Raw genomic sequence first — 144,179 nt, 5'->3', positions numbered from 1 at the left:
TAACCGAGCATATATAGACTTGACTGAGTCACTGACTCAATCGAGCATCATTTACCTACCGAGGTACAAAGAATTAATGGAGCCCTAAAATTGAAAGTTAATAAAGGAAGAAATCAAAGTTTTGTTTTTTCCACAAATTCAGAGTTTTAAAAGAGCACAACATTCCTCAAGCCCCTGAAGTGATTTAGAGAAACTTTGTTGAAGGAAAATCTCAACAAAAGTCACCATCTTCAAACCCTTCATCAACTGAGTAGTATGTCAACATCATCTACTACAAAGGTAAAAAAGGGTTCATAAATGTTGGTAAAGAGTTTCGACTGTATTCCTCAAAAATTCAAGCTATATCCAACAATTATCGAGGAAAAGGATCCACAAGGAGCACATTCGTCAATTCCTCTTGAGGTACTTTTTATACATGACGTTAGGTCATTTTATCACTGGTCTATCCAATAATTAGGGAATTTTAAGCTAGATCAGGCCTATGCAGCATTATGTGAAAATGATGTGTTGAAGCCAAAACACAAGCATTTGGAGGTGAAGGGTTTGGCCCATATCATCCAAATGCAAAGGAATTTTTGAATCAAATGGATCAAGCTTATACTAAGCCAAGTTCATGACATGTCATTTTGGTTGGAGCAGACCTATCCTATCATGAAAAAGATGATTCACAAGATAACAGGGTATCCTATGTTGGAGAAATCAAAGGCTACCAAAACCCTAAGACAAGCAGAACTGGAAAATCTAACCCTAGCTGAATGGGATGATAGAGGTATGAAATTAAACAATGTATCTAACATGGAGATAAAGTTTGGCATCCATGTCATTGCACACAAAATTTGTAGTTCAAGCCATTCGAACAATGTGCCATGTGAAGTTGTAGACCTGACATACATGGTCGTAAAGAAGAATCTATCCTTCAACCTTGCTGAACTTCAATGCACCCACTAAGCAAGAACATGGAAAGTATTAAAGATTCCAAGAATAATTCAAGTTTGGTTCACTCTTAGCCTATTTATTCTTTTATGTACAAAAATTCTTTTCTTCAAAAGGAAATGTTGTTCAGAGAAAGGACACCCCAATATTGTATCAGAATAATGAATTCATAAATGAGATGGGGGAGAAGTTTGAAAGAATCATGGATGGATACTTTGATAATTTGAAGGAAGGAATGAAAAGTAGGATTAGGATCCCTAAGTAGTTGGTAGATGATTATGAGTAGGATATATACTTCCTTGTTAATTGTGACAGAGTTCATACACAAGTAGTCAGACCTAGGATTGCATGGGTAAAACCTATGGCATATAAGGTAAATATTGATTATACAAGAGAAATTATTGAGGCTCTCATTAGTGATCTTGTGGACCCTAGGGCTACATATTTTAGAATATTTTAGGAAACCAATACAAGAATCTCACTTGAGATTCAAATTCCTCAAATTTTAAAGAGAGGAAAGAAGAGGCTAGAAAACATAGGAAAGAAACTTGCCAAATTAGATTCACCTCTCAAACTCACTAAAGGAAAGGGTGATGATATAGAAAAGGAATATGAAGAAGAAGGTGCAAGTGAAGATGAAGAAAAAGAAGAGGTAGAGAAGCCTCCTAAGAAGAAGGTGAAGACCCCATCAAAACCTCCACCAAAGAGAACAACTAAGTCTACTCTTTTGTTTATTGCCACCTGTTGTGGCCTCAAAATGCACACCCCATTTTGAGTCACAAAATGGGGACCCCCTAGTTTCAAAATTCCCTATGAGGTATCTATTCCAAAGCCTTGTCATTTTTTATCCTCCCTAGGGTTTAGGTCAAACCTTGATCTCTGAACAAGAAGGATTAGGTAGTAAAAGAGAAGAAAAAATCAAGGATAGACTTCATAGTGCATGAAGTGCACACATATGCACTTGTGCATGTGTGCCAAGTGTGTACAAGAACACTTCACCCTACTCCAAGGATTTACACATGCACACATATGCATGTGTGCACCCTCAGAGGTGCACACAAGGCTTCCCCCCTATTTACACAAATGTGCTAATGCACATATGCATAATTGTGCAATGCACATCTATTTAAGGTGCATATGTGTGCTAGTGAATGAGTGCACACTTAGCCACTTATGAGGAAAACAAGGTGCACTATAGCACACCCTATGCAGGTGCACAGGTGTGCTAGGTGTGCTATTGCATAAAATTGGCTATTAGGGGGAAATTTCACTTTTTGGGTAGTTTGACTAGTTTTTACACAATTTTTTGTCAGTTTTAGTCTAAAGGAATCCTCTTTTGGATCTTTCAGCATAATATGACTGATGTTTTCTTCTTTGTGTAGATAAAATGGCATCCTCATTATCCATAACATAAAAAAAATCTATGGTACTGCATGTACATTTTCAAAATAGATGCCTTGGGCTTCAGATAGAAGAAGCATAAGGATTTCAAGTATATGACAATGTTGAGCTATAAAGAGAGTATAAATCATCGAAACAGGGAAAAATAAGTACAGTAGAGTGCTCCTAAACCTTGTTTGAGAAAAACCCAGAAACCATTTTCAAAACTAAGAATTTTGATTTTTTGGTGAACTGAGCATCTTAGACAATTCCCTCAAGGTGTGCAGGGGCATAGGTGTGCAATTTGAAGATCTGGTGAATGAATTATCTCTAAAGGTGCACAAGTGTACATATCTAAAATATCTAGAGTGTCCCTGAGGTTGTCAATGTTACCATGACTTCCTTGTCTTCTGCAACAACTAAGATCACACTCAAACCCATGACTTTCAAGTTCCAAAAAATTCCCAAGAAGTCACACTTCATGATCTCCATAGGGAAGTGAGGGAAAAGTATGAAGGTTTAGACTTATTAGCTCCTCAATAAATCATCTCTTATATCCAAAAGTTTGAAGGGAAACATCCAAACATTATTTTGGTATCAAGGGGAAGAAAACCTAAATACCAAAAATCAAGTTTTGACACTTAGAAGATTTTTTGGATTTTTGGGTCCTATCACCAAGGTACGAAGGTATGTAGGTGCACTTTTCTCATAGGTGCACCAAATTTTTTCAAAAAGTAGTGCCTTGATAGTTAACTTCCAATTATTATTTTAGAGCATTCCATGCATCAAAAACACATTTTGGTGATAGTTCAACTCCTAGAGACACCTAAAGAAGGTCCAGATTCCATTTTTAGAGCTCCCAAAGACTTCTAGATCATCTCACAGCTGCAATATTCTTATCTTCTCATTCTTTTATTATTTTGTGTCATGTAAAGGCTCATGCACCCATTAATGGATATAAACAAGGGTGGAGACCTACTTAGTGTTGGATTTGAGCAAATGGACAAATCAAATCCATAAGCCCTTGAATCACTTGCACATAGAAAACCTATCATAGGGAAGAAAAAGACAAGAAGAGGCAAAGGTTTGGTCTAAAAATAAGAAAATTGTATTCTTAGACAAAATGTAAATTGTTGTACAATATGATATGCAAATACACTAGGAGAGCCTATTTATAAAGGCCTCTAGGAAGCTTCTAGAATGAGCTAGAAAGTGCTAGGAGATAAGTATGACAACTAAGCATACGTCCACAAAAGGTGGATTATCCTCCACATAGATAAGAGGATAAGTATGACAAGGTAGGAACAAACTCATGTGTGTCAACAAGTCAATACATAAAAGTATGCTAACTCCTAGATGACAACTAATAAATAATGCATTTATCCTAAGTAAACTTAAGTAAAGTGTAAATAATAATTATTTACTCTAACACCCCCCCGCCTTAAGTGAAACTTAGGGGAATGCACTTAAGCTCACAAAAGCTAAGATGAAATGTAGAATGGGTCCTAAAAACTAGGCCATGTTAGGTACCCATGTACAAATGCAAAGAAATGCAACCTCTGAAAACTGGGAAAGAAGGAAACCGCATGGAAAAAACCCTCCCCCAAAAAGAGCTAAGAACAAACATGCTGAAAAAACATGAAGGAAGGCCTCAATAAGACCCCCCAAGGATAACTTTCATAATCCCAAGCATAGACTAAAAATGGCTCAAGAGACTCTCTCAAAACCATAAGTACAACCAACCCCCCTATGAGAAGAGATAGGAAAGCCCCCCCCAGAATAATGGAGCTCCTGTAGAAGTGATCAAACCAATGAAACTCCAATGCAAAAGAAACAAGGGCACAAAAAAAGAAAACCCCTGAAGGAGAGGTGAAACTAGAAGGTGGAACTAATGTTGAAAGGAGGAAACATGAGGATTCTGAATGTTCCTTAATGCAGGTGTGATGAAATTGTCATGAATGTCCTCTATAGAATCAAAAACAAGTGCACCTAGAGGCTCGATGAATGGAGTTGAAGGATCAGGCAGAGTGGAAGAATAATCCTGCTAAAGAGAAAATCCATCAACTAGATGTGGTGTGGAAGTCAAAACAAGGATCTCAAGAACAATACAAAGGTTCAAGTATCCTGACTACACCACATGATGCTCCTGCGAAAGAGAAGAGCCATCCTTCGATAATGGGAAAAAGTGTGAAAGGTGTAGAGATGGGTGGAAGAATCAATTGTCCCTATAGAAATAATGCCTCCTATGGCATGATCCTGAATGATGACTAAATCTCCAATGAACTCAACTGTCTTCTCTGATGCATTATGTGTAATCTGAGAAATCAAGAGAAGGTTTGTAGACAGAGAGGGAACATACAATACATCATTGAAGGTGCTATCCTAAATGCAAAATAAACATTTCCTATAGACTGGTAGGGAAGTGTTATTCCCCATGAAAATATGAGGAATGGGAGAAGCCTCAAGAGTAGGGAAGAGACCTTGAGAAGATGTCATATAGTGAGAAGCACATGAAGCTAGTATCCAAGGGACTTGTGAAGGGGCTGCAAAGGATGTCTACAATGCATGACCCTTTCAAAGATCTATTGTAGATGTCAAAGATGTGGAAGAATATAAAAAGGTAGACCCCTATGAGGTTGAAGAGGATGGAGAGGAAACAATGTTCTTCTAAAGAAGAGCTTGCAAATCTGCAATTTGTTTCTCATAGCCATCAAATCTCTTCTGAAAATACTGTGACTCATCATGAGGTCCCTTTTGACAATAGGAATAGGTAGGAGTATTAGTCTTCTTTTTCTCCTTCTTCTTAGAGGAAGAGGATGGACTTGTAGAGTGTTGAGAGGAGGAATCAGATATCTGCTTCGGCTTCTGCTCTTGTGTATCCTTGGCAAACAATGCTTGTGACTATGATCTTGATAGTGAATCCATCTGAGTGATCTCGGATTTTTCATGAGTTAACCTATCAGATAATATCTCAAATGAGGGCATCTGATGTTTGTTAGCCAAGGCATCCATAGTGGAGTAGAAAGTGGAATAAAAGATCTGATATTGTCCTTGTAACTTTGAGAGTATAAAAAAGATACACTCATTATCTATTTTATTTTTCCCACATCCCTGCAAAACTATACGCAGAGATTTGAACCTCATCAAGAAGTCCTCAATGATGGGAAAGTTGGTCAAGTGTTAAAGAAGTCAACTCTGCATCAAGTTGTAGTGCCCAGAATGCATTCACTATGCCAAGCAAGTTGTAGAACTTCGTCCAAATCTCCTGAGGAGTGGTCAAATCATCTAGGTGAAATAATAGACTATCGAAGATGTTTAGTGCAATCAATCCCATGGCTTCATCCATTTTGTTTCTATGCTAAAGAACCTCAAAAGAGTACTACAATATAGTTTGGTTCTCATCCAAACATGACCATAAAGCCTCATGACATAAGAAGCTGAGTCATTTGTGCTTTCCAAGTGTGATAGTTGTGTGGTAGCTGGGCCATAGAGGGGTCCGACATTAAGAGAAGAAGACAGAAGTAGAAGGGTTGATTTTGAAGTAAATTCTAGAAAATAAAGTTCACCCCCCCACCACAACATATAAATATATCCCTTGTAAACCAAATAAACAACTATTGAAAGCACAAAAAATGAGGAAAAAAACCTGTATGCCAGATGTAGAGAGGGAGGAAACTAAAACCTCTATTTCAACACCAAAAATAGGAGCTCAATATTACTCCAAAATGATTCCAAATATGGAAAGTAGACAATAAATCATGCACTTTAAAAAAAATAGCATTGAAATATGTGTCTATGTGAGCCCGAACAAAGCCTTTGAAGGTGCAAAAAATGGGATTTTTGAGTTTTAGAAAAGTTTAGGAATAGATATATCAAACTTCCTACACCAATGTGTAGATCACAAAATTCTACCCTAAAACAAAAAAAATTGCTCAAAAAAATGAGTCTGTATGAGGGAGATATTGCTATTTGAAAATCACTTTTGTAGTTTTTTTTTTGAATTGTTTTTGTTGCACCTCCAAAAAATAAATAAAAAGGCCCAAAATAAATAAACAAGCTACAATAGATTTGGCTTTGATACCATGTTGGATTTGAAAAAATATGCAAATCAAATCCACAAGCCCTCAAATCACCTGCATGTAGAAAACTTGTCACAAAGAGGAAAAAGACAAGAAGAGGAAAGGGTTTAGTCTAAAAATAAGAAAATTGTATTCTTAGAAAAAATGTAAATTTCTAAACAATATGATATGCAAATACACTAGGAGAGCCTTTTTATAAAGGCCTCTAGCAAGCTTCTAGAATGAGCTAGAAAGCGCTAAGAGATAAGTATGACAACTAAGCATATGTCCACAAAAGGTGGATTATCCTCCACATAGATAAGAGGATAAGTATGACAAGGTAGGAACAAACTCCTGTGTTGTCAACAAGTCAATACATAAAAGTATGCTAACTCCTAGATGACAACTAATAAATAATGCATTTATCCTAAGTAAACTTAAGTAAAGCATAAATAATAATAATTTACTCTAACACTTAACACCATTTAGAGATATAATTAGATTTGTTTTATTATTTTTTAGCATAAGTTTACGTTCAAAGAGTTCTCACTCCTAACACAAAAGGAAGAGATGATTTTTTATAAATACATGGATGTAATATGTACTCTAGGTTGTTATTTTGATGCAATAATATATGCTATTGGTGCTCTCATTCCAACTATAGTTATTCTTGTCAGAGTGTGCTATTTTTGTGAATGCATGTTCATGAATAATAATGGAGCTAATGGTTTTATTATGTTGTTATGATTCTATGACCTTTTAGTTTTGGTGTTTTCCTCATGTTAAAGAATTCTACTGACATAATGAATTGGAGAAAAGATCACCTATTGTTCTTGTATAACATCTTGTCTCGCATGAGTGCACTTTTTGTGGCCTTGCAACTTGATAAAATGTGAAAAATATTTTGATTATTATTGAGTTCCCATCACTAATTACATAAATGGAATTGAGGAAGCCCTACTCCTCTTTTCATTTTTTTAGTACCTGATCTTTTTGATGATTTAATTCATAGATGTATTGTTACAATTATTTATGCCCCTTAGGAATTTCCCTTTCAAGTTATTTTCTTTAATCTCTCATTACCTTGTCTTTGTTATTTTCTTTTTTAACACTTGGTTAAAATAGGAATTCATATAGTTGCATCGATAAATTGCATTCATCATAAAAGAGAAAATACCAAAAATATATCTCTTTTGTGGTTACTTTTTCAAACAACAACATATCAAATAGATTATCCAAAATTGGTTCAAACTAGAAAACACCTCCTTATGAACATACACATTTATCTTTAATTCAGTATATTTCAGTAGGTTGCAAGATATCCTAAAACCTTGGAGTTTATCCTTGATTAGCTTTCCAAGGGAGGAGTTCGAAAGGATTTCTATCATTCAACATTGTGCAAAATGACAACTCAATACCACCAAGCCAAGGAGGAAAAGAAAGAAACTGAAGCTTGATGATGATGAAGAAGAAGATAATACTCCTATCATCTCACTCAAAAGGCCACCACCTACCTTTGAACGAAGACTGAAGACACTAAATGAAGGTTGTGGGATGGTGGATTTCAAATATCTGAAATATGAAATAAGAAGCAAGGATGAATATAAGAATATTGAAGATGTAATGGTTGAGAAGATGGAAAAATGGAAATATGAACCTTCTAAACTTAAAGGGAAAGCTCTTGAAGCCCTACTAAAGGTTGTCTCTCACCATTGGGTTAATGCAGTAAAAATAGTGAAAGACATCAGAGAGATAACTTTGAGAAACATAATGCCAAATCTCTTTGAAAAAGAAATCAAGGAGGTAATGTCTAATCATGAAAGTAGAGATACTCCTAGATTTAAATCTTTTCAAATTTTGTCCAATAAGATAGAAGATGTTGTGTAGTCCACAACGAATATGTGGAAATTTTTATTTGATATCCAAGAAGAAGGAGATCTTCTAGAGATTTAGACAATTGAGGATTTTTATGCTGAGAATATTTCTATAGAGGTCATGGCATCACTTCCCACCACTCTACTTAAGGCATCACTTGAGAAATAATCCATTGAGCTAAACATAGTTCAAACAAGTAGTGAAGTGGAGACGGCCATACCTTCACCAACCTCTCTCCTAGAGGTAACTAAGCAATAGGCTCCCATAGTCTCAACCAAGTGATAACAACAAAAGGAATCAGTTAAAAAAGGTAAAGAAATCATTCCTTCTTCAGTAGTCAAGAGAAAAGTCAAAGAGAAGACTATTGATGACATAGATCTAAGTGAGGAGATTGTGATCCCAAACTAGGACCAATCCAATCTATTTACTGAACATGGATATTTTGGGATAACTGTGGAAGAAAAGAGCCAAGCAACAAATGCCAAGGGTTGAAAAAGATAGAAGTAAAGTTTTGGAAGACATAAAATAAATATTTTTTGATTCTCTATCTATAGAGGTAAATAATAAAGCCCCTATTATTGATCAATTAATTGATATTGTTCATAAGTTCAATAAGGAAACTGATGGGTAGGACAAACTTCTATGAAATTTGAAAGGAAGTTTGAGAACAAAGTGCTAGAAAATGTAGCATAAAAGATAACAATTGATCAAGTAGAAATAACCACTTTAATTTTGCATTATAAATTTTTATAAACAATGTTGTATCTTTATTTTTAAAGTTAAGTGATTCCACTAACTTCACCAAGGAGATAAAAGAGAAACTGGCCAAATATTGACATGGACTTGAAGGATAGTGCAAATTAGTTGGCACTCAATTCAAGCTCCAATTCCATTCATTTTGCAAAAACCATATTTTGATAGATCTTCAAGTAGAACTGCTAAGGGAAGAGGCTAACATAAGGTCAACATTGATTGATATACAAGTATGATACTTCCCCAAATGAACACCATGCAAAAGAGAATGGATCATGCAAGGATATTGGTGAAAGGCACAAATTTTTCAGTTGCAAATCACATGCTTGATTTATCAACAAAGATTCAGATTAATCTACACATCTTGAAGGTGCTATAAGATAACTAGCACAAGACTTTGTCTATAATTTTGAAGGTACTCTAGGATTTTCTTTCTCATTTTGGTATAACCTTAAATTTTTTTGGGATTTGTAACAAAAATAAGGGGGAAAGTATTTTTAAAAAGTATATGTACATACTTATACATGTGAAGGTGACTTTATGTAAATTAAGAAAGATATGTAATAAGTAGAAAAACAAAAACAATTTTAAAAAATAAAAAATAAAGTTTTCAGTTCAAACTAAGTTGCAGTCATTAATGCAAACCGAGCTACATAATAGAGCATACTCAAAGGGGGAGTTTGATTGAAGAAATTTTGATTTTAGATATTTTGCATGATAATTTTTTTTGTCACTAATTTCCAAGGGGGAGATTGTTAATCTCATGTGAAGATATATTGTCAATTAGTGTCAAAACACTTAGTCATAATGAAAGACAATAATAACCGAGTTACCAGTCTATAGTGTTAACCAAGCTCATAAAGGAACCAAGCTATTAATGTTAACCTTGTAGAAAGTAAGCAGTGTCAACCAAGTTGACAATTCCCATCGAGTTGCATTGTCAACCAAGTTGACAGTCTCTACCAACCTCTAGTGTGAACCGAGTTGAGCAAAGTATTCTTGTTCCAATATAATGATCAAGCTGGCACAATAATGTGAACCGAGTCAACAGTTTCTACTAAGTGATCAAAATGAACCGACCATCCAGTATCAGTTGACTGTTAGAGTTAGCCAAGGTGACAGTGTTGCTTGAGTAAGCCATTGGACCCGAGTTACATCACTAAGCTGACTTGGTAATTATTTTTTGAATTGTTTATGTTATAGCTGACCTATGAAGGAATTTTTTGGATGGATATATGTAAAAAGTATTTTTTTATCCAAATATGATATATAAGAATTGTAGTTGAATAACATTAGCGAATATGGAAGAGCAGATTGTTTGAATGCTACAAACATTCCAAGGAAAGGAAGAGACACTTCTATCATAGTTAGGTGATCGGTTTACTTCAAAGGATCTTCATTAGCAATTAGAGTCACACATTAGAGATCAATCCACTGATTCATCCTAATAGGTGCATTAGTCCCAAATCCTTTAACCAGGTGGACCTAACAATCCTTTGTAGAAACTCTTAATAGAGTACATACTTGATTCTATTGTATAAATCCTTTCACAAGGTGGAACTAATAGTCCTCATTTCTCTCAACCAAGTAAGATCACCATAAGTGGTCATATGTAAGCCTTAACATGTCAACTTTATTACTATAGTAGTGAAGCATTATGGTTGTCATCTCTACCCCAATTTTACCTTCTACTTGGAGGGTTTCTAGGTTACCAAATATTGTATTATGGTATTGTTAATTTATTGCTTTATGTTTCTTGCATGCAAGTAGATTAGAAAACTTAACAAAGTGGATTAAGTAGAAGAAGTTTAAGTGGTTCCTAATTCACACCCCCCTCCCCCTCCCCCTCCTTTCTTCTCTCAATCACCTAGCCTACATTACATTTACAATAGTGGGGTCCTAGAGTAGATCCCCATTGCATGCACTCCCTTTCATTATAAAATGTGGGTTCAAGGATCTTTATGGGTTTTTGAGGGCAATGCCCCTAAAAGATCAATTGACTTTATTATTGTAAAAGGTTTCATATGTTATTTTCCTATTGGATGACTTATTCTAGCCCTAATTTTGTAAGCAACAAAAAGCTTGTAGTAAATGGATTAGGGTTAGGGATTTCATAATGTATGATGATAATGTAGCATCTTACAATACTATTGAGTTGTAACAGAATATAGATTGTAATCAAGTTGTAATCAATGGATGATAAGAATATTGGACTCACTTTTTGGTGGATGTAGTCTAGGGATTGGGTGAACCACGTTAAATCTTTGTGTCTTTGTTCTCTTTGTGAAATTTATTATTTTCTAATATTAGTTATATTTACATTTAATTTTTAATTCTATCTCATTAATCCTACTAGTTACCTTGTGTCTAATGTTGTAAGAATAATGTGTCAAAAAATTGTCAATTAGCTCATTGAAAGACTTAATACTAGGTGGTAACTTAGAAAAATATTCCATAGTTTGGCCTCCCAAACTTCAAAAAATAATCTCATATGGTATGTCTAATTGTGAGATACTTCAATGCAAGTAGCACAAAATTCTCTAGCATGATCTACAAGGTTCATATTTCCTTTCTATTTTCCAAAACTAGGTACATCAAAGTGAGGAGGAAATGAAACCATCACTAAAATTTTGTAAAATGTATATGGACATATTTATTCTAAGGTGTACCTCTTGGTTGAAGATCCAATTTGAATATGTTGAATTTATTGTTGAAGCATTTAGATCTGTTGTGTAAGAGGGTTCAAAGATAAAGTAGGTTCATATGATTATTTTCCTTGATTAGTTGAACCTTATTTTCCTTGCATGTTAAACCCTTTGGTTTTCATTCCATGGGTTCATTGTGTGTCTTGGGTGTTCATTCCCTAAGTATTGGAACCATATGTGTTTGGAACATAAAGGTTAAAACCTTGTTGATGAGGACCTTGTTGGCTATCTTGTTGCATAAAATTTTGAGTAGGAATTTATTGAGTATAACCTTGAAAAGGACTGTGTTGGGTATAACCTTGTTGAAAGGTACCTTGTAAATTTGTACTTTGTTGACTAGGACCTTATTGGGTTATAACCCATTGAAAAGAACCTTGTTGGGTATAATCTTGTTGAGGGGGTCCTTATAAAGTTCAACTTTGAGTAAGACCTTATAAGTTTGAACCTTTATTGGGACCTTTTAAAGTAGAATTTTATGAAATAGGACCTTGTGAAGTTGAAATTTGTTAAAAGGGACCTTGTAAAATTTGGTTTTGATGTATAGGTCCTTGTGAGGTAAAACCATGTTGAATAGGATCTTGTGAGTTTGAACCTTGTTGAAAGGGACCTTGTTGTGTTGGATCTTGTTGATTAGGACCTTGTGAGGTTGAACCTTAAAGGAGATCTTGTTGGTTTAAACCTTTTTAGGAGGCCCTTATTGGGTTAAACCTTTTTAAATAGATACTTGGTCACTAGAGGTGTGTTTGTGTTTAGTTATGTCAAAATCAATTGGTAGTTTAACACCTTGTTGTGTACGTGTAAGAAAATGCCTTTCTTTGTCTCGGTATAATATCTTTCCACTATCTTTTGAAACCTAGGGTCTTTTATGACATCCTTAATTTCATATTCATTTGGTTGATTATCCATATAGTACCTTGAGATCCTAGTGGGTTTCATTGGCCATGGATTCATATTGTCGAATGTTCCTTCCATGTTTTCTTCTTGTTGTTTTTCTTGTGCTTTTAGTTTTTTAGCCATATTTTGTACAATCATAAAAGGTAAAGCTAGTAATGTTAATAAAATAAATTCTTGTTGGAAAAAGGAGGAATATTTCTAAAGTATTGAATATGTTGGTTGATAATGAAAAATCTAATTGTATATGAGATTGTGACTCCCTATGGTGTTGACCAATATTATCAAAAATTGATCTAAGAAGGTTACTACATTAAGAATTATAGATCTAGATAGAGAAAATTATGGAGGAGCATCCTTGTCTTGTTGAAAATATTGCATCACCCAAAAAGATATTTCTTTGTTTTCTATTTTCTAGTTGCCTGTCTGACAACATTAACAATTTGAGTTGGCAATCACTTGATTTCCTATTCCAAATTCTACAAGTTTGTCTTATTGTTGTAGACCTATCCAACATCATTCTCCAATGTTCACATAATTTAATGTTACATATGTTTGGATTTATGTTTCATCTTCTTGGGTGTTGATTTCCAATGTGATTCTTCATACGATGTGTGGCATTTTTACTTTTCCAAGGTTCATCTCTTTCCATAATTTTTTATGGGTTTTAATTCATTTCTTGGATTATTTGAGGACCTATATCCAAGGTTAGAGATGTTCTTATAATGTATTATGTATTTAGTCATTTATCTTTATGAGTGAGTCCTATATTCTATAAGATGTTTCCTAGTTTGGAGAATGTGAACTCAAAGTCGACCTGTGTCCTAATAGATATATATGTAATATAGATGTACCTACATAGAGAAGGATGGGTGGAACAAACAAGGAAGTGGTTTGTAATCTAGAATATATTGGTCGTAACCAGGAAGGCCTTACAATCGGACATGTATGTTGTTCATTTGATGTAATTCAATATCTATTGTAAATAAAAGAGGTTGTTTTCAATTGTATCTTGTTGTATTTCCTTTGTGTTGTATCTTTTGGGGTTTTGGTCATATCCTTTGGGGATATACTAACCTTGTACTAAATCATATTGTATTAGAGTGTGGTTGATTGGTGGACTTATCAAGACCTAAACATTTTGGTTATGAGGTAGTAGATCATTATTCTAGCCCACAATTGTAGAGGACTTGCACAAGTTGTTGGTAACTTGTTACAAACCTACTAGCTTCTTGTTGGTGAACAAATCTCCAAAGTTGAGGTAGTTGCACATTTCTTGACTCAATATTCCACCTAGAAGGATGAATCCTAGGAGGTTGGAACATATGATTGAAGAATTTAAGGTAGAGATGAGGAGTGGGATCCATAACATCTTGAATGGATTAAGGATAAATCCTAAGATAAAGGATAAATATGTAGAAGCTAGTGAAGATCTTGAAGTACATGAAGTTGAGATCCTTGCATAAGAGGAAATGTTGTTGAGAGTTATGACACAAGTTGGTAATAGTCATAGAATGGAGGTATCAAATCATTATGGTTCTTTATAACCTGAGGAATTGATAGAATGGATTCACAAACTTGATATTTATTTTTATCTATAGAGAGTTAGGTTAGCATAAACTAAATTGGAAAGAGATGTTGCCTTGAGGTGGAAAGAATTGCAAAAAGATACAGAGGATAATGATGAACCTAAGATTAGTAGATGGAAACCTATGGTTTTTAGATTGAAGGCTACATTTAATCCTAAATTTTATGAGATTGAATTTTTTTAAGAAGTTTTAAAATATAACATAGAAAGAAATGTCTATAAAGGAATACACATAAGAATTTTACAAGGTACATATCATATATGAACATCATTAATATTTTAGGGAAAAGGTTGAAAGGTATGTTAATGATTTGAAATTTAACATTTAAGATGAGTTGAGTAGTTAAAACTTAGTTTAGTTGAATATGCTTATCAATATGCATTGAAGGAAGAAGATAAGCTGGGAAGAAAGAAAGAAAAATAGATCAAAAAAGTGGATAAGGGTAAGCAAGTTACTTTTGATAAGAAATTTGTGTTCAAAGGTACTTATTTCAAATGTGGCAAGGTGACACAAGGGTAGGAAGCCCAAAGAAGGGAATCCTAAATTACCCCCAATAAGATTTACACATAGAAGCCAATATACAATATAAACCACAAGAAATGATAGAGATTTCCAATGTGGAAATGTGAGACAACTTTCCATTAACATATCAGGCATACGATCTACCTAGTTTCAGCCATAAACATCCAAAATACAATCTGCAAGCTTAGAACCTTTGGCTTATATAGAATTTTTTTAATATAGTCCTTCTATCTAACTTCACTCTACTTATCATAGCTCAAGATCTCAAAATATATAGCCAAAAGAACCACAAGTTGACCTATCAGATAAATTATTATAAAATATAGGTCCTACCCCAAAGGAGAATTCAACATCCTCACAAATAAGAAAATGAACTTCCATGGGTTTAAAGATAGGGTCCATACATGATCCAAGGAACAAACCCCAAGGTCATGAAAAGCCTTGATGTCGTAAAGGAACCTCATTGAAGCCAAGACCACACATTACTCAAGCTTCCAAGAAATAACACACCATAAGAAAATAGAAGGATAACTCAAAAAAATGAATGAATAATTTTATGTGATCTTAGATATAGGATCCATGATAGGTCCTCATTAAGGATCAAAATACATGGAAAGAGAAAAATTGAACAACAAAGGCCATTCCTCAAATGATAGATAGGAATAACTAAAAGGAAAGCTTTTTGTTGATGCAATATTTCTAAGTTACCCAAGATGCTCTTGCATTAGACATTTGGGGAAAATAAAGAAATGGTGTCTATATCAAGAATCCCTGATATTTTGATAAGTATTCTAAAGATCCAACTCAACTTGTGATATCCAAGAACTTTCTTCCACTAGTTTATTCTTCCATTACTCTAAGTACCCTTTTTAGTCTCTTCCTTAGGTACTTTTATTGACTTTAGTATTAAAAACTTTGTCCATGTCCTTTGTCTTCTTCTTAGGATAATCAAGTTTATAAATTGTTTCTTTATCAGATTCATAGTATTCATAAATATCTAAAATATTGAAAAATTGTGAAATATCCATGTCATCAAAAAATTCAACTTCAACGGAATTTTCATTGTCATATTTCCTCAAAATTTGACAAGGACCAAACTTCTTCATCTTCAACTTGCTATTAGTACCAATAAGAAATTTATTCTTCTTCCTATGTACCATCTCTTCATCTCCAACCTCAAATTTATTATGTCTCCTCTTCTCATCTCCTTTCTCTTTATACTCTTGGTTATTGTTATTCAAATTAATAATTACTTCATCATGAAAATTATTCATAAACTTCACAAATTCCTCAGCCTCAACACCATGTCTCATCTCATTATTCAAGTTCCTCAATTATGTAGTGTTGGTTTCTCTAAGTTTTCTTGTCTATTAGTGTCAAATACTTAGTCATAAATAAGGCAGAGTCAGTTAGTAATCACTACAACTAAGCTGATCTATATAGGCTGAGTCATGTAAAGACTTGTAAATAATCATGTAAATGTTAAGCTCTATAGGAGTTGAGCAAGTCTTTGGTCACCGGGTATTTTCACTTGAGGCCGAGTATAGTTAATGGTGAACATACAAGAGAACATAGATGTTGAGTTATATAAAAGGAGTCAAGTCGGTTAAGGTCGAGTAATAACAAGAAGAATAGTTATGATCAACCATTAGATACAATATGTGCTGAGTAACATATAGTAAACATAAATTTCTCGAATGGTACAAACTTTGAGTTAAACCATTTTGAGCCAACATGTAAATAACATTTAATTATTGTAGAGTTTGTATGAAAGGTTGTTATACATTTTGACATGGATCACCAATCCCTATGAAGGATGAACAACCAATAAGATGAAGAGGCAAAATAAAGAAATTTCTAGATCATTGATCTTATTCTAGAAGACTATAAAAATATCTTTAAATAGGTAGATCCAAACCCTATTTTTGTAACATGGAGTGAGATATTATAGAAGAGAGTATGAATTATGAAAATGAGTTAAGTTTTGGATACTACAAGAGAAAGTTATGAAGAAAACAAAGTTTGTGACCTAACGAATTAGTGAAGGAAAAAGCTATATCATATAGGAGATCAGATCAAAAATTGGAAGGAGGAGACCTGTTATCAACATTGTGAGTGTAGACTAAATGAACAATTACTAAATCAGTTTTGATAGATTGAATCAAGGAAAATCTCTTGGTAGAGTGGTTTTAAAAGACCTTTTGTAAATCTGTTAACCAATTCCTTACTTCATTATGAGTGTAAAATCCTTTAATCAAGCTATAATGGTCTTAAAGCTTTTAATAGGGTAGACCCATCACAAGTTAGATCATTAAAAGTGATCAAAATTATAGTCCTAATAGGCTAACTTTGTTATTGTAGTAGTGAAGATTTGTGGGTGTCATCCCCAACCCAATTTTACCTTCACCTTGGAGGGTTTCTACATTACCAAAGATTTTGTGTTCTGTGTTTACATTTCATGGATGTGATACTTAGCTAGATTTATTCCAAAATTTGATATTTGAAGTTATGTTATGCATAAAATAGATATGAGATGGTTAATCTGGTGAATATAGTTAAGTTATTTTGAAGGATAAAAAGTTTTATAGATCCTAATTCACCCCCCCTCTCAGTATTTTGTTTCCCAATAAAACTTTCAACAATTGGTACTAGAGCAGAGTTCTCTTCAATAAGTCAATTAGCTTAAGAGTGTTGGAAATATAAGAGGAGTAACTAAAAAGGGAGGGGTGAATTAGTTACCACAAAAATAAATCCCAAATCCCTTAGATATCAATGCAAAACATACACTTTTCTGAAACTATTATCACTTGGTTAACACATAGGCACTTAGTTAACACTATCAACATGTTGTAACTCAACAAGCACTATATTATCAACTATTAATAAAAAAAAATAAACATGTAGATCTTAAGATGTTAAGTGTGATTAATGTTAATTAACTTAGATGCACACATAAAAGAAATAACATGAGCACAAGTGACACCAAGATCTAATGTGGAAACCCAATTTGGGAAAAATCACCAATTGCAACTAGTTACTATTTGTCACTCTTCTAAAGTGAGCCTTGTTAGGAGCTCAGCCTATTAAAGGTTACAAAATAAACTGTTAGGTGTGACCCTATTAGAGGGTTTAATCACCCTATTAGAAGTGGCCTTGTTAGGAGTCTTTAGACACTTCAATCTAGAAATGCCACCTTGTTAGAGGATTTAAAAATAGTTGTTAGGCTAACTCTATTAAGATATTTGACTCACTACTATAATGGCTAGAGGGTAATAATGAAATGAGCTGATTGCTGATGCAACTATATTGCTAATTTAAAATCTCAATTTTGGCTCTAATACTTGATCCTTCCTAATCAAATTAATCTTTGCAACCCAACAAGGATATTCTACTTATCCTTCCAATTCCCTTCCTCTAAGCATCTTCTTATCTTCCACACATTCTCTCTTATCTTCAATCCTCAACTTGACCTAATACTTATATCATTTACATTATTAAGTCAGCTTGAATACAACTTATAATAATAATCTTCATCTCTTCAATCAACTAGAACCAACAAACAAATCCATTAAACTCAATATGCCAAAACAAGAAAATCCTTTGTTAGCTAACCCAACTCGATAGACACTAACTCTAAAATGATTTTCCTGTGTTAACCAAGTGAACTTAATTAGCATTGCAACTTCATAAACTTCCTTTTGTAACTGAGTGAGCTTGGTTAACACTAATTCCATCCAACTTTTGCTTTGTTAACCGAGTGAGCTCAATTAACATTGAACTTTAGTGAACTTCTCTTAGGTGCCTAAGTGAACTCTGTAGACATTATCTTCTAAAATTGGTAAACATTGGAATGTTTGAAAAACATAGGAAACTATCTTCATTGCTTGAACGAGATCAACATACACTGACTGGTAAAGATATGACATTTTTTGTGACATCAAAGACAATGTACAATTGATCAATTTTTTTCAACAATCTCCATCTTTGGCATTGATGGAAACACAACATGTCATAATAAAATGAAATTTTAGAGCAAAAATAAATAAAAGTAAGGGTAATCTCCTTCGTTTTATTATGATTCTCATCCATGAGAATTCCCTCTATCAGTGTGAACTCCCTCTGCCATCAGTTTCTCCCTCTCTCAGCAAAGTCTCCAAATTTATTCTATATCAAACTCTTCCTCTCTGACATCTTCAAGCATTCAAAAAAATTTCTTTGATATAGAAAACTCTTTCTTTACAAAATTTCTATGATATGACACAACAAACTCTCCTGCTTTGACATCTTATGCCAAGGACAATATTTAATAAATTTCAATGTACTTGATGTACTTATTCATATGCAATCTACCCTTTCATTATTGCATCAATTTGACTAATATTAAAGAATACTCAGTTAATGCATCACTAAATTCTATTTAGTGAGCTTCACATAGGGGAATAACCCCTAGCTTACCTCTTAGATAAAAAATGCATCCTTAGGTAATGGCTTGGTGAATATGTCTACAATTTGTTCTTTAGTATTTGCATATTCCAATCTCACCCCTTTTTTTTTGCACCAATTGTCTCAGAAAATGACATTTTATTGCAATATTATTGGTCTTGGTATGCATCATAAGATTTTTTGATATATTGATTGCATTGGTGTTATCACTAAAGATGATCATTGGATCCTTGGTTTCTACCTTCATACCTGCCAATAGTTGTTTGAACCAAACAATATTGGAACAATTGACTACTGCTACAACATACTATGCCTTTGTTGTAGACTGAGAGATTCAATTCTTCTCCTTACTTGTCCAACACACTAGTCTCTTACCAAGAAAGAATGTTCCACCACTGGTGCTCTTCCTGTCATCAATACTTCGTACCCAATTTGCATTAGTGAAGGCTTTCAAATCTAAGTTGCCTCATTTCTTGTACCATAATCCATAATCTTCAATACCCTTTAGATAACTCATGAATTTTGTTATTGCCATCATATGATTTTCTTTAGGATTAGCTAAAAATCTCACCACCATACTGACTGCAACAGAAATATCAGGCCTAGTATATACTACATACTGAAGTTTTTCAATCATAGATCTATATGTGGTCTAATCTACCTGCTTGGAATCATCATTTCTGGAAAGCTTATGCCCAATAGACATAGGTTTTCTAACTAGTCTTGAATCCTCCATTCCAAATTTCTTAAGTATCTCCTTGATATACTTAGATTGAGTAATGTAGATACCATCTTTCTTCTATTGAATTTGCAAGCCAAAAAAGAATTTGATTTCTCCAAACATTTTCATCTCAAATTCCTTACTCATCTCCTCTAAAAAAATATTTTCACAAGTCATCATTTCTAGTAAAAAATGTATCATCCACAAATATTTCTACCAATGCAATCTTCTTATTTGGTCCTTCTTTGATGTTTAGCCTGTTGTTATCATTTGTTCTTTGAAAACCAATCTTCATTAAATAATTATGAATTCTTTCATACCAAGCTATGGGACCTTATTTGAGACCATATAATTCTTTTTGTATTTTACAAACCATATCCTTTTTGCTAGGATTTCACATCCATCTAATACGCTTTAAATCCTTTATGTGTAGCATAAGAAAGTAGATTCCTAACACTTTCTAATCTTACAATAGGAGCAAAAGTTTCACCATAATCAATACCTTCCTCTTGAGAATAACCTTTGCATACTAACCTTTATTTATTTATTGAAACTTCTCCATTTTCATTCATCTTATTTTTGAACAACCACTTAGTGCCAATTACATTCTTATCCTTGGGTCTAGGAACAAGAGTCTAGGTCTTATTCTTTTCTATCTAATCTATCTCTTCATTCATTGCTTCAATCCAACTTTCATTATCCAAAGCATCTTACTCTATTCTAGGTTCAAATTCAGTAAGAAAACATGTACCTTTCAATTTGTTCCTTGTCATTGTACCTTTTGACTTGTCTCCAATGATTTGCTTAGGTGCATGGTGCCTTCTAACATATCTTGCAAGTACAGGTACTTTGGATTTATAACTTGTTCCACTTACCTCACCATGATCTTCTACATCATGCTTGGGTCCCACTGTCTGTGACTCAGGTCCTTCAGACTCAGACTTGGATTGCAGTGGCTACAACTCGGGTGCTTCTAGAGATTTTGAGGACTCAGGAGGTGAAGTCTAGTGACTTCCAATTGAATTAGGCAATGTATTAGATTCAAAGTAAATAATTTTTTTGTAATCTTCAAGTTCTTTGTTGCTCTATTCTTCACTCTTTTATGAAAACTCATTAATCCTCACATGTGCACTTTCTATGATCTTATGAGTAGTTAGATTCAAACATTTGTATGCTTTACTTCTACTAGAGTATCCTAGGAATATGACTTCATCACTTTTGACATCAAATGTACCTTTCCTAGTCTCCTTCAAAATATAACATTAGCTACCAAATACTTTCAAGTAACTTACATTTGGTTTATAGCCATACCATGGTTCATAAGGAGTCCAATTTGAGTCTTTCTTCAATTGTACTATGTTTAAGGTATGAACTATTATACTAATTACTTCCTTCTAGTATTTGATTACAACATTCTTTTCTATCATTAGGGTTCTTGCACAATCCATGATTGATCTATTCCTTCTTTCTACTATATCAATCTGTCAAGGTGTACCAGGTGATGATACTTATCTTTTGATTCCTTTCTCAATGTAGAATTCATTAGAAATGAATTCTCCTCCTCTGTCTAATCTCAAACATTTCAATTTCTTTCCTATTTCCTTCTCAACTCTAGCTAGATACCACTTGAATTTTTGAAAAGCTTATACTTATATTTTAGATACATTATTGCCATCATCTTAGAATAATCATCAACAAATAAAATGAAATACTTATCTCCACTATAGCTCTCTATGCCAATAGGCCCATAAAGGTCTATATGAACCAGCTCCAAGGCTTCTTTAGAATGATAGTTCTTTCTCTTGAAACTTGTCTTGTCCATCTTACCAATTTTATAATTCTTGCACATGTCCATGTTAGGTTTCCCTAGACTAGGAATACCTCTCACTCTTTTTTTTTCTTATCTTGATCAAGTTATCAAAGTTCACATGATACAATCTTTTATGCCATAACCATCTTTCTTCTACTTGAGCAATGAAACATGAACTTTCACTTAGATCTAGGTAGAATAAGTTACCTTTTGTTTGATTATTGGACCCAACTAGATTTCCTTTTCCATCTAGAAGCCTAGCCTTCCCATTCATAAATTCTACCTTGAATCCAATGTTATTCAACTATGCCACACTCAGAAGATTATGCTTTAGCCCTTCAACCCAATAAGGATTGTCACATCTAAGTTCATTGGTTAGAGAAAAACAACCTTTTTCTTTTATGAAACATGGTTCATTGTTTCCAAATCTTACACTCCCACCATCATAGTGTTCCATATGTTCAAACTTTGTTTTATCACCAATCATATGATGAGAACAACCACTATCAATAATCCATGTATCATTTTAGCTAATATGAGAAATAAGTGCCATCTTATCTTCTTCTTTATATAATTAATCTTTTACAACAATATAAACCATTTCATCATCATCACTACTATTAGATTCTTTAGCCATGAGACAAGACTTCTTACATTTATCCTTGTAGTCCTTGTCATTTTTCAAATCCTTCATGCCTTTGTACTTTTTGTTCTTCTTTTCTTCTTTGTCTTCTCTGTTTGGACACCTTATAGCAATGTGACCAACTTCTTCACAAGAAAAATAGATTAGAGGAATTTTACCTTTGTCCATTCCTTTGCTTTTGGGATATCTTCTTACAAGTAGAGGTTCAATGGCTTCAAGATTATTGTCAAAACTATCTTCTTCTTCACTTTTAGATTGTGTGCCTTTAGAGTTTGCAACTTTCTTCTTGAGTGACAACTTAGCTTCAAATATAGACTCAAGATTTCTATAACTAGGAACATAGTTATCATAGTTATCTAGCTCAAATATTGTCAACCTTTGCACTAGAGCATCCAAATTTATCTTATTATTGGGATCACATCTCATCTCTTGAATAGATGACACTCCAATTTCTTAGATAAGAAGAAGGGTTATGAGTACCTTGCTTACAACTTTCACATCATCAATTTTCCCTCCAGAGGCTTTGATTACACTTACACTTGCTTTGATTCTCTTAACATATTTGCAATGTTATCATCTTCCCTCATCTTCATTTGATCAAATTGAGCTCTTAAGCTTTCTTCCTTGGCTTTTCTCACATTATCATCACCTCCATAGATATCTTTTAGCTTGGTCCACATCTCATCAGTAGTATCAAACCCTTTGAATTCATCAAATTCAACATAGTTAAGAGTGGATGCAATGTCAATTATCATAATGTTATGATTCTTCTTATCAACAATCTCCCCTACAATCAAAGTTCTAGTAGGAGTCTTATAGTAGGTATTCAAATATTCTAGACCTAAATCATTGATGGTTGCCAAACGTAGCTTCATAAGTTCCTACCATGCTTCAAAGTTATCTTTGTTCAACTTAGGAATCTCTCTTCTATAAGACATCCTGATCTTTAGCTTAGGTCCTTGAAACCTTCTCTGCAAGCACCAAAATATCTGATAACAATTGTTGGAAATATAAGAGGAGTAACTAAGATGGGAGGGGTAAATCAATTACCACAAAAAATAAATCCTAGATCCCTTAGATGTAATTACAAAAAAAAAAAATCTGCTGAAACTATTGTCACTTAGATAACACATAGGCACCCATTTAAAACTATCAATATGTTGTAACTCAGCAAGCACTATGATATCAATTATCACTCAAAAAAATTGAAGAAGATATTAATATGTTAAGTGTGATTAACCTTAATTAACTTAGTTAAATACACATTAAAAAAATAGCATGAACACAAGTGACACCAAGATGTGAAAACCCAATTTGGGAAAAACCACCAATTGCAACTAGTTACTATTTTTCACTCTTATTAAGTGAGCCCTGTTAGGAGCCAACTTTGTTAAAGGTTACAAAATAAACTGTTAGGTGTGACCCTACTAGAGGATTTAATCAACTTGTTAGGAGTGGCCTTGTTAGAGGTCTTTAGACACTTCAATCTAGAAATTCCACCTTGTTAGAGGATTTACAAATAGTTTTTAGGCTAACTCTATTAAGATATTTGACTCACTACTACAATGGTTAGAGAGTAACAATGAAATGACTTGATTGCTAATGCAACTAAATTGCTAATTTTAGATCTCAATTCTGGCTCGAATACTTGATCCTTCCTTATTAGATTAATCTTTGTAGCCCAACAAGGATATTTTTCTTATCCTTCCAATTCTCTTCCTCTAAGCATCTTATTATCTTCCACACATTCTCTCTTATCTTTAATCCTCAACTTGACCTTATACTTATTTCATTTACATTTTCAAGTTGGCTTGAATACAACTTATAACATTAATTCTTCATCTCTTCATTCAACAAGAGCCAACAAACAAATCCATTAAACTCAATATGAAAAACAAGGAAATCCTTTGTTAATCAACCTAGCTTAGTAGACACTAACTCTAAAATTATTTTCCTATCTTAATCAAGTGAACTTGGTTAACACTGTAACTTTTTCCTTTGGTAACCGAGTGAGCTCGGTTAATACTAGTTCCATCCAACTTTTCCTTTGTTAACTGAGTGAGCTTAGTTAACACTAAACTTTAGTGAACTTCTCTTAGGTGCCTAAGTGAACTCAATAGACACTATCCTCTAAAATTGGTCAACATTGGAATGCTCAATAGACACAAGAAACTATCTTCATCACCCAAGTGAGCTCAACATACACTGATTGTTAAAGATATGACATTTTGTGTAACATCAAAGACAATATACAATTGATCAATTATTTTAACAAAGAGTTCATATCTTGGAGATGGAGGCTTACAAATATGGAAAGATTATTGACAATAAAATGATTGACACCCAATTCATACTACATCAAATTGAAGCAGTAAAAGTGGAACTAAGTAAATCCCTAAAAATGAGGAAACTTTATCAAGAAGTGGATACAAAAGGATTTCTTTACACTGGAAATTCCAATAAAATGATGCAGCTAATGTAGATCTTCTAGAGAAGAACAACATCCTAAATGAAGGAGTTAGAGGATTGAAAAGAGAACATAAAACTTAGTAACTAAGGCTATGTGAAGTGACTGAACAAAAGAAGAAAGCTAAAGAAAATAAAGTTATGGCTAGGGAAGATAAAATACAAATGACTATGAAATTTGAAGAAATATCATCTTGGGTACAAAAGCATACAAACACTTAGCTAGACATGATGAATCAACTAATACTTGAAAGTTAGGAAATAAATAGGAAGGACATGGAGATAGAAAATATGAGATCACATAGTGACCAACTAAGAAATGGGTTGAGATTTGAGAAAGAACTTGTGTATAGAATGAACATGCCCAATAAAGCAATAACACATTTTGAAGAATTGATGAGATGAGCTAGCTCATCTAGTAACACATCTAGATTAGGACATTTAAAGAAAAATTCATCCACTTAATAAGGAGAATCATCTGAGAGTGGAGAACTGAAGAATCCAAAATCAAAAGGAAAACCTACATGCTATCATTGTGGGAAACTTGTACATACTGCAAACATTTACAGAGGCAAGAGTGGTATGCAAAAATCTAAACCTAATTTTACTAGTAATTATTTTTATTGCAAGAAGTAAGGACATCAAATACATGAGTATACATCAAGGATGAAATATACACCTATTGCACCTAGATTTGAGGGATATTGTTACAATTGTCAAAATTTTAGACATAGAAAATATTTATGAATATCACAAGAAAAACTCAACTAGATGAGTAGAAGGTAGGTTAATACACCTAAGAAAGTTTTCTCTAATTTTCACAAGGTTGGATATGTGGATAAGAACTACATGACCCAAGCACCAACACCAAACAATAATTACATCAAGGGTAAAAGAAAAGTAGATGTTGAACAAAAAAACAAGGAGATAAATCAAACTTGGAAGAAAAAGGTCGAAGCTAGAAGCATTAGAACAAATGAAGTCAAGATCACCCAATCCAATGGAGAAGGTGATCACATCACCTCAAACTGATCAAGAAAGGTTTGTAAGGAACTATGTACTTAATGAATTATCTTACATCAGTTCCAAACATCAATTATGCAAAAGTTCATATTTGCATAAGAAAAGATGCATTGAAATAGATCTATGGAAATAATAGTGCAAAATAATCATTTACATGTTTGGACATTGAGCATTAGTTATATTGTCTATATTGATCGATCATTGCAATATGGACCAAGTACCCTAATGTCAAATTGATGTACAAACCGAGTTAGATAGAATTGACTGAGCTGTATAATGGAGATTGAATTCAGAAAGTCTAATATCAACCAAAATAGCTAGATTCCACCTAATAAAGGACACAACATTTATGGAGACCCTAACTTGAATGGATGAAGGCATATATCAATAATTTGAAGATATTTCACAAACCTTGCATTTAGGTTTTGAGAGAAAAGAGTGATTTGAGCAAATTTGCAAAGCGGTTTTAAGGTGATTGAAAGTAGAACAAAAGTGAAAGTGTGATTAAGTGTTGTTTTTCAGTTGTGTTGAGTTGTTCAGAAAGAAAAGTTTCAAACATGCAAAAATGACATCATTATCATCTACAATAAAGAATCCAGGAGAAGAGGTAAGTAAAGTTCAACTTGTGAAGAGTAACACTTGTCCTCCACATAAGTATCATGTTATTCTTGAAATGAGATCCAATGGGTGCATTATCATCAATACCACCTAAAGTTATTCCGATACATGATATGTGAAGTTGTTACATGTGTAAAATTAGTGAAGTTGGAGACTTTGAGATTCGTGTGGCATATGAGAAATTTTGTGATTAAGGTATATTGAAGGGTGAGTTTAAAATTGTTATGAGGAAAGGGTTAACTTGTGCCCTAGATTTTTCAATAAATTTCAAGACCGAATGGATTAAGGTAGTTCTAAGAAGAATTCATGACATGGAGGTATGCCTAGAAAATGGGCCAATCAAAATTACAAAGAAAATAATTCATGATGTTACTGGGTATCCATCATTTAGCAAGAAGATAATGCATTGTTAGAGAAAACAAGAAATTGAGGCAAACACAAAAATCCAGTGGAATGGATGTGGCTTATCTATTTCAATGATCATAGATCCATTAATTGAGTTTATAGTGAGAGTGGTCTCTCATAAATTTTATCAATAAAGCCAACTAAATAATGTGCCATTTATGGTAGTTGATTTGGCATGGAAGATCATGATGAAGGATCATGAATATGATATTGCCAAGTTATTGAAGGATTTGAGCAATACAAATCCACAAATCCTAAAGAATACTTACATGCAACAACTTTTTGTAGAGAAGAAAAAGAAAAGAAGAGGCAAGGGTTTTACTCTGAAAAATATGCAAACTATATTATCATAAATGAAAAGAATTAAGAGATAATTATAATAGATCATCCTTATAGAAGGAGATTGAAAACCTAAAAGGGAAACCCTAAGAGGTAAATGAATTTTAATAATTATTAATTAATTATTAATTGGGAATGTAAAGTGCATAAAGTGAAATCTTAAGAAGGGAGTAAAGGTAATTTAATAATTAAATTAAATTAACTCTTTACTCTAACACCCTCCTTAAGATGAGCAACAATGAAGTGAAAAACAATGCAAAAAGAGAAAGGAAACTACAATGCAATGCTGAAAGAAACCTTGGGTCCCAGCACCAAGGCCTAATAAGGTACTCAATCACAACCAAATCTTTATGAAATAGAGAAATAGAGAAAACCTACTGGTAAAAACTCTACTCCAACAAGAGATAGCAAGAAAAGAAGGATGGAAGGACTCATCATTAAGACCCCCCAAGGAAAATTTCCTTCACCCCAAGCATAGAATACAATTAAACATACCACAAGGATGCAAAAAGGTTTAGTGAAAATGTTGGACACTTGCTCAGCAGTGAGAATGTACTCCAAGCTCAAAGTGTCATCCTAAATCAGATGTCTGATGAAGTGCATGCGAAGCTCAATGCACTTGGTCCACTAATGCTCAAATGGATTGTGGGAAATGTGTATAGAAATTTTATTGGCACACCATAGAAAGGTGGGAATATCGAGAGGAAATCCAAACTCTATCATCAACTATCAAAGCCACAAAACCTTCTAAATAGCTAGCACAACTGCCATGTACTTTGCCTCAGTAGATGATAATGTGTGAGCATGTTGCTTCTTACAAGACCATGCAATAGGACCAAAACCAAGATAAAAGAAAAATGCAAAAGTGGACATGCGATCATCTATTTCACTAGCCCGCTGAGTCTGTGTAACCAACAATGTGAGGATCACCTTATGTGTAGTGAATGTGATAAAATTTAGTACCCCTAATGTACCTCAAGATACATTTGGAATCCTTCCAATGACTCTCATGTGGATCATGTGAGAATTGAGAGACAAGTCCAATCGTAAAGGAAATATTAGGATGTATGTATGCCAGGTACAACAAACTACCCACAAGTTGTCTATATAAAGTGGCATACATTGCAGGATGTCATGAACCAAAATTAATATAGTTCTTCTTTAATGTATTTGATTAAATATTTCTTTGAAATATTCATTGCATTACAATTATTTAATTTGGAATTATTATATGAGATGTCTTTCCAATTAATTCCTATCTCTTTTGATTTCTATCTTATAAAATAATTGCTTTCTTCAAAGTATATTAAAATATGTATTAACTAAATCAAACAACATAGATTACATATTAACTTAATACATTAATAAAAAACTTTACTATACTTTATAAATATTTAATTAAAAACCTAAACCTAACTCTAAACGTTGAGAATAGCTTGGACACAACTTTCCAACATGACAAAAACCTAAACGTGTTAATAGCTTTAGGAACAATATGTAAAGAGAGGGGGAAAATGAAGAAAAAAGTTATAAACAAAAATTAAGAGTGCCGAAAGGAAGATAACCGATATATATATATATATATATATATATATATATGCATGGAAAATAATATTAAGTGCAGGAAGCATAGTAAATACCAAATGTGGAGGCTCAAATATAAATTACACCAAGTACTGCTCAAACCTATGCAACATATTAAACGTACACTGTGTTGATTATAGTGATCATAGTGAAGGATAGTCAGGTATTGTCTCAACGCGAGACTGACATCACTGAGCGCCATCAGATATTCAAGTACCCCTAACATAATCATGTTATTCTGCATGAATATAATGAAGTTAAATAGGAAGCAAGCATTGTTAATTTCCTATGTGTGTCATATGTGGAATTCGAACATTCTGTTGAGATACATATAATTAGTACATTCATTCCATTCTTTGCATTAAAAGGTTATGCTTAAAAGATTATTAAAGTTTATTCGCATGATGTTATACATATTTGGAGTAAATCAATATAAGACAATGGAAATTAATACAAATAAATATATATCAATAACGTTGGAAAAATGCAAAGCAAACTTTGTTAATTTGTGACATATGATTACATCAAAGGATATGTATTACATCATATTATTATGCTGTGGATTATACGATTCCTAATACCATTTCATTTGTGGATTTACAAGCATTTTCGCATGGACATTAGGATGAACATTAAAATAAATAAGGAAGTGTTATATGTTATTAAGTGTTTGCAATATGTGTATACTTATATATGTTCTTAAGACTTAAATAACAACAAAATGCATTTCAAATTATAGTACAAAAAATCTTATCCTCACCTGAGTGATGAAATCTTGAGATAGGGAGTTGGTGGAGGGAAAGGCAGAGTAATTTTGAGCACTTTTCAAAATCACTTGGAGCTTGTTTCATGCACCCTCTGCACCGTAATTCTACCATCTCAAGATGATCATCACCTGATGAGAGAAGATGATCTAGCACTATAAGGAGAAATCTTCCAGTAAACCAATAAATTGATTTTAATGCTCAACTCCTCCAATATTTTAATAACAATAAGGATCTTAGGTTTGTTAATTTGGATGAATTCCTAATTTATGGCCTAAAATTTTAATATCAAGTTGAAGATTTAAAAAGGGGTCATTACAATTGGTAACAGAGCCTGATCCTGCCATCCTAAAAATATAGTAAATGAAAAGAGGAGCAAAAATGAGTGAGCAATTATCTAATGAAAATAGGAATGTTATGAAATAGACAAACCAAATCTTATCAGAGCAAATACAAAGATCAAATCAAGCACTTCTTCAAGCACTACAAAACATGGGGAATTTCATAAACAATCTTAAAAACAATAATTCTAGTGGAAGGGACATAAGTTCAAACCATTCAGTGAATAATGGAGCTTCACCATCTCAAGTACCCAAACCTCCTTTCTTATGTAGGGAAGGCCCCTCAATGGAAGAGGAGGGACAAAAAACCAATACTGCTATTGAGAATGCAAGAGCTTATGCCAACCTTGAACTAGAAATTAGAGAGCTAATAACATTCAAAGAATTTTGTGAAGCCAACAAACATGAAACCCATAGGAGAGAAAGGAGCCATCAAAGTCAAGAATTTAGAAGTAAAGTAAATAAAGTAACACTCCCAAATTTTGATGGATCAGAAAAGTCTACTACACGTGCCTGGTTACAAAAATTAAACACCTATCTTACCCTTAGTCCTATGATAGAAGAAGATGCACTTCAATTTGCAATCCTTCACCTAGAAGGCACGACACATGATTGGTGGTATCATGGTCTTATTACTCAAGGGACCAAAATATTACTTCTTATGAAGAATTTTCTCAAAAAATCATTAAGAGATTTGATAGAAGGCATCCTCAAGAAAAATTTAAGAAATTAACTCAAATAAGACAAGGAGGGACGGTAGAGGATTATATTAAAGAATTCCAAAAGATCTCGGTCCAAGTCATAGGAGTAGATGGTGAACACTCTACGTATCTATTTCATAGAAGGATTAAGAGATTCATTAAAGGTTCTAGTAAGTGCCCTAAAACCTTCATCTTTAGATGATGCTTTTGAAACTACATTAAGATTGGAAGTCTCAACCACAAACAACAAATCCTGGAATAAACCTAATAAAAAAAATCACAAAAAAGATAAATCCTACAAAAATTTCATTCCTATGAAGGATGAAGAAGAACTAAAGAAGAAAAATTTATGCTTTAAATGCCAAAAGCCATGGGAACTAGGCCATAACTACAGTCGAAAAAGAAACACTTGTTGCCATTATGGAATAGACTACCCAGACATAAATGTGAAAAAAGAGGCCGCATCCAAAGAATGGAAGAAGACCTTAAAGAAGAAAAGGTCAAAAAAAAAGGAAAAATGTGACAAAGGTAATGAAGAAGAGACAGAGAGAGAAGAATATGGAGTGATAGCCACTATGACTCAACCCTCCAAAAATTGAGTCTTAAGAATTAGATGCACTCTTAATGGTCAGAAAGTCATTGCCTTAGTTGATAGTGGAGCATCCCATAACTATGTTGATGAAAAAATTGTTAATAGAATGAAATTTAAAACTTAGAAGTTCAAAGGTTTTACTATTGTTCAAGCCACATGATCATTAGTGTGATGTGCAAAGGTGATTCCACAACAAGAGATCACTTTAAGAAGAAAGCACACCATCAGAGAAGACCTACATGTGGTTCCACTAGATTCATATTTAATTTTGGATGATCCATGGATATTTTCTCTGGGATGTTTTAGGTTTGACCTTCCAAACTTGAAAATCCATTTTGAGCACAAGGGAGAAGAAATAGCATTGGAAGGAATGCTTGATGATTCTATACAATTGGTTTCATGCAAAAGAATAGAAAGAATAATTCGGCATGGTCAAGGAGAATGGGTTGCACAATGTTTAGTATTAAACAAATCCACACCATAGGAATCAACTATCCATATAGATATTGAACCTACCATTAAGAAACATCGGAGGGTGTTTGAAGAAATTCCACCAGGATTGCCACCCAAGAGAGGATTTGAACACATTATAGAATTGGAAAAGGATGGTAAACCAGTGATCACCACCCCTTATTGACATCCTCAAAATTACAAAGAAGAAATTGAAAAGGCCATCCAAGAACTCCTATCAATGGGGCATATTCAACCTAGTTCCAGTCCTTTTGCATCTCCAGTAGTACTAGTGAAAAAGAAGGATGGAATATTGAGAATGTGTATAGATTATGGGGCACTAAATAAGAAAACTATTAAAAATTGCTATCCCATTCCTAGGGTGGATGAACTTATAGATGAACTTCATGGAGCAGTATATTTTTCTAAAATTGATTTACATTCAAGATACCATCAAATTAGAATGAGGAAGGAGGATGTTCCCAAGACAACATTTAGATGTCATTATGGACATTTTGAATTTCTAGTTCTACCTTTTGGCCTCACTAATGCCCCAACCACCTTCCAATCATGTATGAATCATATCTTCCAAAAATAGCTCAGGAAATTCCTTCTTATTTTCTTTGATGACTTTCTCATCTATAGCAAGTCATGGGAAAAACATCTCCAACATATTGAAGAAGTCCTGAGAATATTAGTATATGAATCCTTATTTGCAAAAGCATCAAAATGTGAATTTGGATTAGAATAAATTCTCTATCTTGGCAATAAAATTAGTGCCAAGGGTGTAAGCATGGATGAAGAAAAAGTTAAAGCAATAAGGGAATGGCCAAAACCCAAAACCCTAACTCAACTTAGAGGATTCTTGGGATTATGCAACTATTACAGGTGATTTGTGAAGAACTTTTCCAAGTTAGCATCTCCTTTAACAGACTTGACAAAAAAGGAAAATTTTGGATGGAATGAGGCAACACAGAAGGCTTTTGAAGAATTAAATGAAAAAATGAGTTCTTTCCCAGTCTTAGCTATTCCAGATTTTTCACAACCTTTTGAATTATACTGTGATGCTTTTGGTGAAGGAATTGGGGCCATACTTATGTAGAAAAAACACCCTATTGCTTTCAAAAGCTGGAAACTATGAAAAATAGAACGACACTACTCAATTTATGATAAGGAAATGTTGGCTATCATACATGCTTTAGCAAAATTCAAACAATACCTAGTGTGTGGAAGGTTCAACATTAAAACAAACCATAATAGCCTAAGGTTCTTCATGAATCAAAAGGACCTTAATGATTGCTAGCAGAAATGGGTAAGTAAAATCGAAGCATATAATTTTGATATTGAATATGTTAAAGGAACCCATAATGTGGTAGCAGATGTCTTATCTAGGAAGGACCAATTGAATACCCTTACTAGCATCACAAGCGATTGGAAAAATGAGTTGTTGTGAAATATGCTAAAGATCCAAGGACTAAGGAGATCATGGTGGGAAACATAACTAATGATGAAATCAAAAATTGTTGAATAACTCATCCTATATAGGGGAAGAATACTACTTGCAGCGAATTCCAAAGTTAAAAGGAAGGTTATGAAGGAATATCATGACAACCCTCTATCTAGACACATTGGATTCTACAAAACTTACAAGAAGATAAGGGAGAGATACTCCTAGAAAGGTCAAAAGAAGTATGTTATGAAATATGTCCAGGAATGCATAACATGCCAAAAAAATAAGGCTGAGAAAAATTACCCAGCTGGTTTATTACAACCATTACCCATCCCAAACAAAAAATGGGAAAGCATTACCATGGATTTCATTACAAATTACCTAAGGTACAAGAAAGAGATTCCATCCTGGTAGTGGTAGATAGGCTAACCAAATATGTACATTTATTTCCCATATCCATACATTATAAGGCACCATAGATAGCAGAGTTATTCTTTAAAGAAGTTTTTAGATTACATGGGTTACCAAAGAATATCATTAGTGATAGAGATAGCAAATTTCTTAGCTTATTTTGGAAGGAACTCTTTAGATTAGCAGGGATTGATTTAACCGCCAGCACTAGTTACATCCCCAAACAGATGGACAAATAGAAATTGTTAACAAATGGATTGAAGGCTATCTCAGAAACTATGTGACAAGACAACAAAATGGATGGGTCAAATGGTTATACTTGGGAGAGTACTATTATAATAATACTGATCACATGTCAATTGGAATGAGTCCTTTTAAAGCATTATATGGATATGAGGCCACTACATTTGGAGATCTAATCGATCAAGAGAGCAAAGTACCAGGAGCCCAAAGATTTCATCCAACAAAGTATTGACATCATGAAAACTCTCAAAGATAATCTCCACCATGCTCAGAACCAACAGAAGATATATGCTGATTGAAAATGAGCGGAAAGGTCGTTTCAAATTGGAGATCTAGTATTTTTGAGATTAAAACCCTACAAACAATATTCACTCAAAGTCAATGGAGCAAAAAAACTAGAACCACATTTCTATGGACCATACCAGATCCTAAGGAGAATAGGAGAAGTAGCCTATGAGATAGAACTACTTGAAAATAGTAAGATCCATAATATTTTCCATGTATCTAGACTTAAGAAAGTCCTTAGAAGGCATATAAATCCCTGTGTTGATCTACCACCATTAGACAATGAAGGACAACTCATCTTGGAGCCTGAGATTAGTCTCAAAAGGCAGGATAGGAAACTGAGGAACAGGATCATTCCAGAATATTTAGTAAAATGGAAGAATCTTCCCAAGGAAGATGCTACATGGGTTGGAGAGGAAACCATCTCTCACTCAAACATTTCTTGGGGACAAGAAATTTCAGGAAGTGGGAATTGTCATGAACCAAAATTAATATAGTTCTTCTTTAATGTATTTGATTAAATATTTCTTTAAAATATTCATTGCATTACAATTATTTAATTTGGAATTATTATATGAGATGTCTTTCTAATTAATTCCTATCTCTTTTGATTTCTATCTTATAAAATAATTGCTTTCTTCAAAGTATATTAAAATATGTATTAACTAAATCAAACAACATAGATTACATATTAACTTAATACATTAATCAAAAACTTTACTATACTTTATAAATATTTAATTAAAAACCTAAACCTAACTCTAAATGTTAAGAATAGCTTGGACACGACTTTCCAACATGACAAAACCTAAACGTGTTAATAGCTTTAGGCACAGTACGTAAAGAGAGAGGAAAAAGGAAGAAAAAAGTTATAAACAAAAATTAAGAGTGCCGAAAGGAAGATAACCGATTTCTATATCTATATATATATATACATGCATGGAAAACAATATTAAGTGCAGGAAGCATAGTAGATATCAAATGTGGAGGCTCGAATATAAATTACACCAAGTACTGCTCAAACCTGCGCATCATATTAAATGTGCACTGTGTTGATTACAGTGATCATAGCGAATGATAGTCAGGTACTATCTCGATGTGAGACTAACATCGTTGAGCACCATCAAACTGTTAGGTACCCCTAACATAATCATGTTATTCTGCATGAATATAATGAAGTTAAATAGGAAGCAAGCATTGTTAATTTCCTACGTGTTTCATATGTGGAATTCGAACATTTCGTTGAGATACATATAATTATTACATTCATTCCATTCTTTGCATTAAAAGGTTATGCTTAAAAGATTATTAAAGTTTATTCGCATGATGTTATACATATTTGGAGTAAATTGATATAAGACAATGGAAATTAATACAAATAAATATATATCAATAAAGTTGGAAAAATGAAAAACAAACTTTGTTAATTTGTGACATATGATTACATCAAAGGATACGTATTACATCATATTATTATGTTGCAGATTATATGATTCCTAATACCATTTCATTTGTGGATTTACAAGAATTTTCACGTGGACATTAGGATGAACATTAAAATAAATAAGGAAGTGTTATATGTTATTAAGTGTTTGCAATATGTGTATAGATTAATATAATTATATTATATTATAAGTGTGTGTGTGTGAGTGTGTGTGTGTGTGATAACATAGGATTCAAGTAGACATTAATATGTAACATATTAATCAATATTGCAATCAAAAGGATGCTAATAAATTATACTTATATATGTTCTTAAGACTTAAATAACAACGAGATGCATTTCAAATTATAGTACAGAAAATCTTATCCTCACCTAAGGGATGAAATCCTGAGATAGGGAGTTGGTGGAGGGAAAGGCAGAGTAATTTTGAGCATTTTTCAGAATCACTTGGAGCTTGTTTCATGCACCCTCTGCACTGCAATTCTACCATCTCAAGATGATCATCACCTGATGAGAGAAGATGATCTAGCACTATAAGGAGAAATCTTCCAGTAAACCAATAAATTGATTTTAATGCTCAACTCCTCCAATAGTTTAATAACAATAAGGATCTTAGGTTTGTTAATTTGGATGACTTCCTAATTTATGGCCTAAAATTTTAATATTAGGTTGAAGATTTAAAAAGGGGTCATCACATAGGAATAGTGCAAGTGGTAGATAAAACAACACCCGACTAAAAAGGTGTGGGAGAAGGCTTGCAATCAAGCATTCTAAATGTAGTATCTTGATTCATGACATTATTTATTTATCTTATAATTTGTATAAGTTTGATAATATTCCATATGATATCCTTTTCATTGTTTGATATTCTATATAAATATGTGTATTTTAAAGAGTCACAACCTTTCTTCATAATAATAATAATATAATATTAATAATAATATAATTATATTAATTATATATTTATTTTAGTTATATTAATTAATACCATAAGATATATTATATTAACATATATTATTTTAATAATATATCAATAATATATTATTTTATTCTTTAATAATATATTATATTATTAAATGTATTTTATAATGATATTTATTCATCATTATAATATGTATATATATATATATATATATAGCCATTTACTCTAAAATATATATATATATATATATATATATATATTTGTTTATTTAAAATTATTAAACTGTTTTATTTCATTCACCTATATTACCATAATTAAGGGACATGACACTAAATCTCTTAATCATATCAAGAGAATACTTCTGTTGGAGTACACTTATTCCATCCAAAGACTAAAGAACCTGTAGGCCCAAAAAATAGTGCAAAAGTACAAGATCTATCATCTCAAACTGCTCTCTCAATGCTCATTGAACACTCTGTATCATGGAGGATGAGCTACCTATAATGAAGATCATCTACATAAAGCACAAATATCAATAAGTTAGCCCCATGATGCTAAATGTAAATTGTAGGATTGGAATGACATCGATTAAACTATGAAGCAAGCAAGAAGGAATCCATCTTCTCATAACAAGCATGAGGGGCCTGTTGAGACCATATAAAGACCTTTGAAGCCTGCATACCAATGAAGAGTCCTATACAAAACCATAAGGCTTCTCCATATAGATCTCCTCATGAAGGTCTCCATGCAAAAATGAACTCTTCATGTCCATTTGAAAAACTGTCTATCCCTATGAAGCTATACGAGAGAGTACAAGGTGAGGTCTTAGAGTAATCAATACCCTCAACCTATGAAAATCTATTTGCAACAAGACATGCCTTGTACCTTTCATAGAATCATCTACAACATACTTGGTATGGTACACCCTCCAGCACCAAACTAACTTTCTTCCCTTTGGAAGAGGATAAAGATCCCATGTGTTAATCTTCATCAAAGAAGAGTACTCCTCATACATAGCCCTATCCCAGTCTAATTGTCTTGTCGCCTAGGAAAAACTCTATGGATCATCTTAAATGGCATGACTCAAGAATTTAGTACAAGAAATATGAGCATGAGTGTGACAAGATTCTGTAGGATCACTTGCCATAGGTTTTGCTACATCAATAGTAGCACGAGCCCACTTGGGCACTCACTAAATAAATGGTATAAGTGGTGAAGGAGGATCAATATCAAGATCTTACTCAAAGGATGCATAATCCTATGGAGGAATAGAGGAGGTATTGGGTAGTGAGGGAGAAGTTGGTGATTGTGGCTCTATCTGAGGATAATGCTAATCAAACTGAGCATCTCTCTGAAACAAGACATCTCTAGAATCAGGATCAAACAACCTATATGCCTTCATATCCTCACATTATCCAACAAAGATGAATGGTTGACTATTCTTCTCCATGGATTTTCATTGAGCATTTGGAATAAATACCCAAGCCTCACTACCAAAAATACAAAAAGTAGAAACATCTGGCTTGACATGAGTCCAAGACTCCTCGGGAGTCATGTGTCACAATGCCTTGTGAGGCATCTAATTCTGAATATAATTGGCACAATTAATAGCCTTAGCCCAAAAAGAAGAACTCATAGCTCAAGATGGTATCATACAATTAGCCATCTCCTCTAATGTCCTTTCTTTCTCTTAGTAACCTCATTCTATTGAGGGGTATGGGGAATTGTGAACTGATGTTGTAAACCATACTTAGTGCAAAGATATCTAAAAGACCAATTCACATATTCCCCCTATTGTTAGTGTGTATACACTTGATAGAGAGAACAGATTGCTTCTGCTAAGATCATTGTGTATCAACTCCAATGGTGCCTTAGCATGTGTAGATCTACCTGCTAGAAAAGGATCTCTATGATGTTTTCCAAGTGCACAACCTTGATACACATCGTCAATACAAGAGATCTAAGGTAGCACAATCACTAACACCTATGTACTCATCTATTGTAGATATTTTTAGTTGACAAGGCCAAAATGTTCATGCTAAAGTTTTTTCACTATTTTTGCATGAGCAATAAGAGAAACACCTATAGAATTGGAGCTCTCAAAGCCATCAAATTGATATAAGTGAGACTGGAGATCAATACTCCTAGTTAGTAACAACCAAGTTAGGATCATGAAGGTCTCAAATAATCACATCATGTGGGGAGAACTCAACTGTCTTTCTAGATTCATAATGAAAAATCTGAAAGATAAACAAGAGGTTTGTAGAAATGATAGGAACCAAGAGAACATCCTGTAGTGAACCACCTTCTAGAGAGATTGTTCCTGAACCTGTTACTGAAATCTAGGTAGAATCACCAACTACAATATGTGTTGTAACACTCTGAGCAAGTGAGGTAACCAAATTAGGTGAGTGTGTCATATGGTGTGAAGCCCCTAAATCAAGAATATAAGTAGTTTTAGAAGACAATGCTCTTGCATAAAGAGCATTTCCTTTCCCTAAGGGAGTAGGTGGTGGCTTCAGAGAAGCAATACTATGTTTTTGCATGGCCTCCTCTAAAGCCTTAAGACATTTCCAACACCTAGAAAATGGATGTCATTCCTTTCCATAACAACTACAAGGATCACCTATGCACTTCTTAGTCTTGGAGGAAGACTCATTAGACTTAGAAGATTTTTCTTTCGGAGAGGGTTTCCAAGCATCTAATTTAGGAGTAGGCTTGGAAGAACTCTCACTAGCTATTGAATCTGTCTTATGTTTTAGTTTCTACTTCAACTTCCCTATAGATGCCTCAATAGCCAATGCTTGTGTCTTTGACCCTATGATAGTATCCAACTATATAAGATTGGACTGCTCTCTAGTGAAGTGATCATAAAATATCTCAAAAGTGGGCATGAAAAATATGGGACTCAAGGCATCCATAGTGGAATGGAAGGTAGAAGAGAAAATTTGAAAGTTTCCTCCAAGCATGGAGAGAATGAGGTAGATGCACTCCTTATTTGTCTTCTCTTTCTTGCATCCTTGTAACAAAGTCCTCTACTATTTGAACCTCATAATAAAGTCCTTAATAGAGGGGAAAGCATCAAGTATAAGAGAAGTAAGCTCTACCTCAATCTGAAGTGCTTTGAACTTGTTGATGCTACCAAACAAGTCATTAAAATTGGTCCACATTTCTTGAGGAGTGGAACACTCATCAAGATGAGTTGTCTAAAACACTCAAATAAATTAGACCCATGGCTTCATCCATCTTATTCTTGTATTGCAAAGTCTAATATTGAATATGAAATATTGGCTATATTGTATCTAGACAAGATCACAAACCCTTTGAACAAAGAAGCTACTGCATATGGGATTTCCATGTATGATAATTGTGTGGGTTTAGAAGTACTAGACAAGAAGAGGTCTTGGCCATTTTTTTAAGAAGGAGTTTTTAAGTTTTTTGATATGCTAATATTATAATAGAAAGTTTTAAAAAAATACCCCCCATGATGCAAAAAACTAGACCCTAGCTTGTAGAAGGAATGCGTATACAAGAAAAGAGAAAAAAAACTTTAGATGTGTATCACAAATACCCAATATAGTGAAATGGAAGAGAATATAGAAAATGCTTGAGAAGATCTTTCTAGCACTTTTTCTAGATTGAAAAATGAAGCCATAATGAACAAGTTATGCCCTTGAGAAGATGGAAGACATCTTCAGACTTTAAGCACAAAGGTAGGTATCAAACTGGAAAAAAATCCAGAAAGTACCTACACAATTGTCTCTATCTCTAAATCAATTTTATGACACTTCTTTCAGATTGAAAAATACCCCCATATGCTCAAGTTATCACAAAAACATTTTAAGACCCTGCAAAAAAATTCTTAGGGGCTAAAAATCGGCCCTCAACCCCCCTATGTGACTATGGGCTGGGTGAGGAGGTGCTAAGAGGCCTAGCAGTGAAGCCACGGGTGGAGTACTGGTAGAGGGATAGATAAGGGTAGAGGGGAGTTGAGCTAGGCTATGAAATTGCATGGAGTGGGTGGCATCTTGGTAGAGGCACCAATGGAGGATGGCAATGGTGTTGAAACTACAAGCGATGGAGTAGCAGTTGGTGAATTACCCCCATCCGGTTAGTTCTTGATTAAGTAAAATAGGTTTTACAAGGATCTTGAAACCTGAATGTATTACAACATATAAATAATATTTTTTTTTAGTAAAGTCTAGCTGAAATGAAGTAGCTTAACTAAAGCCAACCATAAAATTGGCTCACAGCCAGAAAAGAAAAACCGGTAAAGCTAGATCAAAAAAGACCCAGCAACACTAGGAAAGAACAAAAACCTAACTATTAATTCTATTTGTCAATAACCTGCAGGGATTCTATAGCTTCAATAGTCCTCCTATTTTCCATGTCCTCTTGGTCTTGGTTCTGAGCATCCACCTAGTCCCTAGTCTCTTTTAGATTGTCCTTGGCCTACCCATTATCATGGTTGTCCTTCTCCAATATTTCCTCACCAAAACTAGCACTAATTAGTGATTCACCCAGGCTGTTAATATTTTCATTTAGGGTAGTCAAGGTGGTGATCACCTAATTCACAAGGTTGTGGTGGAAAAATTCCATCCATTGGACTCTTTTTTCAACCTTTGTGATTCTGTCCTCCTGGTCAGCCCTGTGATCCTAGATGTAGATGTGCTGTTGAGTTTCATCCCGGCTTCTATCTTGATCAATGTTGCCCTAGTTGATGCCTCTATAATAGTCTCCTTCCTAGCTTTTTCTCCCCTTGAGTTCTTCAATTTTATGGAACAACCACTTAATAGACTGGAAATTGTCTACCATGTTGTTCCTAACATTATTCCAAAGGTTAAGCCCAATTTCCCTAGCATTGTTTGAAATCACAACCAGACCGTGGTCAATGAGGTCCTCATAATGGGTTTTACCATCAATGTCCTCCATCACTTGAATGTTCAAAGGCTTCTTGAAAATCCCCAATTTGGCTTTATTCAAATTAAAATTCCTCCAAGACCTCCTCCTATTTTTTATAACCACCTCCCCACTCTCTTTTCTCAGAATGTCTACAATCAGGGAAGAAGTGGGGCTAGGGCCAAGAATCTCAAGAATCTGGTCTTTAGTTTCAAAGGCCTCTTCGACTTTCCTTTTCTTAGGATTCCCTAACATGTCGGCAGAATCCTCCTCCTCCTTTTCATTATCCCTCCCCTTCTTTTCCTCATTTTCATCACCCTCTTCATTCTCCTCTTCCTTTGAATTAGTATCCTCTTCCTCCTCACTATCCAAGTCCACCTGTTGAGGCTCATGCCTAGGGGGAATGAGGGGTAAACCTCTTGGGCTCTTTCTATAGGGGATGTGGGATGAGGGTTTCCTATCTTCTTTGGATTTGGACTCCTCTTCCTTCAATTTTATGCTCTACACTTCCTCAAAATCCAAGCTCCCAATTTCCTTGGATGCATAACCAACATCACCAAGGGATTTCCCCCTAGTTTGAGCCTTCAGATGCTCATAAACTAGGAGGAGTGATCCCTCATGGAGGGCAAGATTAGCAGTGGTTTTTCTCTTAAAACCCTTGATACACTTACTCATGGAGGTAAAAAGATAGAAGGGAAAAGAAATTTTGATTTTATGCCTAAAGTGATCAAGCAAGACAAAATGATGTGTTCTTATCCTATCAAATCTGGGGTCCAGGGAAAAATACTCAATGATGATCCTAAGAACATACCTCCATAGCTTTTTAATTGACTCCATGTCATAGTACACCTCGACATTGATGAGCTTATTCATCTCCTTTTCATCCTTCCCAAAAACTTTGACAACGTTTGTCAACATTTTCTTACCTCTGAAAAAATTGGTCCCTTCTAGAGGAATTTTAGCAACCCAGGCTATCAACTCTGCATTAACTTGATGGGAGACCCCATCAATTTTGACTCTCCCATTTTTCTAGGAATTCACCATGACCTTGGTTATCCCTCCATCAAAACCATGGAACTTCTTCAGGAATCAATAAATCTCGCCCTTTTCTAGTTTGTGCCAAACCTTCAGTTTCTCCTTCTAGTTCCCCACCTCTCCTGACAGCTCCCTTCTATTTCTCTCTCCCACCATGGTTTTGTCTGCAACTGAGATCCCCCACCAGCTCACAATTTTCTTCCAGACCTTAGCCTTCTTCTGATTACAAAACACTAAAATTTTATCAAGAATACCATTATTAATGGTAGTATTCAAAACAACACATAAAATGAGTCGTACATACACGCTATAATGATAAAAGAGTTTCACATGATTTTTAATAACTCCCCCTCCTACGTGCAATCTTGTAAATCTTTCCATCATTTATTTTGGATATTTCTAGTACTTTCTTGGATGTGATCTTGCAATAGGAAATTATTTATTACCGTCGAAAAGATGTCACTAATGTGCCACGTCCTCTCCGCATTTTTGGTGACCACTTCATTGGCAAACTAGTTAGCAGCCAAATTAGCCTCCCTGTACATGTGAGTGATATAGGTCTTGTTGAACTTGCTTAGGTCAGACTTTAATTCATCAATTATATTTGTAATGGTCCATGAGGGCTTAGCATGACCATTGAGATAGTTGATGATTTTTAAAGAGTCCCCCTCCAGCCATAGTTTCTCAATCCCAAAAGCCAGGGCTAGCTTGGCAATGTGACCAGTAGCACTGGCTTCAATGAAATGATTTGTCTGATGTCCAAGTGGGTAGGAAAAGGCAGCAACTCCTCCCCCATGACTATTCCTAATGATGCCTTCATTACCCACAGGTCCTAGGTTCCCTTTAGTAACCCCATCAAAATTAGCCTTAAACCAATTTTTAGGGGGGTTTTCCTATCCCTATCCATTTTCCTTCATTTGCTATTCCCTCCTTCCTCAATGTTACCATCCTTGGTGGTGGTGAAGTTCTCCTTCATTAGACCATCAATATTCTCTGCAATTACTAACTCAGGGACTTCCCTATCTCTAAAGATTTGGTTATTCCTCTCTTTCCAAATGTCCCAGTAGAAATGTGGAAGGGACCAAGAGCCAATTAGATGAGAGATTAAGCCATTATGTGAGCTCCTCCATTAGCTAAATAAATCTTGAATAGTGATTGGAGGACACCAACTGATCCTAGAATTCCTGGTAAGGAGGTTCCAAACTTTAGAGGAATAGGGACAATGGATAAATAAATGATTGACCATTTCCAAATCCTGCTTGCATAAACTGCATCTGTTGGGGATAATTTGACCACACTTAGCAAGATTTTCTAGAGTAAGGATCTTGTCTTGGAGCAGAAGCCATAAAAATATATTTATTTTAGGGGTAAGACTAGGTATTCAAGCTTTTTCCTAGATGGGTTTCTCCATTCTATCCCACAAAGAGAACTATCCAGAGGTGATAGAGTAAATGCCATTTGAGTTATCTCCCCAAATGACTTCATCCTCCTTATTATTTATTGGAATCACATTCAAAGTAATCATCACAAAATTAAGATCTGAGGATATCAAAGACAAGTCCTACCATCCATTACTTGTTATGTAATCACTGACTTTTAGACCATATCTTCTTATGCATTTCTCTACCCATCTACCATAAATAGGGTGATCAATGAGAGGTCCTTGGCTAGTGTAGTTGTCTTTCCAAAACAAAATATGCTCACCTTTTCCAACTTTCCATTTCATCTTGGACTTAGCCAACATCATAGCCTTTGGGACCCCATTCCATATGTAAGATCCTTGAGGTATATCAACCTCATGAAGCAAAAGGCTTAGCGATTGCCTACTCAAGTACTTTTTAGTGATGATTTCCTTCCATTCTCATGTACTTTGAAAAATATGTGATATCTATTTGGCTAGAAGGGCATTGTTGAGATATCTGATTTTTCTGATACCAAGGCCTCCATAACATTTGGGAAGGCAAACATGGTCCCAAGAAACTAAATGATATCTTTTATGTTCTTCAAACCCTGACCAAAGAAAATCCCTTTGGATCTTCTCCATTCTGTCAATATGCTTAGCCAAGATCCCAAAGAGACTTAAGGTATAAGTGGGGAGGTTTTGGAAAATAGATTTCACAAAAGTGCATTTGCCAACCTGGCTGAGAGATGCACCTTTTCAGCCCACAAGTTTCTTATTGAATCTATCTATGATGCTATTCCAAAAGGATTTTGGGGGTTTGGAACCTAGAGGCATGCCCAAATAACTTGCAGGAAGGGTACCAATACCAGTTCCTAATATTTGAGCTATTTTTCTTTGTCTCTCTAGCAGATTGTTGATGAAGTAAATAGAACTCTTGTCCCAATTGATAGCCTGGTCGGATCCCCTGGTATAAGTATTGAGAAAGCCCTTAAACTCTATAGCCTCTTGGACCATGGCCTCACCCCCCAAAATAGTGTCATCCATAAATTTTTGGTGGGTGAAGGAAAGAGGACTAGATGAAGGCTTGAGTCCTTGCAATCTCTAGCCTTGTCTTTTTCTTAAAATAAGTCTTCCTAGATAATCAGCCAAAATGATGAAGAGAAAAAGGGAAAGAGGATCACCCTATCTCAACCCTCTTTTAAGGAAAAATAAATTTGAAGGGGAGCCATTAACCAGAATAGATAAGGAAGGGGAAGAAATGAGCTGGGAGATGAGTTTACAAACCTAGGAGTCAAAACCAAAAGATTGAAGGATTGCCAACAAGAAATTCCAATCCACCCTGTCATAAGCTTTGGACATATCAAGCTTAAGCAGGAAACCTTCCCTCTTTCTAGTTTCAAGAGAGTGAATCACCTCGTGCACTGTAATAATAGAATCTAAAATCTGTCTCCTTGGAACAAAACTAATTTGTTGGGGATAGATGATCAGGTGAAGAACTCTGAGGAGCCTAGTAGTGAGAACCTTGGAAATGATTTTGTAGAAGAAATTACAAAGGCTAATTGACCTAAGCTTGTCCATCAAATCTTCCCCCTAGGATTTTGGAATGAGGACTAGAAACATAGCATTGAGTTCTTTCAGAAGGTTTCTAGCCTCGAAAAACTCCTACACAACCTTCACAATGTCCCCTTTGACCACTTCCCATTAGACATGGAAGAAACAAGTTGGGAAACCATCTGGGCCAAGGGCCTTATCACCTGGTAGAGAAGTGACAGCTTGAAAAATTTCCTCCGGGGTAGGAATAGCTTTCAACATAGAGTTATGGTTGGCTTGTATAATAGAAGGAATGGTAGATAGAATATCCTCCTGATCGAGCCTTGAGAGAGTGTGATCCTTAGAAAGGAGGGATGAGAAAAATTGCACTGCCTTGTCTTCTATCTCATTTTCCTTAGATAACAAAGCCTTCCCTTTCTTGATAATGGAAATCTTATTAATAGCCCTATTTTTCAAAGTGGTTAGGTAGAAAAATCTAGTGTTTCGATCTAAAAATCTAGTGTTTCGATCTCCTTTTTTAAGCCAATTAACTCTTGATCTTTGTTTCCAGAAGTGTTCTTCGCTGGAAATGATGTTATAGAGGTTAGAAAGAATATTCCTTTCCTCTAACTAGTTTTGATCATTATAACCATCTTACTAAATCACTTCCTAAATTGTGTGAAGTTGATCAGTCCTCTCATCCTTTTCCTAGAAAATGTGGCCAAAGTCCATTTTGTTCCATATCTTAATATTTCTTTTCACATTCTTCAATTTTTGGGCCACCCTGAACATTGTAGTACCCTCCACTTCAATGTTCCACCATGAAGAGATCTTGGGTTCCAAAGCTAGATGAGAAATCCACATTTTCTCAAAATGAAAAGGGAAGGATTGTTTGAAAGCAAGGGGGCAAGCTGAGATAGATATGGGGGAGTGGTCCAATCCCAATCTAGGGAGAAGAGAAAGCATACATGAGCGAGTTTGCAACCAAATAGGGGAAATAAGGGCTTTATCAAGACAAACCTGGATTCAAACCCTCCCAACTCTCCTATTGGACCAAGTGAATATACCCCCTGAGAGGTCAACATCCATTAAGGCCAAATTATTAATGAAGTTTGAGAAGTCTAGCTTACTCTCCTGATCCAAGGCAATCCCTCCGCTTTTGTCATCATCAGTTAGGGGGGAGCTGAAATCCCCCATTATAATTCCTTTATTAATGTTGTTTGAATTGATAACCTCTGTGAGCTTAGCTTAGAAAGCCTTTCTCTCCCTTTTGGAATTGGGAGCATACAAGTTTAAAATAAACTAGGATTCATTGCTATGTATGTGGGAAATCTTACATAGGAGATCATTACTTTCATTATAGATAGTGGAAACTTGATAAGCCTTGTTGTTGTAGAGGGTTAGCACCCCACCTGTAGCTCCCTCTGTGTTTGTGGCCTCGCTACTCATGTTTTTGTTGAAAGAAATCTTGCCTACCACTTCTTTTATCATTTTAGTTTCTTGAATTAGAAAAAAGTTAGGTCTTTGGTCTCTGATCATGTTCCTAACTAACTCCTATTTTTGAGCCCCATTTAGGCCCCTTATATTCCAAGAGATGATCTTCATTTCTTACCAGAGTATTCCTTGATGGTTCTCTAGCTCCCATCTGCCAAGTTCCTTCTAGCCTCTTCCTGCAATAACTAGTTCATTTTTTTCTTCCTGGAGATTTGATTGAATTCCCAACATCAGCCTTAACCCTACTTCTCATTGTCACTAGTGATAGAGGATGATGTTCATGGTTTTTCTTCTTTCTCTTAACCAAACTCCAGTCATTGTTGCTATCTTGAGAACAACTGTCAATCCACTCCTCCCATTGGGAGATCTTCTCTGGGGAAGAGTTGTTTATAAACTCTATGATCTTAGTCCCTAGGTCTTTGGATACAACCATGTTTGTTAGAGTCCCAATACTACCCACCTGATTAGGCACTTTGCTGACTGCTTCCATTGAGGAGTCTAGGTCAGAAATCCTAGGATTCTCCATGTAGGGGATCTCTTGCCTTCTAGCAATCTGCTCCTTCTTAGATATCACATTGTCATTTGCCACATATATGGCCAAAACAATTGGGTCATCCTCCAAAGGCTCATTAGGAGCATTAACATGGAGACTAACCTGGGACTCTAAATTAGGGTGGGAAGGGTAGTTCCCACTCTTATCACCTTGGACACCTTCTTGTCTAACTAAGATGCTCTTAGCCTCCTTGCCATCCTGATTCTCAAGCTTCTTAGTAGATTTGCATCTCTAGATCAGTTTCTTCCTTCCCTTAACAGAGGTTCCAGTGGATTTGGAGTTCTGCTTAGCCTTGACCAAGATAGTGGGATCTTGACTTTTCTGATTGCTCTGCTTCACAACTTTTGGGCATTGATTAGCTTTATGGCCTACCTTCAAACAAAGGAAGTAGGCAAAAGGCACAATTTCATAGATCAAATTTTGAGCATGCACCCCAAGTTTTGAGTGGAAAGACACAAATTCTAGCACGTTTGTTCCTTCTCTAAGCCCTATACAAATACATGCATATTTGACGCATCTTTTGGAGGTAGTGATAGGATCAATGGATAGTAACTCTCCAAAAGATTTAGCTAGCCCCACAAACACATCTTTTCTCCAGTATTCTAGAGGTAGTTTAGGAAAACTAACCCAAATAGGGGCTTGAACAAAAAAATAGTCATTCAAATTTAGCTTGGAAGACCACTTCTAGAGGACCAAAGTGGAGTGACCAATAGCCCATTGACCTTCACTTAGAATGGAAGAAAGATCTTCCATATAGGTAAACTCAAAAGACAAAAAACCTTTAGCCATGGCCATGACCAAGACCTGACCTTTGAGAGCTCATTTCTTCTTAATAAAGTTCCTCACAACATCAATGTTCGGCCTAGGCCCCAAAAATTTTCCGATCAAGGTAGAAGCCATGGATCAAATGATATGATCGATGATTTCATCTGGGATGAAAATGGCACAAGAACCTTTCTCTGACTCTAGAAGAATCTTAACAGGCAGGAAAGAAAACTTAGCTGAGGGATTGATACTAAAAAGGGAAGACCATTTAGTTGGCTGACCACCTTTGGGACCCAAAGGAATCTTGTCTGCTTCCTTGGAGGGAGCATATGGGTCCCCATCAACATTTTTTGATGGATCCCCTGTACACAAACCCTAACCGTCCTCCTTTTGTGACCCATGCTCTAGACCAAGGATCCAATCCTGACAAACCAAAGGAATCTTATCTTTTTCTAAATTCAAATTTTGAGAGCCTCCCTGACCACTGCTCATGCTTGCCATTTTTCCAATTCAAGAGACCTTTACAATGGATGGTTTGTGTGTTCCCCCCATGTGGTTAGTTTAACCGCTTCAGTGGGTGAGATAACTCCAGTGGTGTAAAACCCACAAATTTTTAATTTTAATTTTTTAATGTAAAATTACATTGAAATGCATGCTAGAGGTCGTATAACCTTGGTATGCAAAAATAATTTGCCTCCCAAGTCAACATTGTCCAAAATTGACAAACTTTATATGAAAATATGGGTTTTGACACCTTTTGAATCTAATTGTGAGGTCTATTTTGCCTCAAAGTGCTTCAAAAATCAGAGACCCCCCTATTTTCATAGAAAAGAAAAAAAATGCTAGATTTGTTTTTTCAAATCCTCATTCTTCTTTTTCTCCAAATACTAAACAAGCTACAACAGATCTAGCTTTGATACCACGAAGGTTTTGAGCAATAAAAATTGACAAATCTTGAAGAATACTTGCATGCAAGAACCTATCATAGAAAAGAAAAAGCAAAGAAGAGGCAAGTGTTTTTCTTTGAAATATGCAAATTGTATTATAAAAAATGAATAGAATTAAGAGATAATTATAAAAGATCAATCCTTATAGAAGGAGATCAAAAACCTAAAAGGGAAACCCTAAGATGTAAATGACATTTAATAATTAGTAATTAATTATTAAATGGGAATGAAAAGTGCATAAAGTGAAATATTAAGAAGGGAGTAAAGGTAATTTAACAAATTAAATTAAATTAAATTAACACTTTACTCTGACAATTACAACTAGCAGAGAACCTAGCATCAATCAAAAAAGTAAAGAATTCAATGTGTAAGTTCAAATCATTAATTATGTGTATTTTCTATTATACTCAGAGTTATTTTCTAGCTATTGGAAATATTATATGGGAACAAGGAAAACTTGTTACAAGACAGGTTAGAGAATATATATTGAATTTGGGAGAAATTTTTGAAAAGTGTTATAATGATATATGTTTTCTAGTTGATATAGATAACACGTGTACAGGCAGTTAAGCCAAGGAAAGTTTGGCTTAAACCTTTTGGCTATGAAATTGATAACAATAATGTGAGTGCAGAAATTACTACACTACTTAATGAGGAAGTTGATGAAGAGGCAGAGCCCTTTGGCAAGTAAGAAGATGCAAAGGCCAAAATAATTGTTGATATCAAGATTGATTCTATTGATAAGAAGAGAAAGAAGATGATTGAAGACTGAGGAGAGCTATTTATGTCTTAAATTATACAATTATTTATCCCTCCCATATTCCTTTATACTCATTTCTATATTCCACTTCTTTACCATTTTCTCATTAAAGTTGCATATATTCCAATTTATATAAGTAATATTTATTTTAGTTTTAGATGAAATATATAAATAATATTTTGTATTTACTAACATTTATTGTGCCAAGAAAATCATTATTTCATATGGAAGGAGAAAATTTAGAATCCTTATCAACATTCAGACTTGCTATCACCTGTCAAAGAAGATTGTAAATTCCTATCACTTATTATACAAGATTGCAACTTCTTGTTGCCTGTCAGTTGGGACTACAACTTCCTACCACTTGCTAGTTGGGACTGTGATTTCCTATCCCCTATTAGATTTTCTTGATGCCTTTTTTATAGGAACTTCTATACTTGGTTGATTGATTAATAGATAATTTCTGCCAACTATTTTTCCATTTCTATATCAGAAAAGATTACAAGGATTGCACGCCTCAAACACACAAAAAAGAGTATTGGTGAAGGAAAATTGGGCATGATATGTTTGTTATATGGAAACTAAAAATGGTTATTTATGCTACAACTATAGAAAATATAGGTTTACTGTATTTAATGCCAAAAAATAAGGTTTAATGGGAGATATTCTTGGTTAAAATATTCTCCACATGTAAAACATAAGAGGGGATTTTTAGTTTATTATCTTCTATTTTCAGCTGTTGTTATAACAAATTTTATTACTAGCAAGTAGGGATGAATAAGAATTTATTTTGATGATACAACAAAACCAAATTGCTTATTCTTTGTAAGAAACATATTTATGTTATTATGTAATGACTATTTTATGCATAAAGATGCATATATATAAACAACATAATGCAAGCTCAAAAGGGAATAATACATTATCTCTTTCTTGAGAAATAAAATAAAAGTTCTACTAATCAAACTAGTGTAAGAAACTATTTCATCTTCACTCACCTCACAGACTTGGAGGAATGACCCACTATGGGAATGCATGGTGAAGTTCTTATTATGTTTGTAATGTTTTAATTTGTGTGTTACTTTATTCTATCATAAATATTTTATTATGTTTGTAATCTTTTATCCATTTGTAATATTTTAATGTTCTATGTATTGTGTTAATATGCAAATAATAGTTTGGTACTATTGTTAGTAAGATTCAAATTATAATTTGATTATTTGTAAGATTGGAAGTTTGGTATTGTTTCATTGCATAAACCATCATTAAATATTAGTTTAATATCTATTAAATATTCAAATGGTGTTTCTTCAATTTAATTAATGGATTAGTTCTAAATTATTGATATAATTAAATCATATTTAAATTTTAAATTAGAATAGAATAGATATCTTCACCTGATTTTTGTTTTTGTCATTTTATCACAAGTTATGTTTCTAATGTTTTTGTTACTAGGAAGTGACAGTTCCTATTACTAGAATTATTTTGGTTTTTCGTAGGTTTATTTATGTGTGTTCTAGTTGCATTTATAATTGCTCAGCTCACAACCTATACCCCTTGATAGCATATTGCTCAAACATGTTTCACAAGCTTACACTCTTGGATTGACACATATAGACCAAGTGAATTTCATCATTTAAATTATTAATTATTTCTTAATTATTTTCCCTAGTGTTAGCCTATCAAAGACCTAGAAGGAAAGTTAGGCAAACATAACAAATGTAAATAACCTTTGATGATTACTCAAGGACTTGAAGAAGACCAAGGAAATGATAGTGGTGAAGAGGAAGAGGAACAAAGCACAATCAAATAGGGAAAAGCCTTAGCACTGGTCACCCACCAATGAAGAAGGCCAAAATAGTTGAGCCTAAGGTGGGGAAGGTTGCAAAAGAAGGTAATATATAGGTCCCTCTCTCCTCTTGCACCACAGAGATTGAGAACCAGGGAAATGGCAGCAAGTAGTGCTGAGTCACCAGTGATGAAGGAAGTCATAAAGATTACCAAGCCATGCCAAGGTTCAAGTGGCATAAGTACAGTGATAAGGGAAATGCCAGCCATCAGAGAGCAGCCAAAAAGGAGAAGACTACTAAAGAAAAAGGAAGTTGAAGAGGAAGACGTAGAGAGGACCGAGTCTGATGAACCTGGTCACCCCTGAGTCACTATACATACTATGCCTAAGAATATTGACAAGGTATGTGACAACATCAAAAACTTAGTAGGTCCATCTAGTTTTAAATATATTAAGTATGGAACATTAAGTGATGCTAACAAGACTAAGGTTGAAGAAGCCATGTTAGAGATGATGGCTAAGAAAAAGTTATCACCTATAGAGATGGAGAATAAAATTCCTAGTGACTTGTATAGTAGAATTGATGCCAAGTGGCAACAAGAAACTACAATTAAGAGGAAAATAAGAGAAACATTAGCCAAAATAACACCCGAGTTGAAAAATAAAGAAAAGACAACATTTTTAAATAACTATAAGAACTAATTTGTTCCTAAATGTAGAGCATTCATGATTTTGCAAAATAAAAATGAGGTTTTTGTACAACAAAATGAGTTTTTATGGAAAAGTATTTTTGGATTGACTATAGGAGAAAGAAGTGGATACTATAACTATTGAAGATGATCATAGTGATGAAGAAGATTCAGGTGTGTCAAGCCCAAAAGGAAACATATCTCCTATTTATGCATCTACACTTGGAACTCATGTATTGCAAAAAATAAAGGACCATCCTAAGATAGGAGAAACTGAAGTCCAAATTGTTGATTTCAATGAACAAATGAAGAAGATTGAGAAACAACTACAACAAGCCTCTCAAACCAAAATAATGGTAATAGAAGTTGAGAAAATAGAAAAGGAAACAAATGTAGAGGTATCTACTATAGGTCAAACAAGACTACATGTCTCAGGACCTTTGGATGAGGGAAATAAGGAGACTACACAGAAAGAAGAGGAGAAAGATCAAGAGAATATAATTCCTTAGGCACTACTGAGTGCTAATATTATTGTTTATAGCATTGAAATACAAGCAAGATTGAGTGGTGACACACCGTCACCTATTCCAACTCAAGTAGTGTCGAGTAGCAACACTCCAAAGAAAGGGAAAGGAAAGAAGAAAAATGATAGTTCTTTAAGTAATATCATTACCTTGGATTAAGTGATAGAAATTCAAAAATGTGATTTAACCAATCTCACATCTGAATAAAATGTCATCTTGTAAGATATCTTAGCAAGAAAGAAAAGACAAGAAGAGTTGAGCTGAGAACAACAATAGAAATAAGAGTTGCATGATATCAAAAACATATTTGTTGATGCCTTTGATATAGAGAATATTGATGAACAACCCCCTATAATAACTTAGTTAGTGCAAATAATTAAAAAAATTAGTGCTGATGATATTGAAGCAAATGAGAAATTGATAACCTGGTTTAAAAAAAAGTTTGAGAAGAAAGTTTTGGAGAAAGTTTCTACTATCATTGTAGTGAGAAAAGTGGAATTCCAGGAACTTGTACAAGTCCTAGAAGAACTTTTCAATAAGGTACAAGATCTATATAATATTCTTTATGATATGTCAAGGCTTACAAATGAATTCTAGGGAAACATCTAGAAGATTCAAGTTGACATGAATTTATTAGGGGGATCTATCTTCTAGTTAGCTAGATCAAGATCAATGCATTTTAATAGATTGTTGTTTGCACAAGGAATATTGGTTGAGCTACACACACTAGATAGAAAAATGCAACCCAAATTGGTCACCATATAATCCATGTTGATACCTCACTTGGAGGTTATGCAATGAGAGGTAGCTACAACAAAGGATCTAGTTTAAACAGATTATAATCTTTTTATTGCTAACAACTTGATTGATTTAGCAGTGGACTTAGAGATAAAGATTCAAGTCTAGGAATTAGTGAGAATTGCATGGGATCATGTTCTTGCCATGATTATTCAAACCCATAAACCATTCATTGATAGGTATGGTTTGATTCCATCTACCCAATAGCAAATGCTCCATCAACAGACATACGTGTCAAAAACAAGGGGGAAATGATGAGGTATGATAAAGCTACATTAGAATATTATTGAGTCATGTAAACTATGTATTATATATTGTACTAAAATTCTATATGAATCGAGTCATGGGCTTAGGGGGAGTACTCTTATTCTTTTATTGTAAATATGTAATCATGACAAATTATTTTTTCCATTAATGTCAAAGGGGGAGATTGTTGATCTATCAAATTTTTGTTGTCACTGTGACTGAGTTACTCTATATAGGTCAAGTCATGTAAAGACTTGTAAATAATCATATAAATGTTTAATACTATAGGAGCCGAGAAACTCTTTGGTCACCGAGTATTTTCAGCATAATCTAAGTATAGTTAGTGTTGAGTAGACAAGAGCACATAGATATCAATTTATATAGAATAATCTAAGTAAATTAAGGTTGAGTAACAACAAAAAGGACAATTACAACTGAGCATCAGTGATAGTATGTGCTAAGTAACGTAGAGTGAACATAAATGTCTAGAATGGTACAAAATTTGAGGTAAACCATTTTGAGATGACATGTAAATAACATTTAATAATTGTAGAGTTTGTTAGAAGGGTTGTTATTTGTTTTAACATGGATCAAAAATCCCTATGAAGGATGAATAACCAATCAGATGAAGAGGCAAAAAAGGAAATATCTAGATCATTGATCTTTTTCTATAAGACTCTACAGATGTCTTTAAATAGGTACATCTAACCCTATTTTTGTAAAATGCAGCAAGATATTGTGAATAGAGTGTGAATTATGAAAATGAGTTAAGTTTTAGATGCTAAAAGAGAAACTTGTGAAGAAAGTAGAGTTAGTGAATTCTTGAAGTAGTGAAGGATAGAAAAAAACTATACTAGATAAGAGATCAGATCACAAATGGGAAGGAGGAGATCCATTATCAACATTATGAGTGCAAACCAAAGGATCAAGTACTAAATCAATTTTGACATATTGAATTAGGGAAAATCTCTTGACATAGTGGTTTTAATGAACCTTTTTAAATCTCTTAACCAAGTCCTTACTTCATTGTAAGTGTAAAATACTTTAATAAAAGTTAAACCTAATAGTCTTAAAGATTTTAATAGGGAAGACCCTTCACAAGGTAGATCATCACAAGTGATCAAAATTGTAGTCTTAATAGGCTAGCTTTGTTACTACAGTAGTGAAGATTTGTGGGTGTCATCCACACCCTAGTTTTACCTTCACCTTGGAGGGTTTCTATGTTACCAAATCTTTTTTGTTATGTGTTTACATTTCATGGATGTGATACTTAGCTAGATTTACTTCAGCATTTGATATTTGAAGTTATGGTATGCATAAACCAGATATGATATGGTTAATATGGTGAATATAGTTAAGTTTTTTTGAAGGATAATTTTTTTATAGATCCTGATTCACATCCCCCCCCCCCACCCCCCAAATATCTAGTCTCCCAATAAAACATCCAACATGTAGTTCCTCTAGGGTGTATTCCATTAACAATCTAAAAAGGTGTCTTCTTAAGACTTTTGTTTGTTAAACAATAATATAAAAATTTAGCTTGTGCCAAGACCAAGTCCCAATTTGCAGCTTTATCTCCAATCAAACATCTCAACAAGTTACTCAAAATCCTATTCACAACCTCATTTCATCCACTTTTCTCTACGTGAAATGTAGTAGTAATCTTAAGCTCATTATTCAACTTCTTCTAAAGTGTTCTCCAAAAGTATTTAGTAAACTTAGTATCTTTATCCATAACAATAGTCTTAGGAAATCCATGTACTCTCACAATCTCTCTGAAAAATAAATGTTCTATGTGTATTACATCTGATGTCTTCTTACAATGTATGAAATCTACCATCTTAGAAAATATGTCAACCACCACAAAGATAGAATCATTACCTCTCTAAGTTCCAGGTAATCCCAAAACAAAATCCATATTGATATCTTCCCAAGGCTTACAAGGAATAGAAAAAGGTGTATACAATCCAATATTTTGACTAGACCCTTTAGCAACTTGACAAATTCTGCAACTTCTCACTATCATTTGAACATCCTTATATATTTATGGCCAAAAGTATCTTGTTGCAATTAATTTTACCATCTTATCAATCCTAAAATGTCCTACAAGTTTGTCACTCTATTTTTTTTTAATGATATTCTCCCTCGTAGATGCTCTAGGTATACACACCTAAACTCCTTTTAACAACATGTCTCCTATATGAAATAATCAACCCATTTATCTTGGTCGTCAATCACAAGCTCATTACAAGATTTCAAAGGTTCTACAAATCTAGGATGAATTTCTTAAAATTCCTTTAGATCATCAAAACCAAGCACTTCAACTCTCATCTCTGTCAATGAGATTCCTCTCCTTCAATTCTCAAGGTGTCAATAACTTTATTAGACAATGCATTTCTATGTTTTAACACAAAAGAAATGTTTCCCATGTACCCAACCAATTTCATATGTCTTTGATTCAACTTATTATGACTTCTCAAGTATTGTAAGGCTTTATGATTAGTGTATAATACATATTCTTTAGGCATTAAGTAATGTCTCCATTTATTTAAGGCTTGAATAGTAACATAGAATTCTTGGTCACAAGCTGAATATTTCCTCTTAGAAATATTAAACTTTCACTATAAAAAGGCTATAGGCTTACCTTCTTGACTCGAAACAACTTCAATTGCACTTCTACTAGCATCACAACAATTTGAAAAGCTATAGTTAAATCATGTAAATAAAAAATGGGAAATTTTGAGACTTTTTCCTTCAAATTTTCAAAGCTTTTATTTGATCAATGTGTCCATTTGAATTCTTTTTTATCACCTCTCATAGTCTTTGTCATAGCATTATAAAGTAAACTGAAATTTTTGATAAACTTCTTGTAGAAACTTGTCAATCCATGAAATGTTCTAACTTCTCCAACACTCTCAGGTGTAGACCACTCAAGAATAGCTTTCACTTTCTCAAGATCCATCTTTAAACCATCAGTAGAACTTACAAAACCAAGATACAGAGTCTCCTCTTTCATAAAGGAAGATTTCTTCAAATTTATTTACAACTTTTCCTCTTTTAATCTCTACAATACTTTTTTGATATTATAAGATGTTCTCACTTTTTCTTATTGTATATTAGTATGACATCAAGATATTCAATAAAAAATCTACCCAAAAATTTCTCCAAAACCTTATTCATTAGCCTCATAAAATTACTATGTGCATTAGTTAAACCAAAAGACATGAGCAACCACTCATACAAACCTTCATCAGTCTTAGAAGCAGTTTTCCATTCATCTCCTTCTCTAATTCTAATATGATGACATCCACACTTTAAATTAATGTTTGTAAAGTATTTTTTTCCATGAAAACAATCCATAATGCTTTCCATCCTAGGAAAGGGAAATATGTACTTAACAATTATTTTATTTATAGCTCTAGAATCAGTGCACATCCTTCGTTCTCCATTTTTTATGTCCCAATATAACAAGTACTACACAAAGACTCAAACTTTCTTTGATCAAACCTTTCTCAAGAAATTCTTGCACTTGTTTGTTTAACTCTTCATGCTCTATATGTATTAGTCTATGTGGCTCTTTATGAGGAAAACTAGCTCCAAGTATCATGTGGGGTAATCCATTAGGTACATTATCAAAATAATATCTTGAAATTCAACCAACAAAGTTCTAACCTCAGGTTCATACTCAAGTTCATATTGTTTCTTAGTCTCTCTAGGACTCAAAGAAAAACAAATATTATGTCTCTTAATCTCTTTAAACCTTCAACCAAACAAAATCTAAATGTACTATGGTGTTTCTCCTCAAGTTTCTCAATCAAAGGAAACAATACTTGTTTCTTCCCATTGGCCCAAATAGAATGTTGATTCAATCTAGCATTATGTAAATCTTTGCTACCATACTCCTAAGGTCTTCCCAAAAGAATATGACAACAATCCATAGGCATAGTATCACACAAAAAATCATCAATGTAGTTCACAATCTTGAATTTCACAAATAATTGTTCACTTGCCAATAACTTATGCTCATCCTTGATCCAAGAAATGTGATAAGGGTTAGGGTGTTTCAATCTCTACAACTTCAACTTAGATGCAAAATCTTTAGATGCTAGATTATCATAACAACCCCTATCAATGATAACCTTTCAACATTTATCTCCAATATTACATCTATTCTTAAAGAGACTTTTCCTCAAAATAGGTTCATTATCCAAATGCTAATTCCACAAAGTTATTCTCATAATCTAATTTCCTCCTTTCTCAGGTTCATTTAGAGGATCAATGGCTTCCTCTTGAATCAAATAATTTTTGCTACTACTCCATGTCTTCTTTCCAAAAGATGTACATTCAAAAACTCTATGTCCTTCTTCTCCATATTTAAAACAAGCTCCTTTAAACCAAGATCTATCTTCACTCTTTCCATTAATTGTATTCCAAGGGTAAGTAGAAGAATTACCTCTAATGTAGTTTCCTCTTACTCTATTATCATTACCATCTTTCCATTTAGATTTAATTCTATCATTAATTATATTGTTAGATCTGTTATTATCTCCACAAGACCTAACTTTGCTCCTCTGAAATCTTTTGACTCTTTCTCTTTGTCTTTGCTCATATTTCTTTGTCAAAATTTCTTCAACTCTCAAGGCTTACAAGTATGCTTATTTAAAACTTTATATCTTTACAAAGATAATCTCATCTTGTATAGAAGTCATTAATCCATTCAAATATCTAGCAACTTTCTCAACCTCATCATCAACATGTCCAAATCTAATATCTAGCTTATAGAATTGTTTAGTATAATATTTCATAGTCATGCCTTTCTATCTCAAATTTTGCAACAAGATCTTTGTTCAACTCTCATGTATTGATTCACTATATCTGCTCCATTTTCATCTTAGTTTGGATTCACTTGGAAACCCTTCAAGCAATCACACTTCACTTCTTCTCAACTTGATCCAACCTTCTTCTTAGATTCGTCAGTCAATAGCATTACCAACAACTCCAACTCTCTAGAACTCCTTCACACACACATAGCCTCTCTGGCCATTACAAAAAAATTTCCCTTATATATCTTTAAATAGGTAGTTCTAATATTTCTCCACTTAAAAATAACCATAGATCTTAAGATTTATGATTTGATCCACCAAATACAATGAATCTTATTGCCAAACTAATTTTCACTTGTTTTCTAGAAACTTCTCTTAGAATCCATCTCTTAGGTTGTTTACTGAGTCCTCTCCTAGAATTAAATAATCCAACTCATCAATCATTATCTTTAATTCACTTTCCATATCCCAAGAAATCAACTTAGTTAGTTGGAAATTATGAATCCTTGTAAATAGTTAAAATGTTGTTCCTCGGCCAACACTGTGTTCAGACACTCGATCATCAATGGGTTACTCGGTCACTATTAAACTTCTTGTTTGGCATCTATACTATCACTTGGTTGATACTAATACTTGGTCAACACTAACTTTTCTCAATAGTTACTATGGCTTAGTTAACATTAGCATCACTCAACATATACAACAAAATTCTTTAGTCTTCTACTGTGTTTCTCGATCAAGCCTATGCATTTGATCTATCTTTGTTCACACTTTCAAGACTTGAACAATACCATCTTCTCTACTTGCAACATGATTTTAAAAATCACTTTATCTTGTCAAAGTCCAACTAATCAAATTTCCATTTGTAGTTTCCTCTTCATAACTCAACCTATCCTCTAGATTCTTTTGTTATGAACAACTTATCAAATATTCTTCATTAATCAATACATATGAAACTTAGATTAGATAGAAAATTGTCTCACCAATAGATTTGACATCAATGAAAACATAATAATTGTTCTAATTGTAGTTTCGAACAAGTTCCACATGTGATCCAAGAAACAAACCCCATGTTGATATCTGATTGAAAAGATCATTGATTAGAAAGATTGTTATGTGTTTCAATTATTATTTTGTCATTGATGTCAAACCTACTATTTGTTGCTAAGGAAATTTCTTAAATGTTTTAAGTACTATGACTAAGTTGATTGATGAGGAGGATTTGATCAACAAGATGTAACAAAAGTACCTAGAGGAAAGGTTGAGTTATGATTATGTAATGAAGTACAAGGATCAGTTAAGATAGTGATAACATAATGAATTGATGATCTACATGAGGTTACAAAGTGGTTGGCTACACTTAGAAAGTTTAGAAGAATAAGTTAAATAAAGTTCATCTACCAAGGTTGACCAAGTGGATAGTAGGTGTCGAGAAAAGTTAGTTCAATCAGAGCAAAAGTCAATTGGAGTCAAGTGAAAGAAAATTATAGTGGATATCGAGCAAGATAGTAGATGCCAAGTAATGTTTAGTTGATGCCAAGCACCAATAAAATCTAGTTGATGCCAAGTGATTTTATAGTTGATGCCGAGTGACAGTATGTTTTGAGCATTAGAAGGTTAATAAAGCCAAGCTACTACATTATGAAAAAGATCAAAGATTTTCCAAATAAAAATTGTCAAGTTTATTTTCTTGGAACTTGTGAACTAGGAGGAAGATAAGATTGATGAGCTGGTGGCACAAAATCTTATGTAAACTATTTTGGAGATGAATTCAAATGGATTCTAAGAGAAGTTTCTTGAGAAGACAAGATATGGGGTAGATACATCATATCTTACCTAATCCATCCAAAACCCTAATTTAGATAATGGATAATGAGTGGGAAAAGTTCTAATTTCCTATATATAGGAATGTTTGGTCATGAAGCAAAAGAGTTAGAGATTTTTGGTGTGAGAACCTAAGAAGGAGAAGGAGAAAGGGGTTTTGCTTCATCAAGCGACTTAAGGGAAGAGTTTGCAATGACCTACTAAGAAAGAAGGCTTAAGAAGATGAATTCTTGAAGGGTGAACAAGTTGTCAAAGATGTAAAGAATGAAAGCCAAGTAGAATTGAGGATTGAACAAAGATCTATAATCTGCAAGTGAGTTTATAAATTGTATCATATCAAAGCTCTACTATTACTTTCTAACAATTGTATCAATCTAGGTTAAATCCTTTGGAGTAAGGTTGACTTAACAGTCATTGGAAAATCCTTTAATAGGGTTGCATTCCAAGTGAATGGCCTAAATTCCTCTAACAAGACTCACTTTTAATAGGGTGATTGAAATCCCTTAACCGGATTAGATTTAATAGTGTGCACTGTAACCTTTAACAAGGTTGGCCTTTCATAGGGCATCACTTCAAAAGAGTGAAAAAGGAGTAGCATGTTACTAGTGGTTTTTCCAAAATTGGGTTTCCATGTTAAATCATTGTGTCAAATGTCCTAATGAATGTGTTGTATTTCATGCTTTATATTTTTGCAAATTGATTTGATAGTAACATATAAGTTTTAGTTGATACACAATAAGTGCATGCATGGGTATGAATTTTTTATGGGTTCACTAAATTATGAGAGAAGTTTTATTTGTACATCTAGAACTTCAATAATTGATTCACACTCCCCCCTCTCAATTATTCTAAAATAATTCCAACAATTGGTATCAGAACCATCTTCTTAAGAGGACTATTTTTAAGGTATTAGAAGCACAAAGATCAAGACATCAAAAAGAGAAGTACCCAAGCTCAACAGAGATAACTTTCCTACATGAAAATTTTCGATGAAGCTACACCTTGGAGGACTTGGAGATCATGTACAATCTTCCATTTCAATGGATCATGTTGATCTAGCAAGAGCCCTAACTACTGAAGATATGAAGAAAAAGAAAGAACACAATTAGGTGATGTTGGAGATTGCCTCTGCTCTAAGCTATGTCAAATTTGATGATATCAAAGGATGTGGCAGTGCAAAGAAAATGTGGGATGCCCTAGCCACCATCTATGGAGGAGACAAAAATGTTCAAAGAGCCAAGTCAGAAAGTCTCAAAGGTATGTTTGATGACATGAGAATGGAAGAAGGTGAGAATATTGCTCAATATGTTGGTAGCATAAAAGAAGTTGTTAGTGCAATAAAAGGAGCTACTGGTAAAATAGATGATGATACTATGCTAAGTAAAGTCTTGAGGACATTACTGTCTATTTATGCTATTAGAGTTTCTGCAATCCAAGAGTTAAGATGTATACCACAAAATGATCTAACCCTTGAAGGTCTAGTAGGTAGACTCACTGCTTTTGAGCTATCTAATTTTGATAATTACAAATCAAAGAGTCTTGAATTAGCTTTCAAAGCTAAATTGTTATTGGAGGATTCTAAGGAGGTAAAGCAGAAGAAGAAGAAGAAGAAAAGAAAGATAAAATATGCATCCAGTGATAGTAACACAGATGAGGAAGATATTAAACAATTGGAAGCACTATTGGCAAGAAGATTTCACAAAGGAAAAGGCAAGTTCAAAGGTAAGTTACCCATCATTTTTTTCAATTGCAATGAAGTTGGTCATATTGCTGCAAGATGTACATAGAAGAAGAACTACAGAGAAGGAAACAAGAACAAAAATAGAAGAGAAGATGATACAGAGACTACAGAGACAAAGGCAAGAAGTCATGCTACATTTCTGATGAACATGATGATGAAGTGGTATATGTTGCAATGAAGGATGAATCTGATGAGGATGAGGCAACTGCACTTGTGACTTGTATGAACAAGAATGTTAAAAGGAATATTGACAGTGGATGCTCACATCACATGACTGGAGACAAAAGTAAGTTCATTACCTTAACTTGTTATGATAGAAATAGTGTAAAGTTTGGTAATGATGCACCATGTTTGATAAAAGGAAAAGGGTCTATCAAACTCACAGACAAGATTTCATGTGACAATGCTTACTATGTAAAAGGATTGAATTATAACTTGTTAAGTGTGTCACAATTGAATAATTTGGGATGCAAAGTTAAGTTTGAAAATAAAACTGCCAAGAAATATGACACAAATGGAAACTTTATTGGAAAAGGTGATCAAACTAGAAGTAATCTATTCTATCTAGATATAGAGGATGCTCCTTTATTACAAAATTTGATGATGTATGGCTTTGGAACAAGATATTATGTCATGTTAATTTTGATAATTTGGTTAGTATCAGTAACATGAAAAGAGTTAGAAGTTTTCCTAAGTTGAAGAAACTTGATAATATAGTATGCAAACAATGTCAGCTAGGAAAAATGACAAAGTCAAGCTTTAAGAGTGAAGCTTATACCTCTAAAGAAGTACTAGAAATTGTTCATACTAACTTGTGTGGACCTATTGAAGTGCAAAGCTACAGAGGAGATAAGTACATAATGCTATTTATTGATGATTACTCTAGGATGATGACAGTCATGTTTCTAAAACATAAATCTGATGCTTTTCAAATGTTTAAGTGGTACTTGGTAAGAGTTGAAAAAGAAACAAGTAAAAGTCTGAAATGCTTGAGATCAGATAGAGGAGGAGAATTCACTTCAAATGAGTTTGAGATGTTTTGTAATGATAGAGGAATCAAAAGATAGACATCTACACCTAGGACCCCTCCACAAAATGGAATTGTTGAAAGAAGAAACAAGTCTATAATGGACTATGCCAGAACAGTTATGATGGAGATGAATGTTGCTCTAAAATATTGGAGAGAAGTTATAAGTACTGTTGTGTCTACCTTGAACTGTGTGCAAGTCAAGAAAGGTACTCATTCAACCCCTTTTAAACTATGGTATGGATATCCACCTAATGTGAAATACTTTAAAGTATTTAGAAGCAAATGTTATATTCTTAAAGGTGTTAGGAGTGGAAAGTTTGATGCAAAAAGTGAAGAAGGAATATTCCTTGGTGACTCCACAAAAAGTAAACCTTACAAATGTTTAAATACTAACACTAACAAAATTGTGGAAATTGCAAATGTGAATTTTGATGAGTTTACATAAGTACATGAGGTTGAATCTATGAAAGAACCAAAAGAATGCAAATCATTTGTATACTTCTATGAAGGGATGCCTATTGAAGAAGATGCTATAAATAAAGTTGTAAACCAACAAGTCTCAATAATTGTTGAGTCACTACCTGTGAATGCTAAGTTGCATTTAGGAACTGAGCTACATTCAAATGTCAAGTTGCAGAATGAAGAAAATGCACACTCTAATTCTGAAATCAGTATACATGAAAGAGATGTTGAAATGCCTAATAAAAATATACACAATGACACTAAAGCTAAGAGACAAAATATAGTTACAGGAACTAAACCAAGATTGTCCAAATATGTCAAAAGACATCATCCTATGGATCAAGTCATTGGAGACAAAGATGCAAGGCCAATGAAAAGAAATTGATTAAGAAAAGAATCATGTTTGTTAAGCATGAAGGAACTTAAGACAGTAAAAGATGCATTGAAAGATGATGACCAGTACAAGGCTATCGAAGAAGAAATTCAACAAATAGAGAAGAACAAAACATGGAGTCTAGTTCCTTGACTAGAAGACAAGAATGTGATTGGCACCAAATGGGTATTTAGAAAAAAGCTAGATGAGAATGGTGAAGTGAAAAGGAACAAAGCAAGACTAGTTTGCAAAAGATATGCTTAGAAAGAAGGAATTAACTATGGTGAGACATTTTCCCCTATTGCAAGAATGGAAGGAGTGGGAATTTTGGTTTCTTATGCTGCATACAAAGGTTTCAAAGTTTATCAGATGGATGTTAAATCTACATTATTGAATGGTATACTAGAAGAGGAAGTCTACATAGAACAACCAAAAGGATTTTTTGATAAAAATAATAAGAACATGATATGTAGATTGCATAAATCCTTATATGGATTGAAACAAGCACCAAGAACATGGTATGAGAGACTTCATACTTATCTTGTGAAGATTGGATTTGAAAGGACTAATGATAACATCAATTTGTACATGAAGACATATAAGGACAAAGCTATATTGTTATCTGAAATATTTGTTGATGATATCATATTTGGAGGACAAGATGCTTTGTGTAAGGACTTAGCAAATTAGATGAAGTAAGAATTTGAAATGTCAATATTTGGAGAGATCAAATTATTTGTGGGATTACAAGTATATCTGATGAAATATGGTATATATATCACTCAATCAAAATATGTCAAAGAGATATTGAAGATATATGGACTAGAGGATTCCAAACTAGTAAGTACACCTATGGTGACAAGAATCAAGCTATCAAAGAATGATGATTCAGCTGAGGTGAATCAAAAATTATATAGATCCATGATTGAAAAATTATAATATGTAGTACACAGCAAACCTGATATTGCATTAGCTATAGGGATAGTTGCAAGATTCTCTATAAATCCTAGAGAAAATCACTTGATGGCTATAAAGAGAATAATGAGATACTTGAAAGGAACATAAGAGTTTGGTTTATACTACAAGAAAAATGAAAAGTTTGAACTGAGAGCCTACATTGATGTTGATTGGGCTGGAAACATTGTTGACAGAAAGAGCACCAATGGAGGAGAATTCTTCTTAGGTAACAGACTAGTTACATAGACTAGCAGGAAGTAGAGTTGTACTTCCCAATCTACTGCTAAAGCAGAATATGTTGTTGCTACTATTAACTGCACAAACATTGTATGGATCAAACAACTACTTAAGGGAATGAAGGAAGAAATCACAGAACTAGTGACACTTTATTGTGATAATACAAGTGTTATCAATATATCAAAGAATCCTATGATGCATACAAAGACAAAGCATATTGCAATCATGTATCATTATGTAAGGGAATTGGTTCAAGATAAAGAGGTGAAGATGGAGTATGTTAACACAAAGGATAAAATTTTTGATATCTTCACAAAAGCATTACCTAAGGATGCTTATGAGTATCTAAGAGGTAAGCTTGGGGTGATACCCCTATCAAAGGCTATATAAAAGATAGAGGGAGTGCCCTGCATCAAACAAGCTGACATTCATTTAATACAAAATTGATGTAGTGGATCTTACTTTAGGAACTACCTAAATTAATCAAAGAATTGGAACTACAAATCAATCACAAGCAAGGTGACAGAGGGAGAAATTGAAGAACCTGCAAAAGCCTATATCTGCATATATTAAAGATGTCATGTCTTTAGTATATGTCTTTAGCATTATTGTCAAAGAGGGAGAAAGTACATTAAACTGATCAAGTGCAAGAGGAACAATGGAGAAATTACATCATCAGAAGATCAAGAAAGAAAGAGGGAGAAATAGTAGAAACTAATCAAAGGATCAAAGAGGGAGAAAGCAATCAAAGAAAGGATTAGAACAAAGAGGGAGACATTGATCAAAGAATTAAAAGGATCATTATCAGGATCAATTCAGTATGAAAAAGAGACATAAGAAGGAACTCAAAGAGAGTTATATTTTGTAACCTAATCAAAAGATGGAAGTTGCCGATAGAGGGAGAAATTTCAATACAATTTTTTTTTGGTATTGTCTTATTGTTTTAACCTAGATAGTTTGATTGAACAAGATGTTCATCATTTTATTGACTTGGTTGATCAGTTTGGTTTGCCATCAATGCCAAAAAGGGAGATTGTTGATATCTGATTGAAAAGATCATTAATTAGAAATATTGTTATGTGTTTCAATCACTGTTTTGTCACTGATGTCAAACCTACTATTTTTTGGTAAGACAATTGCTTATATGTTTCAAGTACTATCACTTAGTTGATTGATGAGGAGGATTTGATCAACAAGATGTACCAAAAGTACCTAGAGGAAAGGTTGAGTTATGATTATGTAATGAAGTACAAGGATCAGTTAAGATAGTGATAACATAATGTATTGATGATCTATTTGAGGTTATAAAATGGCTGGCTATACTTAGAAAGTTTAGAAGAATAAGTTAAATAAAATTCATCTGCCAAGCTTGACCAAGTGGAAAGTAGGTGTCGAGAAAAGTTAGTTCAAGCTAAGCAAAAAGTCAGTTGGAGTTGAGTGAAAGAAAATTCTAGTAGATGTCAAGCAAGATAATAGATGTCGAGTAACTTTTAGTTGATGTCGAGCACCAATAAAATTCAATTGACGCTGAGTGATTTTACAGTTGATGTCGAGTGACACAATACATGTCGAGCATCAGAAGGTTGATAATGTCAAGCTATTGTATTATGAAAAAGATTGAAGATTCGCCAAATAAAATTTGATAAGTTTATTTTTTTGGAACTTGTGAACTAGGAGGAAGATAAGATTGATGAGCTAGTAGCACAGAATCTTATGTAAACCATTTTGGAGGCAAATTCAAATGAATTCTAAGAAAAGATTCTAGAGAAGACAAGATATGGGGTAGATACATTGTATCTTACCTAATCCATCCAAAACCCCAATTTAGATGATGGATAATGAGCAGGAAAAAGTTCTAATTTCCTATATATAGGAATGTCTAGTCATGAAGCAAAAGAGTTAGAGAGTTTTGGTGTGAGAACTTGAGAAGGAGAAGGAGAAAGGGGTTTTTCTTCATCAAGTGACCCAAGGGAAGAGTCTTGAATGGTGTACTACACAAGAAGGCTTAAGAAGATGAATGTTTGAAGGGTGAACAAGCTGTCAAAACTACAAAGAATGAAAGCCAAGAAGAATTGAGGACTGAACAAAGATCTATAATTTGCAAGTGAAGTTGTAAGTTATATAAGATCAAAGATCTACTGTTACTTTCTAATATCAGTCTAGGGTAAATCCTTTGTAGTAAGGTTGACTTAACAATCATTGGAAAATCCTTTAATAGGGTGTCATTCCAAGTGAATGGCCTAAAGTCCTCTAACAAGGCTCACTTTTAATAGGGTGATTGAAATCCCTTAATTGGGTCACATTTAACAGTGTGCATTGTAACCTTTAACAGGGTTGGCCTTTTACAAGGCATCACTTTAAAAGAGTGAAAAAGGAGTAGCATGTTATTGGTGTTTTTTTTCAAATTGGGTTTCCACGTTAAATCATTGTTGTGTCAAATGTGTTGTGTTTCATGCTTTATATTTCTACAAATTGATTTGATAGTAAAATATAAGTTTTAGTTGATACACAATGCGTGCATGCATGGGTATGAATGTTTTATGGGTTTACTAAATTGTGAGAGAAGCTTTATTTGTATAACTGGACCTTCAATAACTGATTCACCCCCCCACCCTCATTTGTTCTAAAAAAATTCCAACACCCCAAAGCCATAGAAAGCCTTGATATTGTACAAAACCTTATTGATGCCAAAATCACATGTTATTTGAGTTGTCAAGAAAGAACACCTTGCAAGAAAATAGAAGTATAAATCTATCAAATGAATGAATTATTTTATATAGGCTTGATATAGGATCCACAATAGGTCCTCATTATGGATAAAACTATGTAGAAAGAGAATAATCAAATAGAAAAGACCAATCCTCAAATAGAAAACATGAATAGCTTCAAGGAAAACTTTTGGTTGATGTAAGATTGTTGAAGTACCCAAGATTCTCTTACATCATTAAGAAGGACACCAATATTTTGAATGTCCTAGTAAAAATATTAATAAACAAAACTTAGTAGTATAAGAAGATTGGAAAGAGGAAACATTTGATGTTGATTTGGCTTCACCTAAAGTTGGAGAATCTCTTTTAATGAGAAAGATCATGTTGGCTAAGCATGATGAGGAACCAATGCAAAAAAGAAACTTGTTTAGAACTATTTATAAATATAGAGGTAAATGTGGCAAGGTTATTAAGGATGGAGGTAGTGTTGGCAGTTTTTCTAGGGTAGACACTATGATGTTGTCATTTATGGCAACATATATTCAACATGGAGTAAGAAAGATGCAAGGATGCAATTTTGATAGTCAAACTTAGAAAGTTGTCCAAGTGTCATAGAGTTTATCTATCAACACATATATCTTTTTTATCAATGTAGTTCACATAGACACTATTGGTATGTGTGCTCTCAGCTACTATGAGTACAATATGTTAGGATGATCTACGCAAGTACATAAGATTACCCAGTTAATAAGGATGAATATATTACTATTTTACAGAGACAATTTTGAGTAGACAAAATAGGGGAAAGATAAGGAAATGGATAATTTTGGTTAAGATTTTTTTTTTATCAAAATAATTACTTAACTATTTAGGGAAAATGTCCTAGATGTTCACCCTAAGTCAGTAAGAGTTGGTTTTGCATTTTTGCAAATGTGTGAAAGAATAAAGACTAATAATTTAAGGAATTATGGTATAAAGAAAAATATTTTGAAAGCAAAGTTGTGTGAATATGAATACATACTTGTAAGTGATAATTATGATATGTATGCTATTGTTTAAGATGTGAATTTTGATATAAGATCGTACCAATATAGTATTTGATTGAGTTATGTAAAGAGTGTAAAAGAAAAATTAGATATTGAAGATATCAGTATTAAGAGGTTTTGTATTTATCTCTTGTATTCAGATCATTATTGTATATTGCATGTGTAATGCCCCACCAGGGAACCCAAAAGAAGTTAACCTAAAGCTTCACCAAGTTTGCCAATTTTTTTGAAAGAATAATAACATCAACAAATAACATAGCGGAAGTAATAACTTGCATACATAGAACCATCCAAAATAGATTATATCTCTTAAGGGTTCCATGATGTTGACTCACATGAATAATTTTATTAATATTAAATCAAACACATAACCAAAATTCACATCATGGAATAAACATAAGTACAAATCTAATTAAATAATATATGATTACATAAGATGCCACTTGGAAAAATCAAAATGCATGATCGTCCACTATACAAGTCAAAGGGTATGAAAAGCTCAAAGAATATACATCATCTCACAAGATCTCTAATAATTAAATACAATACAACATAGTATAACCACCAAATAGAAATACAAGATCAAAAAGAAAGGAACAACTGCACAAGCACATCCAACAATGACATTGAACTCTTAGATCTCAATGGTAAAAGAAACACTAACACTCGACCTCGTGGAACCTAAATGGCCCACTCCCACCATAGCGAGGAGATAGTCTCAAGTCCCATACAAATATCAATCCACAAATTCACAACCAACATCTAGGTCAAGGAAATCCTAATAGAAATCTATCTCAAAGGTACCAAGACACAAGTAACATCTAAATCCAAAGGCAACAAAGACATGTAGGAAATATACTATGCAAGTGGCAAGTGTCATCGCATGAGCCAACTCTAAGGTTACCCTAGCAACCTCTCTACACTCTATCCCCCTACTATCTCTTTGTGGCATTAATATCATTTCGTATAGACAAGACATACTAACAAAGCAAGGTCACATCCAAGCATCCTCTCTACTCTCATCCTAACCTGTACTAGTACTCAAGGCATGAGAAAGGAAAAATACCGACTCTTATTAATTCATTTTACTCTCATTTAATGAAATTTTATCACTTATTAAAACAACTTACATTGGTTACTATTGGGTGGTCATTATGCATGAGGTCAATGGTAGGAATCCATTATGCAATTCCTCTCTTGAAAAGCTAATCCTTTTGGGATCAACTCCAAGGTTTAGTATTTGTCTTGTGATGTACCAAAATCCGCTCAGTTGAAGATAAATGTGAGTGTTCATGAGGAGGCCTTTGCTGGTTCTACTATGATCTTAGAATGAAGTAAATCTATTTTCTGTCTCAAAATAACACACAAAAGAATAATATTTTTTGTATTTTCTAGTTTTTCAATGAATGCAATTCTAACAGTGCAACTAGAATGAGTTCCTATTCTAATAAGGGGTTAGCAAAAAAAATAACAAAACTAAAAGAAAATAACATGAAATTGAAATAAATTTGAAATTGAAATCCTAAACGGACATAAGCTATAGAAAACAACATGCTATAAGTTAAACTTTCAAAGAAATTGATAGGAAACCAATGAAAGCAGGAGTAGTGCTTCCTAGAATCCACTGATGCAATCGTCAGTGAGAAACTTTAACAATCGTATGATATTTCACCTTTCATCAAATTGCAAGGCCATGGAAAGTGCACTCATGCAAGACAAAAAGTTATCCAGGCACAATTTGATGATTTCTTCTCGAGCTCATTACGTCAATGGAATTCTAAATCTGTAGCAAACACCAGAACTAAAAGATTGCACAACCAAAAACAATTCAATAAACCTTTGGCTCAATCAAAATTCCATGAACAAAATTCACAAAACAATGACACATTCAAGCAATAATGACTACACTCCAAATGCTAGCACCAAAATCATAATTTCATTGCATAATAACGATGGCCCTTTTTACATTTTACAATGGGGTATTTATAAGAAATTGTCTCCTCAATTTGCGTTGAGAGTGAGAGATATCTTCATGCAATAAAATGCTTTTAAAATATTAAACAAATTAAATATATACAGACTAACAATTAATCTAGTTCTTAGAGGGACTCCATCCATATTTTATTCATTAATTGGATGCATGAGCCCTTTACATGTCAAAAATAGAGAAAGCATGAGAGAGAAAGTAAAAGGAAGCCTTTAGTCAAAGTAGGAGTTTCCAGAGGTGCCAAAAATAGGAGTTGGTCCTTTGCTAGGCATGTGTTGAAGTTAAATTTCCATCAAAATTCCTGATGCATGGAAGGTGCTATTTGCATAATTGGTAGTTAACTATCAGTGTACCTCTAAATTGTGAAGTCACAGACCTGCATCTGGGTTTTGTTCTTCTTCATCCCAAAGCTATGTTTGGATGTTTGGCCTTGAATTTCTCTATCATCTCAATAATTTTAGCCACATGTGGAAGATCTAAAGCCTCATATTTATCTTTGACCTTCGATCTATAGTTGTCCACTTCAATTTGAGACTCTACAAAATCTTCAAGTTTGGTGTCCAACTCTAACAATGCTTCTTCTGTCCTAAAGGCTTGTCGGATGTCTTCATCAGAAACCTCCACAAAAATATTCCTAAATTTTTCCACTACTATCTCTATAGGTAACAACCTCTCTCATTCCTCATCTTCAAAAAAATCCAAGCATGCATCACTGTAGTGTCTTTCTGCTTCCAATTTTTTTTCTCAGGCTTGGTCCTTGAGCAGATGGATCTCCTCATGTAATGTCTCCATTACTTTATTGCTATCTACTATTTTCTCTATCCAATCATCAATCATATCCAATTCTTCCCCGATATATACATCGATCAAAACTTGATATCTTTGGCCCTTTATGGCTTGTAGAGTTTGCAAATCCTTACACTAGGCACGTACCTCATCCATGATACTAAAGTCCTGCTTCAAAATTGCTACAATCTTATTCACATTTTCCTACGTAGCATGTAGTAACTTCAAATTCCCTATAATTATAGTAACACCTTTCTCCTCAAAACTTTCTTGCCATTCCTGACAAGCTCTCAAAAATGGGTCTAACTATGCACCTCCCCCTTCTCTAAGTACAGTGTTCAAAGTATGCTTAGGGTGTTCAGGATCAAGAGGACCAACGAATTTGGCTAGGTATCCTTTTAGGATCTCAACCTACCTTTAAAGTGCTTGAAGTTCAATCTCCTCCTATTCCATGTACTTAAGGACCTCTTTGACTCTTATAGTCATCATTTGTTGGGCTGAATCTTGTGTAGGCCTTCCCAACATAACATCCTTCAATTCATAATTTTTGAGACTAAGGCCTTCTACGTTTGTGCCTTCATGAGGGAGAGCCACTTGTGCAAATAAATCCTAGTTTCATAGGGTGGTGACTAACAGTAATGGTGCTGCCTCATGTGATGGAGACTCGGGTTTGTTTAAGATCTCTACAATGTCACAAATGTCTTCCACTGAAGCACAAAATTAAGGCTTGGTACTCCTCATTATCTCTTTTTGGATCCATCTAGGGATGCGTCCTGTTGAGGACCTAACTCTTGATGATGGAGTGTGTTCTACAAATTATTTCCCTTTATCACTCTTTCTGGGAGTTGTATCCTATTGGGAGGGCTCTTCTTGCATAGCCTCAATCTCAGTAGACCCTGTAGCCTAAACCCTAGTGTCTTGGGAAAGTGGTTGATAATATTCCACCATTTGTCCTTCTGACATTTCACCAGTTGCAATTTGTTTCAATCTCTCCTTTGATAATGGTTACTTCTAAACATGCTCTTCCTTTAAACTCTAAGGTGGGGGAGTCACCAAGCCTTGTTCTACTAATGTAACTCATGATGGAGATGGAGGAGTAAGATTAGGACCCTATGTATCTGGTGGCATCTACATCTAGTCTTCCTGTTGAGGTTCACCTATAGGTGTCCCTAATCTTATCCCCGATCAACTCTGTACCTATAGGCATGAAATCAAAATTTGACATTGAGAATATACCGCCACTCTCTTCACTCTGCTCATCTACCCACTACTATACTTCATCTTTTGAAGAAGAGAGCTCTAATGGTTTTGCTTGACTGGATGGAGGGGTACCCATGGCACTCTTTCTTCTTTGTAATTTTGTGGCTCTTGCTAGCCAAGTTATTCCCTATAGGGGCACTTGTTCCTCTTCCTCTTCCTCCTCTAATTCTTCTTCTTCTTCCTCTCCTTCTAGAATACTTTCAGGAATAGATGGATTGGGCACTAATCTTCTACTAATCCTTTGCTTTTTCTTCATCCAAATCTTAACTCTTTTCTTCTATTTCTTGGAGGTAGAAGGAGAAGATGGATCATCTTGAGTAGGAGGAATGGAGACTTGTGGAATCTCTCCCTCTTCTAGTTGGCTAGACATAATAGGAGGCAACTACAGTTCATCATGGACTTGGGTAGCTCCAGTATCCTGGGACCCTTGTTGACTCTATTCCTACTGCTGGGGAGACACCTATTCTATATAATTCCTCTAAGGAGAGGTCCTCTTTCTTTTGTTCTTTCCCTTCCTTTTAGGAAGGTGATAATATCCAACTAGATGATCAAGTTGGTAGACTATCTCTGGCCTGATAGGAGATTGGAGCACAAAGGTAGGAATTGTGACTTTCCTTCCTTTACCCTTTTCTAGGTGAGCATGTGCATGGAAGATTACAGTATGAGGAATTAGATCAAATGGAAAAAGTTTCTTGATCCAATCCTTTGTCATTCTAATGACATGTCTTTCTTGATGATTAATGTCATCCCTTTCCTCCCTGTCAACCTCTGCATTAAGAATAGGTCTTTCACCAATTTTATCTGCATTGAACAGGGGATCCAATAATTCCTTAGAATCCTATTGCCTTATCTCCTCTAGGATGTTCAATTGGAGATCCTTCTCTACAAGATATAAAGTCATCCTACAATAGTCCCTAAAATGGACATCATAGTCATTTGTGGCATTCATCTAGTGATCTTCAATAGCATCCTCATGATGGAAGTCTTTTCCTGTGAGACTCTCCACTTTCTTGACATTGTCAAAATATGGCCGAGGATAATTGTATTCCTCAAGGCCAGGATAGTTTTCCCACTCCCACTCGAAGGACAGAATATCTTGTTTCCTCTTCACCTAATACGGTCCTATGATCAATGACCATGCCCATCAAGGTCTCCATTGCCTCTTTATCTTCTCATAGGCTAACTCAATTTTCCTAGAGCTCTCCAATAGTACCAACTTGTCACTTGGGTATCTCGAAAGCTTCTTAGGATTGATAGATACACTAGCTACCCATAGATACGTGAATGTTTTGAACTGGATGAAGTAGACTCTGAGAGTTGTGATCTATGCTTTGGCTTTATCGGATAACCTCTTTCCATAATCACCCTCAATGAGTCAAATGATTGCAAAGATGAATACATCATTCACAATTATGTACTCTTTGCTCTATGCTGAAAGCTTCTTTTTCACTAGCTGAGGTAGACCATATATTACCAGGCATTAGGGTCTTGCATACTGCCTCTCCTATAAAAAAATGGGATAGTTTGTCACCCTCGCTACAAGCAAGTACACTAGGTAAGAAGTCGTGTAAAAATTATTCTTGTCCTTCACCATCCTCAGTTGCTCACACAAGTTTTCACTTAATGTGGTGGCCCAATCCAATGGTATCTTTGCCTACCTGATGGTCTCAATAAAATTGACCATAAAGGTACTAAGGTGACTCATTGCGGGTAAGCCCATGACCTTGCTCAGGAGAATGATAGAGTATCCAATGTCTTTCTTCATGTATCCCTGAGTCATATGCACTTTGTCAGTTACCTTTCCTCGAGGAGGCTTCTAAATGAGATATGAGGATTGTATTATTTCAATGGCCTCTTTCTGATGCTCCCTGTACCATCTATCAATTGCTTCATAGGAAATTCGGATGAACTAGTCTTCTCTTGGTAGGTGGAAAACCCTCTCAATGTTGTCAGGTCATAGATCTAATACCACTTCCCCTGTGACGCTCTTAGCCACCCTCTCATTAGGCACAAAGTGTTGTGATAGGGCAAAGATTAATTCAGCTAATTGCATCGACATAGGATGTGATGTTGCATTCACCAATCCGAAACGGATCAATGCGGACATCATAGCTGACCTCTCTAATGGCTTGTTGCAAATTCTCAAGAATTTGCCTAAATTTGTGTGTCGAAGGTCAATATCTTTGATCTCTATGCAATCATCATGAAATCTAGACTTTGAAGGTACACCTTGGAACTTGAAGACTATAGGTTTGGGTGCTACTCCGGACATGGACACCATCTGGTTACAATTACCTACACATTGTGAGAAAAGCATTATTATTCCACAGATCATGTAAAAAACAATGAGCAAAAAAAAGGTCCCTTTGGGGATTTATTTGCTTTTATTTATATTTTTTCTTTTTTAATTTTTTTTCTTTTTATATTTTTTTTCTCTTTCAAACATTATATATATATATGGTTTTCTCAAAAATTAACTCTATTATTAAAAAATAAAATAAAAATGTATATGAAGAGGGGAATGTGTGTGTGTGTCTCGCGTCGTGGGCTCTCTTTCTTGCGCTGTGGCCAGTGGGTTGCATGGTGTGTTAGGGTTAAGTGGTGCATTTAAAATGCACCGTTGTGGATGAATGCGGGTGCAAGCACTGCTACGGGCCAAAATGTTGCTCGGGCTATGGAAAACGCATCATCGTTGATGAAAATTATAACACAAGTGCAAGCATCGCCATTGGCCAAAGCATCACATGAGCTATGGAAAACATGCTACCACAAATGAAAATGATAACACAGGCACAAGTGCCACCATGGGTCAAAGCACCATGCGGGCTATGGAAAACACATCGTTGCCGATGAAAATGATAACATGGGTGCAAGCACCGCCACTGGCCAAAGCACCGCACAGGCTATGGAATATGTGCCACCATGCGGGCTATGAAAAATGCGTAGCCGCAGATGAAAATGATAATGCGGGCACATGAATACCTTAATGTGTGCGGAATAAACCCTCCAATGCAACAAAACAAAAAATGATAAGTGTTTCAGTGTGTGGGGGGGGTGGGGGTGGTTTATAACCCCCCCATGTTCGCAGTCGCATGTGGGTGTGTGAGTGCGCAGCTTGCGCATGTGCGCGAAAATGTATTTTTTTAAATAAAAATTAATTTTTTTGTGATATTTTATTATTTTTTTGTATTTTTCTATGTTTCTTGCATTTTTTCAAATTTTCTAATGTTTTTGTGATTTTTTTATTTTCTAATATTTTTGTGATTTTTCGATTTTTGACTCTAAAATTCTAACTTTAACAAAACTTTCTTCTCTCGAATCTCAAACTGAGTCCAAGAGTCAAAAAAAGTAGGGGGTCCCCATTCTTAGTGAGGAATGGGGCGTGTGTTGTGGATACCACAAAAATTACTTAGGAAACCTCTTCAGGGCTTAGGCCTCCATTACAAGCCACTTCCCAACATACACACAGATTACCTACCCTAGGCTCATAAAAAGTACAACTCATAAAATCATTATTTTCACCTCGGTCCTTTGCAAGCAACTAGAAAGAACCTAAAGATAAATCATAATATTCACCTTAGTCTTATGCAAGCAACTAGAAAGCACCTATAGATAAAACACAATAATCACCTCAGTCCTATACAAGCAACTAGAAAGCATCAAAAGATAAATGATCGAAGACTCAAAGTTTACTCTAGGAAAATCATACCATTCACCTCAGTTCTATACAAGCAATTGGAAAGAATTAATAAATAATTGATCAAACTCATCATAGAAAATACATAACTACATCACAATGGTTGGGTATAAATGATTGTGACCAAATAATAACCATAACATCATTACAGAACAAAAAACCCCCAAGCCTCTGGAAAACATCCTGACTGGTCAATATACTAAGTCAAACCCATAACCCAACATGAAAAACAACATATATTTCATCAAAATTTAGCAATTGTTTTCATATTGCATTTAGTGTTTCAAAACACAAAGGTTCAGATTTCATTTTCATAGTGTCATGTCCAACGACATCTCTGAGTCCATGGGAACCTCAAGAGACTCAATAATCCATTAAAAGTAATTTAAATATAAAACCCCATTTTTATATAAAAATGAACTATCAATTTAATAACACCAATATCCATTAAAATTCTCTAAATTAAAAAATATTATTATTATTTCAAATTTTAAGGATAACCTTATATCCAAATCTTTTAATAATTATTATTAAAATAAATAACAATTTTAATTTTATAAAATAAAATTGCAACAACCTTAATAATTAAAAATTATTATTAAATATTTTTAAGTCATTAGTAATTATTATTATTAAAATATTAATTAAATAATATATATTTATACTAATTTATTAATATTAATAATCATTAAACTAAAATATAATAATAATTAAATAAAATAATAAAATAATAATAATAATTTTAACGACCATATAAAACAAAACATGTTCATGGGATTTGAATCACATCCCCTTTTGGGAAGGCCATTTAGCAGTTTACTGCTTGGGCAGCAATTGCTTTAGCAGCGTTCACTACTTCAGCAGCGTTCGTTGCTTTGGTAGTGCTCATTGCCATCGTAGCCAAACCACCATTGTAGTCATGGGGGCAGGGGGGGAGGTCATGGCCCCTCTATTTTTTTTTTTTTTATTTTGTAAAAATATTAAAACAACACCCCCATACCAAGAAATTTTTAATTTAATTCTATAATATCCACTGACAAAAATCACAAAATAAAAATATCAAAATATGATTATAATAGTATTTTTCAATTATTGTGGTAGTTAGTATTATAGATTAAATTTATTTTTTTAAAAGTTTTCTCACTCGTAGATCTGGTAGGAAAACAAAATAGAGCTATCAATTTTGTAAAATATAATTTCTAATATTCCTTTTTCAAACCTCATCTTGAATCCAAACAAACAAATTACAAATACCTAGATTTATCAAACAAGCATTTCAAATCTCAAATTTTTTATAGATTTTTTTCAAAATGAAGAACAATAAATTCAAAAACAAGGGTTTCAACCCAATTAAATTTTGAATACATATCCATAATCATGGAGAACACGTAAATTTTAAAAGAAGAAGAATTGTGCAAAACTTCAACAAGATCCTACCTCGATATGATGCTAATGATCAAATGCACAGAACTCGCAAGTAAATTGCCTTTCTTTTGAAACCCTCTTCTCAGAAATTGGCTCCTCCAAACCTTGTGTATGGAGAAATGAGCTCTAATTTCTTAATAAAGAGCTTTCTCAATTTTGCAATCACGTGAAACCTTTTTCTTAATTATTTTATTATATTTTAGTTTAATTAAAATAAACTTTGTTAAATTAATTTCTTCTCTCTCTTATTAAATCACAAGACATCTTTAATAAAAATATTTATTAATTTAACTAATAAAAATATTTAGAGTTTACTATAAAAAATGAAATTTCTAAATAAATTATTATTAAATTGATGCCAAAATTAGAACTTTAATTAAATCTTTAAATTTAATTATTTTATTTAATTAATTTCTCAATTAATTAAATATAATTAAATATTGATTTTTTTATTTATAAAATTTTCATTAAATTATCTTTTAATTTGATTAAATCATAATTGAAAATCACAATAGACTCACAAAACTAAATACAAAAATCCATTATAATGTACATTATACTGAATCAAACTCAAGGGTCAAAATCACAAATTCATGTCACTTGACAAATTTGGAAGTGTAAATAACTCAAATACTTATCATATTTTCTAAGACAATTGGATTAAGGTTAGGATTTGGACTCAAAAACTATCTCCCCTCTTTTACCATTGAGATACTACAATAGGGCACACTCATCCTAGTAATTCAGGGAAGTTAATGACTAGTACCTACAATTTGCATAAAATCTAAGCATGTACACACACATATAATCTAAACTAAACAAGAAATGGTGGGGAGTGGTACATCATGTAGATCCCAACTAGCAGGTGACTACGGCTCCCTCCGTCAACCACATCAGAAATGTCAATCATAAAGTAAAACATACAAGTACACCATACACATGCAAGTATGGGGTAGGTAACCATAGAAACTACATATAAATCATTCATCTAACTAATCATCATGAAATAACTGAAATCACTATATGAACATACATACATATCATCATCAAAAGACTAATCATGAATACATAAAATAACTAAGTAGCTCATCACATATCAACTGATTATGAAATAAAATCCAAACAAATCGGGTAACCAAGTACTGTTAATCATCAAACATAACCATAAACTAGCCTAAAAGAGTTTGACAATTAAACATGAAAAGAAAACTAGGGGTAGGCATTGCATCATGTTTGGACAGTGGGCTCATCTTGCATACTCTTTTTAATTGTAATAAATAAGTCCTAATAGGTTTCAAGCTTCTAACAAGGACCAAGACACTATACAAATGTAATAGACTCTTAACAGGCTCAATATCTTTCACAATATACTTTGATTAGTGGGTCATTTTTTGGGTACCATCTCCACTAGGGTTTTCCTTGGCTAGGGTTTCCCTAGTTAACAAAATATGGTGTTATGTATTGGATTACTTTATGGTTATATTTACTATTCACCATAATCAGTTTACTTTCATATGCAAGTTATAAATTTGTTAATAATATCCATAATTGGGCAAAAGTTGTAAAATGGTGATTCACCCCCCCTCCTTTTCTAATAGATAGTACTAATAATATTGTATCAGAGGAAATGGTTAAGAAGCTTATATTCTAGAGGTTGAAACATCCTACTCCTTATGATATCAGTTCATTTCAAGATGATCATTGAGTATAGGTTAGAGAACAATATTTAGTTAATTTTAGTAATTAACCTTTTAAGGATTAAATTTTATGCGATGTAGTTAACATAAGTGCTTGTCATATTTTACTTTGAAGATCTTGGAAATTTTTAAGAGGATTTATTTGTGATGGAGGAAATAATACTATTATAGTTGAGAAGGGTGGAAGGAAGTTTGTTTTGATTCCAAAATCATTTTCTTATGATCATCTTCTTGCATGTTGATTTCCAATGTGGTTCTTCATACGATGTGTGGAATTTATTTTCTATGATGTTCATCTCTTTCCATGAGGTTTCATAGATTTTCATATGGTTTCTTGGATCATGTGAGGACTTATACATAAGGTTACATATGTTCTTATAATGTATTATTTATTTATCCATTTATCTTTATGGGTCAATCCTATATTGTATAACATGTTTCCTATTTTGGAGGATTTGAACTCAAAGTTGACATGTGTGTCCCAATGGCTATATATGTAATGTAGTTGTGTCTTATAAAGCATCATGGGAAGCATAGAGAAGGAAGTGGTAGCCAAGGCTTAAAGTGTAGAAGTTGGTCTGTAATCTGAAATGTATGGCCCATAACCAAGAATGCCTTATAGACCAACATGTACAATGTTCATTTGATGTAATTCAAGATTTGTTGTTAATAAAAGAGGTTGTTTTTATATGTATCTTCTTGTATTTTTTCTATGTTGTCCTCATTGGGGGTTTTGGTAATCTCCTTTGGGGATACACCAGCCTTGTATTGCATCAGAAACTCACTAAGATGTTTTTTTGTTCTTCAACACTAAAACTTTGATTTTGATAAATGGATTGAATATGGTAGATAAGAAGAATGAAAATGAAAATTATTTTCAAACTATCTAAAAGTTTTTGATGTTGCCAAAATTGGAAAGACAAGCCTAATGGGTATCTAAGTATATTCTTATGTTTTTTCCTCAAAGTGTCTTTAAGTCCTCTCTATGGAAAATGCACATAAACAAATGTGCAAGAAAAATAAACAAATGTTTCTTGAGCCAAAAAACAAATGCACATATCTACTTCTTATAAATACAAAGGGATAGAGTACAGATGCATATGCATAATAAATAGTAGCACAAGTGTAAGTGCATATTTATAGTTTTTCCCAAAAACTGTGTTTTCAACATTTTTAGTTTATTGGGTTCTTTAAATTTTTAATTTATTTTATTTTTAACGAAAAAATGGAAAACTAGTAATAATATTACATAATAGTAAAATTAGTTTAAAGGCTCATAAAGGAAAGGACTAGAAAGAAAACCTCTAATCGTTACCATATACAAAAAGTGTAGCAAATACTACGAATATAGATAAGAGACCCATACGATATAAAGAGTCCAATAAGAATGACCTTATAAAATGGGCTACAATGTGAATGACTCAAAAGACTATATTCTTATAACCTTCTCAAGTACAATATATCATGTGCACACACCATGAGCATCAATATACAAATACCATTAATGAATATACACTGAAAAGGAATATGCTAATGTATATAATCTAATTAAGATAATTATGTATGGCCCGCTAATTCAAAAAAAGCATGAGCACTAGGTGACCCATCAACCCCAATACCTTGTTGAATAGGAATATGACCCATCGGTCCCATCAACATGCCAACTAGATATAATCATAGCCCATAACCATGACACCAAAAAGAAAAATAGGGTATGTATAAAGATATACACACATTTAAAATAGTATGAATGATTTCCTAAATTTGTTCTAATATGAAATGCTTAAGAACTTTATAATCCTAAAGTTGCCCAGGATAGTATTTACTAAATTCCCTCTTGGATAAAGTCCAGTTGTGCTAACTCATTGTGGATAGAATAGAAGTTTAGAGGCACAACTCTCCCTTATAGTAAATTCTCTTCTAGGCACACCAATCTTTGAGTTCCAACACCAATGAAATCCCAAGGAACCTCTATATCTACAAAAAACCATGAGTAGTGTGGAATATCTTTAGGAACCCTTAGTGCCACTAGATAGAACATTTTGGGCCAATATAAATAAAGGTTCTAAGTGAATACTCAGGGAACCAATATGTTATGAGCATCCATCAACCCACTTCAGGGTCTAAACAAACCTAATAGGGATCTAATATACCCTTGATTATGAAAGAAGTACACCCCTATTCGAATATGGCACTATATGGTAAGCACTAATCCTAGTTATGACTTGGCTTTGACCTTATCCCATTTTCCATAGTGGATTTTACCTTGGCCCAAGCAAGCCTCTCTAGAAAAACTTGGTACAAAGTTCTCTTACACCCAACACCCATGAAGATGAGGAGAGAGGATACCTTTTGAACCAAAGTTTAGGTTATGAAACAATTTAAGAGAAAATACACATCAACAAAGTACTATAATCTAAAGAAAACACGTGAAAGGGGAAAACAACATGTCATATTTTAAGGCCAAATGAAGGTTATAGTTTTCATTTGACTACCCCTTTTAGAAAAACTTGCAAACAAGGATTAGATAAATATCTTTAAGGGGCTTCTACAAATGACCTGCAAAATAACCTACGATAGTACCAACAAAAATAGTATATAGTTAGATTGTCAAAAATATAATTAGAACTATATTAAATAAAAGAAAAAATATTAATTCTAATAGATACAAAGGTACAAAAAAGAAAAGCATAGAAACATAATATAAATGCACATAAACAAATACAGGCATAACAAAAACCAATATACGTGAGAACACAAAAGAATGTAAATAATAGAAGCATGGGAATAATTAATGAAAGTGTAGAAGAAAAGAATGAATATGTAGATACACATTTTTATGAGAAAAATGAATTGAAAGTGAAGATATGTTAGAAAATGTTTGTGAAAAGTGAATGCACAACTATAATGATGAAAGTGCAATATTATAGGATGTATATGTAGGAAGGAAATAGAAGACCTGTTAAAAAATGAATACGTAGTAGTTAGTGATGTATGCACAAAATTAAAGGATGTATGTGTTAGAATATTTAGAATAATTGAGAGGGGGGGTGAATCATTTATCCAAGGTCCAAATGTACCAATTGAAAAAACAACTTCAGATCTTATCATTCCACGACTCAGTCTCTATAGTCAACTTTTAGTAACATCAACTAGTCGTCCAATATCCTAAATATAATAGGCTTGCAGAATGTAAACATTAATCAATAAAACAACATAAATAATATTCATACAAATTTGGCACTAGGATTTAATGTGGAAACCCAAGTTGGGAAAAACCAACAGTAACATGTAACCAATTTCTCGCTCTTCTGAAGTGAGCTCTATTAGGAGCCAACCTTGTTAAAGGTTACAAAACACACTATTAAATGTGACCTTATTAAAGGATTTAATCACCATGTTAGAAGTGTCCTTATTTGAGGACTTTAGAACATTCTATTAGAATGTCACCATGTTAAAGGATTTACATATGACTATTAGGTCAACCTTGATTAAAGGATTTCAAACACTGTTTATAATGATTAGAAAGTAACAATAAGTTTTGATCTGTCAAGTAAAAATCACTTTTCAAATACAAATCTTAGTTTATCTCACATAAACTAATTCACTTACTAGCCCTCATTGTCATCTCAGCCTCTAATTTTCTTGGCAACCCTTCAAGCAATCACTCTTTGCCTCCACTTAATTCATCTCAGCCTTCTGCTTAAGTTCACTAGTCAATAACATCAACAACTTCTCCAACCTTCTATGACACTTTGGAACTCTCTAAAAGTTTTCCCTTTTACCTCCTTAAATAGGTAGTTCTGATCTTTTTTTCTTAAAAACCACCATAGATCTTAAGTTTTATGATCAGATTTAACACATTCAATAAATTTTTCTACCATCTTGTTTATCTTTTACTATTCTATAAACTTCTCTTGGAATCCATTCCTTCAATTATTTACCTAATCCTCTCCTAGCATTAAATGATCCAACTCATTGGTCCTTATCTTCAACATGCTTTCCATATCCCAATAAATCAACTATGTTAGCTATAAATTATGATTTCTCATAAACTGTTAAAATAGTGTTCCTTGCCTAATACTATGTTCTGACACTCGATCATTACTAGGTTACTTGGCTTCTATTAGATTTCTTACTCGGCATATATACTATCACTCAGTCTGTTGGAAAGAGTGAAGGGATGTCAGTATCATCTTCTATTGTGACAATCTCTTTCTGTTCATACTGATTAACTAGTTTTTGGATTTCCTCAATCAGCTTAGCAACTTATTACTTGTAGTCATCTTCAAATTATATTGCATTTTTGCCTTCCCTTACTTCCACAAATGGAGTAAGAGATCCAAATTCTTCTTTCCATATCTGAATTCTATCTTTCTCAACTTCATCAGCTTCAATTTTTAAAATCTTATACACTATCTCTTAGCATAAACTTCTTTACAAAATCCTTAAGGGTTATAGACATATGAGTCTTCCCCAAATTTCGCATAGCTTGTGCTAGTGTTGTCTCTCTTATTTGTTTATCAATGGCCAATTCCCACTTCCACTTTTCATCCACTCATTTGTACAATCCCATTGGGAGTCCATCTCCCAATTCTAAGGGTATACATCTAAACTTGACCATCATGTCAATCATAGCTCCTTCAAGATTTCTTGATCAACATTATTCAAAGAATCATAATGAATGTATTTGAATCCCATCAAGCTTCCTAATTTTCTTAAATTTTCACATACATGATGTTAGAATTCTTTAGAATAACTGAGAGGGGGGGTGAATCAATTATTCAAGGTCCAAATGCCCTATTAATACCTTTTTAAATACTTTTTAATGAATCCATACCCTTTTCATCTGTTCAAACTTAAATCAATCATATAAGCAAATTATTGTAAATCAACATGCAAAGATAAAACATTCAAGATCAACACATGACACAATGATTTATGTGGAAACCCAATTTGGGAAAAACCACCAGTAACATGCTACTTGATTCTCACTCTTCTGAAGTGATGCCCTGTTAAAAGCCTACCCTGTTAAAGGCTTACAACACACTGTTAAATGTGACCCTGTTAGAGGATTTCACCAAACTGTTAGGAATGGGCCTGGTTAAAGGTCTTTAGAACATTCACTTGGAATGTCACCCTTTTAAAGGATTTATCTAATGGCTGTTAAGCCAACCTAAGTCCATAGGATTTATCTTACTGTTATAATTGCTAGAAAGTAACGATAATGGTCTTTTGATCTGATATAACTTACAACATACTTTGCAGATTTCAAATCACTCTTTCAGTTCAATCCTTATGCTTGGCTTCAATCACTTCAGCTCTAACTGCTTGTCTCCCTCTCAAGCTTCATCTCCTTGAGTCTTATTACTCATCCTGCCAATGTAATCATTCTTGTGGTCGTCTATTTAAACAAAGTTCCTGTGCTTTCTTCTCCTTAGCACATTCTACAGCACTTCATGCTTTTATTCTTGACCATGGCTCTCTCCCTCACTATCCCCTCTTTTCACACACTCTTTTTCTTCATTAACTTATGTCTTCTTATATAGAAGTCTGATTTTCTTTTTGCCGCTCAATTCTCCCTCTCCAATTTTATGGTTTCAAGATGGATTAGGTAGGATACAATGTATCTACCCCATATCTTGTTCTCTTCTAGAAACTTTTCCAGTTGTATCTTAAAAACGTTCTACATGGTGTTCTGTACCACCAACTCATCATTCTTATCTTCCTTTTAATTCACAAATTTCTAGATAACAACTTTGTCAGCTTGAATCTTTGATTTCCAAAATAATGTAGCAACTCGGCATTATTGAGTTACTGGTGCTTGACACCTCTGTGTTACTCGGCACCTATACCTGCTCGGCACTTGGTTCTGCTCAGCACTTGGTTCTGCTCGGCACTTGATTCTGCTCGGCACTTGGTTTTGCTCGACACTTGATTCTGCTCGACACTTGGTTTTGCTTGGCACTTGGTTTTTCTTGGCTCCTTCTCTCTAATGAACTTAGTTTGAGCTTTACAAAAGAATTAGCTAAAACTTTAGATCTTTGATATGTTTTAGTGTGCTCATTCTTCGTATCTTTTAGTATGTCATCCAATACACTTTTTCATCAATGGCTTAGCTGATCCTTGTACTTCATTACAACATCATAACTTCAACCTTTCTCTAGGTGTTCTAGTTACATCTTATTGATTGCCTCCACCTTGACAATCAACTAATTGATAGTATTTGGATCACTAAAGCAATTGTCATCCCTGTAAGTAGCAAGTTTGACATTGATGACAAAACAATGATTGAGGACATTCTTTACCAGTTCCATATATTATTCCAACAATTTTTCTTATGATCATTTCAATCATTTCCAACACATGATCCATAGTCATTAGAGGTAGTCTCTTTACTAATTGAATTTTTTTGGGTTTATCATACTTGGTCTTTTCATCATCTTCCTCCTCCTCTTGTGCTATGATCATTTTTCTCCTTGGCTTCTCTTGTGTTAGATGCTTTTGGACTTCAGTCGGTTTCCTCTTCTTCGATGGACTTCCTATGACTTGTATGGGAAGGAGCTAAGATGTCTTTGTTAGTGTCATCATCTATTGTGGCAATCTGTCTCTATTCATACTAACTAACTAGTTCTTGAATTTCTTAGGTCATCTTGGCAACTTCTTGCATGTATTCATCTTCAAATTCTACTGTGTTTCTACCTTCCCTCACTTCCGCAAATGGAGTAAGCAATCCAAATGCATCTTTCCATATCTGAATGCTATCTTTCTCAACTTCATGAGCTTTATTTTTTAAAATCTTATATGCCCTATCTCTCAGCATAAAATTCTTTACAAGATCCTTAAAGGCTATAGACATATGAGTCTTCCCCAAATTTTGCATAGCTTGTGCTAGTGTTGTCTCTCTTATTTGTTCCTCGGTGGCCAGTGCCCACTTCCACTTTGCATAAACTCATTTGTAAAATCCCACTATGAATCCATCTCCCAATTCTAAGGATTTACATCTAAACTTGACCATCATGTGAATCACAACTCCTTCAATCTTATCTTGATCAAGATCATTCAAAGAATCATAATGAATGTCTTTAAATCCCATCAAGCTTCTTGATTTTGTTAACTTTTCACATAAGTGATCCACAATCATTGGAGGTAGTCTCTTTACTAATTGAAGTTTTTTGGGTTCATCATTCTAGTTCTTTTCATAATCTTCCTCCTCCTCTTGTGCTATGATCATTTTTCTCCTCGACTTCTCTTGTGTTAGATGCTTTTGTACTTTAGCTAGTTTCCTCTTCTTCAATGGACTTCCTATGACTTGTATGGTAGGGGGATGAGATGTTTTTGACTTGGTGATAATCACCTTTCCCGTTGGCTTCTAAGGTGTCACCATCCCTTGCACATTCTTCTTCAAGTTGGCCTTTACCTTAGGCTTAATAACAACAACCTTTCTTTGCTTAGTCCCCTTAGGTTGTGCAACAAGAAGTTCTTTTCCTTTACCTTCCTCGGCCTCAATAAATTGTCTAGACCCATGTCCCTCTTCTTTATTTCCACTCTTGACATTCTTCCTTTTTCTTTGCTTTCCTTCTATGGGTGTGCCAAATTAAACAATTAGCTTGGTAGTTATAGTTTCATATGTGCCAAATTGCTCAATACTTGCATCTATTTCTTCAACCAAAAGTGTAGTCATTGTTATAGTAATCTCATCTACATTCACTTTGTAAGGCATTGGCTTTAGTCATGCTATCCTCAAAAAAACTTCTTGTGCATATACAAATCTATATCTACAATGAAACATACTTCATTATAGTACTTCTGTACAAAAAACTTAGGAATTATCATCCTATTTCTCATCTTTTCTTTGAATTTCAAAATAATTGTCCATTATTGCTTCAAAATTTTCTCTTAATATGCTAATTAAGTCACTTATTTGTTCCATAGATAATTGATTCCTATCCCAAGCAATTGTTTCAGTAGTAGGAAAAAACTTTCATACATAGAAAAATATACATACTAATAAAGATCCAAACTTACAAGAGGTATTCTTTGCTTTCCTTATTGCTTCTAGTTTCTCTAAAAGTTGGTGAAGTTGTAGCTCAGCAAGGTCATAGGAATGATCCTTCTTCACAATTTTGTAGCCCAAATCCACTGCTAAACACAGTACATTATTCAACCTGCTAGATTGATAATAAATAAAAAAGTGTAATCACACGAATAAAAAATTCAACTAGTGGATCCTCAATTCTATCAATCGACATTCCTTGATCATTCCACTTAGTCTTGGTCAAATTCTCAATTTTGTTCTTTGTGTGTTTCTTATGGTTCTCGGTTAATCCAGGGTAGGGTACCTAGTTACCCTACAAATGATATCCTTGTTTATCTTGATTGGCCCACATTTTGACCATACTTTCATGTTATGAATGTGGCTAAGCACAATCCTTATCCATTCGACTTTAAAAACCTTTGGAAAACCTAGGGCATGTTAGCCCTTTCTCGACAATGATCTTGTATTCATCATTCAAAATTACATCAATACATAGCTTATCATAAGCTTCTCTAATCTCAAAATCTCCAATTTCTACTAATTTGCATCGATAACAAGATCTTACATCCTATACACTCAAGACTTTGGGTGGAATTACTATAAATCTCCAATATCATCAACAATATTTTTGAGGATTACTAAATTTTTGAAATTAGGTGGAGGACATTAGTCATTTCTTACAATTTGGGCATTGTTGTCCTTCAACATTTTACTTTCAAATGGCATCATGAACTAGGGTTTCACACTAACAAGTCCTTTTGTAATATTCCACTGAATAATCAACTCGACATTGAGAGTGATTTTTACTTTCTTTGTCAAATTTGTTGATATTCTGCTATGATTATCTCACACTTGGTCATTGAAATTGTCTTGATCACCTTGAAATCTATCATGAGATCTTTGATCATCTAGCGAATAAAAATGAATGTCTACATTTCATAAATACATTCAAATTTTCCTTTTAGGTCTTCATTTAATACCTTCATACTTGGTTGGTGCATGATAGCTAGCTCAGTCTCCATTTCTTACTCAGTTAAGATTAATTCACTCAGCCAATATATCAAATTTCTTAATAACTCAGTCTATTCTGCAAGCTTGATCAATATAGATTGTACCATTAATGGTCAATACTCTATGATTTTATTTTTCTTTAAGTTCTTAATGCGTCTTTACTTATGCAAATATGAACCTTTAGCACTTCAATGCTAGGAACTTATGTAAAATATAACATTAAATATACAATTCCTACATACAGTCTTGATTTAGTGAGATGTGGTGTGATCACTTGATCCATTGGATTGGATGATTTCATCTTTGGCTCCCCCACTGCTTCTAGCTCTTACTATCTCTATCCATGTTTTCTTTCTTTCAAGTTTGTTATTTCCATTACTTGGTGTTGGTGCTCTAATTTTGTATTTTCTACTCATATGTCCAACTTTGAGACAACTAAAACAAATTATTTCTTTATTTAGCCACTTTTTTATAATTTCCTCTTAAATGTGCTTTGATGAAATTCTTTGAAATGTGTCCATATTCTCCACAATAGTGACAATTGTGCCATGTATTGTAATCCTAATTGTAGGAATTGCCTTTCCTTAATGTATGTGCTTGTTTCTTAGGGATCTAGTTTGACTTTTTCTTTAATCTACACTCATGATCTCTATCTCCATACTTTTCATAGTTGCAAAAATAACCTTGGAATTTAGATTCATTTTTAGTTAAGTCATTGTTCCTTGATTTGCATTCATTTGTTTGATGTCCTACTTTTTTGTAATTACCATTGAATTTAAGTGTAGGAGTTTGCATACCATTTTTTCTTTTACAAATATTGTCTATGTGACCAAATTTCCCATAATAATGACATGTAGGTTTGTCTTTGGATTTGGAATTTCTCTATTCTCCACTCTTGGATGATTTTCCTTCTTCAGTAGATGAAAGGTACTTGTTGTATCCAAGTTCAAAGGTGTCTTTTGTTCTAAGTAACCTCAAGATCTTTTCAAAGTTTTTGAAAACTTCATTTGGTTTGTTCATTCTCTCCATTAGTTCCTTCTCATTTCTTAACTCACTTTTTAATTGTTCATTTTGTTACCTTAGGTTTGTGATTTCCAAATCCTTTCTCTTTGCTTCTTGATTTGCAACTACTAATTGATTTCTCATATCAAACTAATTATTTGTAAGTTTTTTTACTTCAAATGATCTATCTTTGAGTCTGATAACCATCTATCTTTTGTCTTCTTAGGCTACGAGCTTTTCTTCCATTGCTTTCTTCTTTTGTTACATTGCTTCACATAGTGTAACTGATTATATTTCTTGTTCTCTCTTGAAATATTTTTCTTCTTTGGTTAGAGCACTATTCTTTTCTACTAATTCAATAAATTCTTCATCATTACTACCAATGTTTCTACTATTAAGAAATCCTTCTATGTCAACTTCTTTGTAGTGTGTGTCATTTTTTTGAATAGCTATCTCTTTCCTTCTTTTCATGGTTTCTATTAACTCTTCTTTTGCTACTTCTAATTGTTGCAATGTGATATGGATTTCAATCATCTAGTTCTCAATGATTTTTCTATATTATATACTTTCATCTCCATGATCTAATCCTCTTAAGATATTTGGCTTCCTGATAAGAGTATTGTGCTCTGATACCAATTGTTGGAAAGGGTAAATGGGAAACAAGATACTAAGAGGGGGGTCGAATCAGGATCTCAAAATTTTAACTTCAAAACCAAGTTACTAAATTAACACCTAACTCATATCATACAATAGATCTACCATTAAAATTGTAATGTTGAAACTTAAATAAAATACATCACATTCATGAAAGGTTCAATGCATAACATAATGATTTGGTAACCCAAAAATACTTCAATGCAAAGATAAAACTGGGGTGGGATGAAACCCACAAATCTTCATTGTTGCAACAATAAGTTAACCTATTAAGGTTACAATGTTTTATCATAAGATATTATCTACCTTGTGTGGGTTTTTCCTTATTAAAATCTTTAGAAACTATTAGGTCTCACCTTGTTAAAGGATTTCACACTCACAATGAAGTAAGGACTCTATTAGGAGGTTTACATAGGTATGTTAAAACCACTTTGTTAAGAGACTTACACTGAATCAATTAATAGTAACTAATTTAGTACTTGACCCTCAATTTTCTCTATAAGATGGTCTTGTGTCTCCTATTTTCTATATCTCTAATCTGATCTCCTATTCTAATATCTTATATTCACTCCTTCACTAAACTGATTACCCTCTTTATGATCTTCTTTAAAAATTAGTCTTCATACTTCTTCACTTACATATATCCAATCGTACCTTCATTCATGTATATCTCATTCACTCAGATTCTAGGGTCAGAATCCTCCTTAAATACATGTTCAGTGAAGGCTCTAGATCTTGATTGATGGTTTACAATTCACCACCTTTTTTTCCTTTCTATCTAATTTTTTGATTGGTTGAATTGCATATCTTGTGATCATTACCTTTTTTAAAGATGTGTGATCATCTTCTGAGATAGCTCTAAAAATATTAAATTTCACACAAAAGTTAGCCAAAATAGTTTACATATGTATTTCTGCCCTTACAAACTCATATGACAAAATTGAACTACTTAGCACTTGAGTTCTCTAATGCTCAGTCATGTAGACTCCTTCATGTTGTCACTTGGCTTACTGTTAATTTGTCAATGTGCTTGGTTCCAACTATATTTCTCAATACATACATGTGCTTGGTCTCTATTTAATACTTGGTAATCACTATCCTACTTAGTGTAAGCTTTGTATACTTGACCTTTACTAGGTAACTCGATTGTAGTGATGACCATGTAATCTTTCCTAGTAAATTGCTAAGTATTTAGACACTAATAGAAAACATAGGCTTAGATATCAACATCATTCAATACTAATGCTCGATCAACACTAATTCTACTTAGCTTGTTCTAGCACTCAGTGAACACTAGCATAACTTGGCACGTACTTCAAATAATTTAATCTTCTTCTTTGTTTCTTAGTCAAACCTATGCATTTGGTGTATCTTTGATTGCTTCTTCAAGGCTTTAGTATTATTGTCTTCTATACTTGCAACATGATTTAAATAATCACTTTATCTTGTCAAATTCCAACTAATCAAGTGTTCATTTGTAGTTTCCTTTTCATTACTCAACCTTTCCTCTAGATACTTTTATTATGACCAACTTCTCAAATCCTCTTCATCAATCATATAGATATGAAACTTAAATCATATAGAAAAATATCTTACCAATAGGGTTTGACATCAATGATGATATAATAATCATTCCAATTATAGTTTGCAACAATCTCCCTCTTGGGCTTTGATGGAAACACCTCTAGTTACCATACAATCCAAACATGTTTTGTCTTGAGAAACTCCCTCTTTGTACAATATTAGATCTTCATTAATTATCCTTAGTTTCATTTTGATTCTCATACATTCAACACCTCTAGTCAATATGAATCTTCTCTTAGTAATCTCTTTCTCTTTCTTCTTCTTAGGAATTTCTCTCTCTTGCATTTTGATCTTCTCCTTCTGGATAATCTTTCTCTTTGTTGGATAATCTCTCCCTCTTTGACAACAATGCCAAAGACATTTCAACTCATTCATCTTTTTTATGTAGATATCTTCATCTTAGTTTCAAATTCACCTTCTATCATCTTTTTATGATTGATACAACATAGTTATACCCTTCTTCCTCATTACTACCTTAGGTAACTCCTAAACTAGGATTATCTACATCAACTTGTAGGATAATTTGATTAGGTTATTTGATTCAAAGCATCATTTTTGCTTAAGTGGCTCTTTCTAGGGGAATCACCCCTATTTTACTTCTTAGATATTTGTGACCCATCTTTAGGTAAAGCTTTAGTGAATATATCAACTATTTTCTCTCTAATGTTCACATATTCCAATTTCACTTCTTTGTTTTGAACTAGTTCTCTCAAGTAATGATACTTGATAGTGATATGCTTGGTTTTTTGTGTGTACTACATGACTCTTTGATATGTTAATGGCACTAGTGTTATCACAATAGACAACCACTAGATTTGTGATCTCTTCCTTCATACCTTTCAACAATTACTTGATCCATATGATATTTGAACAATTCACTATTGTTGCCACATACTTGGCTTCGACTGTTGATTGAGAAATGTAGTTTCTCTTCTTTCTTGTCCATGAAATTAATCTCTTTCCCTAAAATAATTTACATCCACTTGTGCTCTTTCTATCATCAACATTTTGTGCCCAATCAAAATCAATAAATGCCTTCAGTTCAAACTTGTCATTCTTCTTGTAATACAATCCATAGTCTTTTGTTCCTTTCAGATATCTTAGTATTCCTTTCACTACCATCATCTAATTCTCCTTAGGACTTGCAAAGAATATTGTAACTATCCCAACTACTAATGTAGTATCTACTCTACTATGAACAACATATTATAGTTTTCCAATCATTTATCTATATAATGTCTAGTTTGCATCAATAAAATCATCATTCTTAGATAATTTGTGTCTAGTGACCATAGGTGTACTAACTGGTCTTGAATCTTCTATTCCAAAAAAAATCAATATCTCCTTGATATATTTGGATTGAGTAATGAAGATACTTTGCTTCATTTGATATATTTGTAAGCCAATAAAGAATTTTATCTCACCAAAAATTGACTTTTCAAATTACTTTTTCACTTCATCAACAAATAATTTGCATAATGCTTCCTTGCCTCCAAATATGATATCATCAACAAAAAATTTAGATAATAATACTTCATTATTCTTGCCAATCTTCAAGTATAGATTGTTCTTATCATTAGTTCTTGCAAAACCAATCTTCACAAATAATTGTGTAGCCTTTCGTACATTCTCTAGGAGCTTGTTTCAAACCATATAAAGCCTTGTACAACTTGCACAACATGTTCTTCTTGTTGGGGTCAACAAAATCTTCAAGATACTCTTTGTATACTTCTTCAAGTATCCCATTTAGAAATGCAAATTTGACATCCATATAATATACCTTAAATCCTTTATAAGTAGAATATGAAAGTAGTGCTCTAAATCCTTCTAGTCTTGCTACAAGGGCAAACATTTCTCTGTAATCAACACCTTCTTCTTGTGCATATCCTTTGCATAGCAATCTAGCCTTGTTCCTTGTGATCTCACCATTTTCATTCAGCTTGTTTTTGAATACCCACTTTGTTCCAATAACATTTTTGTCTTTGGGTCTAAATACTAGTGTCCACCTTTTATTCTTTTCTATCTATTCAATTTCTACATTCATTTCTTGTATTAAATCCTCATTTTTGAAAGCATCTTTCATAATTTGGGTTCAAACTCACAAAGTAAGAATGTATCAATTTTGAGTCTTTTTTTTGTCATAACACCATATTCTTTATCTCCAATAATTTACTCAGGTGCATGATGTATTCTCACATATTTTGGTAATATAGGTTATTTTATTCTCTATTCTTCAACAAATTTATCTTCAAAAATGATTTCAAGTTGATTATCTCCCTATGGTTATGGTTTTGGTTCATGTTTTGCATGCTTGACATTATCTTTTGGATGTTTGGCTCCCTTTATCTATGATTCATCATTATTTCCCTATTGTTCAACACCCACAATCTATTTCTCAGCAACCAGTTGTTGCAACTCGACCTTCCTAGTCTGTTGTAGATTTGCAACTTTGTTCTCTTTTTCACAAGGGATTCTAGGAGCACTATCATTCACATATATGAATGAACTCTAGTCTTTAATTTTTGTCTTGCATTCAACTTTATTCCTTTCTTTCTTGAGTTGCACTCTATTTTGGTTATAAATAGTTGTACTTGCATCTTCTCTCTAGTATTTTTGTAACACATTTTTCTCCATCATCAATGTTATAGCACATTCCATGATTCATTTATTTCTTCTTTCAACTATTTTATTTTGAGGAAGGATCCTAGGTGCTAACATTTGTCTTTTGATTCCTTTTTTATTCTAGAATATGTTAAATTCTTTGCAAATGAATTCACCCCTTTGTCAGATCTCAAGCACATCGGACTCTTTCTTCTCTCCTTTTCAAATCTAGCCAAATACCACTTAAATAACTAAAAGGCATTGGATTTTTCTTTATGAAACATCACAGTCATCATTCTAGAGTAATCATCAACAAATAGAACAAAATATTTGTCTCCATTATAGCTTTGAACACCAATAGGTCCACATAAGTCAGTATGAACTAATTCCAAAATATCATTTGATGAATATGTCTTGCTCTTGAAACTAGACTTTGACATTTTTCCCAATTGACATTGTTTGCACAACATTATTCAGGTTTCTTCAATTTTGGTAAACTTCTTACTCTTTTCATGTTACTAATGCTAATCAAAATGTCAAAATTTACATGACATTACCTCTTGTGCCATAACCAAATATCTTCTTATTATGCAAAGAAACATGTCTCATCAAATAAATCTAGATAGAATAAGTTACCTCTTGTTTGATCACCACTTTTAATCAATTTATCATTAGCATCAAATATTTTCACTTTTCTATGATGGAATTCAACTCTGTAACCTAATTTGTTTAACTATGAAACACTCAATAGATTATAGTTAAGTACTTCAACCCAATAAATGTTGTCACATTTGATCTTATCAATTTGTTGTAATGATCATTTACCTTTCACAAGACATGGAACATCATTATCTAATTTAACATAGCTACCCTTGTGTAATCCAATGTTCTCAAATTTACTTCTATCACCAGTCATGTGATTAGAACAACCACTATCAATTATCCATATATCAATTTTATTCACATAAGAGATTAATGCATTTTTCTCATCTTCATCTGAATCTTCTTTCATAGCAACATAGACTACTTCTTCATCATTGATTTTAGATTCAATATCAGTTTCTTCTTCAGCAATATAATAAGATTTCTTACCTTTATCTTTGTAGTCCTTGTTCTTCTTGTTGTCTCGGTCATCTCTTCTTCCTATGTACTTGTTTTCCTTTCTCTCATCCTTGTCTTCTCTATCAGGACATCTTGGAACAATATGAACAACTTTGTTAAATGAAAAACATATTATAGGAATTTTACCTTTGAATTTTCTTTTGTCTCTTCCAAGTCTTCTAGCCATCAATGCCTCAAGTTCATCAGGTTCATCATTAGAAGTATCATTGACACTTTTTACATTTTTTCCTTTTTCTTTCTTCCTAAGAACTAGTTGTGATTTAAAGGAAGATTTAACAGTAGTAGGAGTGTAATTATCAAAATTAGACATCTCAAAAGTAGTAAGCCTACCAATTACACCTTCTAGAGTTAGGGTATTACCTAGAGTACATCTCAATTCTTGTATTTCATAAACCCTAATAGCATAAATAGGAAGTAGAGTTCTCAATGCCTTACTTATTACGGTTTCATCCTCAATCTTTCAATTTGTACCTCTAATATTATTGGAAACCTCTTTGATTATTGCATAGTATTGAACTATATCATCACCTTCTATTATTCTCATTTCATCAAATCTTCCTCTTGAAAGCTCTCTGATTTGGCTCTCATGACATTATCATCTCCTCCATATATGGTCTTTAGTTTATCCCACATTTCATTTTTATTCTTGCACTACTCTATGTCATCAAACCTAGCATAGCTTAGGAGTGAAGCAATCTCCAACATTTCCTGATTGTGTTCTTACTTTTCTTTCAATTATTGAGCGGTCAAAGGGATTGTTGTTATATGTGTTAGTTTGTGGTGACTAATTAGGGAAGTAATATACATAATCCATAGTTCCTCAATGGAGATCTATAACAAGAAGTGCTTTGAATGGACAAAGTAGAGGTAGAATGACTTAGAGAGGAATTAATTATGGAAATCATGGGAAATCAAGAGGAAAATCAAAGGGGAAGAGGTTTTAATCCAAAGGACTAAGAGATTGTGGGTACTGCGGGAAATCAAGGTATAAGAAGAAAGATTGTGGGACTCAAAAGAACAATAAAGGATATAAACTAAAAGGGAACAACGAGGCAAATGTGATAAGTAAAAATATGAAGAGGATGCTTTTCTTCTTTCTTTAGTCAAAAGTGTTGATAATTCTTGGGTTTTAGATTCAGGGGCTTCATTTCATGGTACACCCCATAGAGGTTATTTTATTGATTATGTCCAAAGGGATTTTGGGCTTTTTTATTTTGAGGAAAATGAACATTGTCAAATTGTTGGAAGGGAAAAAATTAAGATTAAGTTGAAAAATGGGAATCATTGGCTACTACAAGAGGTAAGACATGTTCCAAGGCTAAGTAGGAATTTAATTTCAGTAGGGCAATTGGGGTGATGAGGGTTGCATAGTTACTTTTAATGATAAAAATTGGAGGGTTTCAAAAGGTTCCCTTGTAGTAGAAAGATGTGAAAGTATGCAACTTACATATTTGTAGAAGTCATATTGTTCCATCTACCCTAATTTTTTCAAAGAAAAATTAATATTTAGGAACAATTATTGCGGTTGAGTAGGGAGAAAAAATAGTTTTTGTAGATTCTGATACAACGCTATGACACTATAGACTTAGACACATGAGTGAGAAAGGTATAAAACTAATTCATTCAAAGAACATTTTACTAGGTTTGAAATGTGTCAATATGGCTTTCTGTGAAATTTGTGTGTATACAAAATAGAGTGATTTTATGAAGAGTGGGAAGGAAAATAAAAATGAGAAATTAGAGCTTGTGCATACAGATGTATGAGGACCAGCTCAGATATCTTCCCTTGATGGATCTCATTATTATGTTACATTCATTGATGATGCAACTAGAAAAGTATGGATTTATTTTCTTAGATAAAAATTTGGTGTATTTCAAAATTTTAAGAAATGGAAATGCTTGGTTAAAAAATGATGCTAGTAAAAGGCTAAAATGTCTCAAATCTGATAATGGTGGTGATTATTATAGTTATGAATTTGAAGATTATTTTTTTGCTAATGGTATTCATAGATAGAAAACTATTCCAAGAAGTCCATAGGAAAATGGAGTGGTTGAATGCATAAACGGGACAATAATGGAGCGTGCAAGGAGCATGAGGTTTTATATTGGGTTGCCCTTAAACATGTGGGTGGAGGCTATCAATATCATCGTATATTTGATTAATAGAGGTCTCACTACTCTTTGGGTTGTGGTATTCTAGAGGAAACATGGACTGGTAAGAAGGTGAGTTATTCTTTTATTGGATATGGCATTGATGAATTTGGTTATAGGCTTTGGGATTTTAAAAATCATAAAATTATAAGAAGTAGGGATGTCATATTCAATGAGAAAATGGTGTACAAAGATCTGTTGCAACAACATGAGAAGAAATAAAATGGTTATGCAGTGTTGGATGATACTCCAAAAGATGATGTTCCAGAAGTTTCTCATGCTTTGCAACAACTGCAACAACAAATACCACACACCCCAGTGAATGTTAGACGGTCAACAAGGCTAAGCAGACCTCTAGAATGATTTTCTCCCTCTTTCTACTTGATTTTACTAGGTATTACTGGTGAACCTAAATGTTATAATGAATTTGTGCAAGTGGATACTAAGATTTAGTGGGAGTCTACAATAATAGAAGAAATAGACTCCTGGCTGAAAAATAAGACTTGGGATTTATGTAAGTTGCTTGCAGGTAAAAGGGATTTATAGAATAAATGGGTTTATAGGTCAAAATAAGAGGATGGAGGTAAGAAAATATTTAAAGCCAAGTTAGTTGTAAAAGGAATTGCACAAAAAAAAGGGCATTGATTTTGATGAGCTATTCTCTCTTATTATTAAAATGATTTCTATTCACATTGTTTTAAGTATTGTGGCTACTAAAAATTTGTATTTGGAGAAGTTTCATGTTAAAATAGTATTTCATCATGGTTATTTGGATGAAGAGATATATGTGGCATAGCCACAGGGATTGAGGTCAAAGGTAAGGAGAACTTAGTGTGCAGATTGCAGAAAAGTTTATATGGCTTGAAGCAAGCACCTCAGGAATAGTATCTTAAATTTAAGAGTTTTATGCATAAGCATGGATATAGTAGGTGTCATTCAAACCATTGTGTTTATTTTAAGAGGTTGGATAATGATAGCTGCATTAATTTATGTTTATATGTTGATGATATGCTTGTAGTTGGGTTTAACATGGATCACATTAAGGGGTTAAAACAATAGTTAGCGCATTCATTTTCTATGAAGGATTTGGGGGTAGAAAAATAAATCCTTGACATGAAAATTTGTAGAGAAAGGAAGAACAAAAAATTGACATTATCTTGGGCTAATTATATTGAGAAGGTGTTGCAATGTTTCTCTATGGAGAATGCTAAAGTTATCGACACACCTTTACCTTGTCATATGAAGTTGACTAAGGAGATGTGTCCAAAGATGCAAGAAGAAGAGGATACAATGTCCAAGGTACCTTATGCTTTAGTTGTAGGAAGCTTCATGTATGTTATGGTATGTACAAGGCCAAATATTGCACATGCAATGGGAGTTGTTAGCAGGTATATGAGTCATCCTAGAATTGACCATTAGAATGCAGTCAAATGGATTCTCAGATATTCGAGAGGAACATTCAATATTTGTTTACATTTTGGGTGCTCTAATACTAACTTATAGGGCTATGTTGACTTATATTTGGTAAGGGATATTGATACCAGGTGGAGAACTATAGGTTATGTATTTAATGTTGGTGGGGAAATAGTGAGATGGTGATGCAGAGGGTTTAGGGTCCTATCCAAACACATACTCCCAATTAAGGTATTTGACCTTGGATCATCTAATGATTCTTGTTTCTTTTCTTTCCACTAATCCAAGCCTCCAAGAATCCTCTCCAACTTGCCTCCTAGGTATAGTTGGTTTGGTGTAGACTAAATCCCCCTTCTAAGCACTAGTCCTACTAGTCCTTCTCTTCCCTAAAACCCTAGCCCTCACTTAGGATATTGTACATCCCCTACCTTGGAGTCTATTTTTGATATATATACTCTCCATAACCTTCCCAACTTCAATCCACCCTTCTAGTCACATCCAAACCCCAAGAAATCTTAGTTTCTTTACATAGACCTAATTAGGCCTAAAGGCTACTAGGTGTACTAGTATTTTTTTTCTCCCATTCTCCAAATTATCCAAGACAACCCCTAAGAAAAAAATTAATAATCTAGTATCTATCTCCTAACACACCAAGATTCCATATTTTTAGAGCTCCAAGATACCCACAACCCTTTTTTCTCTTATACCCTAGTTTCTAGCCTTGGTTTTAGGCCTGCAATCCAGTCAGCAAACAAAATTCTCTCAAAATCTCCAAACCTTACATAAATCTTGCATTAAACTTGCATATTCAAACTAAAATCCTAGGTCTCTAAGATAATCCTTTCATTAGCTCTTGCATGATCATGGGTGTGCTCTGCAACATATTTTGTAAAATTGTCCAGGCTCACATACTCCTAGCAGTCAGCCTAGGGCATCACTTTTTGTCTTGGAAACTAACCAATAAAATTAAGAAAAAAGAAAAAAAACTATGTAGACATTCTAACTTATCACCCCACCTAGTTTCATGCATTTTCCACTGAGGGTGATTAGGTTAGAACCATTTTCCCACAAATAGCCCTGTAAAGTTGTTACTCGAGCCAGTCAACAAGAAAATCTATAACTTGCAAACCCTATAAATCCAAAAAAAATAAGAATGTGAAAAATAATTAGGAAAAACTAATCTAACAAAAACATCAACTTGATCTCATGTACCAATCCATACTCTATCATAGTACAACATTAAACAAAAGAAAACCCTACAAAAATGTTTGCATAGTACTTCCACACATGCAAAACTGATGGTAAATCTTCCAACCCTTCAAAATATGATCTACGCTACTAATATACATGAGCATGGGTAGTTACAACCTCCAAAACCACTAAATGAAATTTCTTGCAAAAATTTCAAAAGTTGCTCAAGCAACTTTTGAGCAATTTTGCAACTTTGGAGCAACATTTTGCTCATAAGGTTTCTGGCCAAATGGGTCCTCCTCAGACCATTATAGGAAACTAGATAGGATTCCTAGGACCTATTTAGATAATCAAAGACCTTAATTAGTCACTAATTCTCATATTTTACCTATTGAGAAACTTTTGGCTCAATGAGCAACTTTTGAGAAACTAAGACCTAATGAGCAACTTAGCCCTTACATTTCGATGAGTTGCACTCCAAGGAATCTTTGAGATTATTTAACACACTCACACAGCTAGCTAACCTATAATCACACCAAAATAAAAATTAAGGAGGTTCCCTACACCATATTCCCCATGGACAAAGAACTCAAGTCCCTTGAGTTATGAGGTCTTTAATGGTGACCCCATACTTCAGTATGTCCACTTTAGTCATCCGAGTGGCCTCAACATCTGATAGTCCTTTCCATTTTACCATGTAGTTCTTATAGGTACCCTTCCTAATCTTCTTGATAACCTTAGAATCCACAACACAATCTAGTTGTAAAGTTTGGGGTGTTGGCAAGTCTTGTACCCAGTCATCCCCTTCCACATCTGTAAGAGTATGGTGATCAACATCAATAGGAGTTCCCTTGTAGGGAAACAAGTCACACACATTGAAAATAGGTGATATGCCCAAGTCAAGAGGTAGTTCAACTTCATAGGCATTATTACCATATTTGTGTAAGACTTTCAGAGGTCCTATCTTCTTCATCAACAACTTTGTGGGATGTCCTTTTGGTAGCCTCTCCTTCCTAAGATAGGAAAGTACTAGATCTCCCACCTTGAATTGCAAGTCTCTCCTTGACTTATCTAAATTTGTCTTATACTTTTCCACTTAGCTCTGCAATTTCTTCCTTACTTACTTATGTAGCTCTTTCATCTATTCAAAAAATGACTCTCCTTGTGCACTCCATTTATCATGTAGGTTGAGATCCCTCAATTCCAAGATCCCCCTAGGGTGAGTCCCATACACAACTTCAAATAGGCTCTTTCCAGTACTCCTATTGATGGAGTCATTATAAGAAAACTATGACTACCCTCTAATATGATCTCATGATTGACCATGTTTTTTGGTCAAACACCTCAATAAGTTTCCCAAAGATCTATTCATCATCTCTATTTTTTCATCAGAATGAGGATGGTAGGCTAAAGAAAAGGACAAATTGGTTCCCAACATCTTCCAAAGGGTTCTTCAAATGTGTCCTATGAATTTAGTATCGTTATCACTCATAATGTTAAGTGGCAACCCATGAATCCTCACTATATCCCTGAAGAACAGACCTACTATATGTGAAGCATCATTAATTTTTTTGCATGGGATGAAGTGTGTCATCTTTCTAAAATTATCTACAACCACAAACACATTGTCATGTCCTCTAGGTGCTTTACGGAGTCCCAATACAAAGTCCATACTCAAGCACTTCCATTGCCTTTGTGGTATGGTGAGTGGTTGTTATAATCCTTCATTACTACTATGTCCTTTAGCCCTCTAAAACACATGGAATTTCTCCACAAACTTCCTTACATCAGTCTGCAATCTAGGCCAATGATAGTACCTAGAAACTTTCTCTAGTATTTTGTCTATCCCAAAATGTCCTCTCAAGCTACCTTGATGCTTTTCTTTGATAATATTATCCCTCATGGAACATTGGGGAATGCATAATTGGTGTCCCTTAAACAAAAAACCCTCCTACAACATATACTTAGTATAATTAGTCTTAAAACCTTATTGAAATTTCACACATACTTCATACGCTTCTTTGAAGTCCTTGTGTTCCTTGTAGAGGTCTCTTAGATCCTTCATTCCCACACTTTGCAACTCAATCTCTTGGATGGATAAGACTCTCCTACTAAGAGCATCAACAACATTGTTGCTCACACCTTTCTTGTGCTTGATCACAAAGGTGAATGCTTGAAAATATTCCACCCATTTGAGGTGCCTTTGATTTAGTTTCTCTTGCCCATTTAGAAAACTAAGGGCATGGTTATCTATATAAACCACAAATTCTTTTGGAAGAAGGTAATGCCTCTATTTCTTCAGGGCTTGCACCATAGCATATATCTCCAAATCATAGGTTGAGTACTTTTACTTGGCCTCAGTTAACTTCTCTAAAAAGAATGCCACATGATGACCTTCTTGGCTCAATACTACTCCAATAGATAGCTTACTAGCATCACACTCCACCACAAATAATTGCTTAAAATCAAGAAACCTAAGGGTAATAAATGTTTCTATCCTTTTCTTCAACATTTCAAAAGCCTTATCTATTGCATCTATCCATTTGAATAAATATTTCAATCCTCCCTTGATGGTGTTCAATATAAGTGTACATATATGACTAAAACCTCTTACAAATTTCCTATATTAGGATGCCAACCCATGGAAAATTCTAACATCCTCTATACATTTGGGAGTTGGCCATTCTAATATGCATTTGACCTTATCTGGATCCATCTTGATACATCCATTTGCAACAACAAAACTAAGGTAGACTAGTTCAGTTTTTAGGAACTCACATTTTTCTTGATTAATCAAATGTTGGCCATTCTAATATGCCATTGACTTTATCTGGATCCATCTTGATACATCCATTTGCAACAACAAAACCAAGGTAGACTAGTTCAATTTTTAGGAACTCACATTTTTCTTGATTAATCAACAACTTCTCCTAATGTAGCCTCCTCAATACCATCTCCAAGTTCTTCATATGCTCCTCTTTGGACCTGTTAAATATTAAAATGTCATCCAAATACACAATAACAAACTTACCTAAGAAATCTACTAGCACCTCATTCATTAGTCTCATGAATGTACTTGGATCATTTGTTAGGCCAAAGGGCATTACTATCCATTCATACAACTCTTCATTTGTCTTCAAGGCTATCTTCCATTCATCACTAGGCCTCACTCTGATTTGATGATACCCTAAATTTAGAACCACCTTGGAGAAGTAGAAAGAGCCTCCCAAATTGTTTAGAAAATCTTCAATCCTTGGCATAAGGAATCTATATCTGATGGTGATCTTATTGATTACCTTATAGTCCATACACATAGTCCATTTTCCATATTTCTTAGGTGCAAGGACTGTAGGGACTGTACAAGGACCCAAAATTTTCCTTATGAGCCCTTTCTCCAATAAATCTTTAATTTGCCTTGCTATCTCTGCATTTTGGCTTGGTGTTGTCTTGTAGGTTTCCTTATTATATAGGTTTTCCCCTGGTATGAGGTCCATTTGATGACTTACTTCCCTCATAGGTGGTAGTGCACTAGGCATCCCATTATCCACTATCTCATGGTATTTCTCCAATAACTGCTATAATTCTTGAGGAATACTGACTTTTTCCTTAGTTTCTTCCTTTGGCTTCACAATAACTACACAATATACCCCTTTCCCCTTCTTCATGACCTTTAAGAATTCTTTTCCACTCAATAGCATAACACTATTTCCTACTTACTTCTCTCCACTAGGTTCTACTAAAGGGTCCATTTGATACTTCTTACCTTGTTTGGTTATCACATAGTTGTTATGCCCTCCATCATGTATGACCTTTACATCATATTTCCATGGATGCCCCAACAAGAGATGGAATGCATCGATAGGAATTATGTCACATAGGACCTTGTCCTTGTATTCCCTAATCTCAAACTCCACTAGAGCTTGTTCTTCTACCAAGACCTGTTGACCCTTGATCAACCATGACACCTTGTATGGTGTGGTATGGGGTATTCTCCTAAACTTCAACTTTTCCCCATTTCAACTGACACTATGTTTTCAGTGCAACTAGAATCCAGTATCACCTTGCAAATCTTGCCATGTGACCTACAAGTACTCCTAAATAAACATTTCCTCTATGGTGGTTCAACCACATTAGGTACCTTCAACAAGGTCCTTCTTAACATCATATTTTCACCATCTACTACTAGTCTTGCCTTAGAAATAGGTGATGTGACACTTTGAATGTCATCATCTTGCACTAAATATGTTCTTCTTTCTCCCATAGATGAAGATGAAGCTTTCTTAGGATATCTACCCATAGTATGGCCCATTTGGTTACAATTGTAACATCTACCAATAAAAAAAATATTGCCCCTTCCTTGTGACTTGAATCTACCTCTAGGTGGCCCCCTTCCTCTGAATCCTCCTCTTTGTGATGACCCTCTATATTGTTTTTCCCGCTATTGTCAACAAACTGAGCTTCATCAATCATATTAGGACTTTTTCCTCTTCCAAAGTTACCTCTACCTCTAAATCCCCTATTATTGCATCTTCCTATTTGATAGGAATCATTCTTCCTTTTAGCTTTATCCTTTGTCCTCAATGCCATTTGAAAGCATCTGTTCATACTATTCAGAGCCATCATGGTGATCTCATCTTGGATCCCTTATCTTAAGCCATTAAGGCACCTTGATACCCTTTCCACCTCTTTTAATTTCCTTTAGCTCTGAGGCTCAACCTATTAAACTCTTTAGTATAGGAACTAATTAGCAAGTCTCTTTGTCTTAGATTTTGCACCTTTTGATACATCTAGATCTCATAATCAATGGGAAAGAACTGGTCTTTAATCCTGATCTTCATCCTCTCCCAAGACATTATCTTCTCCTTCCCTGCTACTACCCTATCATGTTGCATCATGTTCCACCATACTAGTGCTCATCCCTTGAGCCTAGCCATAGCATAGTTGACTCTCTTTTCCTCTTTTACCTCCTTGTAATCAAACTAGTAATTCCTCCCCATTCAAACTACCACTATAGTAAGGAATATGCTCCATGTTGTCTTTCTTAAGACACTTAAAGGAATCCAAAAACACCTTCTTATCCTGATCCACCTTAGGGTCCTTACTTTTAGATGTCTCCCCTATGAGGCTTCCATCATCCCCATCACTCTCATCTCCCCATTCTGTGATTTTCTTCTTGCTCTTTGTTTCTTCCTTATTGGCTTTGGCCAATAGGTATTTGACCAAATCCACTATGACACCCTTTATCATTGCCTTGTGTGGTATAATGTCAACTTCTTGGCTTCCTTCCTTGTCAAACATAAACCAAATTGAAAGTTGGCTCTAATACCACTCTGATGCAGAGGGTTTAGGGTCCTATCCAAACACACACTCACAATTAAGGTATTTGACCTTGGATCATCCAATTATTCATGTTTCTTGGCTTTCCACCAATCCAAGTTTCTAGGACTCCTCTCCAACTTTCCTCCTAGGAATAGTTGGTCTTGTGTAGATTGAATCCCCCTTCTAGGCACTAGTCCTACTAGTCCTTCTCTTCCTTAGAACCCTAGCCCTTGCTTAGGATTTTGTAATTCCCCTACCTTAGAGTCTACTATTGATTTAGATACTCTCCATAACCTTATTGACTCCAATTCACCTTTCTGGTCACATCCAAACCCTAAGAAATCTTAGTTTCTTCACATAGGCCCAATTAGGCCTAAAGGCTACTAGGTCTAGTAACTTTGTTTTGCTCCCATTCTCCAAATTCTCCAAGAAAACCCCTTTAAAAAACTTAGGAATCTAATAGCTATCCCTACCACACCAAGATTCCAAATTTTCATAGCTTTAAGACATCGACAACCCTATTTTCTCTTATGCCCTAGTTTCTAGCCTTGGTTTTAGGCCTCCAGTCCAGTCAGCAAACAAAATTCTTCCAAACTCTCCAAACCTTACATCAAGCCTCCATTCCACTTGCATATCCAAACTAACATCCTAGACTCTATGGCTCCAAGAAAATTATTTCATTAGCTCCTACATGATCATGCGTGTGCTCTGTAACATATTTTGTAAACCTATCTAGGCTCACATACACCTAGCAGTCAGCCTAAGGAATCATTTTTTGGCTTGGAAATTATCCATTAAAATGTATAAAAAAGAAAAAACACTATGTAAGCATTCTAACCTATTATCCCACCTAGTTTCATGCATTTTCCATGGAGGGTAATTAGGTTAGAACCATTTTCCCACAAATAGACCTGTGAAGATGTTCCTCATACCAATCAGCAAGAAAATCTATAGCTTACAAACCCTAGAACTCTAGCACAAATAATAATATTAAAAATAACAAAGACAAACAAAATTTAAAAAAACATCAACTTGATCTCTTGTACCAATCCATACTCTATCGTACTACATCTTTAAAATAAAAATTAAAAACCCTACAAAAATGTTTGTACAATACTTCCACACATGCAAAATTGATGGTAATTATTACAACCCTTCAAAATATGATCTATGTAGGAGTTGATTAAATCCAACTCCACAGCTCACCAAGATCACCTACATGCAAATAGCTTGCTGAAGAGAAACCAAAGGAGCAAGAGCTTGAAGCAAACAATGCAAGAGAAAATATTTCACAACAGGAAAATGAAATTACTATGTGAATGGATGAATTTACAATGAAATAGAGACCGAATATAAAGGCCTCATGGAAGCTTGTAGAACAAGTTGAAAGGTGGTAGAAGATAAGGTTGACAACTAAGCACACTTCCACAAAAGGTGGAACATGCTAGAAGGGAACAAACTCCCATGTTGTCAAAAACTCATCACTACAACCATTAAATACTAAATATTAAATAAATGTATTAACCTAAGTAAGCTTAAGTAAATAGAATAAATAATTAATAATCAATTATTTACTCTAACACCCCCCCTAAGTGCAACTTAGGGGAATGCCTTAAGCTCACAAAAATAAGATGAAATGTAGAATGGGTCTCATCAACAAGTCCATGTTAGGTACCCATGTACAATTCAAAGAAATGCAACCTCTGAAAATGGGGATAGAAGGAAAACCTCATGGGAAAAACCCTCCCCCAAAAAGAGGTAAGTACAAACATGCTAAAAAAATGAAGGAAGGAAGGAAGGCCTCAACAAGACCCCCTGAAGGACAAATTCCACTAAAAATGTTTCAAGAGACTCTCTCAAAACTATAAGTAAAACCAACCCCCCATGAGAATAGACACCAAAGCCCCCCCCCAGAATGATGGAGCTCCTATAGAAATGATCGAACCAATGAAACTCCAATGTGGAAGGAACAAGGGAACATAACAAGGGAACCCCTGAATGAGAGGGGGAACTGGAAGGCCTAGTTGATGCCCAAAAGAAAAAGTATGAGGCTCTGGAAATGGAATCCACAAGGCAAGTGTGATGACACTGTCATGAATGTTTGTTGTAGTATCCACAACAAGTGTACTTGGAATCTCAATGAATGAAGTTGGAGGATTAGGTAGAGTGGAAGAAGAATCCTATAGAAGAGAAAAACCCTCAACTAGATGTGTTATGGCAATCAAAACATGGATCTTAGGAACAATACAAAGGTTCAAGTATTCAGACTGCACCACATGATGCTCCTGCAAAGGAGAAGAGGCATGCTCTGAAAATGGAGATGGTGGGAAAAAGTGCAAGAGGGTATAGAGGCAAGTGGAAGAATCAACTATCCTTGTAGCAATAAGACCTCTTGTTACACAATCTCAAATGAAGACTAAATCAATAGTGAACTCAATTGTCTTCCCTGATCCACTTCATGTAATCTGAGAAATCAAGAGAAGGTTGGAAAATAAAGATGGAACATACAATACATCATGGAATATACCATCCTAGATGTGAACTGAACCTTTCCCATAGAATGGTAGGGAAATGTTATTCCCCATGAGAATATGAGGAATAGGAGAAGCCTCAAGAGTAGAGAAGACACCTTGAGAAGATGTCATATGGTGAGAAGCACCTGAATCCAATATCCAAGGAACTTGTGAAGGAGATGCAATGGAAGCTTGTAATGCATGAACCTTTCCAAGATTCGATATAGATGGAAAAGATGTGGAAGAAGACTAAAAGGTAGACCCCTATGAGGTAGAAGAGGATGGAGAATAAATTGTGTTCTTCTAAAGAAGAGCTTGCAAATCTACAATTTGTTTCTCATAGCCATCAAATCTCTTCTAAAAATAGTGTGCCTCATCATAAGATCCTTTCTGACAATAGGAACAGGTAGGAGTCTCAATCTTCTTTTTCTCCTTCTTCTTAGAAGATAATGAACCAGTAGAAGAGGGATCTAATATCTGCTTTAACTTCTACTCATGTGTATCCTTGACAAGCAATGCATGTGACTGTGAACCTGAAAATGAATCCATCTAATTAATTTTGGACTGTTCACAAGTAAAGTGATCACAAAATATCTCAAATGAAGGCATCCTATGTCTGTCACCCAAGGCATCCATAGTTGAGTACAAAGTGGAAGAGAAGATCTAATATTGTCCCCTCAACTTTGAGAGTATCAAAAAGATACACTCATCATCTGTCTTGGTTTTCCCACATCCCTGCAAAAGTGTATGAAAAGATTTGAACTTCATCAAGAAGTCCTCAATGGTGGGAAAGTTGTTAGGTGTCAAAGAAGTCAACTTTGCATCTAGTTGAAGTGCCCAAAACTCATTCACTTGGCCAAATAAAGTCTAAAATTTGAGCCAATAAGCTCGTGGAGTAGTCAAACCATCCAAGTGAAATAGTAGATTGTCTAAAATGTTCAGTGCAATCAATCCCATGGCCTCATCCATTTTGTTCCTCTACTAAATAACCTTAAAAGCTCATGTAAGAATAGGTTGATTCTCATCCAGACATTACCATAAGCCCCTTGACATGAGAATCTATGTCATTTGTGCCTTCTAGGTGTGATAGTTGTGTGGTGTGAGATGGGTCACAGATGGATCTGCCATTGAGAGAAATAAGAAGATGAAAGTAGAAGGGTCTAATTTTGAAGTAAATTATAGAAAATAAAATGCTCCCCCCCCCCCCCCCCCCACAATGTATAAATTGGGCACTGTTTACTTAGTGCGATTACAATAGCCAATTTAGGGCCTATTTTTGAAAGTAATATTTTTGTCTATAGAACCTATAATCTAATTGCAGATCTAAAAAGTAGACTAAAAAATATACACTTTCAAAAAAAATAGAACCTAATTATGTGTCCCGATGAACCCGTACTAATGGCAAAAATTTAGAATTGCAAGTTGCAAAAAAATTTAGGAATAGTGATCTCAAACCATATGCACCAATGTAGGTCACAAAATCCTACCCCAAAACAAAAAAAATTGCTCAAAAAAATGAGTCCATATGAGGGAGATATCACTGTTTGAAAATCACCTCTGTAGTTATTTTTTCTGAATTGTCGCCATCACACCTCCAAAAAATAAAGAAAAATTCCAAAAAAAATCAGATATATTATGTCAAACCCTCTTTCTCCTTTTCTCCAAATACTAAAAAAATGATCTTTCTCCTGATTGAAGAAAAAATACAAACAAACTAGGGTTTGTGTCTCCGAATCGCGGCTTCGAAAATTGTTCAGACCAAGAAGTAGCAAGAAGGCTCTGATACCATGTAGGAGTTGATTAAATCCAACTCCACAACTCACCAAGATCACTTGCATGCAAATAGCTTGCTGAAGAGAAACTAAAGGAGCAAGAGCTTGAAGCAAACAATGCAAGAGAAAATATTTCACAATAGGAAAATGAAATTGCTATGTGAATGGATGAATTTACAATGAGAGAGAGAGAGATTGAATATAAAGGCCTCATGGAAGCTTGTAGAATAAGCTGGAAGGTGGTAGAAGATAAGGTTGACAACTAAGCACACTTCCACAAAAAGGTGGAACATGCTAGAAGGGAACAAACTCCCATGTTGTCAACAACTCATCACTACAACCATTAAATACTAAATATTAAATAAATGCATTAACCTAAGTAAGCTTAAGTAAATAAAATAAATAATTAATAATTAATTATTTACTCTAACAATCTACCCTACTCATATACTTGAGAATGGGTAGTTACATCCTCCAAAACTACTAAATGCAATTTCTTGCAAAATTTTCAAAAGTTGCTCAAGTAACTTTAGAGCAATTTTATAACTTTGGAGAAACTTTTTGTTCATAAGGTTTTTGGCCAAATGGGTTCACCTAGGACCATTCTATGGCCCTAGATAGGATACCTAGGACCTATTTAGATAATCAAAGACCTTAATTACTCACTCCTCATATTTTACCTGTGGAGCAACTTTTGGCTCAATGAGCAACTTGGCTCTCACATTTGGATGAGTTGCACTCCAAGGACTCTTAGAGATTATTTAACACACACACACCTAGATAACCTCTAATCATTCCAAAATAAAAATTAGGAAGGTGCCCTATACTAGATGGGTTTCTAAATTACAGAAGGTGAATTCTTTATCCACTATAGAGGTAGAGTATGTTGCTGCTACAAAGGCACCCAAGGAGATGATATGGCTTTAGTTCTCGCTGAAAGAATTGGGACACCCAAAAAGGGATAGTTGTTTCTTTATGGATAGCCAAAGTGCCATTCATCTTGCAAATAACTTTGCTTCACATTCAAAGAAAAAACACATACAGTTGTGGTACCATTTGATTTGGTCAATTTTTTATTATGTGCAATTAAAGATGGACAAGATACATATAGATGACAATCCAAAAAATATGTTTACAAAGGTAGTGACAAGGGAGAAGTTGAACTCCTTATCAAGTTTGGTTGGTCTTCACAATTGAACAAAATAAAGGTACAGCTAAGTCTAGGGTGGTTTGATCCAGTGGGAACCTCATGGAGTAGTGGCATTGGTACAAGATCATTCTCCAAGTGGGAGATTGTTGTCTAGTGTGGAGCCTAATTAGTCCCCAATTAGGAGATTAGCAAATTTTGGTGACTAATCAAGGAAGTATTATACATACTTCATAGTTCTTTGGTGAGATTTGGGGTCAAGCCAAGCTTGACCAAGAAATTTTTTTAGGGCTAATTTATTTGCATTTTTTGGGGCAACATCTTGTAACTAATTTTAACCCTAAAGAGACAAAAATACTTGTATAAAATGGCTTAGCATTATAGATTTCATAAGGTGTGATGTGATAATTGCTTCTTGCGATGGTACTGAACTATAAGGGATTATGGATTGTAATTAGGTTGTAATTAGTGGATAATAATAATATCGATCTTATTTTTTGGTTGATGAAGCCCAAGGATTGGGTGAATCACATTAAATCTTTGTCTTGTGTTCTCTTCGGTGTGATTTATTATTTTATAATATTGGTTACATTTGCATTCAATTGTTATTTCTTGTCTGTGGTTAATCCTAATAATATTCACATATGAATTGTCCACAAACTCTAGTGTAGCATCACTAATACCAACTATATGTAGCATCATCAATCTTTATCATGCAATAAAACTCCCTTTGTTTAAATTTGGTACCTCCTTTTTGTACATCATGATCTTTATCTTTGAGTACCTTCAAAATTTTCTCTAAAATCACCAATACCTTGATACCAATTGTTAGAATATTTAGAATAACTAAGAGGGGGTTAATCAGTTATCCAAGGTCCATATGTACCAATTGAACAAACAACAAATTAAACAACTTCAAATCTTATCATTCCATGGCTCGGTCTCTACAATCAAATTTTTATAACATGAACTAGTTAAATGTTGTCCTAAATAAAACTAGGATTTAACATGGAAACCCAATTTGGGAAAAACCACCAATAACATGTCACCAATTTTTCACTCTTTTGAAGTGAGCTCTGTTAGGGGCCAACCCTGTTAAAGGTTACAAAACACACTATTAAATGTGACCTTGTTAAAGGATTTAATCACCCTATTAGGAGTGGCCTTATTAGAGGACTTTTGAACATTCTATTAGAATATCACCATGTTAAAGGATTTATATATGACTGTTAGGTCAATCTTGATTAAAGGATTGCAAATACTATTTGCAATGATAAAAAAGTAACAATAGGTTTTGATCTATCAAGTACAACTCACTTTGCATATCAAAATCTCATTTTGTCTCACATGCACTGATTTAGTGACTAGCCCTCATTGTCATCTTGGTCTCTAATTCGATTGGCAGCCCTTCAAGCAATCACTCTTCACTTCTACCTAATTCATCTTAGCCTTCTACTTAAGTTCTCTAGTAAATAACATTAGCAACTACTCCAACCTTCTACAACACTCTAGAATTCTCTCAAAGTTTTTTGTTGTACCTCCTTAAATAGATCTTTCTAATCTTTTTCAGCTTAAACATCACCATGGACCTTAGAGTTTACGATCAAATTCAACACATTCAATGAATTTGTCTATCATCTTATTTATCTTCTATTATTCTATAAATTTTTCTTGGAATCCATTCCTTAGGTCATTTAACTAATCTTCTCCTAGCATTAAATAATCTAACTCATCGATCATTATCTTCAACACACTTTTCATATCCCAAGAAATCAACTCCATCATTTGGAAATTATGATTTCTCATAAACTATTAAAATGTTGTTCCTCAACCAACATTGTGTCTTGACACTCGATCATCACTAGGTTACTTGGTCACTACTATATTTCTTTCTTAGCATATATACTATCACTTAGTCAATACTGATTCTACTCAACTTGTTTTGGTGCTCGGTTGAGACTAGCATCACTCGGCATATACTTCAAATTCTTTAATCTTTTGCTATGTTGCTTGATCAAGCCCATACATTTGGTTTATCTTTGATCTCTTCTTCAACGATTTAGTATTACTTGTTACAAGTATGAATTTTGATGATATTCCTATGGGGGAGTATTGTAGATATATTACTATGATGATATTTTACATTCATGACTGAGTTTGTCATTGATATCAACATAGCAATTTTTTGCAGTATCTGATGGAAGAAAAATGGAAAGATCAAGTTGGTACGGATGGCTAGTTGATTATTCTAACTATTTGAAGTTATGGGAGATCATTCTGAGTATCTAGTATATGTAATTAATGTTGAAAGAAAAAATGATAAGTCTAGAAGAAGTTATGTAAGTTTTGGTGATGTTTGTTCTGAGATAGAGTTTATCGAGGCATGTTCTAGTAAACTTGTTATATCTCTTAGTAGATTTGATATTTTGACGATCAAGGTTGAGGACATGAAGAAGACATGTTGATAATGATATGGCTAATTTTTCTCATCATAATATTGCATGTACAAAAAGTTATTCAAGTTTCAAGGTGGAAGATTAATGTTATCGCTAAGTGTAGCATGTTCTTAATGTGCTCCTATAATAATTAATTGAGAATGTCTAATAGCCAACACAAGGAATTGTTTTATGGACTCAGTATAAAGGAATTAAATTTTCCTTTATAAAGTATGACATGAATTATATTGATACGAAGTGATTGTAAGCAGAGAGAGAGTTGAATGCAAAATTGAGTAGAACAGTGCAAAAGTGAAGGAAACTTCATTGTCGTGGTTTTGCTAAGTGATTCAAGGTTTGATATTTGGATCTAAGGTTTGTGACCTAGTCTACAAGGTCTAATAGTAATTGATTTGGTTAATAGAACAAAGGAAAGAAGAACATAATAGTAAATTGCATGTTTGAGCAGTGAGTTCTTCTTGTAGTTGAAATTGCATGTTTGGACAGTGGGCTCATCTTACATACATTATACTACAACTCCTAACAGGGTCAAAATCTCCTAATAGGGATTCAAAGTCTTCTAATAAGAACTCTATGTACTAAATATTTCAATAGACTCCTAATAAGGTCCATCCTCTAACGAGGTATATTCATAGTAGTACATCATCTTGTGGGCATCATTCCCACCGAATTTTTCCCTTTGATCAAGGGTTTTCCTAGTTAACATATTTGGTGTAATTGTCTATGCACATCTTATTATGGTTTTTGTTTACTTTAGTTGAATGTTTAAGTTTTTTTAAAGAAGATAAATATTTTAATTTTTGGATAACTGATTCACCCCCCACCCCCCCTCCTCAGTTTCTACGTGGAGTATTGTTCCTAATGATTGGTATCAAAGCATTAGATCCATGAAGATAAAGTTTAACAACTTTGGGAGATCCATGGTGAAAATATTTATGAAAGATAGTCCAAAGTTTGATCAAAAAATTTATGACAGCTCGAAGGAAAATATGAAGACACATCTATTGTGTATGGGTCCAGGATATTGGATCTTGACAAAATTAGTGAAGATAATAATTGCTAAAAAGTATTTGGAAACTTGTATCGAGGTAGAAAGAGATATTTCTATGTGTGCCATGAGAGCTAGAGAAGCACTATTGACTGCACTTCCTAAAATTGAATACAATCAGATGATGCACATTCTAAGAAGTTGAGGCTAAAAGTTGGATTTGTGCATTTCAAGATGCTAAAATGATGGAAGATGAATATTTGAGAAAATATATAGCCAGGATATTAGAAATTACTATAGGTATTAAATCTCAAGGAGGAACTAAAGAATATGATGAGGTTATATGGAAGACTTTGAAGACTCTGACACCACTATTTAAGTTAGCAGTTTAGATGATACAGTTGTTGATATCTTGTACTCAAGATTTCATGAAGGAGTCATTGCTTGGAAGACTTCAAGCAGTTAAGAATGAGCTTAGAAAGTCCAGAGAATTGACCATACTAGATACAACTTTTAGTGCCTTGAATATTTGACCTAGTCTATTAAGGAGCACACGTGCTAGAGGAGATTTTTCTAGCAGTAGCATATCTAAGGAGGATAGAAAGATTGAAGGAGTGGCCTTTTTGGTAAAAAGAGAAAAATGAGGTAAGATAATCTTTAAATGTTGGACTTGTGATGAATATGGTCATTATGCATCTAAGTTTCCTAAAAGAGAGAAAAAGTATAAGGGAAATTACAAATCTAGAAAAGATAGATAGTGTTTGTATGCAAATGAAAATAATGACTCTGATGAACAAGAAGTAAGTGCTAGTGATGATGAAATAGGATTTGTGGAAATTAAAGAAGAAAGTCTAGAGAAAGTAGCTTTGGTGTCATAGTTTGAGAAGAAATCTAATTGGATAATTGACAGTGGTTGTTCACATCATATGATTGGTGTTATGAACAAGTTTGTTAACTTCAAAAGTTAGGATGGAGGCATTGTCAAAGTTGGAAACAATGTAGCATGCCAAGTTAAAGGTATTGGATCTATAAATCTTGATGGTAAAACTAACACTAAGGATGCATACTTTTTTAATGGTTTAAATAACAATCTTTTGAGTGTTGGACAACTAGTGGACAAAGGTTATCAATTGTAGTTCACTGAGAAGACATGTATGATGAAAGACAAATATGGAAAGGTAATTGGAACATGAACTAGACCAAGATGTAATGTATTTCAATTGATCCTACTAAAATGACATGTTTGGTTGCAAAGGTAGATGACAGTTGATTATGGCAAAAGAGATTTTGTCATATAAACTTTGACAGTATTGTAAAGATTAGTAGTATGTTTGGAGTTAGAGATTTGCCAAAGATTTTAAAGCCTACTAACACAAATTGCAAGGAATGTGTGTTGGCAAAGCATAATAGAACTTATTTTCCCTACAAGAAGTTTACTACTAGAGCAAAGTTGGGAATTGTACACACAGATCTTAGTGGTTCTAGAAAGACTACAGGATTCTATAGTAAAAGGTATTTTATGATTCTAGTTGATCACTTTTCTAAAATGATGTGGGTTGCATCTCTTACAGAGAAATCTGAGGCATTTGATAAAATTAAGATATTCAATAATAGAGTTGAGAATGAATCTAGTGTGAAGATTAAATGTTTAAGATTAGATAGAGGAGGAGAATTTATTTCAAATGAGTTTAACATGTTTTGTGAAGAAAATACAATCAAAAGATAGTTATCAGCTCTGAGAACCCCTGAACAGAATGACATTATACAGAGAAGGAATGGGTTAGTTACAGAAGTTGCAAAAGCTATGTTAGCTAAGAACGAGGTATCCAAGACATTTTGGAGAGAAGTTGTGAATACACTAGTCTACACTATGAACAGAGTGCAAGTCAAGAAAGACACTTTATGAATTGTGGTTTGGTCACTCACCTACAGTTAAGTATTTCATAATTTTTGGGAGTAAGTGTTATATAAAAAGAGATGATGATATTGGTAAATTTGATGCTAGAACTGATGAAGTTATGTTTCTTAGTTATTCATTGAAAAGCAAGGCTTATAGATGTTATAATCAGAGAACTAAGTCTATTATGGAAAGTACAAATATAAGAATTGATGAGAAATTCAAGATACAAGAGAGAATAGTTGATTACAATTAAGATGATGATGGTGTTACTAAGTCAAGGAATGATGAGGTATTTTTTGAGACTAATGATGATTTTTAGAATGGAGAGCCAATGCAGGAACAAAGCTTGGAACCTTTTGTAGAGCCAAAAGCTGAGATAGCAACTCCTACTTTAGGAAAGAATATGATAAAGAATCACCCACCCGAGTAGATCATCAAAAGCAAAGACAAAGGTGTGATGACAAGAAGCAAAGTCAATGAAGAACTATGTTTGATTACTCAAGTTGAACCTAAAAATGCAGATGAAGCATGTAATAATTATTATTGGAAACAAGCTATGAAAGAGGAATTGGATTGAGTAAAAAATGAGACATGGGAATTAGTTCCTAGACCAGCAGATAAGAATGTGATAGGAACTAAATGGGTATTCAAAAACAAGATGAATGAACAAGGAAAAGTTGTAAGGAACAAGCCAAGATTGGTATGTAAAGGTTACTCATAGTAAGAAGGGGTGGATTATAAAAATACCTATGCTCCAGTAGCTAGAATAGAAGCAAAAAGATCATTCTTAGCCTATGCAACACAAAAGAAATTCAATGTGTATCAAATGAATGTCAAGTCAGCATTTTTGAATGGAGAACTTGAAGAAGTGTATATTGAGCATCCTGAAGGATGTCCTTTGACAGATGATAATGACATAGTATGCAAATTGAGGAAATCATTGTATGGCTTAAAGCAAGCACCTAGAACCTAGTATGCAAGGTTGGACAAGCATTTGACAAAGCTTGGATATAGCAAAGGTATGACAGATAGTAATCTCTATTGGAAAGAAATTGATGATGATTTCATGCTTTTGGTAATATGTGTTGATGATATCATATTTGGAGGAAATGATAAAGAAAGTGAGAAATTTGCAAAAGAGATGAAGAAAGAATTTGAGATGAGTATGATAGGAGAGATGGAATATTTTCTAGGATTAAAGATTATATAGAATAAAGAAGGAATCTTTATTTCTCAGACATAGTACTTGAAGGATTTACTAAAAAGGTTTGGTTTGGAAACAAGCTAACCCATTGGAACACCTATGGTAAGTAGACACAAGTTATCTACAAAGGATGAGACACCTAATATTGAGCGGAAAAAGTAAAAATCTATGACTAGAGGATTGCAATATTTGACTCACACAAAGCTAGATATAGCAAATTTAGTTGGAACTATTGCAAGATTCCAAGTTGATCCCAATGAAGCATATTATGCAGCAGTCAAAAGGCTATTTAGATATCTAAAAGGAACATCTAAGTTTGGATTATGGTACGATAGATCTAATGATTTTACTCTAAGTTCTTATACTAATGTAGATTGGGTAGGCAATATGGATGATAGAAAGAGCACTAGTGGTGGAGCCTTCTTTCTTGGAGGAAGATCTATTTCTTGGTTAAGCAAGAAGCAAGATTGTACATCACAAAGTATAGCACAAGCAAAATATGTTGTTGTAGCAAATAATTGCAATAAAGTTGTTTGGATGAAGTAGATGTTGAAGGATATAAGGATAGAAATCAGTGAACCTATTGTTATACATTGTGACAACACAAGCACGGTAAATATTTCTAAGAATCCAGTATTGCATTCTAAGACAAAGCACATTTCTATGAAGTTTCACATGTTGAGAGAGAAAATTGTAGAAAAAGAAATCAGATTGGAGTATGTGAGCACTAAAGAATAGATTGTAGATATATTCACTAAGCATATTCCTAAAAAGACTTTTGAGTATTTGAGAGGTATGCTTGGGGTTATGCCCCTTCCTACATCAAAGTAGGAGATGCAAGAGTGCATAAGTCTAGTATAACAAAGCACCATTTTTGTTTGGACTAAATGTTGTTGCTTCCTATATGGGGGAGCACCTATGATGGATAGAGTCATCTAGGACTCTTGTTGGATGTTGTTTTCAACAATGTCTTTGGACACTTGCACTAAGTAAGAATTAGTTGTTGCTAAGTTTGATGCAGAAAAGTTGGTTGCTAAAACCTTTGACATTGATGTCAATGGGGGAGAAGTTTGGCATGAAAATAGAATGCATGATAGTTGGAGAAGTTTGACATAAGTATAGTATGTTTGGAAGAAGTACAGCATGGAATGACAATTTGACAAAAAGAACATTGAGGTATATCAATGGGGGAGAATGATTGATGAAGAGGATTTGAAAAGATGAATAGTATTTTGTTGGTATTCTTTGAACTAGATATTTTTCATCTATGTTGCCATCAATTTCAAAGGGAGAGATTGTTGCAAGCATGAATGCTAATGATATTCTTATGGGGGAGTATTGTAGATATGTTACTATGATGATATGTTACATTCATGACTAATTTTTTCATTGATGTCCACACAACAGTTTTATGTGGTATCTGATAGAAGAAAAATAGAAAGATCAAGTTGGTATGGATGGCTAGTTGAGCATTCTAACTATCTAAGGTTATGGGAGATACTTTTGAGTATCTGACATATGCAGTTAACATGGGAGATACTTTTGAAGACATGTTGATGATGATGTGGCTAAGTTTTCTCATCATAATATTGCATGTACAAAAATTTATTCAAGTTGCAAGGTAGAAGATTAATGTTATCACTAAGTGTAATGTGTTCTTAACGTGGTCCTATAATAACTAATTGAGAAGGTCTAACATCTGACTCGGGGAATTTTTTTATGGACTTGGTATAAAGGAAGGAAATTTTCCTTTATCAAGTATGACATGAATTATATTGATGTGAAGTGATTGTAAGCACAAAGAGAGAGAGAGAGAGAGAGAGAGAGAGAGAGAGAGAGAGAGAGAGAGAGAGAGAGAGAGAGAGAGAGAGAGAGAGTTGAATGTGAAATTAAGCAGAGCAGTGTGGAAGTGAAGTAAACTTCATTGTCAAGGTTTTGCTAAGTGATCTAAGGTTTGATATTTGGATCTAAGGTTCATGACCTAGTCTGCAAGGTCTAACAATGATTAGTTTAGTTGACAGAACAAAGGAAAGAAGAACATAACGTATATTGCATTTTTGAGCAGTGAGCTCTTCTTGTAGTTGAAATTGCATGTTTGGGTTGTTGGCTTATCTTGCATGCATTATGCTACAACTCTTAATAGGGTTGGCACAAGTCCTAACAGGGATTTAAAGTCTCCTAATAGGGACTCTATGTACTAAATATTGTAATAAACTCCTAATAGGGTCCATCCTCTAACAAGGAATATTTATATTAGTACATCAACTTGTGGGCATCATTCCTACTAGGGTTTTCTCTCTGATCAAGGGTTTCCCTAGATAATAGATTTGGTGTAATTGTCTATGTGCATTTTATTATGGTTGTTATTTACTTTGGTTGAATGGTTAAGTTTTTTTAAAGAAGATAAATGTTTTAATTGTTGGATAATTGATTCACCCCCCCCCCCCCCTCTCAGTTATCTTGGTGGACTATTGTTTCTAACATTACTATCTTCTACACTTGTAGCATGATTCAAACAATCACTTTATCTTGTCAAAGTCCAACTAATCAAGTGTCCATTTGCAATTTCCTTTTTATAACTCAAGCTTTCCTCTACATACTTTTGTTATGACCAACTTCTCAAATCCTCTTCATCAACAAAATAGATATGACACTCAGATAAGATGGAAAACTATCCTACCAATAGGGTTTGACATCAATGAAAAAATAATAATTGTTCTAATTGTAGTTTCTAGTAGTATGCACCAAATTGACCTACAGAAGAACCTTCACACATAAAACTCAAAAGAAAATTAAATTTTGGGGACTAGACCACATAGTGGGAATAAAATATGTGTGCTTAAATTAGTGGTAATGCAAAAAATTATGAGATATGTCTATAGACTATATGAAATTATGAGATATGTTATGATAAAAATTATGATCCTAATGATTTCATGATAATAATGTTATTAAAATGATATTGCAAATGTTAATGGATGCTCAAACTTGTTAAATGATTGCTAGAATGCTCAAATACTAAAATTCTTGAATGCTCAAATTCTCAAATGCTCAATATTGCTTATGATTTATAATTACCTTGTGAATGAGAAATAATGCTCCTTTTATAGAGTTTTGGGAGACTTTAGCCTAGGTGGTTCTATCCAATGGTGGAGAGTGAAAGTTGGATAAGTGTAGGGTTAGGATTGACTTGGTTGAGAGAGTTGAAAGAAAGGGGGAATTGGTTGGGATGTGAGAGGAAGAATAGGGGACATGGTCTTCTCACCTTGACACAAAGGCATAGGGAGAGGGAAGACATGTGTCACTTGTCTCACAAAGACCAGTGAGAGAAGGGTGGTGAAATCCTACTCTTTATGAGGACTCTTTGCATAGGTGTCCTACAAATCACATTTGACCTAGTGAGGTGGATTGACCAACCATTAGAATAGAGGGGAGGTGGCAAGGACTTTGTCACAAGGAGGCAAGTGTCCAAAAGACCAATTCATGTAAGGGAAAGTGTCCCTATGACTCATTCTTTGAGGAAACACAACCTTCTTTGACACCGTAGTAATAGGACACATGGATGATGAAAAATAGGCTTAAATAATAATTAATTAAAATTTATTATTTATGCAAATGTGATGTTTTATGTGACATGAACTAGGAGACTTAGTCACTTGAATGAGTGTGTAGTTAACTAATTAGATAAATCAATTAATAGGATTAGTTAGTGGACATGAGATAGTAAACATAACCTAGGTAAATTAACTTAATAAATTAAATAATTTGTTAAATATATTAGAAGAAGGATTATTAATTAAATATTAAAATATTTAATTAATTTACTTGACCATTTATAGGTATATATAAAAAGGTTAACTCAGACTAAACAACATGGGGTGGTAGAGAATTATATTACTAAATTCTAAATAATCTTAGTGTGAGTGAAAATAATATATGAGGACAGACTTAGTTATCTATTCATAGACAAATTAAAAGATCCACTAAAAGGGTTGGTGAGTGTTCTAAAACCAACATCTCTTGAAAATGTTTTTGAAATAACTTTAAATTTAGAGATCTTATAGACAAATAGGAAAGAGAAAATGAGCATACAAAAACCTTCCATAAAAGAGATAGTCACCAAGAGGACTTCCTACTACTAGATGAGCTTAAGAAAAAAGACTTATGCTTCAAATTTTAAAAACCTTGGGAAAAAGGATACCCTTTTCATAAATAAAGAATTTGAAGGGGAAATTTTAATACTAAAGGTGTAAGGAGAAATGAGATCTAGAGCATTGATGTGTAAAGAGAGAGTTAACTCCCAACATAAAAATAGTACTCAATACAAAGAGAGATAGAAAATTGAACAAAAGAGCAAGACATGATGAAGAGGAGATCAAAAGTATCCATGAGAAAAATAAAGGATTGGGAAACAAAGAGAGCTTTATGGAGGCATCCCTAAAGTATATTCAACACTTTGAATAATATCTTATGAACTAAATTCCACAAAGTAATATTAATAACATTAAGCTTTGTAATCTCTATGGGAATAATCTTTAGAAAAGGTTGTACAATGCAAATAGAAAGATGAGTTATTGATAATATGCATACTTTGGGAGCAGCAATCTATATACTTCATGTCCTCATTTAATATCTTTGAATTAGTGTACTTATAGTACAAATTGATCTAGAATGATAAGAGCAACTAGAGGGGGATGAAACTAAAGCATGCTATTATATAAACATGTTCTTTGGAAAAATAAATTGTCAACAATATAGGCGAGTCTATGAGATCATTTCTTTAGAAGATGAGAGAAAACATGTCTTAAATTGTAAAATTCATCTATCAAATCATAAGCACAAAATATATATTTACTTGAGGACAAGCAAATTTGGTAAGGGTGAACTATCATGAGCCCTAATATATTAAATTTTAATAATACATGTATTTGTTTAATTGATTGATAGTATTCTATTTAAAATATGTTATTATTAATTAATCAATATTTATATCAATTAAATCAATTTATGTTAAAATAGTAATGAAAAACAATATAATCAACAATTAATATGCATTAATATTAATGCAATTAAAATAATAACCAATACTCATCAATGTTAGTACAGTTAATGCTTAAGGTAATTTAAGGTTTACAACCTAATTTAAGTAAAAGGTATAGATTGATTTAATTAATATAGTCAATGTTTTGAAGAGGAGGGAACACCCATTCAATACCCTATTTGAATAAGAAATGAGACCATTGAAGAGGATAGAAGGAAATAAGTAAAAACAATATTTATTACATTCCAAACGAGTATTAGAATAAGTGTCGAGATGAAGCAATAGGACTTAGTTATAAATCATCCTACAAGAAAAGAAGGAGGTAAACAAAGTAGCTAGGAGATTATTAATATCACCACTAAAACAATAAGAAATTAAGCATAGGTATGCCCACAAACCTCAACCTTAGTAAGTTGAAAATGCATTAGTACTCATAAAATCTACCAATTTAGACAAGTCTAATTAAATCAATATTATAAATTTATAAACTATATATGGAATTAAGCTTTAGAAAATTTTTGACTTTATTAATAAACTTTAATCATGATAAATCTAACATGATAGTTTTAAAAACAATAATGCTATGAGTAACTTTGATAGGTCTATTATTATTATTATGTATGTGTATGTGTATGTGTATGTGTATGTGTATGTGTATGTGTATGTGTATGTGTATGTGTATGTGTATGTGTATTTGTAGATGTAGATCTATATGTATATGTATGTTGTAATACCCCTCCTTTTTCATCATTGTAGATTTTATTGTTTAAGTCTTGTTGCACCTTCTATATATTTAATTTTCTCATATTTTAAATATTTATAGAGTACATTGCATTAATTAGTTATAATTTCTCTCATAATATTAAATACTCATAACTAGATGATTATACAGTGAACTTCATTTTAACTTCTCTTAAAATATAACAAAATCACAAATATATTTATTAATTTATAATTCCATTTGCATTAATAAATATATGATAAGCTATATCCAACTATGAGTTTTAAAAAACATTAATATGAAATTTCACTTATAAGAAAATAACTAGTACTTATTTATTTGATTTTTGAAATAAATAAATAATTTACAATTTTTTAATATTTTAAAAAAATTTGAGATTAATAATTATTATTAAAAAATTATATTAGAACTATGGCAAACCATCTGAAAGTAGCAAATTTTGTGAAAAGAAAAAAAATTAATGTTAAAAACGGTCAAGATAACCCCAAACTTCGTTGGGCACCACAAACCAAGGAAAAGAACCCTAAATTGCATAAATGCACTAAAACATAGTAGATCCAACTAAAAAAGTAGTTTGACATCCTGGTGGAGAGGCATGAAGAATGAATTAAAGAGTTAGTAGCACAAAGTCAAAAAATGACATAGGAAGATCATGAAACCCTAACCCTCGAGCACATGCATAGAATATTCAAGCAAAAACTCTAGCAATAGAGGAAGAATGGATGCAAGTCCGACCTCAAAAATAGATAAATCCAAAGAAAAAAATCATAGGCAATCGAGTCAAAACATGATGGCTTCATGGTGAAACAAGGAAGACAAACAGGACAAAAAAGTAGTGTTCTTCCAAAAAACCAAGTATGCAAAAAGGGATCAAGGGTTGAGTTTAAATTCTAGCATTATGTCAAAAGAGAAACATACCCTAAATCTCCCTATGACACATAAGTCCCCTATTATCTCTGAAACCAACAACGTCCCCTTAAATTCTAATCCTAACATTATCCCTAATTATTCATCAAATTTTCTCCCTACAAATAATCATGTTAAACCTGTTGATCTCAAATTAGTTTTAACAATTGAGTGTCAATGCACTTAAGTCATTTAATTAGTCCATGTCAAACTAGAAATACATGATGAGTACAACATGTAAATATTAGACCACACCAAGTTGCAATGAGTGTCGAGTCACTCATGTGTTGAATCACTCAAGTGCTAAACAGATAGACCATGCTGAGTGATTCAAGTTCCGAGCAGTTTAGGTGCTGAGTCAGAACAGTGTATCTCCAACATCAAAGACTACATATGTCAAGTAACATAGATTGGATATATTTGTTTGTTATGGCACAAACAACTATGCAAACCATTTTTCAGCCAATGTAAGGATAGATTTTGATCTTTTGGAGATAAGGACAAATCTATATACAAATTCCCTATGCAATTACATGCAGCCAATCAAAAAATGGGAAGCTTTAAGTAGTAAAATGGATGAATCTCAGTCTTAGATTCATACCTAACCATAAGCCACCTTAGTCTTCTTAAGGAGGAAAAATCCCTAAATTTTTAATGGTGTTGAGAGCATTGCAAAGGGGTGAATGATCAAATTCGAGGAGCAAACAAGACAGTTTGCAAAGCATTCAAGGTGACTTAGCAATAAGAGTGAATTGTAGAATTAGTTAAGTGAAGAATAGAGGATAGAGGATACAACATTGATACTTTAGATTGTAAAGGATCAATTAGAGATTGGACAAAGGTGATCTATTATCAGACAAGCAAGTACCAACCGCAAGATCTATGCTGAGACATTTTAATAGGTGATTTCCATTAAATCTCCTAGGTAGAGTAGTCCTAATAGGCTGTACCAAATCCTTTAATAGGGTGGCATTCCAAGTGAATGACCAAAAGTCCTTTAACTAGGCACACTTCTAACAGGGTATTGCAAATCCTCTAACAAGGCGGGACTTAACAATCTTTGTAAGCCGTTAATAGGGTAGGCCTTTCATAGGGTAGATCATGATTCATGGTCAAACCATTGTAACCTTAATTAGATACACTTTATTGCTACAGCAGTGAATATTTGTGGGTGTCATCCCCAACCCAATTTTACCTTATCATTTGGAGGGTTTCTGGGTAATCATAGCTGGTGTTAACTCTGTGTGTGTGTGTGTGTGCGTGTGTGTGTGTGTGCATGCGTGTGTGTGTGTGTGTGTGTGTGTGTGTGTGTGTGTGTGTGTGTGTGTGTGTGTGTGTGTGTGTGTGTGTGTGTGTTTGATTACGTGTTTATATAATTGATGTATATGCTTTATATGTTATCTTAGTTTATTATGCATGTGATGTATGAAAGGTGAAATTTGTATGGGTCCAAGTTTAAACTCCTAATTCACCCCCCCCCCCCCCCCCCCCCTCAGAAGTTTACTCCTTTCCCACTTGTAATTCCAACAATTGGTATCAAATCTAAGTTCTCAAAAGGAGAAGCTTTGTAGCTTAGACGAAAGATCTTGAAATGGAAGTCTACAAATTGGGAAAGACTATTGAGAATCCGGAGATTGAAATACATCTTATACTACATCAACTGAATAAAGCCAAAGATGCTTTAAAGAGATCCTAGAAGAAAAGGAAAGAGATTGCTATAGCAGAAAATGACACACAATACATAGAGATAGACACCACCAAGCTATTTGCAAATGGAAACTCTAGTGAATTTGATGTAGCAGTTGTAGATATAATGGAAAAGAATAGAACACAAGCTAAGGAAATCAAAAATCTCAAGTTGGAGCAAGAATCACAAGCTATATTTCTATGTGAGGTGATGGAACAAAAGAAGAAAGCCATAGAAGATAAGGTCATGATTGAAGAGGACAAAAGAATCTTGAACAATAGACTAGAAGAGAAGTCAATAGAACTAACCAGGATCCCAAACATTCAATAAGATACCTAAAGCCAAATGATGAATGCCCATCATGAATTGAATGTCAAAGACATTGAGATAACCACATTGAAGTTGTAGAATGAACAACTACAAAATGACCTCAAAAGAGAAAAGGAATATGTTGAAAGTTTCAACAAGCCAAATGAAGCCATCAAATACTTTGAGCAATTATTAAGATCCCCTAGATCTAACAAAGATACATTAGGATTGGGCTACACAAGCACTGAAGAAGGAGAATCATCCAAAGTTGTTGAAGAAAGGAGCAACAGAGGTAAGAATTCCAAACCTACTTGTCATAGTTGTGGAAAGAAACGACATACTGCTAATGTGTGCAGGAGCACCAATACAAATTAGAATGTCAAGCCTAAGAACATGGTTCATTTTCATAAGTGCAACAAACAAGGTCATCAAGCACATGAATGCAGAACCAGGACCATGCATAAACAAAAATTTGAAGGATATTGCTACAATTGTTAGAAGTATGGACATAGAGCCTTTGAATGCAGATCCAAGTCCATGTGGTCATCAAACAAGCTAGCAAAGGTATGAAACAATAGAAAATTTTATAATTGGGATTACGATACAAGATATAGCTGCCACTATTGTCAAGAATGTGGATATGTTCCTGAGAATTGTATTAGGACACACTTCAATGGTAACTATAAAAGGTGTTTGAGTCAAACCACATGCTTTAGTTGTTTGAAGACTAGTCACATTAGTAAGCATTGTCCAACTAGGTCAAAGGCACCAAGATGTGAATTTGGTAAAGGAAAAGGAAAGGTAGATGTTGAACACATTAGGAACAAGATGAACAAGACATGGAAGAAGAAAGATGCCTATAGTACATCAAATGGAGAAGGGATCACTTCACCCAATGGGTCAGGTGATCACACCTCATCAAACTAAGCAAACAAGAGGTATGTGGGACTGATATTTAAAGTATTATATCATACGTCAGTTCCAAAAGAAGTTAGTACTAAAAGGACTACATTAGCATGAATGAAGATGCAAGATGTTCAAAATTCAAGATTAAATTTGTAATTTTACATGTTGTTGTTGAGCATGAAAATTTTTCAATGGATGTCAACTGGAATGCTAGTTAATGGCAAGGCTATAGTAGTTGTTGAGTGATGGTAATATCAGTGGATGCCAAATGATTCTAAAATCAATTTAATGTTGAGTTTATAGTTGTACAAGCACTAAGCATTAAATGCAAGGATTTTGAAAGGGTATATGGTCATTTTTCACTCATTTTTCATTTTTTTGAATTTGAACATAGAGCAAAAGGAAATCTAGAAACTTGTTTGAAGTGATTGCAAAGATTTCAGCGATAATCTCACACCAACATATAGATTTTATAAGGTATTTATCACAAGCCATGCTACACAGTTTTTATTTGCACAAACCCTAGTTTGACATAATGGTGTCTAGCTCAAGAAATCTAGAAGGGAAAGAGGTCTTGAATGTCCAACTAGTTATTAATGAAGTAAAATAGCCAATTTTCAAGGCCATCCTTGACATAGTGTATAAACAAGATCCCTCTAACACATTTTAAATGATCTCGCCAAAAGTTATTATGGTTCAGGATGTTAGGAAATGTTACAATTGTAAGATTGGTAGCATTAGAGACCTAGAAATTAGAGAAGCCTATGACAAACTATGTGAAAATGGTGCTCTGAAAGAAGAATATAAAATTTTTGAGAAAAAGGGTTTCACCCGTGCCCTAGATTTTCCTACTATTTTCAAGATTGAATGGATCAGAATTATCTTAAGCCAAATACATGATGGATCCCTATGGCTAGAAGGAGCATTGATTAAGATATCAAAGAGGATAATTCACAGGGTGATTCACTACCCAACCCTAGATCGGCCCAAGACTCTAAGGAGCAACTCCAAAGAAGTGATAGAGAGGAACACAAGGGTAAAGTGGAACAAGAGAGGAATGACAATTGATACTATCGTTGATCCACTACTAGACTTTGTTGTTAGGGTAATCTCACACAAATTCTATCAATCTAGTAGATTGAATAATGTACCCTATATTGCAATAGATGTTGGCTATAAAATTGTGAAGAAAGATCATACTTATGATATGGTTGAGCTACAGTCGCAACAATTGATGGAGAACCTAGGAGCTATAAGGAAAACCAAAAGTGCATAATGCAAATTTGGCTCAATACTTATCTGTATATTCTTTTATGTACAAAATACATTTCCCTCATTTGGTATAGTTGGATGGAAGACCAATAGGTCAATTGTAGTTTAGATAAATGAGTATATTGAATAGATGGAAGAAATTTTTGAAACATTGATGACTAGCTACTTTGAGGACTTTAAGAATTCAATGAAACAAAGAATAAGGATACCTATTTCATTCATTGAGAAAAACTACAATGATATGTGCTTTCTTGTTGATGTTGATTATACCTTTATATAGGCTGCTACACCAAGGGTCAGATGGTTAAGACCACTTGGATATGAGGTCAATTTTGATGAAGCATTAGTAGCAATCTCAGCACTTCTAGCAAAGAAAATTGACAAGACTACAAAAATCCTTGGAAACTATGATGTGATGAAGTCAAAGATTGAAATGGAGTTTAAAACTACCTCCACACTTAAAAATAAAGATAAGCTAGTAAAGAAGCTAAAGGCTAAATTTGGTGAAGGTGCTCATGAAGATGAAGAGGAAAAAGATGAAGAGGATGACGAGGAAGGAAAAAAAACAAACACAAGGACCTCTTGCATTGACCCAAGGCATGGAAGAGGACAAGGAAGAAGAAGAAATAGGAGGTGAAGAGGAAGAAGAAGTTGAGGAAGCACCTACACAAGCTGAGCCAAAGAAGAGAAAGGCTAAGACACAGCTTATGGCCAAGGAAAAGAAAATTGCAAAGCCAAGCCCAGCCAAGCCAACAACACTTGGTACTAGAGCTAGCACACGTGTCACAACACAGAAGGTGAGGGAGAAGTAAAAACAAGTAGAACAAAGCAATCAAGTGCAAAAGAAATAGAGAAGAAAGTATGTTGTACAATTTGACTCAGATGAAGAAAAGACTAAATCAAATGATTTGAGTCAATTCAAAGTGGTAAGTCATAAACCACTTTTTGATATTGAAAATGTGTGTAAAAATATTAGAAATAATGTAGATTTGTTTGGATTTAAACATATTGATTTTCAAAAACTTGAGAAAGAAGAACAAAAGTTAGTAGAAGATGCCCTATATGCAATTATGTCTAAATTTAAGACTACACCATTGGAATTTGCTAACTCAGTACCTAAGAAATCATATGATTTAGTTGAGCAAAAATGGCATTATTGTTTAAATTTGGAAAAACAAATAAGGGAAACTACATTGGCCCAAGTAATGCCAAAATTGACAAAAGGGCAGATTGCTAAGACTACTAAGAAATATGGACTTAGGTTTATACCTAAGTATAGAGCCTTCAACATAGTTCAAAACAACATTGAAGATGTGGTCAAAAAGTCTACCCAAATATGGAGATTAATCTATGGGTTGGCCATTGTAAAGCAAGGGGAAGCTGACCCTTTTGACGGTAAAAGTGATGATAAAGATGAAGATGACAAAGAAGATGATGAAAAATAGGAAGATGAAAATAAAGATAATATAGTTAGGGAAGAAACACAAAATCAAGATGATGACACTGCTATAGCTAAACAGCAGCAAGATGAATAGAATGTGCAGGACACCCAAGTGTCAGGTGTCAGGTGTTAGTCCCCCACATGATACAATCAAGTCAATAGAAACTATTATTGTCAAGGATGTTCCTAATGCATCAACTCATAACATCAATCCACCAACTACAGATGACTTGAAGAAAATATTAGACCAATCTACACTACAAGCAAAGTTATGTGATAACCCAAATTTGGTGAGTGTAGATGACCTCCAAAAGGCAGTAATTGGCATCACAAGGGACAAGGTGAATCCACAAGAACCACCTTTTTCCATCCCTTTAGTTACTCAAGTGCAACCTTTGATTCAAACTATAGTAGATACACCCTCTAAGGTTGATACACTTGTGAAAGTTGTTACTCTTGAGAAGAAGTAGGAAGAAGAAAAAGATACAAATGGATAGTAGGGAGGAGGATAGATAATTTCATCTGTACTTGAAGCACAAACACAAGGTGCAATTGAAGGCATTATCATAGATCAAGATAAGTCTAAAGAAGGTGAAAAAACACCTAAGTTAAAGGAGCAAGAAGTCATCCAAGCACTGGTAACACTACCAACATCTGACACTTCTCCTACAAAAGTTCTTTAGAAGCTGAGCACGAAAGCTATACAATTGCAGATCTCAGTGTCAAGCTCAAGCTCTTCAAAAGTTGAAAAGGTAATTCACTATGGTGATATCATTCTTGATGAAGAAATTATTATTCCAAAGTTTGATTATGATACAATGACCTTAGATCAAATAAGCATTTTACAACAAGCTTTAGAGAAGAAGAAACATCAAGAAATGCTTAGGAAAGAATATAGGCAAAAGCAAGCATTGCAAGAAATTAAAGACATCTTTTTAGATGCATTCAGCTTGCCTACTCCTAAAGAAACTAAGCCACTATTAGAAAAATTGTTCGGCATAGAGGAAAAGGTGAACAATGAAGACATTAATACAAGTGCCAAACTCTTAGAATGGTCAGAAAAAAATTCTAGAGCAAGGTCAATGAGAAGATATCTGGTGACATAGTACTGACTCAAGTTGCATTAGCAACAAAGGTTGAGGATGTGAAGAAGGTACTCTAGAAAATATTCTCATTGTACACCAAATTGTGTGACCCTACACTCTTCACCCAAGACACCATAAATCATATTCTGAGCTTGGAGAGAAATCTCAACATATTAGATACAAGGTTACCTCAGAACCCAGCTCAGAGTGAGAAGCATTTTAATACATTGCTTGAAACACAAAGTCAATTAGCTATGTTAATAGAAGAAGAGGCTAGCATAAGAGCTAAATTGACAAATATATAGGTGTCCCTCACCCCTCATATGGAAATACTGCACAAGGAGCTAGGCTATGCAAAAAAATTGCTAAAGAAAGACCCCAATCTTTCTACTCTAGATGGCCTTGTACACCTTACTACCAAGCTTGCCATCAAACTCAAGTCACTAGATATTGCATGTGACAACTAGGATGCAGCTCTAAAAATCATAATGTGGGTCCACAAATCATTTTTGGACAAACACATTATCTGTGTATAGCCCATTTGACATAAGTGTCAAAAAGGGGGTGATAGAATATAAGGGGTAGAATATCCTACGGAAAGATAGATAAAAAGGGGGAGATAGCAAAAAGGATGAGAATATCCTATGAGGAAGAATAAAGAAAGGGGGAGTTATACATTTTTGAGAAATATAATGTAGAGATAGAAATAGAGCATAACAGAGCATGAAAGAGTATTAGTGCATTGAAGTCAAAGAGTATCAGTCAGTAAAGACAAATCTACTCATAATGGAGAATAGATTTTGGATACAGAATAGACATATTAACTCAGGGGGGGTTATAAATTTTGAGTTATATAGGTTATTGCAAAATTTTGGAAATTTTGAAGTTTTGTATATGAGTCGAGTCATGGATATGTCATACTCGAGAAGATTAGATTGATTATGTATATTCAAGTGTTTTTGACACTCATGTCAAAGGGGGAGATTGTTGATCTTAGATTGTTTTGACAATTGAGTGTCAACACACTAAAGTTATTTACTTAGTTCATGTTGAACTAGTAATGCATGTCATGTACAACATGTAAATATTAGACCATGCCAAGTTGCAATGAGTGTTGAATCACTCAAGTGCTAAGTAGATAGATCATGTCGAGTGATTCAAGTGCTGAGTAAATAGTAGTTGTGGAACAGTTCAGGCGTCGAGTTAGAATAGTATATGTTGAGCATCAAAGACTACATATGCCAAGTAACACATATTGGACTTTTTTTTATTATGGCACAAAAAAACTATGTAAACCATTTTTTAGCCAACCTAAGGATAGATTTCAATCTTTTAGAGATAAAGATGAATCTATATTTAGATTTCATATGCAATTACATGCAACCAATCAAAAAATGGGAGGGTTTAATTGCCAAAATGGATGAATATCAACCATAGATTCATACCCAACACTAAGCCACCTCAGTCTTCTTAAGGAGGATGAAGCCCTAAATTTTTAATGATGTTGAGAGCATTGCAAAGGGGTGAATGATCAAATTGGAGAAGTGAACAAGATATTTTGTAGAGCATTCAAGGTGACTTAGCAGTAAGAGTGAATTATAGAATTAGTTAAGTGAAGAATAGAGGATAGAGGATACAACATTGATACGTCAAATCATGAAGGATTAATTAGAGATTGGATAGAGGTGATATGTTACCAGACAAGCAAGTGCCAACTATGAGATCTATGTTGAGACATTTTAACAAGTGATTTCAATTAAATCTCCTAGGAAAAGTAGTCCTAACAGGCTGTACCAAATCCTTTAATAGGGTGGCATTCCAAGTCAGTGAACAAAAGTCCTTTAACCAAGCACACTTCTAATAGGGTGTTGAAATCCTCTAATAAGGTGGGACTTAATAGTCTTTGTAAACCTTTAACAAGGTAGGCCTTTCATAGGGCAGATCATGATTCATTGTCAAACCATTGTAACCTTAATTTGATACACTTTATTGCTACAGTAGTGAAGATTTGTGGGTGTCAACCCCCCACTAGTTTTACCTTATCATTTGGAGGGTTTATGGGTAATCATATCTGGTGTTAAGTGTGTGTGTTTTATTAAATGTTTACATGATTGATGCATATGCTTTATATGTTATCTCAGTTTATTATGCATGTGATGTATGAAAGGTGAAAGTTTTATGGGTCCAAGTTTCAACTCCTGATTCACCCCTCTCTCATAAGTTTTTCCCTTTACCACTTGTAATTCCAACAAAACCCTATCAACATAAATTTCAATTTGGCAACTTTCATCAAGGACTATCAATCGCAAGCAAACCATGAAATAGGAAAAAAGGTGGATAATACAATTATCATTAGTAACAAAATTGCAAAAGACAAATGGTTTGAATGTTAAAGTATTCATATATATATATACATGTGTGTGTGTGTGTGTGTGTGTGTGTGTGTGTGTGTGTGTGTGTGTGTGTGTGTGTGTGTGTGTGTGTGTGTGTGTGTGTGTGTGTGTGTGTATATGTACATATATATATATATATATGTATGTGTGTGTATGTATATGTATATGTATATGTATATGTATATATGTATATATGTATGTATATATGTATATGTATGTATATGTACATATGTATATGTATGTATATATATATGTGTATGTATGTATATATATATATGTATATATATGTATGTATATACATACATACATACATACATACATACATACATACCTACATATATATATATATATATATATATATATATATATCTTGTATGGATTGGTCAGAAAGTAGAGAGATCAAAAATGGTGAAATGGCTCAAATCTGTGGACTCTAACCAAGTAAGTATTTCCTTCCTTTCAGATTCTTTAGTTTATATGTATTGTAAAAAAAATTAATTTAGAATAGATATGCTTAAAACTGAGTTAGAACTTATAAATGGTTACAGTTTAAATTTCATGAAATGGAAGCCCAATTTTAATGATGTAGAGGTTGAAACTCTTAATTTACCAATCTGGGTTACATTAAATAACATTCCAGCAAAACTTTGTAACATCAAGATCTTCATTTAGATTGGAGAAAAATTAGGAGGTATAAAGGGATATGAAATGCATAATTCTAAATCCTCTAATGTGAAATTACTAGTTAACCTTAAACATGATCTATACAAACAAGAACAAGTTAAAATTATAACAAATAGATCAATATATAAAATCAACTATACCATTTATTCTGGAAAAATCAAATATGTTAAATATCTAAAAGAATGAAGAAGATTGACATCAAATAGCTTAGATTTTGAGGAAATAAGATTCGATGAGAACACAGAGGAATAGAAAATAGAAAAGGTCACAAAGGAATAGGACAACAAGTATTGAATAGATAGAGTGCAAAATAAAATAGACAACTTAGTGATCACAAATAATAAGGAAGCTAAAGAAGGTGAGAAGCTATAGAAGGTGATATGACAAATATAGAAATGATTCAAAGTGTCCTTAGAAGTATAGAAAAGAAATAAAGGAAAATAGAGGAAGAGGATATCAATTAGAGCACTCAAAGAAGATACAGGCAATGAATCCAACTTCTTAATGTATAAGGGAAAAAAGTAGAAAGTTTAAAAGGAGATTATAAGCTAGCGGAATCAAAATCCCAAGAACTAGAGGAAAACATTAGAGAAATCAAGAGACACAATGAGAAAATAACTTTGAAAATCAATGATGCTATAGATCAAATAGAAATCATACGATCATCAGACACTCTGCAAAATCATTAAAAAAGATAAATCTAATGCTAGAAAGTATCAAAGGAATAGAATCAAGCAGAGCAAAGAAAAGAAAAAACAACAGGAATAGATACAGACAAAAAAGGATGGGAATGGGCCACAAAATAATGATAAGGACTTGGAACAAGAACTAAATAGGACACAATCAATGGGGTACATAGAAAATCTATGGCTCTTCAGCTTAGAGACAACTCAAAAGCTAGATATGAATACACCAATACAAAATAAAGGACAGACAATATTGGTAGCATTAAATGAAGTTAACAAAGAAGCAAATGAAGAATAGAGCACTCTAGGGGCAATTCCTCTAGCATCATCTACTCAATGGAGTAACATTACCATAAGAAAAAGAGCAAAAAAATAAAGTTAAAAATTTTGGGAAACTCCAAAGCATAGGGTAGATCCCTTTGAAGTATAGGGGAATTCAAAATCAAAGGAGGAGGAAGAACCAACAGACATGGCAACAGATTGGAATCTAGCAAAAATAAGGAAAGTATCTAAACATTCAAAACAAAGAACACTGAATGAAATAGAAAATGCAAAGAATATTGAAAATGTGAATAATGTATCTAAAAATAAAGAATAGATGGATTTAACAAAATAGATAATAATAGAGTTAGAAGGAGAGAGAGAAGAGGAAGCAGAAGAAAATCAGAGTATCAACAATGCCTAGAAAATTTTGGAAAAGCTCGATATCCATATTAATTAGGAAGGCATTAAAACTCCAAAATGTGGCAAGAAAAAGTTGAAACGAGGAAGGAAATCACTAAGAGAATTGAAAGAGGCAAATGGTCAGACAAAAGAATAACAAAAGATTAGCCAGATTCTAAAAGTAGGGAAGGGGAAGAACCTTCCTAGGTCAGTATGAAATTAACAACTTGGAATGCTAGGGCCCTAAATGCCCCTAGAAAAAAAAAGTTTAATAAAGAGAAATTTAACATAATTTGAATCTAAATTTATATTATTACAAGAAACAAAGAAGAAGGAATAAAATTAGAAAAGAAACTAGGTAGTTGGAACATAATTCTACAGGAATCAAGAGGAGCCTCAAGAGGGTTAGGCCTAATATGGAACCCAAGAAAAACAAACCTATATTTAATAAACTCCAATCATAACTGGATGAGTTGTAAAGTTAAGAGTGTTATGAATAATCTACAAATAATTATAATTAATGTATATGGTATGACTCAGAATACAGATAAAAAACTGCTATGGGAAGAAATCAGCTTATTCATTAGTAACCACATCAATGATACATACGATTAGGACGAGATTTTAATGTTATTTTAAATCTAGATGAAAAATACAGAGGTATGTGACATATCTTACAAGCTTCTATTGACTTTAAAAATTGGATAGAACTTAATAAATTGTTAGATATCCCTATAAACAATGGAACATACACATGGAATAATAGGAGGAAAAATCTTACCTATATAGCAAAAAAATTGGATAGATTCTTATTCAAAGGGGAATTAAGAAATATAGATATGGATCTACAATCAACAATTTTGTCAATAGCGGGATCTTATCATTTTCCAATAAGGATTGAATTAACTGAACCTAAAAAACTACAAAGAACCCATTTAAGTGTGAAAAAATGTGGTTCCTTGACAACAATTTCATGGATCAAATTAAATAATGGTGGACATAAGGAATCTTCAAAGGCTCAAAAATGTTTTGCTTTGTGGCTAAGATGAAAATGTTAAAAGAAAACATACTTAATGTGTAAGAATTTGGTATAGCTTTGATACCATATAAGAATTTACCTAAGGCAATAATTCAATGCCAAGATCAAGAAGCTCAATAGATAGCATAAGATAGACAAATAGTGATCAAAAAAGAATCTCAATAATGATCAAGATGATAATGGATATCAGATGATTGGCTATGAGATATTTGGATATGAGATAAATACACACTAGAAGTGCCTTGTATATAAAGGCAACTAGAATGACTAGGAGTCAACAAAGAGATAAACATCACAACTAAGCACATGTCCACCAAGAGTGGATTATCCTCCATTGAGCACAGGAGTTTGTGTAATGATGAGAGGATAAGTTTAGATAGGTGTATCTCATAAAGAGATGTTGTAGACACCATGTGCTCTAATAAGTTTCTAACTCCTATGTTGTCAACAAGACAACTCATATGACTGTGCATATTCCTAAGTGTCTACATGAAAACTAATATAAAAATGCATTATCCTAAGTAAATTTAAGTAAACTATAATAATAATTAATTATTTGCACTAACACCCCCACTTAAGTGCAACTTACAAGAATCCACTTAAGCTCACAAAGCTAAATGCAAGATGCAATGTGGGTCCCAGCTATTAGGCCATGTTAGGTACTCATGTACAAATGCAATGCTCTACATACAATGCAATGCAATGCAATCTCTCTAAAAATGGAGAAAGAGGAAAAATCTCATGGGAAACCTCCTCCAAAAAGAGAGATGAAGTAGTACAAGATGCATGCAAGGATGGAGTAATCAAGAACCTCCTAGTATGACATACATCATGCATGTATAAGCATATATCCCCCATGAGAAAAAAATACATGATGGTATGCCCCATATTGAATAATCTCCTGCAAGGATGTCATGAAGACAAAAAAAGTATCTAATGCCTACAAACAACATTTCTCCCTTTAGGAAGAAGATACATCAAGTATAGGTGCAAGTATACTTCCCATTGTGGATAGGAAGATGGATGAGGAATCTATATATAGTATGTTATGGATGTTTCCTATTGACTCTACTCATATGTTGACAAGTCCTTGATGAATGTAGATGCCATAAGCCAATCTAGTGGATGCCCAAAAGAAGGTGGCAAACAAGGTGACATGTCCATGTACGAAAGTGAATCAACCTCCAAAGACAAGGAATCATCCTTATAGGAAGATATGGGAAGAGAAGCAATGTAGCCTCCCCTCAATGATGAATGCACACCCATGAAAAAAGCTCCTTGATGACAGAAGAAACTGCACCATGAAAACTAAATGATGTTCCTCCTTGTAGGAAGAAGTGGTGCCATAGGTGTAGTAGAGAATGCTCCCCAACTAGTAGGAAGAATCCTCAAAAGTTATGATGTCTAAGGAAATTAGAATACAATCTCCAAATACTGATACATTTCCTTTGAAGGCAAAGAGCCCTCCTCCAACTGTTGAAAAGAAGTTTCCACAATCATGTCAATCTCTAAAGAAAGATCAATTGGTTGAGGGTCAAAGTGTTCCCTCACAACAAGTGAAGAAGAATTCTCCTCAAAAAAGAGAATATGGATGTCATCAATATTGTCTCCCACATCTTCAATGTAAGACTCCACAAACAACACTACAATGTCTAGAAGGAAGTCATCCCATGAAGCTAAAATAGGAAGACATGGTGTTTCCTGCTGTACTAAATCAGGAGCATCTATGGCTAGAATTGGATTAGTAGAAGCAACAAGAGCATCATGAGGTATGATCTCAACAAGAGTTGTAGGTACCACTAGAGTGACTAGAGGTATAATGTCCTCTAGTAATGGAGGGACTCATGGATCTCCATATGCTTCCCAAATACACATCCAAACATCATGAGGACTACTTGCCTTACTAAGAGGAGCAAAAGATTCCTTACTCATATTGTTATACATAAAGCAAAGAAAAAGAGAAAGATGTCTCCAATTAGTATTAGGTGGAAATATCTTTGAATATAGATAAGGAAACACTACCTTATATTCTCTTAGATGATCAATCATCAAAGTAGTCCATTTCTGATATATTTTTTTGTCAATTTGAATCTTAAACTAAAGTGACACTTTTGACATGACTTCATGAGATCAAATAATGTATGCACCCCCAAAATGCAAAAAAATAAAAAATAAAATAAAGAAACCCCCCACCCCTAATGCATGATTTGGCACTTTATATTTAGTGTGATTACAATGGCCACTTGCCAATATAGGGCATAAGTGGACTTCTAATTTTGATGGTTACAACAACAAATATGAAGCTATATCAGACTCAACAAGATAAGACATAGGACCTCTCAAGGATCTAACTAATTACAAGTGCTAATAGGCCAAAATGATACCAAAATTTGAAAGTACTATGTCTACTCAAAATTACTCCAAAATTATACTAGATCTGGAAAGTAGACAAAAAAATACTGCACTCTCAAAAAAAATAGCTCCTAAATATGTGTCCAAACGAGCCCAAACTAATCCTTTGAAGCTGCAAAAAATTGGGATTTGCAATTTGCAAAAAAATTCAAGAACAAAGATCTCAAACATCCTGCACCAATGTGTAGATCATGAAATTCTACCCCAAAACAAAAAAAAATTGCTCAAAAAAAGGAGTCTATATGAGGGAGATATGGTTGTTTGAAAATCACCTCTATAATTATTTTTCCTAAATCATGATCGTTGCACCTCCAAAAATAAAATGACTAGATTTCACCTCAGATGTCCAATTTTGGTGAAAAAATGTCAATTTGGGAGTTTTTTGACCTTCTAAATGTGATACCAATATCTAATTTGTGCCACCAAGCTCCAATCTTGACCTGCAAAAAAAATCTCTCCAATGGCTATGCAATGAAACTCTTATGGCTCTAATACCATGTAAGAATTTGGTATAGCTTTGAGACCATGTAATAATTTGGTACAACTTTGATACCATATAAGAATTTGCCTAAAGAAATAATTCAACACCAAGATCAAGAAGCTCAGTAGATAGCACAAGAGAAACAAATAGCGATCAAATGAGAATCTCAATAATGATCAAGATGATAATGGATATTAGATGATTGGATATGAGATATTTGGATATGAGATAAATACACACTAGAAGTACCTTGTTATAATGGAAACTAGAATGATTAGGAGTCAGCAAAGAGATAAACATCACAACTAAGAACATGTCCACCAAGAGTGGATTACCCTCCATTTAGCATAGGAGTTTGTGTGATGATGAGAGGATAAGTTTACATAGGTGTATCTCATAAAGAGATGCTATAGACACCATGTGATCTAATAAGTTTCTAACTCTTTTGTTGTCAACAAGAGAACTCATATGACTATGCATGTTCCTAAGTGTTTACATGACAACTAATATAAAAATGCATTATCCTAAGTAAACTTAAGTAAATTGTAATAATAATTAATTATTTACACTAACACCCCCACTTAAATGTAACTTAGGTGAATCCACTTAAGTTCACAAAGCTAAATGCAAGATTCAATGTGGGTCTCGGCTATTAGGCCATGTTAGGTACCCATGTACAAATGTAATGCTCTACATACAATGTGATGTAATGCAATGCAATGAAATCTCTCTAAAAATGGAGAAAGAGGAAAAACCTCATGGGAAAATCCTCCTCCAAAAAGAGAGATGAAGTAGTACAAGATGCATGCAAGGATGGAGTAATGAAGACCCCCCTAGTATGACATACATCATGAATGTATAAGCATATAACCCCCATAAGAAAAAATACATGATGGTATCCCCCCATATTGAATAATCTCCTGTAAGGATGTCATGAAGACAAAAAAGTATCCAATGCCTACAAATGACATTTCTCTCTTTAGGAAGAAGATACACCAAGTATAGGTACAAGTATACTTCCCATTGTGGATAGGAATATGGATGAGAAATCCATATGTAGTATGTTATGGATGTTGCCTCTGAAGTCTTCTCATATGTTGACAAGTCCTTGATGAATATAGATGCCACAAGCCAAACTGGTGGATGCCCAAAAGTAGGTGGAAAACAAGGTAACATGCCCATGTGTGAAAGTGAATCAACCTCCAAAGACAAGGAATCATCCTTATGGGAAGATATGGGAAGAGAAGTAATGTAGCCTCCCCTCAATGATGAATGCACACCCATGAAAGAAGCTCCTTGATGAGTAAAGAAGCTACACCATGAAAATTGAATGATGTTCCTCCTTGTAGGAAGAAGTGGTACCATAGGTGTAGTAGAGAATGCTCCCCAACTAGTAGGAAGAATCCTTAAAAGATATGATGTCTAAGGAAACTGGAATACAATCTCCAAATACTGATACATCTCCTTAGAAGTAAAAGAGTCCTCCTTCAACTGCTGAAAAGAAGTGTCCACAATCATATCAATCTCAAAAGAAAGATCAAGTGGTTGAGGGTCAGAGTGTTCCCTCGCAACAAGTGAAGAAGAATTTTCTTCAACAAAGAGAAGATGGATGTCATCAATAATGTCTCCCACATATTTAATGTAAGACTCCACAAACAACACTATAATGTCTAGAAGGAAGTCATCTCATGAAGTTGAAATAGGAAGACATGGTGTTTCCTACTACACTAAATTAGGAGCATTTGTGGCTGGAACTAGATCAATAGAAGCAACAAGAGCATCAAGAGGTATAATCTCAACTAGAGTTGTAGGTACCACAACTAGAGTGACTAGAGGTAGAATGTCCTTTGGTAATGGAGGGACTCATGGATCTCCATATGCTTCCCAAAGACACATCCAAATGACATGAGGACTACTTGCCTTACTAGGAGGAGAAAAAGATTCCTTACTCATACTATTATACATAAAGCAAAGAAGAAGAGAAAGATGTCCCCAATTAGTAGTAGGTGGAAATATCTTTGAATATAGATAAGAAAACGCTTCATTATATTCTCTTAGATGATCAATCATCAAAGCATTCCATTTCTAATAGTTCATTTTTGTCAATTTGAATCTTAAACCAAAGTGACACTTTTGACATGACTTCATGAGATCAAATAATGTATGCACCCCCAAAATGCAAAAAAAAAAAAAAGAAACCCCCCCCCCCCCCCCCTAATGCATGATTTGGCACTTTATATTTAGTGTGATTACAATGGCCACTTTCCAATTTAGGGCATAGGTGGACTTTTGATTTTGATGGTTACAACAACGAATATGAAGCTATATTAGACTCAACAAGATAAGACACAAGACCTCTCAAGGATCTAATTAATTACAAGTGCCAATAGGCCAAAATGAGACCAAAATTTGAAAGTACTATGACTCAAAATTACTCCAAACTAATACTAGATCTGGAAAGTAGACAAAAAATAATGCATCTCAAAAAAATAGTACCTAATGAGCCCGAACTAAGCCTTTGAAGTTGCAAAAATTGGGATTTGAGATTTGTAGAAAAATTTAGGAAAAAAGATCTCAAACATACTACACCAATGTGTAGATCATGAAATTCTACCTCAAAACCAAAAAAAATTGCTCGAATAAAGGAGTCTATTTGAGGGAGATATCGTCACCTTTATAATTATTTTTCTTAAATCATCGTCGTCGCACCTCCAAAAATCAAATGACTCTAGATTTCACCTCAGATGTCCAATTTTGATGAAACAAAAGTCAATTTGAGGGCTTTTTGACCTTCTAAATGTGATACCAATATCTGATTTGCACCACCAAGCTCCAATCTTGACCTGCAAAAAAAAAATCTCTCCAATGGCTATGCAGTGAAACTCTTATGGCTACATGGTATAGCTTTGATACCATGTAAGATTTGGTATAGCTCTGATACCATATAAGAATTTTTCTAAGGCAATAATTCAACACCAAGATCAAGAAGCTTAGCAGGTAGCACAAGAGAGACACATAGTGATCAAATGAGAATCTCAATAATGATCATGATGATAATGGATATCAGATGATTGGATATGAGATAAATACACACTAGAAGTGCCTTGTATATAAAGGCAACTAGAATGATTAGGAGTCAACAAAGAGATAAACATCACAACTGAGCACATGTTCACCAAGACTAGATTATCCTCCATTGAGCACAGGAGTTTATGCAATGATGAGAGGATAAGTTTACATAGGTGTATCTCATAAAGAGATGTTGTAGACACCATGTGCTCTAATAAGTTGCTAACTCCTGTGTTGTCAACAAGACAACTCATATGACTATGCATATTCCTAAGTGTCTGCATGAGAACTGATATAAAAATGCATTATCCTAAGTAAAATTAAGTAAAATGTAATAATAATTAATTATTTACACTAACATAATAGAATAAAACATATTTTGATAATATATTCAAAGAAAAACTAGATAAGGAAGAAAATTTTAAAAAAGTGAATGAGGAAATAATTAAAAAGGGAATGGATAATGTAAAATATATTAAAGGAAAAAAATTGCTTGCTAAACAAGAAGAGATACTGGAAAAATAAGAAATCTTCTAGAGACAAAAATCTACAGAAACTTGGCTAACAGAAGGGGACCATAATACAATTTTTTTTCATAATAGTACTATGTTTAATAGATCTAGGAATAAAATATCTAAAATCAAAGAAAATGCAGGTAATGTAATCGAAAATTCCACTGATATAGAAGAAACTTTTTTTGTTTATTTCAAAAACATTCTTCACAACTTTGATAGCTCCATTTTGTCAGCACAAATGAAAATGTTAAAATCTATTCCAAAACTAGTAACTTCAGAAGACAAATAATTTCTAAATAAACCTATTTCACTAGAAGAAGTCAAATCAGCTATTTTTAGTATGAATCCAGATAAATCACCAAGATTGGATGGATTTTATATTTTTTCTATCAAAAGTGTTGGGTTATTATTGGAATAGAATTATGGAGATATATAGAAGCATCAAGAAATGGTGGTTCAATATTATTGGAAATCAATTATACTTTCCTAACACTTATACCCAAAAAATCTAAATCTGAAACTCCAGGGGATTTTAGACCCATAGCACTATGTAACAATATTTATAAAATCCTATCTAAAACTTTATCTAGGTGCCTTAAATCAATTCTCCCCAAAATTATATTGGAGGAACAAATAGGATTTGTTCGCAAAAGATCAATTCTAGATGGTATAATTATTATACAAGAAACGATGAATTTAGAAAACAAGAATAAAGAGGCAAGTAAGTTTATGAAACTAGACATATAGAAAGAATATGACATGGTGGAATAGAGATTTCTATGAAAAAATCTAGAAGCCTTTGGATTTTCCTACCAATGGGTAAATTTCATTTTCAAATGTATCTCAACCCCAAAAATATTGCTCCTAAAAGGGGACCCCAGAAGGATATTTTGACATCTCAAGAGGCATTAGGCAAGGAGATCCACTATATCCTTTT

This window comes from Cupressus sempervirens, chromosome 3 (genome assembly GCF_028749045.1).
Source record: "Cupressus sempervirens isolate cs-2001-9-10 chromosome 3, ASM2874904v1, whole genome shotgun sequence".
In the NCBI taxonomy this organism is placed as follows: Eukaryota; Viridiplantae; Streptophyta; class Pinopsida; order Cupressales; family Cupressaceae; genus Cupressus; species Cupressus sempervirens.
The sequence above is the reverse complement of the archived record's forward strand: the minus strand, read 5'-3'. Positions refer to the sequence as shown.